We start from the raw sequence: 114,316 nt of genomic DNA, 5'->3' as shown, positions 1-114,316 counted from the left end.
TGCTAATAAGTACTGGAAGGATAAAGATTTTTTGATAGAAGTCATTTACAAATCTGTTTAACTTTCTGGCACCAGTTGATTTTAAAAAAATTCGCCCAGAGTACCCCTTTAATAGCGATAAAGCGACTCACTCTTGGTGCTGTGGATTCCTAAAAAGAAACTCCGGACTATAAGATCAGACTGGATTCTTGCAGCAGCAGGAGGAGTGGTATCTGGACGAGTGACAGTATCACTGGGCTGACCGCGTGTGACGTCCGATTCTAGGATGTGCGGGGATGTCATTCTTGACGTTATCTATGTACCTCTTGATTATGTATTAACATTTATATAATATCTTATATATTTATATATATATCTATATACACCGGCAGGTAAAAGAACCCACCTTAAAAAGAAATTACAAAAAAAAAACTACATAAAAAAAACTAAAAAACAAGTGGCAATTACAAGCCACAAATGAGAATAAAACAAAAAAACAAGCAATAAATTGCAAGGCAGGTTTAAGAAACTTCACAGGGAGGTAATGAGAGAACCTGCAGCAACCGAGTAACGTTATGAGATGGATAGAAGAATAGGATATTGAGCCTTCATTTGTTTCGACAGTACTGGGCTAGTACTTTGGACTATAATCTGGGATACGTGCGCCCCCTTCAAAAGTAAGGGAGAAGGATTAAAGGGGGATTCCGGCTTTATACATCTTACACCTTATCCAAAGAATAGGGGGATAAGATTTAAGACTGCAGGGGTCCTGACGCTGGGGACCCCCGCGATCTTGGTGCAGCCCCCCCCCCCCTGGCATTCTGAGACAGGGACGTGATGTCATGGCCCCTAATGACGTTACACCACGCCCCCTCCATTCATGTCTATGGGAGAGGGGCGTGATGCCGTCACGCCGCCTCCCATAGACATGAATGCAGGGGGAGTGGCCTGACGTCACATCCCGGTCTCAGGGGCAGCGCTCAGCACAGAAAGCCGGGGGCTGCACAGAGATCACAAGGCAGCACCCAGCAGAGTGACGTCACGGCCATGTCCCATTTTGACGTCAAGCCATGCCCCCTCCATTCATGTCTATGGGAGGGGGTGTGACACAGTCATGCCCCCTCCCATAGAAAAGAACGGAGGGGGCGTGGCATGAGGTCGCAGACATTAATGTCTATGTGACGTCTCCCATAGACATGAATGGAAGGGAAGGAGCGTGGCGTGACATCACGTCCCCGAGGCAGCGCTCGGCCCAAAATGCCAGGGGCTGCACCGAGAAAGAGTGATGTCACAGCCACGCCCCCTCCCATAGACATGAATGGAAAGGGTGTGGCATGATGTCACAGACATGAATGTCTATGTGACGTCTACCATAGACATGAATGAAAGGGGCGTGGCGTGACATCACGTCCCCGAGGCAGCGCTCTGCCCAGAATGCCAGGGGCTGCACCGAGAACACGAGGCAGGGCCCGGCACAGAGTGATATCACGGCCACGCCCCCTCCCATAGACATGAATGGACGGGGTGTGGCGTGATGTTCCAGTCTCCCAGGCAGCGCCTGGCACAGAATGCCAAGGGGCTGCACCGAGATCACGGGGGTCCCCAGCGGCGGGACCCCTGCAATCATACATCTTATTCCCTATCCCTGGGGGGGGGTGAGGGAAGGGGCAGACACACACTTGTGCATACCTGGAATGACTATACGAGGTAAAAGGTCAGTGTGAAATCACTGGATACAATACAGAGGCATGGAATGCTTCCAGAAAAACAACGGCCGACATAACCGTACAGACACACGAGAAAACAAACTGGGTTCGTCTAAGCAGCAAGGCCCGAAAGGTTTGAGAAGAAAAGCTGCAATGTACAGCAATACTCACTGTTACTATGAGGACACATTCCTTACTAGAAAACACAAGTTCACTGGCACAGACAGGACCCAATGGACAGGAAAAATATGGTCTTTGCATATTTGCAACAGTGACTTTCCCTTCTAGAGGTATCAAATAGAATTCCCATGCTGATCATTTGGCAAAATTGTTCTAAATCCTATCTCTACAGCAGTGTTTTCCCAACCGGGGTGGCTCCAGCTGTTGCAAAACTACAGCTCCCAGCATGCAATAATTAGATGCAGAGTTATACAATGACCCTGATCACCCTGCCTGTCCCTAGTGCTGTGGTCTACAAACTGTGAACCTTCAGCTGTTGCACAACTATTGTATGCTGGGAGTTGTAGTTTTGCAACAGCTGAAGGCCCACAGTTTGTAGACCACAGCACTAAGGACAGGCAGGGTGGTCAGGAGAGTTGTATAACTCTGCAACTAATTATTGTATGCTGGGAGTTGTAATTAGTTGCAGAGTTATACAACTCCCCTGATCACCCTGCCTGTCCCTAGTGCTGTGGTCTACAAACTGTGAACCTTCAGCTATTGCAAAACTACAACTCCCAGCATGCAATAATTAGATGCAGAGTTATACAACTCCCCTGATCACCCTGCCTGTCCCTAGTGCTGTGGTCTACAAATTGTGAACCTTCAGCTGTTGCAAAACTACAACTCCCAGCATGCCCGGACAGCCAAAGGCTGTCCGGGCATGCGGGGAGTTGTAGTTTTGCAACAGCTGGAGGCACCCTGGTTGGGAAAACACAGCTCTACCGGATGCTGTGAATAATATAGAAGGCCAGTCACGCAAATCTCAATGAAACCCCGGTCACCTACCTTCTGTCACTCGTTCTACACCAAAGCGCAGAAATGCACCTCACTATGGAGGACTTATAAAAAGAGAGCCCATGGGGGAAAGAGAACACGAAAGTAAGAATACAAATGACTAGCGCTTTAGGCTCCGCCTCTAAAACCTTCAGGATTTTAGTTGTCTGTGTGTCCATCAAGTGATATGCCTGCGGGTCAGCATGCAGAGGTCTGATCCCTTATCCACAGTACAGCCAGAGGCGGCATGGAGAGAGGTAACCCTCTGTCTGCATTTCTGAAGGGTGGGTGGGGGGGTCCTCGGCTTCATGCATCCCTTTCAGTCTAGTAAATTTATAGTCACAGCAAGAACGACAAAATCTAGTAGAACAACCACACATCAAGAATATTAATAGTTAGCCTTGTCTTTGTCATGTTTTTTTTTTTCTTTTTTTTTTTTTTCTTTACAAGTTCTAAAGTCTCGTGGACTTTACTGGACGTGGACCGCACGCACACATACACACAAAATAAAGAAATCTGCAGAGAGGGCTGTAGCGCCCCCTCTGTCACCACATGCACACAGACACGCGTTTGCTTGATGCATGGTAAAACCCTCCTTTGTAGTGTTTGCCAGTTTTACTGTCTTTAGCAATCACAATCTTGGTGGCTTAAAACTGCTTGGATAAGAGCTCACATAGGTGCTTGGAAACACTTTCTTTGCTGGTTCGCAACGTAAGTCGGTACATCTAAAAAAAAAAAGGGAACGATACAACAAAATTAGAGAGGAAAAGTGTCAATATCTTGTCGCAAGCAATTTTCTAAGATGCATATAACACTAAGGCTGCGTTCACATCACGATTTCTCCATCAGACTGTACGAGTTTATAACTGAAAATCGTATGAAATCGTATATATAGTGTTGGATCCATTAAAAAAAAAAAAAAAAAAAAAAATCGGATCCATTACACACATCCGATTTCATGCGATTTTTGTTCGGGCCTGAAATCTGGTTTGACCACGATTTCAGACCCGAACAAAAATCGCGTGAAAGCGGATGCGGATCAAATCGGATGTGTGTAATGGATCCGATTTTTTTTTAATGGAGGTCAATGGATCCGACAATACGATTTAAAGTTATAAAATCGGGTACTCAAGTCGGATGGAGAAATCGTGATGTGAACGCAGCCCAGGAAAAAACTTGAGAATGGACACCACGCTGCTAAATTCTATGGATTACTGATAATGGAACGGACTATTACCGGACAGGAGTGCGGGAGGTGCTTCACGAATATAAAGAAAATTCCTAATACAATCACCACCCAGAAAATGAAGGACGGAGAACTCACCCGGTTCGTATACTGTACATGCGCAGCTCAACAGCGACAGGGTATGAGTCTTCGGCCGGGAAGCGGTAGATGGAACGGGGGGGGGGGGGGGGGAACTCAGACGCCGGCCACGGACCGTATCACGCCAAAAGGCGTTTAGTCAGGCCGTATACCAGGCAAAGCGCCGTTTGGCAAGATACGTATACCAGACAAGGCGCCATTTGGTGTGATACGGTCCATGGCCGGCGTCTGAGTTCCCTCCATTCCATCAACCTCCCTGCTGAAGACGCATACCCCGTCAGTGTTAAGCTGCATATCCAGAACACGAACCGGGTGAGTCCTCCATCCCTCATTTTCTTGGTGGTGACTGTAATTTTATAAGATGAGGAACCCCATTCTATGAAGCTATTAAGTGTTCTGGCATTACGATGGCGGCATCTAGGATAGCATTTTTAAAGGGGTACTCCGGTGGAATTTTTTTTTTTTTTTTTTAAATCAACTGTTGCCAGGAAGTTAAAGAGATTTGTTAAAGAGATTATTTCTATTTAAAAATCTTAGAGATGAGCGAACTTACAGTAAATCCGATTCGTCACAAACTTCTCGGCTCGGCAGTTGATGGCTTATCCTGCATAAATTAGTTCAGCTTTCCGGTGCTCCGGTGGGCTGGAAAAGGTGGATACAGTCCTAGGAAAGAGTCTCCTAGGACTGTATCCACCTTTTCCAGCCCATGGGAGCACCTGAAAGCTGAACTAATTTATGCAGGAAAAGTCATCAACTGCCGAGCCGAGAAGTTTATGACGAATCAAATTTACTGTAAGTTCGCTCATCTCTAATCTTAATCCTTCCAGTACTTATCAGCTGCTGTGTGCTCCACAGGAAGTTCTTTTCTTTTTTAATTTCTTTTCTGTCTTGTCCACAGTGCTCTCTGCTGACACCTCTGTCCATGTCAGGAACTGTCCGGAGCAGATGGGAATTTGCTCCTACTCTGGACAGTTTCTGACATGGACAGAGGTGTCAGCAGAGAGCACTGTGGACAGACAGAAAGGAAATTCAAAAAGAAAAATAAACTTCCTCTGTAGTATACAGCAGCTGATAAGTACTGGAAGGATTTTTTTTTTCTTAATAGAAGTAATTTACAAATCTCTAATTTCCTGGCACCAGTTGATTTGAACCCCCCCCCCTCCCTCCCTCCCTCACCGGAGCACCCCTTTATAGTCTATTCACACGTAAAGAATTCTGTTGCAGATTTCAATGTAAATTGAACACAGTTTGAAATCCTGCGCATCAAATCTGTGCAGAATACTGTACGTGTGAATAGAACCTTAAAGACCAATTTATGGTGGACCAATGTAAGGGTTAGGACAGAGCAATGAGAGAGAACACGGACTGATGTGATTAGGGAAATCTATGGGATTTATACGAATTGATCTTCATAGTTTTTTATCAGCACATGGGCTGTTTTAGGGACAATCAGGGTTAGGCAGATATAACGTGATTGACAGTTTCAACTAGAGGGACGCTGCACAGTCAGAGTTGAAGCAGAGTAAGGTTACTAACGGTTTTAAAGGGGTACTCTGCTGCTAGACATCTTATTCCCTATCCCACAGCACCCAGCGTTCTAAAAGTGGTCGTGATGTCACGGCCACGCCCCCTTATGATGTCACTTCCCCTCCATTCATGTCTATGGGAAGGGGCGTGTCGGCCGACACGCCCCCTCCCATAGACATGAATGGAGGGGGCATGGCATGACGTCACCTGGGGGTGTGGCTGTGACATCACAATCATGGCCTCCGGCTCCGAGCATTGTTAATTAATTGTTCAGAACGCTGGGGCACCAGAGTACCCCTTTAATGACGAAAAAAAAACACCACATGAGCATAAAGGTAATGCAGCCTCTTGCTGCAAGTAACAACTTACCTGAGCTTGGATATTGGGTTCTAAACGCAGCAAACATCCAACTTGTACAGACTTTGTCTGGATGATGCCAGCGCCCACATAGTTGTCAGGATTAGGATCCACATTCTCTAGCAGCGCACTGCCGAAGCCCAATAACTAAAAGGGAATAGAAGAACAACGTCATATTTTAGGATACAGGCAGGTGGGAGAGATGATTACGCCTGAACGCAATTCATTATTTTTAATTCATTTTTTAACTGTGTCCTGGAATCACTGCATAAATGTCCTAAAAGCAGTGGTCTTCAACCTGTGGACGTTCAGATGTTGCAAAACTACAACTCCCAGCATGCCCGGACAGCCGTTGGCTGTCCGGGCATGCTGGGAGTTGTAGTTTTGCAACATCTGGAGGTCCGCAGGTTGAAGACCACTGTCCTAAAGAATATGCGTTCATTGAGTTTTAATAATCAGAAGAAAAACCAGAAAGGAAATCTACCTTTGCTTTTGTCACTTCAGAATCCATGGGATGGTTAGCCTTAAAAATCTTCTGTGCTTCTTGTTGGGGCCTGTAAATGCAGAAAGAATTGTTAAAGGGGTTATCCAGGGAAAACATTTTTTTTTTTAATATATATCAACTGGATCCAGAAAGTTAAACAGATTTGTAAATTACTTCTATCAGAAAATCTTAATCCTTTCAGTACTTATGAGCTGCTGAAGTTGAGTTCTTTTCTGTCTAAGTGCTCTCTGATGACATGTGTCTCGGGAACTGTACAGAGTAGAAGCAAATCGCCATAGCAAACCTCTTCTACTCTGTGCAGTTCCCGAGACAACCAGAGATGTCAGCAGAGAGCACTGTTGCCAGACAGAAAAGAAAAACTCAACTTCAGCAGCTGATAATTATTGGAAAGATTAAGATTTTTTTAATAGAAGTAATTTACAAATTTGTTTAACTTTCTGGAGCCAGTTGATATAAAAAAAAAAAAAAAAGTATTTTTTTCCTGGAATACCCCTTTAAATTGAAAACAGAGTATAATATCCAGTTCTGTTCTTCTGCTGAGCCCCTCAGAGAGGGTCATGTAAAGGCATTGTTGTATTTTTCATTGGCACATGGGGAAATTTTTGGCCATATGCCGTTTTTAGGGTAGGGTCACATGTAACGGATCCGCAGCGTATCTTAGGCTGCGGATCCGCCGGTGAGCCAACCCATTTTGTGCCTCCAGCTGTTGCCACCCCCCCTTGCCGCCCCTTGCTCTGCCCCTGGCCTGCTCGCAGGGAAATCCGCCCCTATGAGCAGCCACACAGAGGGCCTGCGAGTCGCCGAGTGCACTCTGACATCGCGGAGTAGCTAAGATGTCTGAGTGTACTGCGAATGTGCAGAGTACTTAGACATTGCGGCTGTTCCGCGATGTCCGAGTGGTCTCGGCGACTCGCAGGCCCTCTGTGTGGCTGCTCGTAGGGGCGGATTTCCCTGAGAGCAGGCCAGGGGCAGAGCAAAGCAGGGGAAGAGGGTGGCAACAGCTGGAGGCACAAAATGGGTCGGGTCACCGGTGGATCTTACGCTGCGGATCCGTTACAAGTGACCCTACCCTTACTGTACATGAACGACATAGGGAGGGCTCCCCTGTAGGAGCCAAACAAACAGCATTAATGGAGAATTGGTAAAATTCAATTACAGGCTAAGCTGTTTCCAGCGCTGGAAAAAGTCCTGGGACGGCATCTCGGTAGCTTGGAAGAACTTGTTGATGGTAATCGGCAGCTTTAATGTGATATTCTGTAATGTTCCTCCATACCTGTAGGTGACAGGTGACAACATTAAAGCACATGGCATAAGAAAAGCGCAACGTGGAAGGAAATGGTAAACGTGGAGTACCTAAACTTTATATTAATAAGAGGCGCGTCATCAAAGTCTGTTAGACATTCGATGTTCAGCACCTGCTGAACCTGTGCCCCTCCTTCCACCACGGGGTCCACTGGCTTGGTCTGTATGTTAAGCTGTAATGCTGAACGTTAAGGACGACAACATTGTAAAGATGATCTTGGTCTTTTGCTGAATGCACAATAATTCTTTACAAACACAGGTGGGATAAAACAAACAGTACTCACTTCTACCCGGTTCTCCTTAGTTTGGTCATTTGCACCAGTAGAAGAAACAATGACAGGTAGAGCTCGGTGTGTTACCTCCATTACTAGATGCTGCTCCAAATCATCATCTTCACAACAGACCACAGTGACCGCCCATGACTGCAGGGATCCTATATTCACATCTTATTTAGAGGTCTTGAGGATCAGAAACCAAACAAACAAGCTGACCCGTTCACATATAGAGAGAGAGAGAGAGAGATGCCGCTGTGGCTCCCATCATGAACAAAACACTAAAGCCCCAGAAAACTGCCGAAATATATTCATCTATAACAGTGTTTTCCCAAACAGTGCCCCTCCAGCTGTTGCAAAACTACAACTCCCAGCATGCCTGGACAGCCAAAGGCATCTAGAACAGTGTTTTTCAAACAGTGTGCCTACAGCTATTGCAAAACTACAACTCCCAGCATGCCTGGACAGCCAAAGGCATCTAGAACAGTGTTTTCCAAACAGTGTGCCTACAGCTATTGCAAAACTACAACTCCCAGCATGCCTGGACAGCCAAAGGCTGTCCAGGCATGCTGGGAGTTGCAGTTTTGCAACAGCTGGAGGCACACTGTTATAGATGCCTTTGGCTGTCTAGGCATGCTGCGAGTTGTGGTTTTGCAACAGCTAGAGGCACACTGTATGGAAAACACTGTTATAGATGCCTTTGGCTGTCCAGGCATGCTGCGAGTTGTAGCTTTGCAACAGCTGGAGGCACACTGTTATAGATGCCTTTGGATGTCTAGGCATGCTGCGAGTTGTATTTTTGCAACAGCTGGAGGCACACTGTATGGAAAACACTGTTATAGATGCCTTTGGCTGTCCAGGCATGCTGCGAGTTGTAGTTTTGCAACAGCTGGAGGCACACTGTTATAGATGCCTTGGGCTGTCCAGGCATGCTGAGAGTTGTAGTTTTGCAACAGCTGGAGGCACACTGTTTGGAAAACACTGTTATAGATGCCTTTTGGCTGTCCAGGCATGCTGCGAGTTGTAGTTTTGCAACAGCTGGAGGCACACTGTTATAGATGCCTTTGGCTGTCTAGGCATGTTGTGAGTTGTATTTTTGCAACAGCTGGAGGCACACTGTTGGAAAACACTGTTATAGATGCCTTTTGGCTGTCCAGGCATGCTGGGAGTTGTAGTATTTCAACAGCTGGAGGCACAATATTTGGGAAAAAAGCCTTTGATGCCTTTGGTTGTCCAGGCATCAGAGTCCAAAACTCTGTTCTATAATATATTGATAAAAGGCATAACTAAGGTGCTCACTAAAATCTTATAATTAGGGTACCCAGAATTCTTTTTTAAAGGATATGATTCTGCAGGTCCTCTGGATACGTCACAGTGGGAGTAAAACTCTGGAACTGCACTGAGGTTTTGTTACCATAGAACAGGTACATACGACCTATGGCAGAAAGAAAAGTATAATCAACAGATATATAAAAGCAAACATAGGAAGCAAAAGCAGTAAAGTTAATAGGTTTTTCCTCTTCAAAGTGATAGAATTCGGCACTTCATCCTTGACGCTCTCCCTTGCAATCCGTTGTGTAGGGTACTGCGGCACTGATCTCTGCACCCCTAGGCAGGCTGGAATGCCACAGTGCAGAATAAAAAAATTAAATAGTAAAGTGGCTAAATTGATTCTTCAGATCGGTATCGGGATCTTAGGGTACCAGAGGTCGAACCCCCCCAGTGATGATATAATATACAGTGATCCCCCCGACCTACGATGGCCCCAACATACGATCATTTCAGCATACGATCACTCTCAGAGGCCATCGCTTGTTGAAGGCAGCATCAACATATGATGCTTTTGTATGTCGGGGCCATCGCATAAACGGCTATCCGGCAGCGCAGACTGCTTCAGCTGCCCCCGGATAGCCGTTTACGGTGCCCTGTGTGGTCCGCTGACGATCACTTACCTGTCCTCGGGGCTCCGGCGCGTCCTCTTCGGGATCCCCTGCATCACCGGCGCTCTCCATCATCGTCATCACGTCACTGCGCACGCTGTCCCGTCATCCAATAGGAGCGGCGTGCGTAGCGACGTGATGGCGGCGACGGAGAGCGAGGATGCCGGGGAAGCAGAGGCCTTGCTGGAGCGTCGGGGACACCCCGGGGACGCGGCGACAGCGATGGACGGCGACATCCAGGGCAGCGGTGACGAGCGGTGAAGGTCCGGAGCAGCGGGGACAGGTGAGTACAACTTTGTCTAACAGTGGTCTACAACCTGCGGACCTCCAGATGTTGCAAAACTACAACACCCAGCATGCCCGGACAGCCAACGGCTGTCCGGGCATGCTGGGTGTTGTAGTTTTGCAATATTTGGAGGTCCGCAGGTTGTAGACCACTGTCCTATACTTTACATTGCACGGATCCCTCAACATGCGATGGTTTCAACAAACCATGGTCCGTTTGGAACCACTGTACCCTAAATGGGAATATGACAACTCATTGGAAGTGTTCCCATTCAATTATTGTTACTTACCCAGGTTCTGGCGGAACTCAGACTTCACTCCAATCTGCAGAAGTTGGTTCTCAAATAGAACTCCATTATTCTTGCACACGAATCTAAAGCCACAAACGAGAGAGAAACATTTTTATTATCCAGTTCACAATACGATGCGGCAGGAGACTGGAATCTACGCTTGAAATAAATACATGCAAGGAGAAACACTGCCCTCTACAGGTCACAGCAAGGAACACGGAGAGAGATTCTAACATGGAAATTCTATACAGGTCCGAGACCTAATGAGAAGAATTACGGGTGAGATGAAAATGAAGAGTTCTGTTCTAGACTATTAGTTGCGCTTTCTGTTAGAGGTAAGTTGGCGCAGTCAGTGATGCAGGGGTCATCCTAAGATTATTCCCTAAAAACAGCATAGATGATGGGTGAAGGTCCAACTACTGGGACCTGTACTGACTATAAGAATGAAGGTCAATCGTCCTGCAGGTGAATTAAAGGGGTACTCTGGTTGAAAACTTTTTTTTTTTTTTATCAACTGGTGCCAGAAAGTTAAACAGATTTGTAAATTACTTCTATTAAAAAATCTTAATCCTTCCAGTACTTATTAGCTGCTGAATACTACAGAGGAATTTCTTTTCTTTTTGGAACACAAAGCTCTCTGCTGACATCTCTGTCCATTTTAAGAACTGTCCAGAGTAGGAGAAAATCCCCATAGAAAACATATGCTGCTCTGGACAGTTCCTAAAATGGACAGAGATGTCAGCAGAGAGCACTGTGCTCGTGATGTCAGCAGAGAGCTCTGTGTTCCAAAAAGAAAAGAATTTACTCTGTAGTATTCAGCAGCTAATAAGTATTGGAAGGATTAAGATTTTTTTTAATAGAAGTAATTTACAAATCTGTTTAACTAAGGTAAAAACACTACTGTAGACACAATCTGTACACAGTACAAAGGCTGTGTGTAGGTTATATAGCCATGACAGTTGCACTTTAATTGTTCCTAAAACAAAAATGGAGGGCACCATCTACAGCGATCCTGAATCCACTTTTGTGCTTCTCTAAGGTGTCAGACTCATTGGTGTTTAGTTGTTTACTGACTGTCTCAACAGCTGCAGGCCACAGTAAAAGCTACCATGGCCCAACTAACCCCCCCACCCCCCGAAAGTCCGGCTAACTCATCTCACTTCTTCAAATGTGGATGTGTGATTGACACTTCACCTAACTAGGTTTATACTACAGAAAAGTTTACTCACCCGTTAGATCATCGTGCAAGAGATTAGCTTGGAAAAATCTTGGCTCCAGTGAAGCTTTGCTGCAACTTTTAAGGCTGCATTCACACCACGATTTGTGTGTTTGCTGAACAGAAACAATTTCAGAAGCTCAAATCGGCTGAAATAGTATCTGTGCACAGACATGTATTGGCCCATGAAAGGGGTACTTTATTTTTTTTAAATCAACTGGTGCCAGAAAGTTAAACAGATTTGTAAATTACTTCTATTAAAAAAAAAAAATCTTAATCCTTTTAATCCTTCCAGTACATATTAGCTGCTGAATACTACAGAGGAAATTCTTTTCTTTTTGGAACACAGAGCTGTCTGCTGACATCACGAGCACAGTGCTCTCTGGTGACATTTCTGTCCATTTTAGGAACTGTCCAGAGCAGCATATGTTTGCTATGGGGATTTTCTCCTACTCTGGACAGTTCTTAAAATGGACAGAGGTGTCAGCAGAGAGCACTGTGGTCATGATGTCAGCAGAGAGCTCTGTGTTCCAAAAAGAAAAGAATTTCCTCTTTAGTATTTAGCAGCTAATAAGTACTGGAAGGATTAAGATTTTATTTTTTTATAGAAGTAATTTACAAATCTGTTTAACTTTCTGGCACCAGTTGATTTAAAAAAAAAAAAAAAAAGTGACCAAATTGTAGTCACTAGCTGATTACGATCAGGTCGGCAGCCCCAAAATAGTTAAAGGGCCAGTACATGTCCGTGCACAGATATGATTTAAGTTGATTTGAGCATCTGAAATAGTTTCTGTGCAGCGGACACTCAAATCGTGGTGTGAATGCCGCCTTAGACAAACGTATGGGGGGGAGGGGGGGAGATGGGACATCCTACAAGGGTGTATCCGCAAATATCCGATTTGAAGCTGCAGATTTCAATGTAAACCAAGTGATTTAACACAGTTGCAAACACTGCGCATAAAATATGTGCAGGATACCGTACGTGCGCATAGACCTTTATACGCTATAAGAACACACTGCTGGCCTATGCTCATTTGGTGGTGGGATAGGGAAATCTAAAGGGGGTGACACACGCAGGAATACACATGCCTGTCTTACTTGTTTAGGAGCTCATCAGCCTCAGCGATAGGTAAAGCAGGATCCTCGGAAGCAGCAGAGCCAGAGCTGAAAGTGAGAAGGAAGAGGAAAGAGTGGAAAGAGGAGGGGATGCAACCAAAAAGGGAGAAAAAAAATATGAAATGTATTTGTTAGAGACACAAAAAGGCGTTAGTCCCAACATTAATAGACCACAAGAATTGGGGGGGGGGGAAGGGCAACTGAAGGAGGAAAAGACCTTAATGGTTTGCATTAACCTAAATGGGTTATTCTACTGAAATATAAACTATTATTTATATATATCTCATCTTGATGTAGAAACTTGAAAGGGTACTCCGGTGGAAAACTTTATTTTTTTTATTTTAAATAAACTGGTGCCAGAAAGTTAAGCAGATTTGTAAATTACTTCTATTAAAAAATCTTAATCCTTCCAGTACTTATTAGCTGCTAAATACTACAGAGGAAATTCTTTTCTTTTTGGAACACAGTGCTCTCTGCTGACATCACAAGCACAGTGCTCTCTGCTGACATCTCTGTCCATTTTAAGAACTGTCCAGAGTAAGAGAAAACATATGCTGCTCTGGACAGTTCCTGACAAAGACAGAGATGTCAGCAGAGAGCACTGTGTATTAAAAAAAGAAAAGAATTTCCTCTGTAGTATTCAGAAGCTTCCTCTGTAGTATTCAGAAGCTAATAAGTACTGGAAGGATTAAGATTTTTTTTTATAGAAGTAATTTACAAATCTGTTTAACTTTCTGGCACCAGTTGATTTAAAATAAAAAATAAAAATAAAAAAAGTTTTCCACCGGAATACCCCTTTAAAAATGGCAATCTGTGCTTTGTGACCTCAGTATCCACCATCACCCGATTAGCAACAATATATATTTTGTTTTGTTCTGTTTTTTTATTGTTACTTTGTATTATTCAACCATAAGAATAAAACTGTGGCTTCCTTGGCACTCTAGCAGTATCGCAGAGTCAGGAAAGATCAAGCAGGTGATAACAAATATAAGTTCACTTTAAAGGGGTATTCCAGGAAAAAAAACTTTTTTTTTATATACATCAACTGGCTCCAGAAAGTTAAACAGATTTGTAAATTAGTTAAAAAATCTTAATCCTTTCAGTACTTATCAGCTGCTGAAGTTGAGTTGTTGTTTTCTGTCTGGCAACAGTGCTCTCTGCTGACATCTCTGCTTGTCTCGGGAACTGCACAGAGTAGAAGAGGTTTGCTATGGGGATTTTCTTCTAAAATGGGCGGTTCCCGAGACACGTGTCATCAGAGAGCACTTAGACAGAAAAGAACAACTCAACTTCAGCAGCTCATAAGTACTGAAAGGATTAAGTTTTTAATAGAAGTAATTTACAAATCTGTTTAACTTTCTGAAGCCAGTTGATACATATATAAAAAAAAAAAATTCCAGGATAATCCCTTTAAGCCTGACGAACATGTCATTCCCATGATTCTGACCTCCCTAACCTTACGTAAAGTAGTGCGGTTATTTTTATTTTGCATACATGGAGAAAAAAAAAAAAAAACAGTTCAGATATTTATGGCTCATAAAAAGTAACCAAACATGCTTTAAGTGTTACTAAATCAGCCCTTACTCTGAAGGCTGGGCTGCATCCACCAACAAAGACGAGGGACTCTCACAGGGTGGCTCCAAGTCACTGTACACCATCCAAATCACAGGCAGGCACAGCAGACAGACATAGACAAGAAGCAATCCCACAGCAGCATGACAGAAAAAAAAATAAACAACAAAGACCAAGAAAGAGACAGGAAACTGAAAGAACAGCAGCATACACACAGCATTGTAAACTGGAGACTGAACTGGGCAAGTGCTAGCCAGCAGGTGGTCATAGACTGCGTATGACTAATTCAGAAAGTCTTTAGACCAGTGTTTTCTAACCAGGGTGTCTCCAGCTGTTGCAAAACTACAACTCCCAGCATGCCCGGACAGCCAAAGGCTGTCCGGGCATGCTGGGAGATGTAGTTTTGCAACAGCTGGAGGAACCCTGGTTGAGAAAACACTGCTTTGGGCCCTTTTACATTATGTTATGTTTGTTTTGATTCAACCTTTGATTCAAACTTCTTCCATTTAAGAATTATTATTTTTTTTTTATTTCCCCTGCTCCAGATATGTGCCTCCACCCAATCCTGGGTGAAGCCTGTCTGTCTGATGAAGGAGATCCCAAGCCCCGAAATGCGTTGCACCTTGGCTCAATAAATATTTATTTACCTATACATCAACTCTTATCTATTTCAATCTGTGGATCGTGCCGTGGAACCGGGTATTCTCACTTCTATCTTCCCACCACCCAATCCTGTCTGAGCTCTACAGGCAGCTCTTTCTCCCTCATGAATTGATTTTTTTTGCTCCTATATGCATTGTCAGATACAGTCCTGGGAGAGTCTCCAATGATTGTATCCACCTTTTCCAGCCCCCCGGAGCACCTGAAAGTTGAACTAATTTATACTAATTTAACTTCGCTCCTCTCTAATTGTCAGCTGTAAGAATTTACATATGCAGGGCCATCTCTTATGTCCAATCTCAAAAAAGATAAGCAAGAGATATGGGAGGCCCCAGGAGCTACATTTCAAGTGTCACTGCAAAGGGTCTGAATACTTATGGCCGTGGGGAATTTAAAGAGTACCTGTCACCAGACTAAACTTTTAATATATTGTTTGTTATATAATTATAAGACATTTTCCATTCTCAACTTTAACATGTTTTTAATGTGATTGACAAAACGGCCACTAGGTGGCTCTGTTCTGTTCCCTGCCACAAGTCAAACTGTTTGGTCTCCTCATGGCCTGGCAGGAGACCAAACTCAGGAAGTGTGTGTGAAGAATGGCAAGGCACAGCTCTCGCAGGCTTCAGTGACGTTGCGCCTTTTGGGGGAACGCCCACTTTCTCCTGCTGGGAGCTCACACAATGTGAGCAAGGGGAACGGTATAATAAAGGGGGTTTTAAAGTTCGGGAATTAGTTTTTAAGGGCAGGAGGGGTGTTAGGAGTAGTCAGGGAATATAATCTGAGTTTGTTTAGAAAATATGGTTTGGTGACAGGTATTTCTTAAGATTCTTTTTAATAAATTTGCAAAAATGTCAAAAATTTTGTGTTTGTGTGTGTGTTGGGGGGAAGGAGACGCTTGTTTGTTGTTTTTTTTTGTTTTTTTGTACAAAGCCACATTGTAACAAAATGTGTAAAAAAGTGAAAGTGTGAAGACGTTCCCGAAGCACTGCATATTGTGAATGGACTGAAGAGTACAATGAAGAGCATTTATATTCAGGGAGGCATTGGCAGTGTAGACTTCAATGTACTAAACAGTCAGATTTAAAATTTCCAAGTAAAGTAAATCTTTTTGCCCTAAATGTTAATAAAAAGGGGCAAATCACCTTTATGCCACAAATCTACTACGATCCATACCTAAGGAAGTTGTCTTCAGTACCAGGAGCCAGTGAGGCCGAGGCAGATGGTGTATCCGAAAACACATCCACCAGGAGGTTCCCAGCACCTGGTGCTGCTGATCCTGTGACGGGCACACTCCTCAAGTTCAGGAGATCAGCAGATGGTGATGGAGTAGACTGTAAAAACAGATCAGAACACAACAACACTGACGTCAGCTCAGATAGCATTTTAGGTAAATACATTTTCACTTCTTGTCATTTTGGAGGACAACATTCTACATTAAAAACTTTTTATACGTTAAATGTGTAAAAAAAAAAAAGTTCCTAAATATATGTCTTTTATAAAAAATGTCTATTTATATGGTTTTTTTTTTTCACTTGTGAATTCCCACCACTAGGGGTCTCCCTACATGTCCCAGCCGCTAGTGATTTTGGACTCATGCCGGCCTGGCATGAGCCCGAAATCTCAGACTACGTCCGGGACACGTGACGAGCACAGCACTGCTCTCTGCCTGTCAATAAGCTGCGGAAATGGCCGGAGACAGTTGCCGGCATGCAGCTGTAAGCTCTGTTGCTCTCCCACGTCCAGACTCTGCTAAAGTGTATAGTGAGGGCGGAAGAGGTCCCCCCAGCAGGCTTCAGTGACGCAGCACCTACTGGGGCACACCCCCTTCCTCCCTCTCACACGCAGCAGGAGACTGAGCTCAGGAAAAAGGTATTTTTAGGGAATTTGGAGAAAAAATAATTACAGGGAAGAGTTAGTGAGAGTCAGGGACAAATTGGGAGGGGGATTAGGGAAAGTTTAGATGATGAAAGGTGCAAGGCAGACATCGGACCCCACTGACTTATAAGGGGGCTATCAGATTGTATCATGTCTATCCTTCTGATAGGAAAAAAAAACACTGCAGTATTCTTCCCAAGTATGAAAAATATTGAAAATAGAAGCTCCTGTAGAGAACAACTTGTTGTGTGTTATACCTACATGAATCCACAAGGATTTAACAGGCTTCAGGCCTGGGAAATCCATGGCGGATAACATTAGAAGGCTCTTTTTGAACCATCTGGTACTGGAGGGGGAAACACATAAGGTCATTCTTTCACTCAACGATGCTAAGGCCTTCCATAGCAGTCAAGTGGAAGTTTCTTGAGGCCATGTTCACACGTCTGGAATTTCTGTGTGGAGTTCAATAGGAGATTCCGCAAGAGCAGAGTCCGATTGTATTCAATAGGATTCTGCTACGGTGTGCACACAGTGGAAATTCCGATTTCGGTGTGCGCAGAAAGAATAAACCCATCCCTTCTTTCTGTGAAATCCGCACAGAACGCATTGCTGTCTATGAGATGGCATACTATGCCGGCGCACACAGTATGTCTGCACGGAGATTTTCCATACAGACATTCTGGACATGTGAACGTGGCCTTAGTGTGCCTTTTCTCATCCATTAAATTTGCGCTGGTCACTTCTCAGAGGTGGTGGAGGAATGGAGTCTGATTTTACACGCCAGAGGGTGTGGGGGAAAGCTGCAACTAGAGATGAGCTAACTTACAGTAAATTCGATTCGTCACAAACTTCTCAGCTCGGCGGTTGCTGACTTTTCCTGCATAAATTAGTTCAGCTTTCCGGTGCTCCGGTGGACTGGAAAAGGTGGATACAGTCCTAGGAAAGAGTCTCCTAGGACTGTATCCACCTGTTCCAGCCCACCGGAGCACCTGAAAGCTGAACTAATTTATGCAGGAAAAGTCATCAACTGCCGAGCCGAGAAGTTCGTGACGAATCGAATTTACTGTAAGTTCGCTCATCTCTAGCTGCAATCCTTATTTACCTGAAGCTATTCACAGTGCTCTGCCTGCAGCTGCACACCTGTTGCGGTAAGAGTATTCCAATTACAGTGGTCCCTCAAGTTACAATATTAATTGGTTCCAGGACGACCATTCTATGTTGAGACCAGAACTCTATGGAAACCTGGTAATTGGTTCTGAAGCCCCAAAATGTCATCCAAAAATAGGAAAAAGTGAGGATTAAAAATAAGTAGATAACTAATACAGATAAAGCAAATCCTTACATATAAAAGTAAGAAAGATCTGCTGGAAGCTGTAATCACTGTCTATTTCAGTGTTTCCCAACCAGGGTACCTCCAGCTGTTGCAAAACTACAACTCCCAGCATGCCCGGACAGCCTTCGGCTGTCCGGGCATGCTGGGAGTTGTAGTTTTGCAACAGCTGGAGGCACCCTCTTTGGGAAACACTGGTCTATGTAGAGGAAAGGCGCTTCTTCAGGGTCCTGTACAGAACACGCAATGTCCTAAAAAAGTAACATGGAGTCGCCCTTACTTGGTGTCCAAAGGAGCAGCTAACTCTGGCACAGGTAAAGTGTACAGAACATATAATACCTCCCTGTACTGTAGGGGTCGCTACCAGACACCAGTCAGTGCATACGCTTCAGTAATACAGGGGTTTTACCAGTGAAATATCCATTCTGAATGGTCTGTTCTTCCAGCCATTGGCATGTTTTGCAGATTCCATAGCATTGTATGTTGAGTCTGGTTTCAAGTTACAATGGTCCAGAAAAGACCATTGTATGTTCAAACTATTGTATGTTGAGGCCATTGTAAGTTGAGGGATCACTGTACTATACCGAGTGAAGGGGGTTGTCTATACTATGGGGCGCTCTTTATCTTTTGTATTTTAGTGTGCGATGAGGCATTTTGGCTTTGGTCCTCATTATCTGGCATGGGTATAGCTTCTATGCGCAGCCCCCTTGGGCTCATATTCAGGTTAACAGCATGCTTTCCCACTCCTTTGCCCTGGCGCAGGGTTGTCCCTGTTCACCCTAAGGAATAGTCCTTATCCAGGTTGATTCGGATGTCTGTGGAGTTTAGTGGCCCTAGATATGGGGTCATGAAGAAGAGTATAACTTTGTGCTTGGTCCATTGTCTGCTCCCTCTTCTGCATCTTATTGAGCAGTATGGCGATTATTCTGGCCTGGCAATTACTTTGGACAAGTCTACAATTCTTCCCATAGATCCCTTGCTTCAGATCTCCTATATTTGTTGCTTCCAATGGTGTTTTTTTTTTCTTTTTCCATTGATCTGAATAGAGATGAGCGAACTTACAGTAAATTGGATTCGTCACGAACTTCTCGGCTCAGCAGTTGATCACTTTTCCTGCGAAAATTAGTTCAGCCTTCACGTGCTCCGGTGGGCTGGAAAAGGTGGATACAGTCATAGGAAAGAGTCTCCTAGGACTGTATTCACCTTTTCCAGCCCACCGGAGCACCGGAAAGCTGAACTAATTTATGCAGGAAAAGTTTTCAACTGCCGAGCCGAGAAGTTCGTGACGAATCGAATTTACTGTAAGTAAATCACAACCTGCCTTTATTACTATTTTTTTTTCTACCTTGATATTGTGCTGTATCTTCTGCTCAATCTAACTGAGCTCCACAGACTGGGAAGGGGTGTCACCCAGCAGGTGTGACATCATCTGAAGCCCTGCTGGGGATAACAGCCCAGAGCAGTTCAGTGCGAGATGGGCTGTGATTGACCAAGACTGCACACACCCCTCCAAGCTCTCAGCACTGAACTCTACTGTGAGTCAGCTCTGCACAGCAGCTTGCACAGGGAGCAGAAATAATCAGCACAATATTCAGCACTATGCACTGAAGACTCTATCGTGACTTTACCGTTTAGCTCAGCTAAAAGGGAGCTGCAATATTCAATGTATACATTCTATACACTGCTGAGCTGAGGTCCCACCTGCGTTTCCTGACTTTTGTTTTTGCCATTCTGCTGCAGAATACAATCTGCAGGCAGGACCAGAAGGACGACCCCTGGTGGCCAAACTTTTGGGGGTTAATTTAATACACAGTTACATTTTATTAAAAAGTATATTAGAAAATCTATTTAAATAGGTTAATCTATAAAATATGAATTTTTATTACCAATGACAGGTACCATTTATTTAAATAAAAAAAATAAAATAAATAATAAAAAAAAAACAAAAAAAACTGTGGACCTTCTAATAGGGATGCAAACCCAAAAGACAGGATCTTACTGCAGTGCTTGGTGTTGCTTCCACTCCACCATTAATTTCGGAGTTCTGATCCTTCTTCCCTTCTTCTAATTCACTGACAGCTCCAGGACCCTTCTTCTTCTTAAGTTTGGCCAAGATAGAGGACTCCCTTTCAGGGAAAGGTGGCATCTCTTCCAGGACTGTGGCCTACAAAAGAACGAAATTAAAATCTAGCACGTTCTATAGATTGTGGACCTTTGCAGTGACCAGCAGGAGTACTAGAGCTTTTTGCACTGACTGCATTGCTTTCCCTGTTTTGAAGAAAATGTACAGAGGGTCCAGCACTTCGTTGCAAGCAGCTTTATTGAAGATACATCACACCATAAAAAACGACAGTCAGTCAGACATGTTTCGAGCACAAGCGCTCTTCCTCGGTGACGTGGTCACTGAGGAAGAGCGCTTGCGCACGAAACATGTCTGTCGTTTTTATGGTGTGATGCATCTTCAATAAAGCTGCTTGCAACGAAGTGCTGGACCTTCTGTACATTCTTTCTCCAATATTGAATGCCTTGCCGGGCACCTGTCCGAGCACCGTACATCAGGGAATGTGAGCTGGATCACTCACATCTTTTTTGCAATTGCTTTCCCCATGTTACATATACATGTGCACCTTGATACTCAGTGGCAAAACACATAAACCGTTCTTTCTTCATACATTAAAACTGGAAAACACATCAAATAAAACCCTCTTACCAGGACATCCGTGCTTGCGATGGAGCTGAGCTTCAGGTACTCTACTGCCCTCTGCTGGAGCTCCACATCTGCATTTCTGATCTGACTATCTGAGCGCAGCACGTCTTGGATGGTAGGTTTGGTTTCAGGGAAGAGGTTGATAAACTTAATGTAGGTGGAGAGTAGGAGGGCTCGGGTCGATACGCTGCACAGATGGAATTTGGAGTGCAGGAGGTTGAACTGAACTAAAGGACTGCAAAGTGAAATACAAGCAAATGAACGTAAAACTAAGGTTTAAAGGGGTACTCCGCTGCTCAGCGATTGGAACAAACTCTTCCGAACGCTGGAGCCCGTGACGTCATAGCCCGCCCCCTCAATGAAAGTCTATGGGAGGGGGCGTGACGGCTGTCACGCCCCCTCCCATAGACTTGCATCGAGGGGGCGAGGCGTGACGCCATAAGGGGGCGGGGCTATGACATCACACACATTAACATATGCATCCATAAAAAAAAAAATGGTAACCATTAGAGATGAGCGAACTTACAGTAAATTCGATTCGTCACGAACTTCTCGGCTCGGCGGTTGCTGACTTTTCCTGCATAAATTAGTTCAGCTTTCCGGTGCTCCAGTGGGCTGGAAAAGGTGGATACAGTCCTAGGAAAGAGTCTCCTAGGACTGTATCCACCTTTTCCAGCCCACGGGAGCACCTAAAAGCTGAACTAATTTATGCAGGAAAAGTCAGCAACCGCCGAGCCGAGAAGTTCGTGACGAATCAAATTTACTGTAAGTTCGTTAATCTCTAATAACCATCAAGCAAATATAGACAGAATAAATTTCTGGGGGGGGGGGGGGGGGGGGGCGGGGGGGCAATCCATAAAGTCAGTGAGGGTCTGAGCCCTACGAACCCAATCGGCCATAGATCCCCCTATAAGAACATTATGCTACGTTCATAGTAACGTATTATAAATGTGGCCATAGTAGTGTTCTCTCAACAAATAAACCTAATATTTACACACATTAATATATTTTACTTCCTTCTTGTGATGTCATGCCATTGTCCCTCTCTATTTTCGTAAACATATGCAGAGCTGCAGGTTTTCTGCCACATGTACATGAGCGGTGCCAAGAAGTCTCAGCAGGAGTGTGGTTGGCTCTCCTATACAGCAGGCGTATCCAGTGCCCCCAGCTGTTGCAAAATTACAAACACCCAACATGACTGGACAGCCAAAACACTGCTCCTTGGCCACATGTAACACGTTTATTGCAAACATTTCTGCAAATGAAAAATCTATTTTAATTTCTCCGATTCAAATTCTGCATTAAAATTTCTTTGTGTAAATAAACCCTGTAACAGGGCATCATTAGTAGGACATTTCTGCATATTATCCCTATCCAAACCCTCCCCCACTATAAAGCGCCTCAAACTGGAGATCCCAACTGACTACAGAGACCAGCTCCCTTTGACTAATATTTAGGAGGGGAAATTAATAGGGTGCACTTATTTTTACCTTGACCTAGGGTCTCCAGCAATAAGGTTACCGAACTCTCCCAGGATATAACCCCCGACTTTAACCATGTTCTCATGACACGCAGGAGCCTGAAGAGCCTGTAAATACAGCAATCACTTTAATATCACTTAGTTTTAACTCTTACATATTACATTTTATTAACATCTTAAGGACACAGGGCATACCTGTACGCCCTGCAGCCGCTCCCCTGCTATGATGCGGGGTCACGAGCATCATAGCGGGGTGGTCCCGGCAGCTATCAACGACCGGGACCCGTGTCTAATGCCGCATTAAAGGGGTATTCCAGGAAAAACTTTTTTCTATATATATCAACTGGCTCCAGAAAGTTTAACAGATTTGTAAATTACTTCGATTAAAAAATCATAATCCTTTAAATAATTATCAGCTGCTGAAGTTGAGTTGTTGTTTTCTGTCTGGCAACAGTGCTCTCTGCTGACCTCTCTGCTTGTCTCGGGAACTGCACAGAGTAGAAGAGGTTTGCTATGGGGATTTGCTTCAAAACGGGGCGGTTCCCGAGACACGTGTCATCAGAGACCACTTAGAAAAGAACAACTCCACTTCAGCAGCTCATAAGTACTGAAAGGATTAAGATTTTTTTTATAGAAGTAATTTACAAATCTGAATTCAGGTAGAAGAAACAGACATGGTGCACATCTACAATCTTGTATAATGATCTGATTGCTTCTCAGCATAATATCAAAAACTAACAGGTTGTTAGTATACATTTTTGATCAAAAAGTACAAGCCCACTCGCCACGTCAAGGCCACCTATCCAGAGTGGGTCCCTAACGTCCCTAGCATAAAATGGCGCAGCACCGGGCGGCGACCACCACCGCCGCGACACCAATGCCCACAGGGGGGGAAACGACCCACTGGCAGAGCGGCCCCAATGCCACTCAAACCAGTCTATAGGCCGCACCTCCCAGCAGACACAGCGCCACGGCAGCAACGGACACCGCACAGCACCACACCAGTGTGAACAAGGTGTAATAGCTCACTTACCATGCTCTCCCAGTCAGACTGGGAGGCTGCTAGGAAAGAAATGGCCCATGTGTAGCTAATTACTACTAATATAGGGTTAGGCTGAGGGGGTGGTTAAGAGTGCCAGTGGGTCGTTTCCCCCCCTGTGGGCACTGGTGTCGCGGCGGTGGTGGTTGCCGCCCGGTGCTGCGCCATTTTATGCTAGGGACGTTAGGGACCCACTCTGGATAGGTGGCCTTGACGTGGCGAGTGGGCTTGTACTTTTTGATCAAAAATGTATACTTACAACCTGTTAGTTTTTGATATTATGCTGAGAAGCAATCAGATCATTATACAAGATTGTAGATGTGCGACCATGTCTGTTTCTTCTACCTTAATTTACAAATCTGTTTAACTTTCTGGAGCCAGTTGATATATATAAAGTTTTTTCCTGGATATCCCCTTTAACCCCTTAGACGCGATGATCAAAGTTGATCGCCGCATCTAAAATGAAAAAAAAATAAAATAAAATGAAAAAAAATTCCCCGCAGATCAGTCGGGCTGATCGGGATCACCGGTGAAACGGTGGTGTCCCGATCATCAGATTGCAGGATGGTGGGAGGGTCCTTACCTGCCTCTATGGGGACTAAAAAAAAAAAATGGTGTTTAAAAAAATAAAATAAAAAGTTAATAAATGTGAATTAACCCCTTCTATACTAAAGGTTTAAATCACCCCCCCCCCCCTTCTCCCAATTTCCATTGAAAAAATATGTATACATAATAAAAATAAACATATGTGGTATCGCCACATGCATAAATGTCCAAACTATAAAAATATAACAACATTAATTAAACTGCAGGGTCAATGGCGTATACGTAATAAAAAAATAAAGAATCCTGCGATCGAGGGAAAGTGATGACTTGTCCCACTGGGAAAGAATGGCCAGCTGAAGAGGGCGATAATGAAACTGGGCGAAGGGGACAGCTCCCATGGTCGCCACTATCCGACCCAGGACTTCCATGCAGAATCTAATGGAAACTGGAACGGTACGACGGAGAAGGCAAACACTTGCTGATAGAGAGCTGCGCTTGGTGGCCGCTGTGTCGAACTGGAGTCAGGTTTGACTTTCCCTGGTTGATTACCCAGCCGAAATGAGACAAGGTCTGAAGAGTGAGGAGGAGACTCTGATTCTGGACCCTAGTCGGAGCCTCGTTCAGGAGGTTGCCCCGGTAAGGGATCACGAACACACCTCGGGCTCGAAGGTTGGCAATAACTGACGCCAGGACCTTTGTGAAGACCCTTTGAGCCATGGCTAGGCCGAAGGGAAGGGCCACAAACTGAAAATGGCCCTTCGGAACGGCAAAGCAGAGCTACTGCTGATGAGCCGGAAAAGTCGGGATGTAAAGATATGCGTCCCGGATATCCACCAATGAAAGAAATTCTCCTTGATCCATGGAAGCCACAACAGAACGGAGAGACTCCATACGGAAATTACGGAGTAGGTGGTTGTTAAGGAGCTTCAGATCCAGGATAGGGCAGATGGAGCCCCCTTTTTTGGGGATGACGAAAAGATTTGAGTAGAAGCCTGAAAAACGCTCCCTGGGAGGAACTGGGATGATCACTCCCTGAGCGAGAAGGGTCTGAAGTGCGACCCGAAGAGCCACTGCCAAGGATGGAGAACGAGGAGGTCGAGAACAAAAAAAAGAGGTCCCTCTGAAAGGAAGCAAACTATTCGATAGCCCTCAGAAACGACACCTTGGTCACAAGAATCCTGCATCTGAGCCAGCCAAACGTACCGGAAGAGGGACAAACTACCTCCAGGGGGCCCGAATTGGCTGCAAAGCGGCCTGAACGGTTATCAGACTTCCAAGAAGGGCGTGCCTTGAAGGAAGGGACCTTACTATCCTGTGAGGGCACTGGTCTGGCTGCCTGACCTGAGCCAAAAGACCGAAAGAAAGTTGACTTTCGGCGGGTTTCGGTACGGCGGGACTTGTTCTGCGTTAGTAAGGAGCTCTTACCGTCAGTAGCCTCTGAGATAATTTTGTCCAGGCGTTTTCCGAAGAGCTGGGTCCCGGAAAATGGAAGTTCTGTGAAAGACTTCTCAGAAGCGGCATCAGCGTCCCAAGCCTTCAGCCACATGGAGCAACGAATCGCCACCAGGTTACCCTGTGGCAAAAGCCGAACTGTGGACGGACTGCAAGGAAGCAGAGCACAAGTAGTCTCATGCATTGGAGAGTTAGAGTGCAAGATCCGCCAAATCTTCCGAAGGGGCCCCAGACAAAATGCCTTGGCAGAGCCAAGAATCCCAAATAGAAAGGACTTTGGACAACCAAGCAGAAGCGAAGGCAGGAAGCAAGGATGAACCTGCTGCTTCAAAGGCAAACTTGGCCAGATTCTCAATCCTCTTGTCCGCCGGATCCTTAATGGCGGCCGCATCCGCCAATGATAGAGTAGTCGATTTTCACAGACGGGAACCTGCTTAGCAGGTGGTGTTGACCATTTAGCAATAAGGACCTTAGCAAAGGGAAACTGCGCTTGAACCTTCTTAATCCCTTGGAAGAGCTTGTCTGGATGTTTCCATGCCGCTTCCAGCAAGGTTTTAAATTCAGCATGAGAGCTGAATACCTTACGAGAGCGGCGTGAGCAATGGAAAGAAACTTCTGGAGCTGGGTCCAAAGTCCCATGTCAGACACTCTGGTTCGGTCCTGTGGATCAGAGGCAGAACCTGACGCCTCATCTTCCAAATCCCCAGGAGAATGGGAGCGGGTGGAGGCAGCCTTAGATGAAGGCAAAGCGGACCTGGCACGTAGATCTGGAGGCCTGGGATGGCGACCAGGAGAGCGACCCCTAGAGCAAGGGTGCCGCCGGGGTGCCGGGAAAAAGGAGTGGGACCTGTGAGGAGAGCGCCTGTCCCGAGCTCGGCATTCCGGAGAGGAGCTAGAAGATAACAACTTAGGGCGCTTTTGAGGACGCCCAAAAGATGGGTCAGGGGAGAGGGAGCTAGCCTCTCTGGAGGGCGGATGCGAGGAAGATTGTTCCAAGGAAGAAATCACAGAGCGGGAAACCCACGCCAGTTCGGAAATTGACTGGGAAAGGGAGGAAACCCATTCCGGGGCGGGAGCCAGATCCGCATGTTCCAGCGGGACATCCTGGGCGCTGTGCCGATACCAACATCACCCAATTAACCCCACTGACTATAATGGGCTCCATCATTTGATCGGACAGCAACAGCACTGCAGTCGTAGATTTGGCTTTAGAGAATTTTCTATCTATTTAATCTTCCAAATTAACTGTAAAAAAGCATCAATGCAGACGACACTCCCCATAATAATTAGTATAAAATGAAAGAACATTTGTACCTCAAATACAGTTTTGGCAGCATAGCCCTGGACATCATCTCGGTTTATGACAATCTGAATGACACGGTACCAAACCTCTTCACTGACATAATCGCCAGCAATACGAATCAGGTTCAAAATAGTGTCGACATACCAGCTGTAATCCACCGCATATTTCTCAGCTAGGATGGCTACTTTCAACACCTATGAGACAAATACAATTGATAAGTGATCATAACCTTCCCCTGTTTATGCACAGTAAAACTCCTATTCAGGAACAGCTGATCTACCATCCATCTCTAGTACAGGACACTTCAATTACCAAGAAAATAAAATCTAATTTTAACAGGAACACACCAAGGATTTCAGTTTTTCTGGGTCAATAGAAATGAAATACAGAAGCAGTGGGAAGACTTATCACATTCTTCAGCTTGTCTATTTGTTCATAGGATTGCTTTTCGTTCGAGGCCATGGTTTTTAAGCCAAGGCTCTACAAACCCTAGGCGCCAGGTCACCTTTGTGACTGACAAGCTCATCCTGGCATTTGTTAGCTCTCCTTCCTGCTGCACCTCTCCCGTTAGCCTCCTTCCTGCTGCACCATTGTAGCGCTGCAGGGACCCTTGCAAACAGCTGATCAGCAGATGTTCTGAAAGCATGCACTGCCCCTTTCCTCAATCTGATATTGATGACATTGATATGGAAGTCTAATAATCCCTTTAAATGTTACTTACTATTTCCTCTCGAATTGAATAGTCTGCTGTTTCCAAATAGCTCAGCATTTCGGATACAATCTGCTTAGCATTTGTCCGGTCACACATTGCATATAGTAGGTCTGCAGCTCGCTGCCTGACACTGACATCTCTCTCTGTCTGTAATAAAACATCGAAATAAACAAATTGAAGTGATGTAGGAGAAACGGTAAGATGTCAGATACATATTTAAAAAAAATAATAATTTTTGTTCTTCATAGACAAAGTTACGTGTCCATGAGATCACTGATGAATGGATGTATTGGGGGGGGGGGGGGGGGGGGGAGGGGATGTCACCAATAACACAACTATTATATATGTACATCCTAGCAATATGCAGTGACATGTGGCAGGCCATAGTAGTATAGTCGTCGCTTCTTTGTGTGAGCTTACTTTAATATTTGAATGATATAAGAAGCATCGCCCTAAAAGCATTCTTCAATAGAGTGAAGTGTAACCTTGGAATGTATGGTGGCTGACCAACGTTTTTACTATATGAATAAAAAGGTATTAGGAACTCAGATGAGCTGTGTGTGTCTGTCTAAGAAGAATGACAAGCACAGAGACAGCAAAAGGGAGATCCTTTGTTTGGAGACCATGGTTGACCGCCGCCCCATGTGACTACCTAACCCCCCCGCTTAAAGGGGTACTCCGGCGCTAAGACATCTTATCCCCTATCCAACGGATAGGGGATAAGACGCCAGAACGCGGGGGTCCCGCCGCTCGGGACCCCTGTGATCTTACACGCAGCACCCAGTTACAATCAGTCCCCGGAGCATGTTCGCTCCGGGTCTGATTACTGGCGATCACGGGGCCGGGGATTGATTGTAACGGGGTGCTGCGTGCAGGATCACGGGGGTCCCCGGCGGTGGGACCCCCGCGATAAGGCATCTTATCCCCTATCCTTTGGATAGAGGATAAGATGTCTTAGCGCCAGAGTACCCCTTTAAGCGGGGGGTTAGGTAGTCACACGGGGCGACGTTCCGTCGCCCCGTGTGACTACCTAACCCCCCGCTTAAGATCTCATATCTGCCTTCCCTTGGTTGTTGATGCCCATGTCTGCTTGAAAATTCTTAAATAAAGAAGTACCTGTCTGCATTGAATTTGGGGTGAGTGCTCCGTTATTACTACCTTTCTCTACATGGATCATTACACTGGACTTTTACCTATACGTGTAGCACCACCTGCATAGACAGAGTACACAGCTATATACTCAGCTAAATTACTTCTATTAAAAAATCTTAATCCTTCCAATAGTTATTAGCTTCTGAAGTTTTCTGTCTAACTGCTCAAGGATGATGTCACGTCCCGGGAGCTGTGCATGATGGGAGAATATCCCTTGCATGATGGGAAAATATCCCCATAGGAGCTGGACAGCTCCCGGGACGCGAGTCATCAGAAAGCAGTTAGACAGAAAACAGCAACTCAACTTCAGAAGCTAATAACTATTGGAAGGATTAAGATTTTTTGATTTTTTAATAGAAGTAATTTACAAATCTGTTTAACTTTCCAGAGCCAGTTGAGAGATATATATATATATATATATAGATAGATTGATAGATAGATAGATAAAAGTTTTTGCCTGGAATACCCCTTTAAGAAGGGGTTGTGCCAGGATTTTTCCCTTCTTGAGAGTGGTATGTTTGTGCTACTGCCATCATGGTCGTCTCTTACTTGCAGCATTACGTGAAACCTTTTAAACAATACTTGTCATACTTGTTCACTCACCTTTAGGGCATTAATGACTGTTTCGATGTGTGTTTTTACAGCTTCGTGGGAGAATTCAGAGCTGGCCAGCGTACACATGCTTTCTAAAGCTAAATAACGTAGGTTTGTCTCTCTGTGTTGTAAGAACTGACCCAGCTGGTTGCAGGCTCTTACTAAAAGGTTGGGTTCACTAAAAACACAAAAGAAAATTCATCCTTTGACTTTATTGTCTGTACAATGGTGGTTACGTGAGGGTGAGAGAACACTACTAATGTACAGACATGCTTCATTACAATGATATGAAGGGCTAGGCTGCTGTGGGATTCGTCCAGATCCTCTTCTACAGTTCAGGAAATCATTCAGGGGATATATGATATCGGGGCTGACCGTTAGAGATGAGTGAACTTACAGTAAATTCGATTCGTCATGAACTTCTCGGCTCGGCAGTTGATGCCTTTTCCTGCATATATTAGTTCAGCTTTCCGGTGCTCCGGTGGGCTGGAAAAGGTGGATACAGTCCTAGGAAAGAGTCTCCTAGGACTGTATCCACCTTTTCCAGCCCACGGGAGCACCTGAAAGCTGAACTAATTTATGCAGGAAAAGGCAGCAACTGCCGAGCCGAGAAGTTCGTGACGAATCGAATTTACTGTAAGTTCGCTCATCTCTACTAACAACTATAAATTCCTTTTTAAAAGGTGAAAAACAGAGGAAGAGGGAAATTCAATTTATTAAAAAAAAAGAGAGCTAACTAGTTCTATTTAACCCCTTAAGGACTCGGGGTTTTTCAGTTTTTGCACTTTTGTTTTTTCCTCCTTACCTTTTAAAAATCATAACCCTTTCAATTTTCCACCTAAAAATCCATATTATGGCTTATTTTTTGTGGCACCAATTCTACTTTGCAGTGACAGTCGTTTTACCCAAAAATTCACGGCAAAACGGAAAAAAAAATAATTGTGCGACAAAATCGAAGAAAAAACGCAATTTTGTAACTTTTGAGGGCTTCCGTTTCTAGGCAGTGCATATTTCGGTAAAAATGACACCTTATTATTCTGTAGGTCCATACAGTTAAAATGAAAAAGTGACCAAAATACGCTTTTTTGGACTTTGGAACTTTTATACGTGTACGCCATTGACCGTGCGGTTTAATTAACGATATATTTTTATAGTTCGGACATTTACGCACGTGGCGATACCACATATGTTTATTTTTATTTACACTGTTTTATTTTTTTTTTTATGGGAAAAGGGGGGTGATTCAAACTTTTATTAGGGAAGGGGTTAAATGACCTTTATTAACACTTTTTAGTAACTTTTTTTGCAGTGTTGTAGCTCCCATAGGGACCTATAACACTGCACACACTGATCTCTCATCCTGATCACAGGCGTGTATTAACACGCCTGTGATCAGCATTATCGGCGCTTGACTGCTCCTGCCTGGATCTCAGGCACGGAGCAGTCATTCGTTGATCGGACACCGAGGAGGCAGTTAAGGGCCCTCCCGGTTTCCTTTAAGCTGTTCGGGACGCCGCGATTTCACCGCGGCGGTTCCAAACAGCCCGACTGACTAGCCGGGATACTTTCACTTTAGAAGCGGCGGTCAGCTTTGACCACCGCTTCTAAAGGGTTAATACCACACATTACCGCGATCGGTGATGTGTGGTATTAGCTGCGGGTCCCGGCCGTTGATGAGAGCCGGGGCTGACGCGATGTGATGCTTCATATCGCGGGAGCCGGCGCAGGACGTAAATATACGTCCTGCGTCATTAAGGGGTTAAAGAACATAACCACTGTCATTAAATACCATTAGGCTGCCCATCTGTACCATCTTGCGGCGTGGTACTCCTATCATGCATACAGCAGCTGGATGGAACTGGAAAAACTTTGGTTAGCCCCCATACACCCTCCTCTGGCATCTACTGTCTCTCTCCCCCCCTCTGCTGGGTCCCATGACTTTTTCTAAGTATTTTTGGGGTTATTGTTCTTTGAAATTTAAGCTGTCTTCCCCTTCTTCCCCTCTGCGTTCTTTCCTATATCACCCTTCCTTCTGGTCTGTCTTTTGCTATGGTGAGGGAATGGGGTTCTAGGGACCTTTTCTGTTGGGCAGATGTAGTAGACCCTTTCTCCCGTTCTCTCCCGCCCTTTGATCAGCTGGTGTCTTGTTGGGATCTCCCCTCCTCTGAATGTTTACACTACCTGCAGTTGCAGCATTATATGTTGTCATCGACTGGGTCAACGGTGGTTTCTCTACCTACTGGATTTGAACGACTATGCCGGGGTGGACCTCAGGCGATGGGACTTCTCTCTAATATCTACTCCTTACTTCTCCACTCCCCTGGAGGGACCCCTCCCTCTAACCATTATATGGCTCGTTGGGAGGCCGTCCTTAACACTACCATCACCCTTCCTCAATGGCGGGCTATCTGGGAGAGGGCTTCTAAGGCTTCCATCTGTATGGCTTATAAAGAGTCCCAGTATAAATTGATTATGGGCTGGTATCACACTCCTGAGCTCTTGAATAGGCTGAATCCTGATATAACCCCCAGTGCTGGCATTGTGGGGTGGGACTAGGTACACTGTTACATATATTCTGGTCTTGCCCCCTTTTAACGGAGTATTGGACTACGGTTCAGAGGTTGCTGCGTGAGGTTCTGGGTGTCCTGGTCCCCTTAGACCCCCTCATTTATCTCCTCCACCTCGCTCATCCATCTTTATCCAAGAAGCCCTTCAAACTCTTTCAACATATTGTCTTAGCTGCCAAAACCCTTATAGCCAAGTATTGGAAGAAAACTCTCCCGCCGGTCCTGTTGGCCCGTATTAGAGAGATGCGCTCCCTGGAATTCTTGACGGCTTCCCTCAATAACTCCGTTCCATTATTTCTCTCGGTCTGGGATCGTTTCACTGATAGGCAGCCGCCTTGATTTCCTCTCTCCTTTTCTCTTTTTTCCTTTTGGCCTTACCTACTCCCTGTTTATAACTTGTTCATGTTAAGTGTTCTTGGGCTTAGCCTCCAGTATTTCTACTGTATTCTCACAGATCGTATCGGGCTACAGCCCTTCTGATGTCATTTCCTTGTTTTCGGATTTGTATAATTGAAAAATTCCTTTAACAAACATTACAGTTTAAAATATATATATATATATATATATATATATATATATATAATATATATATATAAAATAAAGAACATAACCACATACTACATCCACCAATGATCTATGTTCTGACTGGAAGATTCCTTTATCAGGTGGGCAGAAAAACTTCTGTAGAAACCCTAACTATCTGTTAAAACTTGTCCAAAACCAAACATTGACATTTTTAACTCGAGGTGTACCCGTCACTTTAAAAAACTTTTGACATGTCCTAGACAGAACGTCAAAAGAGTTGATTGATCGGGGTCTGAGTGTTCAACCTGTTAGAACGAGCCAGGAAAAAAGTGCAGCTGATTAAGATAATCCCATTATAAGTCTGTTTGGCTCTCTTCTGCGCGCTCGTCTTCCAGCTATCGGTCATGGCCTGAACACACCCGACCAATCCAAACTTTTGACATGTCTCTACAACGTATCATAATTTTTAAAGTGACAGTGTCCATTTAATTAATTAAGAAGCAATGAAATTCTGCACACACCTACCTGTCATAATGTATAATAAGGCTAATAGCCTCAAATAGTATCGCGTTCTTCGCATTCGAGTGCTGAACTTTCTTTGACTTTGGGGGCTCCTGGGCTTTGTTCAAGATGGTCTCCAGGCATTCGACAAGCCGTCCTTTCACAGCTGCGTCCTCTGAGAGCACAGTTACATAGTTAGCAAGGTTGGGAAAATGGAGACCATCTCAAATAGCTGAAACCTATCATCATGCAATGGTTATCAGTAGATTTAACCCCTTAGGAACCAAGCGTTTTTTCCATTTTCGTTTCTGTCCTCCTTACATTTTAAAAATCATAACCCTTTCAATTTTACACAAAAAAATCCATATGATGGATTTTTTTGATGGATATCAATCCATATGATGGATTTTTTTTTTTTTAGAGATGAGCGAACGTAAATTCGATTCGTCACAAACTTCTCGGCTCGGCAGTTGATGACTTTTCCTGCGTAAATTAGTTCAGCTTTCAGGTGCTCCGGTGGGCTGGAAAAGGTGGATACATTCCTAGGAAAGAGTCTCCTAGGACTGTATCCACCTTTTACAGCCCTCCGGAAAGCTGAACTAATTTATGCAGGAAAAGTCATCAATTGCCGAGCCGAGAAGTTTGTGACAATTCGAATTTACAGTAAGTTCGCTCATCTCTAATTTTTTTTGCACCACCAATTCTACTTTGTAATGACATCAGTAATTTTACCCCAAAATCTACGGCGAAATGGAAAAAAAAAAATATCACTGTGTGACAAAATTGAAGATAAAACACCAATTTGTAACTTTTGGGGGCTTCCGTTTCTACACAGTACATTTTTTTGTAAACATGACACCACCTCTTTATTCTGTAGGTCCATATGGTTAAAATGATACCCTACTTATATAGGTTTGATTTTGTCGTACTTCTGGAAAAAATCATAACTACATTCAGGAAAATTAATACTTTTAAAATTGTCATTTTCTGACCCCTATAACTTTATTTTTCTGCATATGGGGGATGTATGAGGACTATTTTTTGCACCGTGATCTGAAGTTTTGATCGGTTCCATTTTTGTTTTGATCAGACGTTTTGATAGCTTTTTATTCTTTTTTTTATGGTATAAAAAGTGACCAAAAATACAATATTTTGGACTTTGGAATCTTTTTGCGTGTACGCCATTGATCGTGCTGTTTAATTAACAATATATTTTTATAGTTCGGACATTTTTATTTACACAGTTTTTTTTAATTCAAATTTTTATGAGGGAAGGGGTCAAATCACATTTATTAACTTTTTTCTCATGCAGTGTTATAGCCCCCTCTAGGGGCTATAACATTGTATACACTGATTGCAGGCACTGTTCAATGCATTGCCATAGGAATGCATTGATCAGTGTTTTCTGCGCTTGATTGCTCAAGCCTGGATTTCAGGCTTGGAGCAAACAGACAGACAGCCGGGAAGAAGGTAAGGCACCTCCCGCTGTACTCTCAGCTGTTCGGGACGCCGCGATTTCACCGCAGCGGTCCCGAACAGCTCTGCTGAGCTAGCCAGTATGGATTTCTCCCATTTAAAAGGGTTAATACCAGACATCAGTCCAATCGGCGATGTCCAGTATTAGCCACGGGTCCTGGTTGCTGAAAGCAACCGGGACCCAACAGTTACGAAGTGCGTTCAGCCTCTGGGCGCACTTCACAGACCGGGTGCCGGCCACGGACATAAATATATGTCTGTGGTCGTTAAGGGATTAAGGGGTACTCCGCCCCTAGACATCTTATCCCCTATCCAAAGGAAAGGTAATAAGATGTCCCCCGCTGCTGGGGACCCCCGCGATCTCGGCCTTGCACTCCAGACATCCGATGCACAGAGCGAACTTCGCTCCAGGCCGGATGACTGGCGATGCAGGGCAGAGGCCCGTGACGTCATGTCCACGCCCTGCTTGTGACGTCATGGCCACGCCCCCTCAATGCAAGTCTATGGGAGGGGGCGTGACGGACGTCACGCCCCCTCCCATAGACTTGCATTGAGGGGGCATGGCCATGACATCACGAGTGGGGCGTGGACATGAGGTCACGAGCCCCCTGCGCTGCACCTGGAGCTCTAAACAAACAATGGGTGCCGCAGGGAGATCATGGGGGGTCCCCAGCGATCAGACATCTTATCCCCTATCCTTTGGAGTACCCCTTTAATAACTAAAGCCCCATTAGGCTATGTTCACACATTGATATGATGAACACTTGTTCCATACATCTAAATGGTGTGGATATTGTAGAATACATTTCAGCAAGCCCCATTCAAATGTACCGGACGGTTGTGGAAAGTTCTGCTACAAATCAGCCATGTGTCATTCTACCCATCAATGCGCAAAACAGTCCTGACAACTAATACCGCAGAAATGGCGCCTGTCAGGTTTTCTAGGAAAGGCAACCTTATCCTTTTAAAGTGCTGCAAACCCTAAATTTCTACCCCATCAGTTAAGGCGCTGTCATATTAACACAAATATCTTTCTCTCAGGGGGTTTAATCGTTTTTGGTGGCAAGAATAGTGAAAAGCCCCATTATAGGACAACAGAATGTCTAGAAACACCAGGATCTTTTATATTTGCACACGTACACATATTTCTCTTTGTTAGGTATCAGCTTTGTTTCTTGCACTTGCACAGGTAACTTGTTAGACATATAAACATACAAAAGGGATTCTGCGCAAAAAGCTCTATATTACCAGGTGGAGGGTAACACTGAAGAAGGCGCAGCAACTTTACAGAAAGCCACGGTGCTGGGACAAAGTAATAGGTGTAATCCTGCAGGTCAGTGGAGGCTGAAGACACAATCTGTGGAAAGAGATAAAAAGTCATCAGATCTGGTTATAGAACGTTCCCTTTTTACTGTTTTGCTATGTTTAAAGGGGTACTCTGCCCCTGGCATCTTATCCCCTATCCAAAGGATAGGGGATAAGATGTTAGATCGCCGCGGTCCCGCTGCTGGGGACCCCGGGGATCGCCGCTGCGGCACCCCGCTATCATTACTGCACAGAGCGAGTTCGCTCTGTGCGTAATGACGGGTGATACAGGGGCCGGAGCAGCGTGACGTCATGGCTCCGCCCCTCATGATATCACGGCCCATCCCCTTAATGCAAGTCTATGGCAGGGGGCGTGACGACCGCCACGCCCCCTCCCATAGACCTGTATTGACGGGGGCGGGCTGTAACGTCACGAGGGGCGGAGCCATGATGTAACGATGCTCCGGCCCCTGTATTGCCTGTCATTACGTGCAGAGCGATTTCGCTCTGCGCAGTAATGATAGCAGGGTGCTGCAGCAGCAATCCCCGGGGTACCCAGCAGGGACCCTGGCGATCTGACATCTTATCCCCTATCCTTTGGATAGGTGATAAGATGTCTAGGGGCGGAGTACCCCTTTAAAGGAGATCTGCCACGGTATATAACTTATCCCCATCCACTGGGCCTCCTGCGATTTCCTGGATGGGGCCCTAGCTCTGCCACGGCTCTCCCCATGCAGGAGGCGTGTCGGCCGCAGCATGGCGCTGCGGCCGACATGCCCCCTCCATGTATCTCTATGGGAAAGGCAGAGATGCAGCGTTCATGTGTTCAGACCCCCTTGTGATCAGACACTTATCCCCCTATCCTCAGGATGGAGGATAAACTTTTATTTTTTAGATTTAAACTTTTATTAGTTAGATTCAAGTGCAGTGTTTCCCAACCAGAGTGCCACCAGCTGTTGCAAAACCACAACTCCCAGCATGCCTGCACAGCCAAAGGCTGAGAGTAATAGTTTTCTAACAGCTGGAGGTATACACTTAAAGGGGTACTCCGATGGAAACCTTATTTATATTTATTTTTTTTAAAGTTATACAGATTTGTAAATAACTTCTGTTAAAAAAAAAAAAAATCTTAATCCTTCCAGTACTTATTAGCTGCTGACTACTACAGAGGAAATTATTTTCTTTTTGGAACACAGAGCTCTCTGCTGACATCACGAGCACAGTGCTCTCTGCTGACATCTCTGTCCATTTTAAGAACTGTCCAGAGTAGGAGAAAACCCCCATGTTTTCCAGCAGCATACCCCCTTTAAGAAAACACAGGCTTAGTGAGATTATTCTCAGAGAGCTCTGTGGGTTTTGTTCCTTTAGGGTGCGTTCCCATACGGCGTATACCCAGCGTATTTCACGCTGCGCAAAATTTACGGCAGCAGCGGGAAATACGCTGCGTATTCCTTGATCACTATACACACAGGGCTTTCCGGCAGCAGCCCTATGTGTGCAGTGAGTTTTGGAGGTGGAGCCGCGCGTCACAGTCACGCCGGCACATGGCCCCCACCTCCGAAACTCACTACCCTCAAAGCCCTGTGTATAGTGATCAAGGAATACGCAGCTTATTTCCCGCTGCTGCCGTAAATTTTGCGCAGCGTGAAATACGTTGTGTACACGCCATGTGGGAACGCACCCTTAGGGTGCGTTCCCATGTGGCGTATTTTGCTGCGTATTTTCCTACCCATTGACTTCAACGGGAAAATAAAAAACGCAGCAGCAAATACGCATCAGCAAATACGCATCAGCAAATACGCCATGTGGGAACGTACCCTTAGTAGAAAAGCTAGAGGACAGATGATTAAACAGACCAGTGTTTCCCAACCAGGGTGCCTCCAGATGTTGCAAAAGTACAACTCCTAGCATGCCAAAGGCTGTCCGGGCATACTGGGAGTTGTAGTTTTGCAACATCTGGAGGCACCCTGGTTGGGAAACACTGGAACAGACTTATTTCTTCCATTTATTTCCATTAATTTCTTTCTTTCATTTCACTATACACCAAACTACATTATAGAGAAGGTCTAATAATAAAACACAGGCCATTCTATAATAGGAAACTCAATTTATTCAGAGTTGGCTTGGAGATGAAGAGGGGGGAGTCAGACTGCGGCTTCACGTCTTTGCTTCCATCTGGCATCGGTGCCGTGGAGCCTGCATATACATAAAGGATACATACCCTACTAAGTCTAGAGACGGCCAAAGAGACGCATGTCTTGAAGTCATCAGGATTCTTCCTGCAGAGGCAGGTGATAAGGCTTACAGCTGCCGTCACCACTCCCTGGTATAATAAAGAAAACATATCAAGCAGAGAAAACATAAAATGTAGCATTCTGAGCCGACCTGAGAAAATCTGGACTTTACAACATCTTGACAGGCGGATCTATGCAGATTACCATATTGTAACCTATTCTTGTTAAAGGGGTACTCCCGTGGAAAAAACATTTTTTTTTATAAATCAACTGGTGCCAGAAAGTTAAACAGATTTGTAAATTACTTCTATTAAAAAATAATCCTTCCAGTACTTTATAGGGGCTGTATACTACAGAGGAAATTCTTTTCTTTTTGGATTTCTCTGATGTCACGAGCACAGTGCTCTCTGCTGACATCTCTGTCCATTTTTGGAACTGTCCAGAGTAGGAGAAAATCCCCATAGCAAACATATGCTGTTCTGGACAGTTCCTAAAATGGACGGCAGAGGTCAGCAGAGAGCACTGTGGTTGTGACATCAGATAAATCCAAAAAAGAAAAGCATTTCCTCTGTAGTATATAGCCCCTAAAAAGTACTGGAAGGATGAAGATTTTTTAATAGAAGTAATTTACAAATCTGTTTAACTTTCTGGCACCAGTTGATTAAAAAATAAATAAATAAATAAAAGTTTTCCATGGGAGTACCCCTTTAATATGTAATGATTCTATGTTTATAATTCTACATACTTCTATTTTCTTTACTGTCAAATATCTGTTTTAAATGGGCACTGTCACCAACATTTCATTTTTGATATGTTGTAGTACTTATGTACTATAACATATCTCTAATATAGTTTAATTATTTTTATTTTATTAAAATTTTATTTTTATTTTTTTTTTTACATTTGAAAACAGTCCACTAGGGGGTCTCCCTCCTAGTGGCCGGCTGCAGCCTGGCGTGACGTCACGCTTGAATTCGGACCGATGCCAGCCGGGCTAATTCATTTAGCCTGTGCTTGCTCCCTGCCTGTCAGACAGGTGGGGGCGAGCGCAGTGAATGCCGGGGCTGCGCGCAGCGGCTGCCTAGATTCGCGCGCAGCCCATCCCCACCCCGGGCATGTAAAGTGCAGTGGAGACAGCGCGCGCACACTAGTTATCAGTGCCACGCTGAGGCTCCATTAGAACTGCACATGCCGTTTATGGGGTAAGTCTGATCTGAGGTCTTATTTTACTTTTTGAAAAAAAAAAAAATAAATAGATTAGAATACTTATAATAATAAATATATAAGCGAGGGCGGAAGTCTGCACCCAGCAGGCGTCCGCGACATCGCGCCTGCTGGGGAAGTTGGCTTCCGGACGAGGACAACGCAGCAACACAAGAGTTATAAAACATTTTTAAAAGGCCGGGAGGGGGTTAGAAATAGATTACCAATAGGTAGGGACAGAAGAGAAAATAAATAAATAAAATAAAGATGGTGGGAGATAGACTTTAAAGAAAAATTCTTTAATAAAAAAAACAGTTGAACAAAAAAATTAAAAAAAATATAAAATGTAGCATTCTCTTCACTAATAAAGAAAATACAAATATTCCTCGATTTGTCTAGATTTTTCAGAAGGTTTATAAGTAATGGTTTAGTAATCCTACTCCACACCCCAGCCTTTATCATAACAACCATCAGTACAATACAAGCCAAGCAGGATCATGCCGAGAAGGACTGTAGTGTGATATTAAATCTCTACGGCAGCACGGAAATCATTACAATTAATGTCAGATGTGACTCATAGTTGCTAAAACCTAATGCAATAATATCTTTCAAGCCATCAGCTGTTTATTCTGAAGACAAAACAAGGGGGAACAGATTTTCCTACCCAACATTTACACAAAATACAGATAAAAAAAAAAAAAAAAAGAAAAAGAAAAAAGAAAACAGCCAACCATAATATAGCGTTTGTTTCTTGTATTTTCTCTTACGGATAGTTTGGGAACTCTCTTCTATATTTCACATCACATATTAAATGGAATGGATACATTATAGTAATTTGTTTAAAACTAGATAAATACTGTATTTATTGTCGTATAACACACTAATGACATGCGTGTCATATGCCAATAAATCCAATCAGAGATGCGTGCGGGCCGCACCTTAGATCAGTAGGGGGTGGGGGAGATCAGAGGGGGAGGGAATGATGTGGCACTAAGGGGGGGGGGGGGGAGAATCAGACTGAGGAGGAGGAAGGAGAATGGAAGTGTGGGAAATCAGAGTTGGGGGAATGATGTGGCATTAAGTTCGGAGCTTCCAAGTCATTTATTTAAAATTTATTAACTTTTTTACAAAAATGTCCTTGTTAAAATGAGGGTGCGTGTTACATGCCGATAAATATGGGAAAAATAAATAAATAACCATCATACATCCATATTTATACAGAAGTGTGACTGAGACCCAGCAGTGCATTTAGCCATGCAAGTACCGTATGGCTGCATCGTTCTGCAACTGTGAAAAGTCACAGTAAAAAAACCTAAAACAAAACTGGGATGTGTAAATACAGCCTGCGGCTGAAGAGGAAGACTTTCATATTGTTTGAACTTTTTTTTTTTTTTTTTTTGGGTGATACAGATCGGAAAAGTTTCCCAATGATGACGATCCCAATGGGGGCCAAAAAAAAAAAAAAACAACAATCTCTGAGGCCCATTCAGGTGAATTGGGCCCTATGGATACACTTAAAAGGGGTATTCCAGGTATAGGAGATAAGGGGATAAGATGGATGATTGCTGGGGACCCCCCGCAATCTTGGTGCAGTCCCCGGCATTCTGTGTCGGGCGATGCTTCTGAGATGGGGACGTGACGTCACGGTCACTCCCCCCTCGTGATGTGACACCACGCCCCATCCATTCATGTCTATGGGAGGGGGAGTGACAGCTGTAGGGTATGAATAGAGGGGGCGTGGCGTCACGGTCACACCCCATCTCAGAAGCATTGCCCAGCACAGAATGCAGGGGGATGAACCGAGATCACGTGGGTCCCCAGCGATCATACATCTTATCCCCTATCCTTTGGATAGGGGATAAGATGTATAAACCCGGAATACCCCATTAACGTTTATGCATGGAACCGTTCCCAGTATATACACAACATAGGTCTCTGATGTAATGTGCAGAAACAATCTCTAAAAAACACGTACCATATGCTGATCATTAAGGAGATGAACTACCCGTGACGTCCATTCACCCATTGGCACAAGGTCAGGTGAGGTCTTGTATAGTCTTAACAGGCACAGAGCAGCACTCTGCTTCACGCTGTCCATTGTGTCTCTGTTAATGACAACACATTATCTTCTATTAGAAACATGACCACTGGATGCACTGAAGGAATCAAAAACAAAAAACTAAAAAGTGCAATAGTGTCTGGCTGTTCTCATAGGAGAAATAAACCTTACCCCGCAACGAGAATTCTGGGAATTTCTGATGCAAAAGCTTCTGCCATTTCCCTGCTGCCAACATTAGCGATGCAATGGAGCGCCAGGCACATGAAGGTGGGGTTCCGGCTGGCCAGGTCATTCTTGATAGCATTGTTAATAAGTCGAATAAGCTCACTGTTAGAATTCACCAGAACGGAGATAAAAAGATAACCCTAAAATAATGAAGGAAGATTCATCAGATACATCAAAGACACCTCAACCCTTAAGAAACAACAGTTCTTTCTGGATCTAGAACATTATCCCAAACCCAAATGATATATATCACATACTACAGATGTATTATAAGTCGGGATTTATTTTAATACCAAATTTATTGGCGGGAATCTTACCAAATGGGCTGTAAGAAGCTGCACCCATTAAGGGTAGAGTAATACATACATACTAAATGCAGCATATTTCATGCTGCGGGAAATTCGCTTCACAGGGGGAAATACCCTGCATATTCTATGAGCAGACACACAGGGCGACCCGTCGGCAGCCCTGTGTGTGCAGTCACCGACGGGACTGTGCTGCATGACCCAGCCTCCAAACTTTACTGCACACACAGGGCTGCCACGGGGACGCCGTGTGTGTCTGCTCATAGCAGAATACACAGAATATTTCCCGCTGTGCAGCAGATATTGCGCAGCATGAAATACGCTGCATATACGCCATGTATGACCCTACCCTAAAGCTACATTAAGAAAGGATTTTTTTATATATATTATTAAGGTGCTTAAAGTTTTTTAGGGTGTATTCACACAGGATCTTAAGAGCTGTGGGCGCTTAAAGGGGTACTCCGCTGCTCAGCGTTCGGAACAAACTGTTCCTAACGCTGGAGTCGGGAGCTCGTGATGTCATAGCCCCGCCCCCCTCATGACATCATGCCCCGCCCCCTCAATTCAAGTCTATGGGTGGGGTGTGACTTCTGTCACGCCCCCTCCCATAGACTTGCATTGAGGGGATGGGGTGTGACGTCATGAGGGGGCAGAGCTATGAAGTCACGAGCTCACGGCGCCAGCTCCAGCATTCGAAACAGTTTGTTCCAAACACTGAGCAGTGGAGTACCCCTTTAAGATTTTTAATAGAGGTAATTTACAAATCTGTTTAACTTTCTGGCACCAGTTGATTTAAAAGAAAAATTTCCACCGGAGTACCCCTTTAAGTAAGGATCCCACTCAGTAATAATATAAGAGAAGATTTTTATTCGCAATCCAAACAGATAACTTGTAACGTTTCGCTCGTAATCCTGGACCTTCATCAGACCGGATTGCTGAGGAGGTAAGGTATGAAGTAGTATGGTCTCATGCCATGGAAGAGGTAGGTAAGAATGGCAACCAGCAACCACAGGTTGCCATTCTTACCTACCTCATGGCATGAGACCTTACTACTTCATACCTTACCTCCGCAGCAATCCGGTCGGATGAAGGTCCAGGATTACGACCGAAACTTTATAATTTATCTGTTTAGATTGCGAATAAAACTCGGCATTTATTCTATCAAGTTTGGTGTGCTAGGTCTTCTCTTACATACTTTTGTTTTGTAATATCCCCAACTGAGGATTGTACAACTGCAGATACACCATTGCAGATCCAGCATGTATGAATACATCCCCTAGCCTACTGCCCCCTTTTCAGAATACCAACACCCTACTATACATACAAACCAACCAACATTTACAGCTCTACTACACACACACACACACACACACACACACACACTTCTGCTACACCCACACCAACCAACATTTACAGCTCTACTACACACACACACACACACACACACACACTTCTGCTACACCCACACCAACCAACATTTACAGCTCTACTACACACACACACACACACACACACACACTTCTGCTACACCCACACCAACCAACATTTACAGCTCTACTACACACACACACACACACACACACACACACTTCTGCTACACCCACACCAACCAACATTTACAGCTCTACTACACACACACACACACTTCTGCTACACCCACACCAACCAACATTTACAGCTCTACCACACACACACACACACACACACACACACTTCTGCTACACCCACACCAACCAACATTTACAGCTCTACTACACACACACACACACACACACACTTCTGCTACACCCACACCAACCAACATTTACAGCTCTACTACACACACACACACACTTCTGCTACACCCACACCAACCAACATTTACAGCTCTACTACACACACACACACACACACACTTCTGCTACACCCACACCAACCAACATTTACAGCTCTACTACACACACACACTTCTGCTACACCCACACCAACCAACATTTACAGCTCTACTACACACACACACACACACTTCTGCTACACCCACACCAACCAACATTTACAGCTCTACTACACACACACACTTCTGCTACACCCACACCAACCAACATTTACAGCTCTACCACCAACACACACTTCTGCTACACCCACACCAACCAACATTTACAGCTCTACTACACACACACACACACTTCTGCTACACCCACACCAACCAACATTTACAGCTCTACTACACACACACACACACACTTCTGCTACACCCACACCAACCAACATTTACAGCTCTACTACACACACACACACACACACTTCTGCTACACCCACACCAACCAACATTTACAGCTCTACTACACACACACACACACACACACTTCTGCTACACCCACACCAACCAACATTTACAGCTCTACTACACACACACACACACACTTCTGCTACACCCACACCAACCAACATTTACAGCTCTACTACACACACACACTTCTGCTACACCCACACCAACCAACATTTACAGCTCTACTACCAACACACACTTCTGCTACACCCACACCAACCAACATTTACAGCTCTACTACCAACACACACTTCTGCTACACCCACACCAACCAACATTTACAGCTCTACTACACACACACACACACACACACACACACTTCTGCTACACCCACACCAACCAACATTTACAGCTCTACTACACACACACACTTCTGCTACACCCACACCAACCAACATTTACAGCTCTACTACCAACACACACTTCTGCTACACCCACACCAACCAACATTTACAGCTCTACCACACACACACACACACACACACACTTCTGCTACACCCACACCAACCAACATTTACAGCTCTACTACACACACACACACACACTTCTGCTACACCCACTCCAACCAACATTTACAGCTCTACTACACACACACACACTTCTGCTACACCCACACCAACCAACCAACATTTACAGCTCTACTACACACACACACACACACTTCTGCTACACCCACACCAACCAACATTTACAGCTCTACTACACACACACACTTCTGCTACACCCACACCAACCAACATTTACAGCTCTACTACCAACACACACTTCTGCTACACCCACACCAACCAACATTTACAGCTCTACTAGACACACACACACATTTCTTTTAATAAAAACAAGTCCCTACACCAAATTTACTTCCTACATAATTTTTTAGTCCTGTTCTTCCAGACTTTTCCTAGGCATGTGACTGATCACATGCTTGTGGCATCAAAGGTTCAAAAGATGTCAAGGACCTTCACTTCACATGCGTCTAATCTATGTTTTGGGGAATTGATCTTATAGTAGGAAGCTGAATACTGTGTGCACATGGATCGTTGCAGGGAAGGAGGAGGGACAGAACAATACAGTTCTCTTCTTTGATGGGGATGTATTAGCGCTTTGGAGTAAAGAAGTGGTTAGCGTGGTCTAACCCTGACTGTGGGCTAGAAGGCGAATGCACTTTTTCATTCTTTTTTGCGCTAGAAAAACACAGAAACATGATAGATATGACAGAAAAGGTATAAAAATACTAGGGTGTATAAATTGTTGTTTTATTGACACCACAATGATACAACTTGCTTTGTATGTGATCCGTAATAATCCAACGTTTTAAATATTAATGAAAATGTTTAAATACTGACTGATTTTGCACTATTGTTAAAAGGGTATTCCAGGATTTTTTTTTTATTTGACTATGCTACAGGGGCTGTAAAGTTAGGGTAATACATAATATAGTGTCTGTACCTGTGTGTGATGCTTTTCTCACAATTCTTCTGTGATTTTCCCCCCAATATTTATTTTTACCAGCATAAAAAATGACTGTTGTCTCAGATTTATCCCTGGTTGCAATGCGGCCGAGACCTGACATCACTAGTCAGCTGATGACAGGGAGCCTGTCTGCTTCAATGGGTGGAGGGATCGCTTGGTGGGAGAGAGATCAATCTGCAACTAATGCAACAGCTGTAGGCACCCTGATTGAAAACCACAGGACTTTTGAATGGAAGCAGCTCATTTATGTTTCAATGGGTGATGTGTGGGAGGCAGGAAGATGGAATTATGGGATTTGTAGGCATAGAAGAAAACTCAAACTGGAAATACCAAATCACAAAAAGCTAGCCACAGTGTTATGGTAATCTCACAACATAGCCATTTAGCCCCAATAGAAGCGCAGATCCTTCCTAAGTATGTCCATTACTGCCTGCCAGGTACGTACTAAAATCACCTTATGATGGATAACCTCTTTAGCCGTCTGTCATATAGTTCACAAACAATATAAATTAGATTTGATACATTTTACCTATTTAGAGAATGGTATTGTAAACAACGCATTACACACACACACATTCCTTCCAATGCATGCTGGACGTCCTGGCAATGTATAACACGCTCACCTGCGAACAGTGGTTTTTAAGTCCTGTTTGCTGACTTAACCACTGATCTTCCTGCTATAACATGGAATTTGTGTGTTTATCATTACTTAATGTTACATAACAGATGAAACATGAATGGTTTGTACCCAATGCTATGACAGATACCACCCCCATCTGATTACATATAAAATACAAATCACCATATACATCTCCGGAGGACCCCGGCACTTACTATCTGCTTTTCTGTGTATTTATTGGAGCTTAACAAGTTGACTGCTTCCATGTGCCCAAAATCAATGTCATGGCCGAGCAGGAAGATGAAGAGCAGCTTACACACATATTTCTTCTTACTGTAGCCATCCAGAGCTTTGTCTCCTAGTAAAGGAAAAATCTCAATAATTAATCCTATAACACACGTACAGCCGCCTTTTACTAATGTACAGATTCTTAGAGGATCATGCATTTAGCATACAGTCAATGTTGTGGTCTCAAACTTGTGGCAGGGGGTTATAGGTCCCAGTTTGGGGATTGCATCATCTCTGGTCCAGAGAACATTTCATAACCTTGTGAAGCTCTCAATACTTTCGAAAGGAAAGGAAAACTTTTTTTAAGATGGAGTTAAACATTTTTATACAGTACTACAAAACCATTGCTTATGACCGCAGCATGAAAGTAAGGAGGGGTGGGGGGTGGCACATGCTCTCTGTAAACTGTAGCAGCTCTTCCCTTGACAATCCTCTTTAAGGCACAGCATCCTGCGCAGTATTCACAGGCACAGCATCCTGCGCAGTTGTCACAGGCACAGCATCCTGCGCAGTAGTCACAGGCACAGCATCCTGCGCAGTATTCACAGGCACAGCATCCTGCGCAGTATTCACAGGCACAGCATCCTGCGCAGTATTCACACGCACAGCATCCTGCGCAGTATTCACACGCACAGCATCCTGCGCAGTATTCACACGCACAGCATCCTGCGCAGATTTGATACACAGGATTTTCTGCTGCAGATCTCAATGTAAACTGAATGACTGAACACAGCTTAAAATCCTGCGCATCAAATCTGCGCAGAATACTGTACTTGTGAATAGACCCCAAGGGTGCGTTCACACGGGCGGATTTATTTGCGGGTTTAAATGCAGCTTATTTGAAAGAGGGCGGGCTCTTCTCGGCTGTCTGCAGCAGATTTTCTGCTGCGGAAAATCCGCCGCAGACCCTACTGACTTCAATGGGGCTTGCGACGGATTTTCCGCAGCATAAATTCTGCCGCGGAAAATCTGCTGCAGATAGCCGAGAAGAGCCTGCCCCCTTTCAAATACGCAGTGGGAAACCCGCAAATAAATCCACCCGTGTGAACGTACCTTAAGGGATATTCCGGGTTTATACATCTTATCTCCTATCCAAAAGGACAGGGGATAAGATGTATGATCGCAGGGAACCCCCACAATATCGGTGCTGCCCACAATATCCTGTGCCTGGCAATGCCTCTGAGACAGGGATGTGACATCACAGCCACGCCCCCTAGCGATGTCACGCCACGCCCCCTCCATTCATGTCTATAGGAGGGGGCGTGACCGATTTGACTAATAACGTAATAATTAGCCAGCCATATTTGGTTAAATATTTACTCAGGTACTCAGACCTGTCCTGACAAATCCCACTGACATGAAAGGCATCCGTCGGGTGTCCAGTATTTTTCAGGAGTTGAGCGGAGAAAAAAATAAAATAGGACATGCAGTATTTTTTTGTCTCCTGTCCTTCCGACAGACTACCTGAGCTCTCTTTACCGGAGCACAACGGCAGTGTGAACGAGCCCTTACACCTGTGATGGCTGGCACTGCTTCTCTTCGGTAAGGAGTGAGGTTATTAGGGTGCAATCACGCCAAGTTTTGTACATACGGGTGCTGGATCCGGCGGGGGGAGGGGCAAACCGGGTAGTATACTACGATTTTAGATCCGGTCCAAAACCGCATACGGGTCAAAACTGAGCCGATCGCAGTCACCATTTGACTCTGGTCGGGTCATCAAAGTAAATGGAGTCATGGGCTGATCTGGCCGGGGTACGGGAGCATCCGGTTTTCCCCTCCCCCACCGGATCCGGCACCCGTATGTACAAAACGTGGTGTGAATACACCCTTAGCTGGGATTCATGGCTGCTTTTCAAAGTTTGCATTAGAGATCGACCGATATAGTTTTTTTAGGGCCAATACTGATAATCGGTGGAGGTTAGGGCCGATAACTTATACTGATATTCCGGTATAAGTTATCGGCTATTTATCCCCCCGCAACACCGCTGCAGATCATTGATTTAAAGCGGGCGCTTTAAATCAATGCACTGCAGTGGCTTTTGCGGTGCCATAGACCGCCGCTACCACCCGCTTCTCTCCCCCTGCCTGTCCAGGCCATCCATCCTTCCTGTAGTGTCCGGCAGCATTCCGGGTGGAGGGTGAACCGGTCCGGGCTGTCCTTCTCCGGGGGTCCTCTTCTCCACTCCGGGCAGGCTCCGGCCTATTAACACAGCATAGACGCCGCTGCGCAGTGACGCCCGTGCGCAGCGACGCACCTGACGTCACGGCGTCTATGCAGCGTAGTAGGCCGGAGTCTGCCCGGAGTGGAGAAGAGGACCCCCGGAGAAGGACAGCCCGGACAGGTTCACCCTCCACCCGGAATGCCGCCGGACACTACAGGAAGGATGCATGGCCCGGACCACGCCCATTACAGGTAAGTTAAAAAAAATTTATTGACTCGGAGGGTGGGGGAGGGGCCCGACCGGTATAGCGGTATGGGCAAAAATCCATACCGTGTGAGAAAAAAACGGTATCCAGTTCATACCGGTATTCCGCCCAGCACTACGGTGGGGGGTGCGACGCGGTGCGGTGGTTCGGGGGGGGGGGGGGGGGGGGCGGTCGCGGTGCATTATCGGCAAGGTAATTGCCGATACCGATAATGCCCAAAATCGTGATTATCGTCCGATAATTTGCATTATGTTCGTAGGCAGTTTACTCCCCCACCTCCCAAAGCCACCATATATAGGACTCCACTGTAGGTAGTTTGGCCTTGTTTATAGGACACCCTGTAGGTAGTTTTAGGACTCCCCTCAGTAATTTGCAGGCCTGTAGGTAGTTTAAGGCCCGCTGTAGGTAGGACGACCCCCCATAGATTAAAAAAAATTTAACAAAAAATAAAAAACATTCACCAGAACAAATTTAGAGACAAATCTAGAGAAGATACAGAGAAGTTTCTCTCTGCTGACACCTGATGCCCATATCAGGAACTGTCCAGAGCAGGAGAAAATCCCCATAGCAAACCTATGCTGCTCTGGACAGTTCCTGACACGGACAGAGGTGTCAGCAGAGAGCACTTTGGACAAGACAAAAAAGAAACTCAAAAAGAGAAGAATTTCCTCTGTAGCATACAGCCGCTAAAAAGTACTGGAAGGGTAAATAGAAGTAATTTACAAATCTGTGTAACTTTCTGGCACCAGTTGATTTAAAAAAAAAAATTTAAAAAAAAGTTTTCCACCAGAGTACCCCTTTAAAGGAAAACATTTTCTTTTAAATCAACTGGTACCAGAAAGTTAAACAGATTTGTAAATTACTTGTATTAAAAAATCCCAATCCTTCCAGTACTTATCAGCTGAAGTATAATATACAGAAAGTCCTTTTCTTTTTGAATTTCCTTTTCTGTCTGACACCTCTGTCCACATCAGGAACTGTCCAGAGCAGGATAAGTTTGCTATGGAGATTTGCTCCTGCTCTGGACAGTTCCTGACATGGACAGAGGTGTCAGCAGAGAGCACCTGTGGTAAGGCAGAAAGGAAATTCAAAAAGAAAAGAACTTCCTGTGTAGTATACAGCAGCTGAAAAATACTGGAAGGATTGGGATTTTTTAATAGAAGTAATTTACAAATCTGTTTAACTTTCTGCACCAGCTGATTTAAAAGAAAATGTTTTCCAGTGGAGTACCCCTTTAATATAACAGTGGACCTCAGTAGTCTGCAAGACAGTGCAGTGTTGGAATATAATAGAAAACAAACAATACAGAAATACTGAAAATCTTATTACAATTGGGCGCAATCTTTCACAATACCTTCTGATAAGACCAGTTTAGGCCCAGAGGGCAGTGGGGTGGCTTCTCTAACTCCTATATACTGATAGTAATAGAGAAATTTCCGGTAGCTGTCAGGATATTATACTAGACCAGGGTGCCTCAAGCGGTTGCAAAACTACAACTCCAAGCATGCCCGGACAGCCTTTGGCTGTCCGGGCATGCTTGGAGTTGTAGTTTTGCAACCGCTGGAGGCACACTGGTTGGGGAAACACTGTACTATACATACACCATTGAAGAACCCAACAGTACAAGGTCATCTACAAGGTTGGTTACTTACCCTTAAATTTTGATCGGATATTGGCCAGCTCCTTATTGATTCTTTTAATTTCTGCTTCTTTGCTCTTACCTAGAAAAAAAAAAAAAAAAAACATAAAAAAAGTTAGATATGGTGAGTTCGAATTGTACCTCACTTTTGAAACCTCAATATAAATTTACAGTTGAAAAAAAAAAGTTATATATGGTGAGAACATTGGAAAAACCTCATCTATTTAAAGGGGTACTCCAGTGGAAAACTTTTTTTTTATTTATTTATTTTTTAAATCAACTGGGGCCAGAAAGTTAAACAGATTTGTAAATTACTTCTATTAAAAAATCTTAATCCTTCCAGTACTTATTAGCTGCTGAATACTACAGAGGAAATTCTTTTCTTTTTGGAACACAGAGCTCTCTGCTGACATGAGCACAGTGCTCTCTGCTGAGATCTCTGTCCATTTTTGGAACTGTCCAGAGCAGCATATGTTTGCTATGGAGATTTTCTCCTACTCTGGACAGTTCTTAAAATGGACAGAGATCTCAGCAGAGAGCACTGTGCTCGTGATGTCAGCAGAGAGGTCTGTGTTCCAACAAGAAAAAAAATTTCCTCTTTAGTATTCAGCAGCTAATAAGTACTGGAAGGATTAAGATTTTTTTAATAGAAGTAATTTACAAATCTGTAACTTTCTGATACCAATTGATTTAAAAAAAAATAATAATTCCACCGGAGTACCCCTTTAATGCTCAACATCAGCCCCAATCCTGCATAATGTGCCACAACTCAGTTGTCAATGCTGAAGCCGAAATACCAGAGACATGGTTGAGAGCCGCCAATCACGCCTTCTTGTACCCCAAATTTGCCATATTGTCCAAGACATGACTCGTCTATGGTGGTTCCCAAAGGAGTACTGTGGTGTAGGACGATTTATTCCCTATCCAAAAGGATAGGGGATAAGTGTCTGATCTCGGTGGTCCAACCTCCATGTGCTTGCCAGAGGTGGCCTGACTGCCATTAGGTACTGAGATGAGATCCTCAGACCCCTTGTGAGACCATATGCTGGTGCGGTTGGCCCTGGGTTCCTCCTAATGCAAGACAATGCTAGACCTCATGTGGCTGGAGTGTGTCAGCAGTTCCTGCAAGAGGAAGGCATTGATGCTATGGACTGGCCCGCCTGTACCCCAGACCTAAATCTGATTGAGCACATCTGGGACATCATGTCTAGCTCCATCCACCAACGCCACATTGCACCACGGACTGTCCAGGAGTTGGCGGATGCTTTAGTCCAGGTCTGGGAGGACATCCCTTAGGAGACCATCCCCCACCTCATCAGGAGCATGCCCAGGCATTGTAGGGAGGTTATACGGGCACGTGGAGGCCACACACACTACTGAGCCTCATTGTGTCTTGTGTTAAGGACATTACATAAAGTTGGATCAGCCTGTAGTGGGGTTTTCCACTTTGATTTTGAGTGTGACTCCATATCCTGACCTCCATGGGTTGATAAATTTGATTTCCATTGATAATTTTTGTGTGATTTTGTTGTCGGCACATTCACCTATGTAAAGACGAAAGTATTTCATACTATTAGTTCATTCATCCAGATCTAGGACGTGTTATCTTAGTGTTCCCTTTATTTTTTCGAGCAGTGTATGTTGAATCCATTGTATGTTGAGACCAGAACTTTAAAAGGTCATCCAAAAATAGGAAAAAGATAGGACTGAAGAAAAATAAGCAGATAACTAATATAGATAAAGCAAATCCTTACATATGAAAGTAAGAAAGTTCTGTTGGGAGCTGTAATCACTGTCTATGTAGAGGACAGGAGCTTCTTCAGGGTCCTGTACAGTACACAGTGTCCTAAAAAAGTAACATGGAGCCCCCCTCACCTGGAGCAGCTAACCATGGTACAGGTAAAGAGTACAGAACATGTAGTACCTTCCTGTACAGGGCCGGCCTTAGGGGTGTACGAGCTGTGCGGCCGCACAGGGCGCCATAGCAACAGGGGCGCCGGGCGGCCGACACAGCTCGCACCAGGAAAATGTAATTTGTATTGCCCGACGTCCAGTTCCGGTGTGAGGTGCCGGGCAGGTAACTTCTTCAGACATTCAGCGCTGCTTCGGGCAAGCAGCGCTAAATGCCAGTGTAATGAAGAATACTGTGCCCTGTAGCAGAATGTTACCCTCCGCACAGGGACACTGTTTTCTGCTTTGCAGGCCGCTCCCTCTCATTCCATTCTGACTACCCTCCCTCAACTGTGTCCCTATGTGGAGGGTCACATTCCGCTTCAGGGCACAGTTTTCTTCATTACACAGGGAGGTTTCACTTACCCCGCCCTCCTCTGCGTCTCTGGTCGGCTGGCCTGCCCGAGTCTGAAGAGGGACGTCGCAAATGTGACGTCCCTCCGCAGACCCGCACAGGAGGACGTCACTCGTCAGGCTGACGCCGGAGAGGAGAATGCAGTGCAGGACAGGTAAGTGTGTCTATGTTTGTGTGCATGTGTGGGTGTCTGCGTGTGCGCGCATGTGTGGGTCTGGGGGGGGGGGGGGTTTGGAGAACCTGCTTCTACCTAATGTGGGGAACTATACTGCCAACCTAATGTGGGGGGGAACTATACTGCACCTAATGTGGGGGAACTATATTGCACCTAATGTGGGGGAACTATACTGCACCTAATGTGGGGGGGGGGAATTGTACTGCACCTAATGTGGGGGAACTATACTGCACCTAATGTGGGGGAACTATACTGCACCTAATGTGGGGGAACTATACTGCACCTAATGTGGGGGAACTGTACTGCACCTAATGTGGGGGGGAATTGTACTGCACCTAATGTGGGGGGGGGAATTGTACTGCACCTAATGAGGGGGAACTATACTGCACCTAATGTGGGGGGAACTATACTGCACCTAATGTGGGGGGGAATTGTACTGCACCTAATGTGGGGGAACTATACTGCACCTAATGTGGGGGAACTATATTGCACCTAATGTGGGGGAACTATACTGCACCTAATGTGGGGGGGAATTGTACTGCACCTAATGTGGGGGAACTATACTGCACCTAATGTGGGGGAACTATACTGCATCTGATTAAGGGGGGCAGGGGACTGGTGAAGGGGTACATGGGACTGATAAAGGGGGCAGGGGACTGATTAAACATAAAAAATATATTCCTTTTTGTCACTAAGTGGAGGTGGGGCACAGTCAGATACTACATGTGGTTGCTGAAGTTTTTTAACATAGGTGAACCCCAGGAAAAAAACACCCATTCAAAAAGGAAAGCCCCACTCTCATTAACTCCTCAAAGACACCTGGCAGAGAGGTGGGTAAAATATTCTATATTCAGCAAGTTTTGTTGCCTGCCCCAATGCTATAGTGTACAGTACTGTATAGGGGAGCAGGCAGCCATGACTGATGCAAATATGAGTCAAGCACACGCACCAGTGTAGGGGTGAGGCCCAATAAGCCAGGAATTTATTTTATTACCGCCAGAAATAATAAATCGCTGTCACCAGAAGACGGCAAAATGACAGAGCTGAAAAACGTCTCTGGTTACGTTAGGTGGAGCCAAATGATGCAACATCATCGCCAAAAATAAAAGCCCAGACCTATGATTTATGTAAAGGTGTAAAGGCTCCCGTGCGCTGCTGCAGGCGGGGGGGGGGGGGGGGTCAGCCAGAGAAGGTAAAAACTAATTTAAATACGGTACTAATAGTCAGTGTTTCCAATGTGACAAGGGGGGGGGGGGGGGGAGATTGTGACATGGAAGGAAAATTGTGACAGGGGGTGGGGGGGCGGGGAGAATTTTTTTTCCCACAACATCTGGGCCCCACCTAACAATATTCTAGGAACCCAGGCTAAAAAGTGAAGCCAGTACAGTATTTGGCAGGGTGATCGCGTTGTGGTTTTGCCAGATGTGCAACATTCTTGAATAGGAAATAATGAATTCCCAGTTTGGCTCTGTTCACATCACGCAGAGCTATTACTCCTGTGAAAATATCTTAACGCACCTCCGTGTTAGGGTGCATTCACACGGCCGTCTGTCCCCGTTTCTTTATACCCGTTTCGGTTCTGTTCTTGCAGGGTGTAAACGGATTAAAAAAATTTTTTTTAAATCGCATTCATGTCAATGAGATTTTTTTTTACAATCCGTTTGCACCCGTCTGCACTCATTTCCGTTTTTTGATGGCAGAAAAAACGCCACATGCAGTATTTTTTCTTCCTTCAAAAAAAATATTAAAATAAAACGGAAGAAAAAATGGATACAATAAATTTAACACTGAAGTCTATGGAAAACGGATGCTCAGAACAAAAAAAATAAAAAAAAATGAACATGAATGAAGGGGGCGTCGCATGATGTCATAACAGCCTCCAGGTCCGAGCGTTCTGAACAAAATGTTCAGAACGCTGCAGCACCAGAGTACCTTCATTAATAAATCTAACCCATTATTTCTAATACTGTACTCGAGGCAAGCAGGAAGTGGAAGGAAGTGCCAAGAGGGCAGTGCCAGACACCCTGTGCATGTGCCGCCCAACGCAGCTCTCCTGCACCGGGCATCCTAGTCCTTCTGATCGGACCAGGCATGCTGGGAGGCACATGTATGGAGGCGCATGTATGCAGGCGCAAAGACACTGCCATTTACAAGCGGAGTCTAAGTTCTCCCGCATGCGCCAAAATGTGGCGCAGGCGGACTGAGGCTGCTATATAGCTGCTATGACGCTGCACAACATCTCCCGGAATTGCGGGACTTCGTTCCGGCGCACCGCTATTAGGAGTGATGTGACGTAGAATCTACAGGTAAGATATTCACTCTGTGTAGCGGGCTGACATAGGTGTACTTACCTGTGATGTGTAGGAGACTAATATGAGGATTGGAGGCCTGTTATCTGGATGCTAACTGGATGCATAATTAGATGCAAAATTGGGACATCGTGCTACCCGTCTATATATACTGCAGGGATGTGGAATTCCTATCGCCCGATGCCTGGGACATGCAGTTCCAGGCTCCGAGCAGGTGAATTTTTCCGGCCCTTAGCCCTGCTTCGGGCAAGCAGTGCCGGACCTGACAAGCGTGGTAGCTCTCAGCGGTCTGTATGGAGCGGGCTCCCGACTCCTGCCCACTCCTTACTCTGCAGCCCTCAGCTGTTTTCAGTAAGGGCCACCGCTAATAGCCAGCATGCGGCTGGCTATTAACCCTTTAGATCGTAGCTGTCAAAGCTTACAGCGGCGTCTAAAGGGACATGTAAACGCTCCCTAGTGGACTAGATCGTTTCCCCCAGATCCCCCCCCCCCCCCACGGGCAGCGTTATCTCGCGGGGGGGGGGGGGGGGGGGGGGAGGGGGGGATCCACTAGAGAGATAGCCTGAGGGCTTACCTCTGTTCCCTTTGCAGAGCACACAGATCAATGGAGTTCAATAGACTCTCTTGATCTGTATGAGAAATCTATTGATTCCTCCTAAAAGTCTAATAAAGTGTGATAAAAAAAAAGTTTCAATAAAAGTTTAAAAGATACACATTAACCCCATCCATGTTAAAAGCTCAAATCACCCCTTTTCCTATATAAAAACATGTGCACATAATAAAAATAAACATATTTAGTAATTTCACTCCACTGATATACACACACACACATAGTAAATTTGAGTAGCCGTATTAGTCCAATGATGCAGATGCAAATCATAAAATGTTGCAGTATCTTGTAATACTTTTTTTTATTGGACTAACAGAATTTTGTAGAGACAAGCTTTCGGGATTCCTCCCTTTATCAAGTCCAAAGCAAATAGATTTGCTTTGGACTTGATAAAGGGAGGAATCCCGAAAGCTTGTCTCTGCAAAATTCTGTTAGTCCAATAAAAAAAGGTATTACAAGATACTGCAACATTTTATGATTTGCATCTATATATATGCATTTTATTTTTTGGGTTCGGAGAATATGTTATTGAAAAATTAAAAGGTATCATTATAGTAGGTAGTTATGGCTATTATAGGGCGAGGAGGGAAAAAAAAAAATCGAGAGTGTAAAAGCAAAAATTGGCCCGGACAAGTGGATCGTCATGAGGGACAAGTAGGTTTTGCTCCATTTTAGTCCCGTGGACAAGTAGTTTTTTTCAATTAAATTTCCACACCCCTGATACTGGGACATCCACGTGGACAAGCTGTGTTGCCATATACCTCCTGAGGACGGTGATGATTCACCGAAACATGTAGAGGGGGCACAGATCGGTGTTTCTAGAGCAGGTCAATATATGCCTCATAAATACATCATTTATCTCTCACCGATCCTATACATGGAAAGTGGTTTATCCACCTGTTGACATAGGATGTTGGGCATGTGTGACGTCATTTTGAAATGCACCATTTCATTTCTTTATTTTTACCTATGATCCCAATAAGAGTTAAAAGGGGTATTCCAGGATTTTTTTTTATTTGACTATACTACAGGGGCTGTAAAGTTAGTGTAGTTCATAATATAGTATCTGTACCTGTGTTTGACGGTTCTCTCACAATTCTTCTGTGATTTTCTCCCCAATATTTATTTTTTTTACAGCATACAAAATGACTGTTGTCTCAGATTTTTCCCAGCTTGCAATGCGGCCGAGACCTGACATCACTAGTCAGCTGATGACAGGGAGCCTGTCTGCTTCAATGGGTGGAGGGATCGCTTGGTGGGAGAGAGATCAATCTGCAACTAATGCAACAGCTGTAGGCACCCTGATTGAAAACCACAGGTCTTTTGAATGGAAGCAGCTCATTTATGTTTCAATGGGTGGGGTGGCTGATGTGTGGGAGGGAGGAAAATGGAATGATAGGATTTGTAGGCATAGAAGAAAACTCAAACAGGAAATACCAGTTCACAAAAAGCTAGCCACAGTGTTATGGTAATCTCACAACATAGCCATTTAGCCATAAGACAAGCGCAGATCCTTCCTAAGCATGTCCATTACTGTCTGCCAGGTACGTACTAAAATCACCTTATGGCGGAGAACCCCTTTAAGTTTTAGGGCAATTTACAATAATAAAGGATATCTGTACCCCGGGCATTGTGCTCTGGGGTAATTGTGTTTACAGTTGTATTTTTGCAACAGCTGAAGGCACCCTGGTTGGGATACACTGATATAGGGAGTGGAAGACTTGTTGCTTTTTGTCTATTAAAATGTTTATTAGTGGATTTATGGCTTTAACCTGTGTAGGAGACATCTCCCCCTCCTCTCTGTACCTCTCGGACACATCCAGCAATGACAAAAAGGGAAGCGAGGAGAAAGCAATTGAAGGGAGGCCAACACAATGGCAGGAAATCCCAAAACTCACCCCACCCCGTATATTGTGGAGTGTCTCAATGAAGGTCCAGGTAAGAGACTGTTCACATCACGTACAGTTCAGAGCCTGCACATCCACCATAGGGCTCCATTCACTGGACACAGACTAAGAGCCTCCCCTTTGGCCTCTAATGGGGTGGTATATTTTTGCAATAAGGAATAGCGCAATAAACTAGGTTATATATAGAAAAGGATGTCACTGGGTCATAAAAATGTTTTAATCCCTATTACATTTAGTTATTTTTTTTATTTTTTTTCATCTAGTGAAGTATGCTGGGAGTTGTAGTTTTGCAACAGCTGGTAACGCACTGTTTGTAAAACACTCAGTGATGTCCAAACTGTGGCCCCTCCAGATGTTGCAAAACTACAACTTCCAGCATGCCCGGACAGCCGTCGGCTGTCCGGGCATGCTGGAAGTTGTAGTTTTGCAACATCTGGAGGGCCAAAGTTTGGGTGGCTGTTCGGGCATGCTGGGAGATGTAGTTTTGCAACATCTGGAGTAGGGATCGACCGATTATCGGTTTGGCCAATATTCACGATTTTGGACATTGCCGGTATTGGCAAATACCTTGCCGATAATCCACCGCAGACCCCCCCCCCCCCCCCCACTGCACCGCACCCCCCACCACCGCACCGCCCCGGCCAGAGACTGCCGCCGCCGCTGCCCCATTGCCTCCCCCATCCCCGGTTTTATAATTACCTGTTCCCTGCGGCGTCCTGTGTTAAGCTGTGCGCTGCGCAATGACGAGTGACGTCCTCAACGCGCCATCCCCGTCAGTGCGCAAGGTGACAGCTCAGGAGGACGCCGCCGGAGCCAGAAGTAGCACGGACCCCGGGAACAGGTAATTATAAAACCGTGAATGGGGGAGGCAATGGGGCAGCGGCGGTCTCTGGCCAGGGCAGTGTGGTGGAGGGGGCGGCGCGTCGGTGGTGGGACTCAGGAGGACCCCAGGACAGGCAGGGGGCGGCGGTCTCTGGCCCCCCAAAAGCCGCTGCAGTTCATTGATTTAAAGCGCCCGCAGTGGTGTCGCCAGGGGCGGGGGATAAATAGCCGATAACTTATACCGGAATATCGGTATAAGTTATCGGCTATCGGCCCTAACCTCCACCGATTATCGGTATCGGCCCTAAAAGAAGTTAAAAAAACTATATCGGTTGGTCCCTAATCTGGAGGGCCACAGTTTGGGTGGCTGTCCGGGCATGCTGTAGTTGTAGTTTTGCAACATCTGGAGGGCTGCAGTTTGGAGCCCACTGGGCTATGTAGTCCATGGATTTTAGTCCAACAACAAAATCAGATACGGTCCAAAAATAAGCCGACTGGAGTCACTACCTGAATCCGGCTGGCTCGTTCAAATGAATGGGGCTCGGCACAGGTCCGCTTTGTCAAAATTTTCCCCCTAGATTCGGCTGCCTTATTCCCAAACGTGATGTGAATGTATCCTAACAGACAAAAACACAGAGAGAACCCCCACCCTGAAGCATGCTGCAGCTAAACCCCAGTACACATTCACTACAGCAGTACCCTTTGGATAAGTGACTGTAAAAGGTCCCCAAAACGTGATGTGAATAAGCCGTCACGCCCCCTCCCATAGACTTGCATTGAGGGGGCGGGGCGTGACGTCACACGGGGACAGAGTCGTGATGTCACAATCTCACGTCACCGTGGTCGTGAGGCTGCCGGAAGCCGCAACAGGTGGGTCCTGCAGCTGAGATCCTGGGGGTCCCCAGCGGCGGGACATCTTATCCCCCATCCTTTCGATAGGGGATAAGATGTCTAGGGGCAGAATACTCCTTTAAGGAAACATAGCAGTCATATGTGTTTAGGTCGAATGTGTTATGGTTGACAATTTTCACTACACACATTGGTGAAGATGGACAGTATCTTGCTCATATTTTTATGCACCAGATTCAAATTTAAAATCTGCAGCTTCAAATCCTGTGCATCAAATATGCGCACAATACTTTACATGTGAATAGACGCTTTTAAATGAGCAAAATGCAGAAAAAACAAGAAAAATTAAAAATAAAATAAATCTGTGTACATGCTATATGCCTTATTTTATTATGTGTTCAAGGGTACGTTCACACCAGTGGACCCACAGTGTATTTTACGCTGCGGATCCACCGCTGAAGGACCCCTGCATGGTGGCTTTACAGGTGCCTGCTTGGAGCGGCAATACAGTGGTCCCTCAACATACGATGGTAATCCGTTCCAATCGGACCATCGTTTGTTGAAACCATCGTATGTTGAGGGATCCGTGTAATGTAAAGTATAGGACAGTGGTCTACAACCTGCCGTTGGCTGTCCGGGCATGCTGGGTGTTGTAGTTTTGCAACATCTGGAGGTCTGCAGGTTGCAGACCACTGTTAGAGAAAGTTGTACTCACCTGTCACTGTCGCTCCGGACCGTCACCGCTGTCCGGGATGTCGCCGTCCATCGCTGTCGCCACATCCCCGACGCTCCGTCAAGGCCTCTGCTTCCCCGGCAACAGAGCTCTCACGTCGCCGTCATCACGTCGCTACGCACGCCGCTCCTATTGGATGACGGGACGGCGTGCGCAGCGACGTGATGACGTCGATGCAGCACGCCGGCGATGGAGGGGATCCCGAAAAGGACGCGCCGGAGCCCCGAGGACAGGTGAGTGACCATCACCGGAGCTCACGGGGCACCGTAAACGGCTATCCGGTGGTAGCTGAAGCAGTCTGCGCTGCCGGATAGCCGTTTATGCGATGGCCCCATCATAAAAAAGCATTGTATGTTGATGCTGCCTTCAACATGCGATGGCCTCTGAGAGGCCATCGCATGTTGAAATTATCGTATGTCGGGGCCATTGTAGGTTGAGGGGTCACTGTACACCGATACAAGCAGACACACTGAAGCAATATGCGAGTTGCCGCGCATACACGGTGTACTCGCATACATCGTGGCTGCCCCCCCTCCACATGAGCTAGGCCGAGAGCTGCTGCAATGTGCGAGTATACTGCGCATGCGCACTGCGACTCGTACGTATTGCCTCTCCAAGCAGGCACATGTAAAGCCACCATGCAGGGGTCCTTCAGAGCCGCAGCGTAAAATACACTGTGAGTCCACTGGACAGTTCTGGATTGAGTATAGAAAAGGGGCACCTCTAAGGCTAAGCTTACACTTTCTTTTCCCCCCCTATATGGAAAAAATGCCCCCAAAAAACTGTCCTGCCATATTGCCCTCCCAAGATGCAGTTTTTGTAGCTTTTTTATTTTAAATAGTGGGGGGGAGATTTATCAAAACCCGTCCAGGGGAAAAGTTGCTGAGTTGCCCATAGCAACCAATCAGATCACTACTTTCATTTTTCAGAGGCCTTTTCAAAAATGAAAGGAGCGATCTGATTGGTTGCTATGGGCAACTCAGCAACTTTTCCTCTGGACAGGTAGCTTGGGAGTTTTTTTTTTTTTATATCTCGTGATCCTTTCATCATGTGACAAGAAATTCTATTGAAGAAATGGGGGTGGGGGAGGGATTCCAGAAAGAACGCCAATGCTAAGCCCACGTGGTGTTATTTGCTCCAATAGACTTTTAGGGGAGAGAAGCGTTAAGTATTTTGCCCACAAAAAAAGCCACAGTGACAACAAACTGATTTTGGAAGACTGCCACCGAGCCCAAAACAACAGAAAAACGCCAAAGAAAACAAAACGTCACGTGGCTTTGGCATTTCACAGATCCCTATGGGCTTTTCAGCTAACATCTGGCCGCAGGGTTTTTTCACCAAAAAAAAAAAAAAAGGGCTGTGCAGTGTTTGTGGCTTTTTTTTTTTGGGGGGGGGGTTTGCTTAATGAAGTGTCAAATTTATCATACTGCATGTCTAGCTTCTGCCAGTCTTGTCTAGTATACTAGTTTTATGGACCCTAAATTTCGAAGACTACAATTAAATCGACTCCTTTGCATTACTGACCATGTTTGGTGTTTTTTTTTTTTTGGGGGGGGGGGGCATTTTCTTCCAAACTGGATAGGATATAACTATTGGACAGGTGAGGATCTGAGTGCTCACGAGTCCCCGGTTGTCACGATTAGAGATGAGCGAACTTACAGTAAATTCGATTCGTCACGAACTTCTCAGCTCGGCGGTTGCTGACTTTTCCTGCATAAATTAGTTCAGCTTTCCGGTGCTCCGGTGGGCTGGAAAAGGTGGATACAGTCCTAAGAGAGAGTCTCCTAGGACTGTATCCACCTTTTCCAGCCCACGGGAGCACCTGAAAGCTGAACTAATTTATGCAGGAAAAGTCATCAACTGCCGAGCCGAGAAGTTCGTGACGAATCGAATTTACTGTAAGTTCGCCCATCTCTAGTCACAATCAGTAAAGGTCCATGCGGTAGGACCCTCCCTGATCATACTTCAATCTTATGAATTGGTGACAAATTTGATTCTTGCAATAGCCCCTTTCAGCCGACATTGGGGGAAATTTAGCAAAACCCGTGTAGAGGAAGAGCGGTGCAGTTGTCCATAGCAACCAATCAGATCACTTCTTTGATTTTTAAAGGGACCTCTGAAAAATAAAAGCAGCAATCTGATTGGTTGCTATGGGCAACTGCACCGCTCTTCCTCTACACGGGTTTTGATAAATCTTCCCCACTGTCTTGTAGATATCTGAACAACGTTTAGTAGATTTTAGGATCTGAAATCTGATGACACGGACGAACTACAGGGGCTGATGCTGTAAATGCTGATTCACTTCATTATGGGGAAGTTTGCAGAACTAAGGGCAGTTCCCCAGAAGTCGTATTAGGCTTGTTTCACACTGTAGTGTGACGGCTGTCGGGGGAGCCAGGAAGAATAGCGGGAGAAAAAAAATACAGCAAGTGGCGTCTTTTTATCGCTATTCCCATCAAAAAACAACGGCGCCCGGCGGCCCCCATAATAGTAAATGGGAGCAGTCGGGACCTGTTGTTGCCCGCTGCTCCCCGTCACGAGAACGCCCGTTAAAGGCACAAAAATATATATAAAAAAAAAAAAAAAAAAAAAAAAAAAAAAAAAAAAAAAAGGGACATTAACGCCCGTTCTTGATGGGGATCAACGGCAGCGTGAAAGGGGCCTGGTGTCCATCCATAAGGAGTCTTTACCAAACTCTACAGCAGTGTTTCCCAACCCCAGTGCCTCCAACTGTTGCAAAACTACAACTCCCAGCATGCCCAGACAGCTGTTTCCCAACCAGGGTGCCTCCAGCTGTTGCAAAACTACAACTCCAAGCATGCCCGGACAGCCATTTCCCAACCAAGGCGCCTCCAGCAGTTGCAAAACTACAACTCCTAGCATGCCCAGACAGCAGTTTCCCAACCAGGGTGCCTGCAGCTGTTGCAAAACTACAACTTCCAGCATGCCCGGACAGCAGTTTCCCAACCAGGGTGCCTGCAGCTGTTGCAAAACTACAACTTCCAGCATGCCCGGACGGCAGTTTCCCAACCAAGGCGCCTCCAGCTGTTGCAAAACTACAACTCCTAGCATGCCCGGACAGCAGTTTCCCAACCAGGGTGCCTGCAGCTGTTGCAAAACTACAACTTCCAGCATGCCCGGACAGCCTTCGGCTGTCCGGGCATGCTGGGAGTTGTAGTTTTGCAACAGCTAAAGGGAATGGTGCTCCTGCTGTGGAAAAAGTGGAGGAACTCAATTCCCACACATTCCTGCATGACTTGAGCCCTGATAGACAGGTCCCTTCACATAGTTTCCCCTATTACATAGGACTGCCTGTAGGCAGCAGCATCCTATAGGCCAGTGTTTCCCAACCAAGGTGCCTTCGGCTGTCCGGGCATGCTGGGAGTTGTAGTTTTGCAACAGCTAAAGGAACACACAGCTCTAAAGACCGATTGTCAGTCAGTGTTCATAATCATTGTAGTTCAGCCGTAGATCCATTCTGCAGCAGCAAACACTGTTCATGGCTTATCCAACCAGTGCTCTGTGGAACTACAACAGCCAGCATGCACGCCGGAACCTGATGTTTTACAACAGTTCGAGAGCAACAAGGTACACAGCCCACTGCTGCACGCAAACTGACCCACTGAAGGGTTAAATTCCATCTCTGAGGGTAGGATACACTGCGTTCCTGCCCCCCGCTAATCGCATCTGTCGGCATCCTGCTAAAAACGGGATGTCGGCGTATACTGTGAACGGGAGCAGCGGACCCCATCCACTTCTATGGTTGACCGGAGCCCGTTTGGGAGGCGCTATTTTAAGGACCCATGATGGGAGCTGTTGAAATAGCGCATATGTCCCGCAAGTAGTGAGGGTGCATTCACATCACGTTTGTGGGATCCGGCACCGAATCTCATTCATTTAAATCAGCTGACCAGAGTGAGATGGTGACTCCGGGCGGCTCATCTTTGCCCTGTATCCGGTTTTGTGGCCGGACTAAAAAAAAACGTGGTACGCTACGGTTTTCAGTCCAGCCACAAAATGGGATACGGGGCAGAAATTTGCAGACCGGAGTCACTATGAGATTCGGCGCCGGTCGGGCCGGGATACGGGGATACCCGATTTTGAAATTTCCCAGCCGGATCCGACAGCCGTATCTCATAAAGGTAGTGTGAATGCCCCCTTACTTGGTGACTCCTTTCGGCCATAGAAGTGAATGGGTCCCATTAGCAGTATACATTGGCATCCCGTTTCCGGAGGATGCTGATGGATACTTTTAACGGGGGCAGAAACTTAGTGTGTTTGTATTGTTACCTTTGTTTTCTGACACCTATCACAAAACACACAAATTGCTTCCTACCAGGAATTCCTATTTTCCCATGTGGGGTTGCCGGCACCTGAACGCAGCACTAGAAGACACCACAGGTACCGTACATACTAGGGATCGACCGATATCGATTTTTTAGGGCCGCTACCGATAATCTGTGGCCTTTCAGGCCAATAGCCGATAACTTATACCGATATTCCGGTATAAGTTATGGGCCATTTCTCCACCCACCCAACCCGGCCCCAAAGAAGCGGCTGCAGATCATTGATTTAAAGCAGGCACTTTAAATCAATGAACTGCAGCGGCTTTTGCGGGACCAGAGACCGCCGCCACCCGCTTCTCTCCCCCTGCCTGTCCTGGGGTCCTCCTGAGTCAAACCCCCCCCCCCCCCCAATCCTCTGGCCAGAGACTGCCGCCGCCCGCTTCTCTCCCCCTGCCGGTCCTTTGTACAACCACCGCCGCTGCCCCATTGCCTCCCCCATCCCCGGTTTTAAAATGACCTGTTCCCAGGGTCCACGCTACTTCTGGTTCCGGCGGCGTCCTGAGCTGTCACGTTGAGGACGTCACTCGTCATTACGCAGCGCACAGCGTAATGCAGGAGCCACAAGTAGCGCGGACCCCGGGAACAGGTAATTATATAACCGGGTATGGGGGAGGCAATGGGGCAGCGGCGGTCTCTGGCCGGGGCGGTGGTCCGGTGCGGGGGCGGTGCATTATCGTATTATCGGCGAGGTAATTGCCAATACCGATAACGTCCAAAATCGTGAATATCGTCCGATAATATCGGCCAAACCGATAATCGGTCAATCCCTAGTACGTACCTATCATATTCATGTCTATTACACAGGGGTTGGGTAAGGACTAGGACAGCTACCAGGCTACAGACATCCTATTCACTTGTATTGTGGAGGAAAGAGTTGGCTGGAGCTACTGAGCATGATCAGCGATGAGCCGTCCCAAGACACCAGACTGCAGCAAGGACCAGAATCCTTGGTATGTGGTTTCCCGACCGTAGGCAAAAACGCGGTCGACCACGTTTTTGCCTGCGGTCGGGAAACTGCATACGGCCGAAAAGGCAGCCGACCGGAGGCTGCGGTTCACTCCGGTCGGCTCATAGACATACATTAAATACGGTTCCCGAATACGGCTGAGTGCGGGCGCCGTGATTAAGCTCCGCCCCCTCCTCCCAGCCGTATACGGGAAGCGTAGTTACAAATCGTAGTGTGAACCCAGCCTAAGGACACGGAGGTACCACAGATGTGAGAAACGTATCAGCCATATGCAGATGTTCACATGTATAGGATCCTGGAGATGGTAATAACCCTTTAATGCTGTGTGTCATGTACCAATCAGTGCCCACCCAGCACTAGCTACCTACTGCTATTTCCATTGTATGCCTAATGCCAGGATACAATCTCTTTTGCTTGGCCAGTGTCAGCTCACTGATCACTGTGCCCAATGCCCGATACCAGTCAGCTCACTGATCACTGTGCCCAATGCCCGATACCAGTCAGCTCACTGATCACTGTGCCCAATGCCCGATACCAGTCAGCTCACTGATCACTGTGCCCAATGCCCGATACCAGTCAGCTCACTGATCACTGTGCCCAATGCCCGATACCAGTCAGCTCACTGATCACTGTGCCCAATGCCCGATACCAGTCAGCTCACTGATCACTGTGCCCAATGCCCGATACCAGTCAGCTCGCTGATCACTGCGCCCGATACCAGTCAGCTCGCTGATCACTGCGCCCGATACCAGTCAGCTCGCTGATCACTGCGCCCGATACCAGTCAGCTCGCTGATCACTGCGCCCGATACCAGTCAGCTCGCTGATCACTGCGCCCGATACCAGTCAGCTCGCTGATCACTGCGCCCGATACCAGTCAGCTCGCTGATCACTGCGCCCGATACCAGTCAGCTCGCTGATCACTGCGCCCGATACCAGTCAGCTCGCTGATCACTGCGCCCGATACCAGTCAGCTCGCTGATCACTGCGCCCGATACCAGTCAGCTCGCTGATCACTGCGCCCGATACCAGTCAGCTCGCTGATCACTGCGCCCGATACCAGTCAGCTCGCTGATCACTGCGCCCGATACCAGTCAGCTCGCTGATCACTGCGCCCGATACCAGTCAGCTCGCTGATCACTGCGCCCGATACCAGTCAGCTCGCTGATCACTGCGCCCGATACCAGTCAGCTCGCTGATCACTGTGCCCGATACCAGTCAGCTCGCTGATCACTGTGCCCGATACCAGTCAGCTCACTGATCACTGTGCCCGATACCAGTCAGCTCACTGATCACTGTGCCCGATACCAGTCAGCTCACTGATCACTGTGCCCGATACCAGTCAGCTCGCTGATCACTGTGCCCGATACCAGTCAGCTCGCTGAGCCCGATACCAGTCAGCTAACTGATCACTGCGCCCGATACCAGTCAGCTCACTGATCACTGTGCCCGATACCAGTCAGCTCACTGATCACTGTGACTGATGGCCATTAGCTTACTGGCCGGCATTTATTATTGTAGGTGTAAGTGAGGAATTTTTTTTTTACACCTTTTTGTGTGCTGTAATGTGTAGGAGCTACAAGTTTATTAAATGGTCACAGAGCATTTGATACATTTTGTGCAGGTCACATTTTCTGAGATTTCTCTCTTCACATTCACCAAAAACATAAGTCTGGGCTGGTGTAGTTTTAGAGACTTTTCAGTGGTTTTGTGCCTTTTTTGCTCCTTTTCAGAAAAAGGCGGAATGATAAAACCCTTCCATATCATGTGTATTGCCAAAATCAGTGGATTACAACTCAAAATCCGCAGAAATGTGTAAACAAATAGGTGCAAAAAAGGTACAACAGTCTAAAGACAATGATAAGTCAGCCACTGTGCCCAATGCCCCCCAGCTCACTGATCACTGTGCCCAATGCCCCCCAGCTCACTGATCACTGTGCCCAATGCCCTGTACATTGCCAGCCTGCCCTCCAATGCACTCAAGACTTGTCCTGCCCTGGTTCACCCTTTAATAGACAGATACTTGTCAGGCACCAGATCACACAAAGTGCCCAATAATTGTCCAGGCCAAAGCAAACCCATCTACGTTCCCGATACAAAAAAACAAACCCCATCTACGTTCCAGATACAAAAAAAAAAACAAACCCCATCTACGTTCCCGATACAAAAAAAAACAATCCCCATCTACCATCCCGATACAAAAAAACAAACCCCATCTGCCATCCCAATACAAACCCCATCCGCCATCCCAATACAAACCCCATCCGCCATCCCAATACAAACCCCATCCGCCATCCCAATACAAACCCCATCCGCCATCCCAATACAAACCCCATCCGCCATCCCAATACAAACCCCATCCGCCATCCCAATACAAAAACAAACCCCATCCGCCATCCCAATACGAAAACAAACCCCATCCGCCATCCCAATACGAAAACAAACCCCATCCGCCATCCCAATACGAAAACAAACCCCATCCGCCATCCCAATACGAAAACAAACCCCATCCGCCATCCCAATACGAAAACAAACCCCATCCGCCATCCCAATACGAAAACAAACCCCATCCCCATCCCAATACGAAATCAAACCCCATCCGCCATCCCAATACGAAATCAAACCCCATCCGCCATCCCAATACAAAACCAAACCCCATCCGCCATCCCAATACGAAACCAAACCCCATCCGCCATCCCAATACGAAACCAAACCCCATCCGCCATCCCAATACGAAAACAAACCCCATCCGCCATCCCAATACGAAAACAAACCCCATCCGCCATCCCAATACGAAAACAAACCCCATCCGCCATCCCAATACGAAAACAAACCCCATCCGCCATCCCAATACGAAAACAAACCCCATCCGCCATCCCAATACGAAAACAAACCCCATCCGCCATCCCAATACGAAAACAAACCCCATCCGCCATCCCAATACGAAAACAAACCCCATCCGCCATCCCAATACGAAAACAAACCCCATCCGCCATCCCAATACGAAAACAAACCCCATCCGCCATCCCAATACGAAAACAAACCCCATCCACCATCCCAATACAAACACAACCCCCATCCACCATCCCAATACAAACACAACCCCCATCCACCATCCCAATACAAACACAACCCATCCACCATCCCAATACAAACAACCCCATCTACCATCCCTATACATGCCCAGTGCAAACGTCACCTGTCACCGCTCACCCTGCACAATGGAGACCTACAAGTCACCTGTCAACATGCCTAATGCTCAGTGTCAGCTCATCCAGAACCTCCTGTTGCACATGGAGTGCCCCCTCAGCTGTCAGTCATTGTGCCCATCAATCAGTAGAGTCCTGCCCGCTCCCTGCACAGTGCCAGCCCTGCCCATCCGTCACACGGGCCCACAGTACAGGTGCCCCTGCTGTAGATGAGCGGGCGGCCCCGTGCACTGACAGGAGCCCTGCACCTCATTCAAACTTCCCCGGGCAGCAGTGACAGGCGTCTCCCCGCACAGGCCGCAGCCCGGCCCCGCCGCCCTCAGCCCCACTTACAGTTCCTGATGTCCGAGATGAACACGGCCAGTCCCCGCATCCCATCCCCTTTTGACACCGCCGGCATCTTTCCTGGCTGGGCAGACCTGGGCGGGGGCTACGGCTGCTGCACAGAGGAGGAGGAGGGCGGGAGCTATGAGCGCGGCCTATTCCGTCTGTGACACCGGGCGCTGCTCTCCGGACACGGCCCCGACCTTATGATTACCGACAGAACACGGCGGGGGAACGTGAGAGCTCCAGGCTGAGGGAGAAGCAGGGGAACAGCAGGAAATCCGCCGCAGGGGCCTCTCCCGCCCTGCCCAATCTGCCATTGGACGGCGGCGGCACGAGATCCCCGTTGATTGGTCAGCATCGCTGTCAATCAAGCAGGCAGCAGTGGGAGGAGAAGAAGGGTGTGCCAGTGGGAAATGACGTCACTTTCGTAACTTAGATCATTAGCGTACTCGCTTCGAGAGTCTTCCTATTGGCTGAGAGGTCCTGACCGGTCGGCTCTTATAGGAGAACACGTCAGCTGGAGGGAGGGGCTTGTTGGCGGCCACGCCCTAGAGCTGGTGCACCTTTGGAGTTAACGGTTCCTGCAGCCAGTGACCCTGAGGTGGTCAGGTGTGATCACGTGTCTATTCTACAGGAGTTCAGGTTTCCTCTTATGTCAAATCATTTAATGTTGCAGTATCTTGTAATAGCTTTTTTATTGGACTAACAGCATTTTGTACAGACAAGTTTTGGGATTCCTCCCTTTATAAAGTCTAAAGCAAATCTAAGCTCACAAGCAGAATACACAGGTTACATCTCACAAATATGCAGGGGTTAAAGGGGTACTCCGGCGCTTAAACATCTTATCCCCTATCCAAAGTGTTCTTGCACACTGCACCCCGTTAAAATCAGTCCCCGGAGCGTATTCACTCTGGGTCTGATTACTGTCGATCACGGGGCCGAAGCATTGTGACATCAAGGCTCCGCCCCCCCTCAATGCAAGCTTATGGGAGGGGGCGTGATGGGTTTGTGTGCTATCACACCCCCTCCCATAGGCTTGCATTGAGGGGGTGGAGCGTGACATCACATGGGGTGGAGCCTTGACGTCACAACGCAAACCTATCCTGCTCTGGACAGTTCCTGACATGGAGGTGTCAGAAGAGAGCACTGTGGTCAGACAGAAAAGAAATCCCAAAAGAAAAGAATTTCCTCTGTAGTATACGGCTGCTAATAAGTACTGGAAGGATTAAGAATTTTTAATAAAAGTAATTTACAAATCTGTTTAACTTTTCGGCACCAGTTGATTTAAAAAAAAAAAAGTTTTCGACTGGAATACCCCTTTAACCCCTTCCCGCTACATGACGTATGCATATGTCATGAGCGGGCTCCCGGGATAGAACGCGGGGTCACGCGCTGACCCCACGTCATATCGCGTCGGTCCCGGCGGCCATCAACGGCCAGTACCTGCGGCTAATACCGGACATCACCGATCGCGGTGATGCCCGGTATTAACCCTTCAGACGTGGGGATCAAAGTTGATCGCCGCGTCTAAAGTGAAAGTAAACTTTGCTGGTTAACTCAGTGGAGCTGTTCGGGACCGCCGAACACATGAAACATATGAAAACAGGATTTTCACTCAACAACATAATGAATATTTACTGCAAATCAGTGACTTCTGCTGTTGTCTTTCAGAGACCAGTTCAGAAATGCGCGGCTTTACCTTGGCAAGTGCCACTCTTATGTCATTTTCGCAACAATGGCAGTGTTTCCCCACATTAGGCAGGCAGTGTTCCCCCCACATTAGGCAGGCAGTGTCCCCCCCCCCCCACATTAGGCAGGCAGTGTTCCCCCACATTAGGCAGGCACTGTCCCCCCCCCCCCCCCCACATTAGGCAGGCAGTGTTCCCCCACATTAGGCAGGCAGTGTTCCCCCCCCCCCCACATTAGGCAGGCAGTGTTCCCCCACATTAGGCAGGCAGTGTTCCCCCACATTAGGCAGTGTTCCCCACATTAGGCAGGCAGTGTTCCCCCACATTAGGCAGAGTTCCCCCACATTAGGCAGAGTTCCCCCACATTAGGCAGACAGTGTTCCCCCACATTAGGCAGGCAGTGTTCCCCCACATTAGGCAGGCAGTATTCCCCCACATTTGGCAGACAGAGTTCCCCCACATTAGGCAGGCAGTGTTCCCCCACATTAGGCAGACAGTGTTCCCCCACATTAGGCAGTGTTCCCCACATTAGGCAGGCAGTGTTTCCCCACATTAGGCAGAGTTCCCCCACATTAGGCAGGCAGTGTTCCCCCACATTAGGCAGGCAGTGTTCCCCCACATTAGGCAGGCAGTGTTCCCCCACATTTGGCAGACAGAGTTCCCCCACATTAGGCAGGCAGTGTTCCCTCACATTAGGTGCAATATAGTCCCCGCACATTAGGCTGGCAGTATGTTCCCCCACATTAGGCTGGCAGTATGTTCCCCCACATTAGGCTGGCAGTATAGTTCCCCCCACATTAGGCCGGCAGTATGTTCCCCCACATTAGGTGCAACATAGTCCCCGCACATTAGGTTGGCAGTATAGTTCCCCCCACATTAGGCTGGCAGTATAGTCCCCCACATTACGTTGGCAGCATAGTTCCCCCCACATTAGGTGCAGTATGTTCCCCCACAGACATACAGCCTCCAGACATACAGTATGGCTGGAGGTTGTATGCCTATGTACGGCCCCACTTCAGTGTTCCGACCACCACTCCTCCGGTCCAGCCATGGCAGGACCGGAGGATCACTGGTCGGAACACCGAAGCTGACGCGCCGCTGGTAAACACTTACCAACTGCCAGCGCGCGTCCTTCTTGCTTCTTCTCCGCTCCTCCGCGCTCCGTTGCCATGGGGCGCACGCATGGGACATGAGTGACGACCCTGCGTGCGTTAGTTCCCGGCAGTCCCCGCGTTTTTAAAGTAAACGCGTGGCCGTAGGGACCTAACAGAGGCGTCCCTGTGTTCCCAAAGCATCTTTCGGAACACAGGGATGTGCCGAGGCAAAAACACCCGGCGGGCCTCCCCTGCCGAACCCCCGAGACTGACTCACCGGACCCCTGGGGTTCGATCGCACCCAGGTTAAGAACCACTGATTTAACCCCTTCCATAATAAAAGTCAGAATCACCCCCCTTTTCCCAATAAAAAAGTGTAAATAAAAATAAACATATGTGGTATCGCCGCGTGCATAAATGTCCGAACTATAAAAATATAATGTTAATTAAACCGCACGGTCAATGGCGTACACGTAAAAAAAATCCAAAGTCCAAAATAGCGTATTTTTGGTCACTTTTTATACCATAAAAAAGTGAATAAAAAGCGATCAAAAAGTCCAATCAAAACAAATATGATACCGATAAAAACGTCAGATCACGGTGCAAAAAATGAGCCCTCATACCGCCCCATATGCGGAAAAGTTAAAAGTTATAGGGGTCAGAAGATGACATTTTTAAACGTATACATTTTCCTGCATGTAGTTATGATTTTCTTCCAGAAGTACAACAAAATCAAAGCTATATAAGTAGGGTATCATTTTAACCATAAGAACCTACAGAATGAACAGAAGATGTCATTTTTACCGGAAAATGCACTGCTTAGAAACGGAAGCCCCCAAAAGTTATAAAATTGTGTTTTTTCTTCAGTTTTGTCACACAATGATTTTTTTTTTCCGTTTTGCCGTGGATTTTTGGGTAAAATGACTAATGTCATTACAAAGTAGAATTAGTGGTGCAAAAAATAAGCCATCATATGGAATTTTAGGTGCAAAATTGGAAGCGTTATGATTTTTAGAAGGTGATGAGGAAAAAATGAAAATGCAAAAACGGAAAAATATTAGGGATGTAAGAAAAAAATCGATTATCGTGATTTTTCACTTGGCGATACTGAATCGATTCAAAATATTTTTGAATAGATCCTTTTAGGGATGTGGAATTTGTATCTCCTGACGCCCGGAACAGCATACCCCAGGCATCAGGAGATACAAATTCCACATTTGTGGAGCAGGATAGGCCGGATCTGATGCAGCGTCACTCTGGGTGTATGGAGCGGGCTCCCGACTCGTGCCCGCTCCATACTCTGCAGCCCCCGGCTGTTTTTAGTAGCCAGGGGCCGCTAATGCATCACCGCCGCTAATATCCAGCATGCGGCGCTCAGAGGGGTGTATGGAGCAGGCTCCGAACCTCTGCCTGCTCCGTACTCTGCGGCCCCCGACTGTTCTCAGCAGTCTATATGGAGTGGGCTCCGGACTCATGCCCGCTCCATACTCTGCAGCCCGCGGCTGTTTTCAGTAGCCGGGGCAACCACTAATAGCCAGCATGCGGCAATCGCCACGTCTGGCTATTAACCCTACAGATCAACACTGTCAAAGCTGACAGAGGCGTCTAAAGGGACCTGTGAATGCTCCCTGGTGGGCTAGTGGGGTGGATCTCCCCCCCCCCCCCGCCCCCGCAGCACGATCGCGGGTGGGCGATCCACAGTGCAGGTAGTCGGAGGACTTACCTCTGCTTCTTGCTGTCCCGTGACTCTGTCATTGATGGATCCTGGCTGGACTAGGCTCTATCAATGGATCGCAGATCAATGGAGTTCAATAGAACTCTATTCATCTGTCTGAGGAATCTAATGATTCCTCCTTAAAGTCTAATAAAGCGTAAAAAAATAAAATAAAAATAAAGTTTTATTAAAAGTGTAAAAGACATTGTTTTTTTTAGACAGAATCGGGATATATCGCGATGCATCGTCACCTAGACGGTATTGCGATATATCAGGATATATGGTTTCGCGATTCGAATCGTATCGCCAAATTCATGGTGATTCACACCCCTAGAAAATACCCTGCATCATTAAGGGGTTAAAATAGCAAAGTTTTCTTGCAGATAAGATACCAGGCAGCCATTTGCAGCAGTCTGTATTCCGCTGATGGAGAGCGTGGCGCTCACTGTTCTGCAGGTCTATGATCATATATCCAGTATGAGCCGCTGTCCTCTCGTGTGCTCTGGAATCTTGCTGACTCAGAGGAAAGTTATGAGTTCCTTGGAAACATTTGGTAGAAGAGTTTTCCTGTGATTCAGCAAGAATACACCATAGGAAAACAGTTATAATTCAGCATGTACAACAGTGTTTCGTAACCAGGGTGCCTCCAGCTGTTGCAAAACTACAACTCCCAGCATGCCCGGACAGCCTTTGGCTGTCCGGGCATGCTGGGAGTTGTAGTTTTGCAACAGCTGGAGGCACCCTGCTTACGAAACACTGCTGTACAGAGTATTGTACCTACTTGTATGACTTTGCTTCTAATGCAGAATTTATACCACTAGGCAAATGTGTTGTCCAGGCTGAGACATTCCGGCAATTCAGGTTTAAGAAGTAAAAAATTAAATATGCGCACAATAATAATACTTACTGGAGAGTCCTGATTCATAAACAATAAAGGCTCAGCACCCTATACAGTTTACAGCCACATCCAAGAGTGGATTGTGGGTGTATTAAAGGGGTACTCCACTGGCCAGCATTGGGAACATTTAGTTCCGAACGCTGTGTGCGTGCTGCGGATGTCGGCCACGCCCCCTCAATGCAAGTCTATGGGAGAGGATGTGACGGCCGCCATAAACGTCAATTGAGGGGGCGTGGCGTGACACAATGAGGGGCATGGCTGACCCCCGCAACGCGCGTTTGTAACTTAAAGGGGTACTCCGGTGGAAAACCTTAATTTATTATTTTTTTTTTTTAAATCAACTGGTGCCAGAAAGTTAAACAGGTTTGTAAATTACTTCTATTAAAAATAAATCTTAATCCTTCCAGTACTTATTAGCTTCTGAATACTACAGAGGAAATTATTTTCTTTTTGGAACACAGTGCTATCTGCTGACTTCACGAACACAGTGCTCTCTGCTGACATCTCTGTCCATTTTAGGAACTGTCCATAGCAGCATATGTTTGCATATGGGGATTTTCTCCTACTCTGGACAGTTCTTAAAATGGACAGAGATGTCAGCAGAGAGCACTGTGCTCGTGATGTCAGCAGGGAGCTCTGTGTTCTAAAAAGAAAAGAATTTCCTCTGTAGTATTCAGCAGCTAATAAGTACTGGAAGGATTAAGATTTTTTTTAATAGAAGTCACTTACAAACCTGTTTAACTTTCTGGCATCGGTTGCTTTAAAAAAAAAAAAAGTTTTCCACCGGAGTACCCCTTTAATGCTCCTAACGCTGGCCAGTGGTGTACCTCTTTAAAGGGGTATGCTGAATATAATCCCTTGCCACATGCTGAATATAACCCCTTTTAAAGGGGTACTGCAGTCAAAATTACCTTATCCCCTATCCACAGGCTGGGACCCCCACGATCTCCGGAACCGGACCCCGGCTCACAGTGAGGAGCGCGTGTGGAAGACGGCACACGCTCCATTGATCTCTATGAGAGCTCAAAAGAGCAGCACTCGGCAATCATCGGCGCTCCCATAGAAATGAACGGAGCGCGTGCCATCTAGCGGTAGACAACACGTGCTCCTCACTGAGCGAGACGGGGTCCTGTCCCGGAGATCGGACCCAGCGGTCAGACCCCCCGCAATCAGCTACCTATCCCCATCCTTTGGATAGGGGATATGTTCATTTTGGCTGCAGTACCCCATGTGTAAGAATTATTTTTTTTTTTTGGGGGGGGGGGGGGGTTGTGATTTCCGCCCAGAGTATTTTGACCTTGTGGACCTTGCCAATCCCCATAGCCGGCAATGCATTGCACTAGGTTTTCCGCCGAACCAATGAACATGTTCATTCTTTAGGCGGATACGTTTCAGCAGCGGAAAGCTCCGCCTAAGAAAATGCCCGTAGTGCGCACTGTGCTGCGGAACCCCTTTGATCGCAATGGGACTCTGCTGCACCGGAATTTCCACAAAGAAATTCTCCCCATGAAATGAAATATAAGATGGGTGGCTATGTTCACACACAATCGAAACCAAAAACTGCCAGAAAATAGGTATAAAAAGTGGACCTTTAATTTTAATAATGTGTTTTATTTAAAAGCCAAAAAGGGTCCGTCAGTGGCCACAGGCGTCTCTGTCATTTAGACCAACTTTGGACATGTTTCCCAGTTCCTGAGACCGGCTGCGATTGCACGTTACAGCCAGGTGAAGTGACTTTTTAAAATAAATGTCAGCCTTTTATACCTATATACGCCCATTTTTATGTTTTGATTTTGCGGTGTGTGAACATAGCCTTAGACAATGGCGGGCCTACAGGCCCAGACTGGCCATCGGGCAAACAAGGCCATCCAGTGACCGGGGCCATCTCACAGAAGGCCGGCAGGGCCACTAAGGTGCGCAGTTAAAGGGGTACTCCGCCCCTAGACATCTTATCCCCTATCAGATCGCCGCGGTCCCACTGCTGGGGAGCCCCGAGATCGCTGCTGTGCCACCGCGCTATCTGCACGTAATGAATAGCAATACAGGGGCCGAAGCATCGTTACATCACGGCTCCACCCCTCGTGACATCACGGCCCGCCCCCCTCAATACAAGTCAAGACTTGCATTAAGAGGGCAGGCCGTGATGTCACGAGGGGCGGAGCCATGACGTCACACTGCTCCGTCCCCTGTATCGCCCGTCATTACGCACAAAGCGAATTCGCTCTGTGCAGTAATGATAGCGCAGTGCCGCATCGGCGATCCCGGGACTCCCCAACAGCGGGACCGCGGCGATCTGACATCTTATCCCCTATCCTTTGGATAGGGGATAAGATGTCTAGGGGCGGAGTAGCCCTTTAAGAATTTGACAGAGCGAAGAGCCATTGGCTCCTCGGCCTGTCAGTCACTCTTGCAGGGTTTGCAGGCAGCCACAAGGGGTCGAGCGTCTTTTCTTCTATGCTTCTGTACAGGTGAGCGACGTCATTGTGCGCCGGAACGCAGAGGAGGAGGGAGAGGAGAGTCCATGCAGTGGTTCTGCACTGAATATGGGGGTTGCATACTTGTTGCATACAGGGGGGCTGCTGCCTTCAGGGTACTACTGCCAACCGGCGGCTACCTTCTTACCTACAGGGGAATACTGCCTATAGCAGTGCTTCCGAACCACGGTGCCTCCAGATGTTGCAAAACTACAACTCCCAGCATGCCCGGACAGCCAAAAGGCTGTCCGGGCATGCTGGGAGTTGTAGTTTTGCAATACCTGAAGACACCCTGGTTGGGAAACACTGGCCTATAGGATGCTGCTGCCTACAGGGAGGCCTATGTAATAGGGGAAACTATGTTATAGGGGTACTCCAGTGGAAAACTTTTTTTTTTTTTTTTATGAACTGGTGCCAGAAAGTTAAAGGGGTATTCCAGGAAAAAACTTATATATATATATCCCCTTAAGGACCGAGCCCTTTTTCACCTTAAGGACCGGAGCGTTTTTTGCAATTCTGACCACTGTCACTTTAAACATTAATAACTCTGGAATGCTTTTAGTTATCATTCTGATTCCGAGATTGTTTTTTCGTGACATATTCTACTTTAACTTAGTGGTAAAATTTTATGGTAACTTGCATCCTTTCTTGGTGAAAAATCCCAAAATTTGATGAAAAAAATGAAAATTTTGCATTTTTCTAACTTTGAAGCTCTCTGCTTGTAAGGAAAATGGATATTCAAAATAATTTTTTTTTGGGTTCACATATACAATATGTCTACTTTATGTTTGCATCATAAAATTTGAGTTTTTACTTTTGGAAGACACCAGAGGGCTTCAAAGTTCAGCAGCAATTTTGAAATTTTTCACAAAATTTTCAAACTCGCTATTTTTCATGGACCAGTTCAGGTTTGAAGTGGATTTGAAGGGTCTTCATATTAGAAATACCCCACAAATGACCCCATTATAAAAACTGCACCCCCCAAAGTATTCAAAATGACATTCAGTCAGCGTTTTAACCCTTTAGGTGTTTCACAGGAAAAGCAGCAAAGTGAAGGAGAAAATTCAAAATCTTCATTTTTTACACTCGCATGTTCTTGTAGACCCAATTTTTGAATTTTTGCAAGGGGTAAAAAGGAGAAAATTTTTACTTGTATATGAAACCCAATTTCTCTCGAGTAAGGACATACCTCATATGTCTATGTTAATTGTTCAGTGGGCGCAGTAGAGGGCTCAGGAGGGAAGGAGCGACAAATGGTTTTTGGGGGTCATGTCACATTTAGGAAGCCTCTATGGTGCCAGGACAGCAAAAAAACACACATGGCATACCATTTTGGAAACTAGACCCCTCAGGGAACGTAACAAGGGGTAAAGTGAACCTTAATACCCCACAGGTGTTTCACGACTTTTGCATATGTAAAAAAAATATTTTTTTTTTAACCTAAAATGCTTGATTTCCCAAAAATTTTACATTTTTAAAAAGTGTAATAGCAGAAAATACCCCCCAAAATTTGAAGCCCAATTTCTCCAGATTCAGAAAACACCCCATATGGGGGTGAAAATTGCTCTGCTGGCGCACTACAGGTCTCAGAAGAGAAGGAGTCACATTTGGCTTTTTGAAAGCCAATTTTGCTCTGGGGGCATGCCGCATTTAGGAAGCCCCTATGGTGCCAGGACAGCAAAAATACACACATGGCATACCATTTTGGAAACTAGACCCCTCAGGGAACGTAACAAGGGGTAAAGTGAACCTTAATACCCCACAGGTGTTTCACGACTTTTGCATATGTAAAAAAAAGTATTTTTTTTTACCTAAAATGCTTGGTTTCTCAAAAATTTTACATTTTTAAAAAGGGTAATAGCAGAAAATACCCCCCAAAATTTGAAGCCCAATTTCTCCCGATTCAGAAAACACCCCATATGGGGGTGAAAAGTGCTCTGCTGGCGCACTACAGGTCTCAGAAGAGAAGGAGTCACATTTGGCTTTTTGAAAGCAAATTTTGCTATGGGGGCATGCTTCATTTAGGAAGCCCCTATGGTGCCAGGACAGCAAAAAAAAAAAACACATGGCATACCATTTTGGAAACTAGACCCCTCGGGGAACGTAACAAGGGGTTAAGTGAACCTTTATACCCCACAGGTGTTTCATGACTTTTGTATATGTAAAAAAAAAATTTTTTTTTAACCTAAAATGCCTGTTTTCCCAAAAATTTTACATTTTTAAAAAGGGTAATAGCAGAAAATATCCGCCAAAATTTGAAGCCCAATTTCTCCCGAGTACGGCGATACCCCATATGTGTCCCTAAACTGTTGCCTTGAAATACGACAGGGCTTCAAAGTGAGAGCGCCATGCGCATTTGAGGCCTGAATTAGGGACTTGCATAGGGGTGGACATAGGGGAATTCTACGCCAGTGATTCCCAAACAGGGTGCCTCCAGCTGTTGTAAAACTCCCAGCATGCCTGGACAGTCAGTGGCTATCTGGCAATACTGGGAGTAGTTGTTTTGCAACAGCTGGAGGCTCCGTTCTGGAAACAGTGGCGTACCAGACGTTTTTCATTTTTATTGGGGAGGGGAGGGGGGCTGTGTAGGGGTATGTGTATATGTAGTGTTTTTTACTTTTTATTTTATTTTGTGTTAGTGTAGTGTAGTGTTTTTAGGGTACAGTCGCACGGGCGGGGGGTTCACAGTAGTTTCTCGCTGGCAGTTTGAGCAGCGGCAGAAAATTTGCTGCAGCTCAAACTTGCAGCCGGATACTTACTGTAATCCTCCGCCCATGTGAGTGTACCCTGTACGTTCACATTGGGGGGGGGGGGGACATCCAGCTGTTGCAAAACTACAACTCCCAGCATGGACGGTCTATCAGTGCATGCTGGGAGTTGTAGTTTTGCAACAGCTGGAGACACACAGGTTGTGAAACACCGAGTTTGGTAACAAACTCAGTGTTTTGCAACCAGTGTGCCTTCAGCTGTTGCAAAAGCTACAACCCCCAGCATGTACGGACAGCGGAAGGGCATGCTGGGTCTTGTAGTTATGCAACAGCCGGAGGCATACTACATTGGCTGGGGATGCTGGGGATTGTAGTTATGCAACAGCTGGAGACACACTGGTTTACTACTTAACTCAGTGTGCCTTCAGCTGTTGCAAAACTACAACTCTCAGCAGTCACCGACAGCCAACGGGCATGCTGGGAGTTGTAGTTATGCAACCACCAGATGCACCACTACAACTCCCAGCATGCACTTGAGCTGTTTGTGCAAGCTGGGAGTTGTAGTTACACAACAGCTGAAGGTACACTTTTCCATAGAAAGAATGTGCCTCCAGCTGTTGCAAAACTACAAGTCCCAGCATGCCCATAAGGGCATGCTGGGAGTTGTGGTGGTCTGCCTCCTGCTGTTGCATAACTACAGCTCCCAGCATGCCCTTGTTGCATGCTGGGAGTTGTTGCTAAGCAACAGCAGGAGGCTGTCACTCACCTCCAACGATCCACACAGGACTGTCCCTCGCCGCCGCCACCATCGCTCCTGGGGCCCCGATCCCAACAGGGACGCCGGGGATCGGGGTCCCCAGCACCCGGGGTCGTCTTCCCGCACCCGCTCATGTCCTCCGGAAGAGGGGCGGAGCGGGTTGCGGGAGTGACACCCGCAGCAGGCGCCCTGATTGGTCGGCCGGTAATCCGGCCGACAAATCAGGGCGATCGTGAGGTGGCACCAGTGCCACCTCACTCCTGCAGACTCTGGCTGTTCGGGGCCGTCTCTGACGGCCCCGATCAGCCAGTAATTCCGGGTCATCGGGTCACTGGAGACCCGATTGACCCGGAATCCGCCGCAGATCGCTGGACTGAATTGTCCAGCGATCTGCGGCAATCGCCGACATGGGGGGATATAATGACCCCCCTGGGCGATATGCCGGGATGCCTGCTGAACGATTTCAGCAGGCATCCGGCTCCGGCTCCCCTCCGGCTAGCGGTGGGGGCCGGAAATGCTCAGGACGTATCCATACGCCCTCGGTCCTTAAGGACTCCAGAAAGTTAAACAAATTTGTAAATAACTTCTATTAAAAAATCTTAATCCTTTCAATAATTATCAGCTGCTGAAGTTGAGTTGTTGTTTTCTGTCTGGCAACAGTGCTCTCTGCTGACATCTCTGCTTGTCCTGGGAACTGCACAGAGTAGAAGAGGTTTGCTATGGGGATTTGCTTCTAAACTGGGCGGTTTCCGAGACACCGTGTCATCAGAGAGAACTGAGACAGAAAAAAACAACTTCAGAAGCTCATAAGTACTGAAAGGATGTAGATTTTTTTAATAGAAGTAATTTACAAATCTGTTTCACTTTCTGGAGCCAGTTGATATAAAAAAAAAATTTTTTCCTGGAATACCCCTTTAAACAGATTTGTAAATCACTTCTATTAAAAAATCTTAATCCTTTCAGTACCTTTTAGCAGCTGTTTGCTACAGAGGAAAATCTTTATTTTTTTTAATTTCTTTTTTGTGTTTTCCACAGTCCTCTCTGCTGACACCAGATGCCCGTATGAGGAACTGTCCAGAGCAGGAGAAAATCTCAAAGCAAACCTATGCTGCTCTGGACAGTTCCTGACACGGACAGAGGTGTCAGCAGAGAGCGCTGTGGAAAACACAAAAAAGAAATTCAAAAAGTAAAGAATTTCCTCTGTAGCATTCAGCTGCTAAAAAGTACTAAAAGGATTAAGATTTTTTAATAGAAGTAATTTACAAATCTGTTTAACTTTCTGGCACCAGTTCATTTAAAGAAAAAGTAGTACCCCTTTAAGGGACCTGTCTACCAGGGCTCAAGTCCTGCAGGAACGCATGGGAACTGAGTTCCTGCACTTTTTCCACAACAGGAACACCATTTCCATTAGCTGGCGCAGCCCTTGAGTAGAAATCTTGGGTGAGATCCCACACTTTTTATTAAGGACTTGACCCCTGCTGTCTACCTACCGGAGTGACCTAACTTCCAATTAGTTTGTCCACTTGTAATAGGCCTCAGTGTCACATGTTATAGGTATATGTCATATTTGTATCTTTAGGGTAGGTTCACATGTTCATTATTTGCTTCCTATGAGAAACCAGTGATCAATGTAAAAGATCAGTGTGTGCAGTGTTATAGGTCCCTATGGGAGCTATAACACTGAGAAAAAAAAAGTGGGGGAAAAAAGTGAATAAAGATAATTTAACCCCTTCCCTAATAAAAGTTTGAATCACCCCCCTTTTCCCATAAAAAAAAAAGTGTAAATAAAAATAAACATATATGGTATCGCCGCGTGTGGAAATTTCCGAATTATACAAATATATCGTTAATTAAACCGCATGGTCAATGGCGTGCGCGCAAAAAAATTCCAAAGTCCAAAATAGTGCATTTTTGGTCACTGTTTACATCATGAAAAAATGAATAAAAAGTGACCAATAAGTCCTATCAATGAAAAAATGGTACCGCTAAAAACTTCAGATCACGGCGCAAAAAATGAGCCCTCATACTGACCCATACGCGGAAAAATAAAGAAGTTATAGGGGTCAGAAGATGACAATTGTAAACGTATAAATTTTCCTGCATGTAGTTATGATTTTTCCAGAAGTGCGACAAAATCAAACCTATATAAGTAGGGGATCATTTTAATCGTATGGACCTACAGAATAATGATAAGGAATAATTTTTACTGAAATATGCACTGCGTAGAAACGGAAGCCCCCAAAATTTACAAAATGGCGTTTTTTTCAATTTTGTCTCACAATGATTTTTTTTTCCCGTTTCACTTTAGATTTTTGGGTAAAATGACTGACGTCATTACAAAGTATAATTGGTGGCGCAAAAAAAATAAGCCTTAATATGGATTTTTAGGTGAAAAATTGAAAGAGTTATGATTTTTTAAAGGTAAGGAGGAAAAAACGAAAATGCAAAAATGGAAAAACCCTGAGTCCTTAAGGGGTTAATGGGTCTGCAGCAAATCTGCAATATTGGAGGATTTGCAGATTTGCGGGGGACCATTTGAAGTCAATAGATAGCAAAATTGTTACAGATTTCCCGCACATAAAATCCACAGCAGACTGTGTACGTGCGAACTATATCTGCTGCAGATTTTACACTGCAGTTTTTCTGCTGCAGATGTTTTTGCTGGTATCAAAGATAAAATCCACAGCGTATATATGGTACGTGTGAACATATAGTGAAATTCAGCTGGTTATAAATAAATGTCTACAAGTCATCCTCTCCTTGTCCATCTGTTATAGAGTTGTGGGATATTTCCTGATCTCGGTGCTTCTGGCTTTATTTCCAGCAATGACCCAGGACAGGGAAGTTACACGTGATACATAAAAAAGACATGTATACTTAGGGTACATTCCCACACGGCGTATTTGCTGCGTATTTGCTGCTCCGTATTTTATTTTCTCTGTTGAAGTCAATGGGTAGGAAAATACGCAGCACCAAATACGCAGCAAATACGCAGCAAAATACGCTGTGTGGGAACGTACCCTTAAAGGGGTTATCCAGGAAAAACTTATTATATATATATATATATCAACTGGCTCCAGAAAGTTAAACAGATTTGTAAATTACTTCTATTAAAAAATCTTAATCTTGCCAGTAATTATCAGCTGCTCAAGTTACGCAACAGTGCTCTCTGCTGACATCTCTGCTTGTCTCGGGAACTGCACAGAGTAGAAGAGGTTTGCTATGGGGATTTGCTTCTACCCTGGACAGTTCCCGAGACACGTGTCATCAGAGAGCACTTAGACAGAAAACTCGACTTCAGCAGCTCATAAGTACTGAAAGGATTAAGATTTTTTAATAGAAGTAATTTACAAATCTGTTTAATTTTCTGGAGCCAGTTGATAAATAAAAAAAAAAATTTCCCTGTATAATCCCTTTAATGGGGTACTCCGGTGGAAAACTTATTTTTATTTATTTTTAATCAACTGGTGCCAGAAAGTTAAACAGATTTGTTTACTTCTATAAAAAAATCTTAATCCTTCCAGTACTTATTAGCTGCTGAACACTACAGAGGAAATTATTTTCTTTTTGGAACTCAAGCTCTCTGCTGACATCACAAGTACAGTGCTCTCTGCTGACATCACAAGCACAGTGCTCTCTGCTGACATCACAATAACAGTGCTCTCTGCTGACATCACAATCACAGTGCTCTCTGCTGACATCACAAGTACAGTGCTCTCTGCTGACATCACAAGTACAGTGCTCTCTGCTGACATCACAAGTACAGTGCTCTCTGCTGACATCACAAGCACAGTGCTCTCTCCTGACATCACAAGTACAGTGCTCTCTGCTGACATCTCTGTCCATTTTAGGAACTGTCCAGAGAAGGAGAAAATCCCCATAGCAAACATATACTGCTCTGGACAGTTCCAAAAATGGACAGAGATGTCAGCAGAGAGCACTGTGGTCGTGATGTCAGCAGAGAGCTCTGTGTACCAAAAATAAAAGCATTTCCTCTGTAGTATTCAGCAGCTAATAAGTACTGGAAGGATTAAGATTTTTTTAATAGAAGTAATTTACAAATCTGTTTAACTTTCTGGCACCAGTTCATTAAAAAAAATAAGTTTTCCACCGGAGTACCCCTTTAACATAGATTTGTGTTTTTTTGGATTACATGTATATATTGTAGAATGGGACCCTTTATTCAGTCTTACCAGCAAGCAGACTGAAAAAGACAGGATCGCAGTTCAGTGGTCTTGGGTTTATTGTAATAATTTACACTTGCAGCATGCAGTATAACAGAAAACTTAAACGTCCTTCATATCAGGTTCTTTACACAAACAAACTTTTAAGCTTCTCACTAGAGATGAGCGAACTTACAGTAAATTTGATTCGTCACGAACTTCTCGGCTCGGCAGTTGATGCCTTTCCTGCATAAATTAGTTCAGCTTTCCGGTGCTCCGGTGTCCTGGAAAAGGTGGATACAGTCCTAGGAGACTCTAGGAGCACCTGAAAGCTGAACTAATTTACGCAGGATAAGTTATCAACTGCCGAGCCGAGAAGTTTGTGACGAATCGAATTTACTGTAAGTTCGCTCATCTCTACTTCTCACCCAAAACCTGGTATGTTCAATCTTTTTTTTTATGCAGTGCATCATTATCCACCATTCTCCAGACAAGCTGCTGCTCTATGGCAGTGCTCACACACCTATGAGATCAGGTTCAGGGCTCCAACACACACCAGAACTGGAGTATCTCCAGAACCTTCAGTCACTACCAAAACCAAACTCCATTCTTAAAGGGGTTATCCAGGAAAAAAAACTTTTATACATATATATATATATATATATATATATATATATATATATATATATATATAAACTGGCTCCAGAAAGTTAAACAGATTTGTAAATTTCTTCTATTAAAAAATCTTAATCCTTTCAGTACTTATGAGCTTCTGAAGTTAAGGTTGTTCTTTTCTGTCTAAGTGCTCTCTGATGACACGTGTCTCGGGAACCGCCCAGTTTAGAAGCAAATCCCCATAGCAAACCTCTTCTAAACTGGGCGGTTCCCGAGACACATGTCATCAGAGAGCACTTGGACAGAAAAGAACAACTCAACTTCAGCACCTCATAAGTATTGAAAGGATTAAGATTTTTTAATGGAAGTCATTTACAAATCTGTTTAACTTTCTGGAGCCAGTTGATATATAAAAAAAAAATGGTTTTCCTGGAGAAGCCCTTTAAAGGGGTACTCAATTGCCCCAGCATCCGGAACATTTTGTTCCGAACAATGGGTGCGGTCTGCGGGGGTCGTGACGTCATGGTCATGCCCCTTTGTGATGTCATGTTGCGCCCCCTCAATGCAAGTCTAGTGGCACTTCATCAGGGGTGGCACTTTGCCGCCAGAGATCATTTATTTATTTATTTTAATGTGCAACCAGTGGCGTACCTACCAAAATCTATCTGAGACATTCCTGAGACCAAAATGGCCCAACCTGAATCCTCCACAAAGATTATAATGTGGGGGGTTTAGACATCATTTCAGTCTTGGATCCAGGCAGCACGATGTATTGGACCGGCCCTGGTTATTACCAGTTAGATACTTGTTTTTTTGTTCATACTTGTGTAACCATGTTGGTAGGTATCTAGAGCAGTGGTTTCAAACTGTGGTCCTCCAGATGTTTCAAAACTTCAACTTCCAGCATGCCCGGACAGCCAACGGCTGTCCGGGCATGCTGGGAGTTGAAGTCTTGCAACATCTGGAGGGCCACAGTTTAAGACCACTGATCTAGAGGCATTTCACAAGTATATGTAGTATACAGCCACTAATATGTACTGGAAGGATTAAGATTTTTTTTTTTTAATAGAAGTAATTTACAAATCTATTTCACTTTCTGGCACCAGTTGATTAAAAAAAAATAAAAATAAAACATTTCCACCGGAGTACCCCTTTAATACATGTGCAATAGGGTAGTATTGCACATGTATTAAAGGGGTACTCCGGTGGAAAACTTTTATTTATTTATTTTTTTAAATCAACTGGTGCCAGAAAGTTAAATAGATTTGTAAATTACTTCTATTAAAAAAAAAAAAATCTTAATCCTTCCAGTACTTATTAGTGGCTGTATACTACAGAGAAAATGCTTTTTCTTTTTGGATTTCTCTTCTGTCACGACCACAGTGCTCTCTGCTGACCATTTTAGGAACTGTCCAGAGTAGAAGAAAATCCCCATAGCAAACATATGCTGCTCTGGACAGTTCCTAAAATGGGACAGCAGAGGTCAGCAGAGAGCACTGTGCTCGTGACAGAAGAGAAATTGAAAAGGAAAAGCATTTTCTCTGTAGTATACAGCCCCTAAAAGGTACTGGAAGGATTAAGATTTTTTTTTTTTTTAATAGAAGTGATTTACAGATCTGTTTTAATTTCTGGCACCAGTTGATTTAAAAAAAAAAAAAAAATGTTTTCCACCGGAGTACCCCTTTTGAAGAAGGCCCATGAAGTCAGAAATGTTAATGCAAACCCTAGAAATAGAGATGAGCGAACTTACAGTAAATTCGATTCGTCACGAACTTCTCAGCTCGGCAGTTGCTGTCTTTTCCTGCATAAATTAGTTCAGCTTTCCGGTGCTCCGGTGGGCTGGAAAAGGTGGATACAGTCCTAGGAAAGAGTCTTCTAGGACTGTATCCACCTTTTCCAGCCCACGGGAGCACCTGAAAGCTGAACTAATTTATGCAAGAAAATCATCAACTGCCGAGCCGAGAAGTTCGTGACGAATCAAATTTACTGTAAGTTCGCTCATCTCTACCTACAAGTATGCTGATTTTGGTGCTATATTGTCCTTAATGTTCTTGGTCTGCACCACCTAGATATAGAACCGTTTGTAGTTTTTTGGGGCTTTTTTTGCGACCATTAACCATTAGGGTGCCACCTACCCTGTGTTGTAACTGATGGAGATGTCGGTTGCTCTGCAGGAGGAATGGCCGTGAGCCCTGTATGTCAGTTGCTGAGAGGCCGGCACGCTGCTGAAGGTAGGTGCAGGGTGGGTTTTTGGGGGGTAAATATAGAGAGCAGGTAAGGGTGGAATTGGGACAGGTGATTTGTACTTTCAGTCTGTGGAGGGGGTTGATAAATTGGGAAGGTTAAGGCTATAGGAATCTAATCCTATATAGGGACTGACAAGGCTTGTGGGAACACCCTATAGCTGTCCATATATCTTACCTATAGGATTGGCTGATTACCTACCTATAGGGGTTGTGCACAGACTGGACATATATTTTTTATATTTTTTGAATTTGGTGAGACAATTATACGAAGTAGACAGCAAAAGCGTCAAGATCACAACCCCACCCATAAGTGAGCATTTCCAGGACAGAGATTAAAGGGGTACTCCACTACAAACTGTTCTGAACGCTGGAGCGGGCGCTGGGAGCTCGTGACGTCATAGCCCCCCCCCCTCATGACGTCACGCCCCGCCCAGGGGGCGGGGCGTGACGTCATGAGGGGGGGGGGTAATGACGTCACGAGCTCCCCGCTCCAGCGTTCGGAACAGTTTGTTTCAAACGCTGAGCAGCGGAGTACCCCTTTAAAGGGATATTCCAGGAAAAAACTTTTTTTTTTTTTTCATCAACTGGCTCCAGAAAGTTAAACAACTTTGTAAATGACTTCTATTAAAAAAATCTTAATCCTTTCAATAAATATCAGCTGCTGAAGTTGAGTTCTTTTCTGTCTGGCAACAGTGCTCTCTGCTGACCTCTCTGCTTGTCTCGGGAACTGCACAGAGTAGAAGAGGTTTGCTATGGGGATTTGCTTCTAAACTGGGCGGTTCCCGAGACGCGTGTCATCAGAGAGCACTTAGACAGAAAAGAGCAACTCAACTTCAGCAGCTCATAAGTACTGAAAGGATTAAGATTTTTTAATAGAAGTCATTTACAAATCTGTTTAACTTTCTGGAGCCAGGTGATATAAAATAAAATATATAAAAAAAGTTTTTCCTGGATAACCCCTTTAAGGGTCTATTCACATGTACAGTATCCTGCGCAAATTTGATGCGCAGGATTTGTAGCTGCAGATTAGAAGCTGCGCTCAGTCATTTAGTTTACATTGAAATCTGCAGCAGAAAATGCTGCGCATCAAATCTACGCAGGATCCTGTACGTGTGAACGCACCCTAAATGTCCCAAGTTAGGCATACTTCGGCTGTGTTCACATGTTGCGGTTTTACCCCTTTTTTTTTATGCCATTACGTCAAAAAATATATTTTTAGATCACAGCTAAAAATCTCTCTCTCCCTCTCTTTCTTCCTCTATTTCTTCTTCAACATATGAACGCAGCCTTAGTTCATATTGGAGATAAGCCATGTTTTACTGATCCTTGACAACTCCTTTAGGCTAAGTTTCTACTTTTTTTTTTTTTTTTTTTGGGAAAAACGCCAAGAAAAAACGCTAATTCTGCAGCATGGCGTTTTTTTGGCCAAAAACGCTGCGGCCAGATGTTAGCTGTAAATCAATGAGAAATCGCAAAATTCTTATTCCACTTGGCGTTTTTCACTTTGGCATTTAAAAAAAAATCCTTTTGGTGTTTTTTCACTCTTTTTTGGCGTTTTTCCGCTCCTTGGCGGTTTTCCAAAATCGCAGCATATTGAGCCACTGGCGATTTTTTTTGTCAAAATTGTGGCATTTTTCTCCCATAGAAGTCTATGGGAGTGAAAAAAAGCCAAGAAAAACTATATGTGGGTTTTAACTTTGGCGTTTTTCCAGGCGGTTTTTATTCTTTTTTGGACTTTAGCGATCCAAAAAAGTGATGGAGATACCTTTTTTTAATAAAATTTCTTAGGGTACCATTAAAATTAAAAAAAAAAAAAAAAAAAAAAGATACAGTAGTGAAGGAAAAAATAGTATCTAACGAAATGTATCTTTTTTGTTACAAAATTTTTATTAATTTTTAAACAGGGATCAATTTATGTGGGTGGGCGGGGACCTAAAAATGTAGCAGACAATAATAAAAATGTAGTGTCTGTGTGTTTTTCACTTTTTTTTCTTTATTTTTTTTATAATTTTTAGGTAGTACTACTACTCCCAGCATGGGACACACTGTTCCATGATGGGAGTAGCAGTACCTGTACTAATTGACAGATTGCGATCCTCCTGTACAATGTATAGAAGTGGCCGTCCACTCTTCTTCAGTCCCCTGCACTGCTGTATATATACACCTATTCATATTTCCCGCAGAGAGCTGTGATTGGCCAGATGGTTCCAGCCAATCACAACTCTCTGTGGGAAATATGAATAGGTGTATATATACGTCAGTGCAGGGGAACATAGAAGAGCGGCCGCATCTATACATTATACTGGAGGATCACAGCGGGTGTCAGGAGTGACATCCACTGTGATCTTTCCTTAACTGCAGGTACTACTACTCCCAACATGGAGCACACTCTGCTCAATGCTGGGAGCTGTAGTATCTGCATTAATAGACAGATCGCAACAGGTGTCAGAAGTTACACTCGCTGCAATCTGTCTATTAATGCAGGTACTACAGCTCCCAGCATGGAACAGAGTGTGCTCCATGTAGAGAGTAGTAGTACTTGCAGGTAAGAACAGATCACAGCGGGTATCACTACTGACACCCGCTGCGATCGTCCTGTCTATTGCAGAGATGCAGAGTGGCTTTCTCTGGCGCTCGCATCTCTGCTCTGTACTCCGGCCACTCACTCATTCATATTTTCCTCAGAGCTGTGATTGGCTGAAACCATCCGGCCAATCACCACTCCGGGCGGAAAATATGAATGAGTGATGTTCTATTCACATCACTGGCCGGAGTACAGAGCAGAGATGTGAGTGCTGTATAGAGCCGCATCTCTGCTATATTATGGACGATCGCATCGGGTGTCAGGACTGACATCCGGGGCGATATGTCTATTAGAACAGATACTACTACTCCCAGCATGGAACAGTCTGTTCCATGGTGGGAGTAGTAGTACTACCTAAAAAATGTAAAAAAAAATAGAGAAAAAAAAAAAAGTGAAACATACAGACTTTATTAAACAGTAATAAAAATGTAGTTGGAAAAAAAAATGTATTTAACAAAATATAAATTTTTTATATCACTACTGCATCCTTTTTTTTTTTTTTTGTACCCAACAAATTTTGGGTACCAAAAAAAAAAAAAAACAAAGGTTCCAAAAATGCAATTTCCACACAAATGAAAAAACGCCAGAAAAAACGCCAGATGCAGGACATTTTTTATGTGTTTTTTTTCAACCCAAAAACCGCAGGACAAAAAACCAAGTAGAAGCTTAGCCTTAAGATTTCACTAAGCACCAAATTGATTTTATTAGAGGAGCCGACCTCAATTCCTGGCCTGCAAAATGTTTTAGATCTATATCTATCTCAATGCACAAGAAGAAGCACTATATGTAGAAAATCGTATATTCTAAGAATCAGGCAGCAGAGAACTCACAGCTCATTTCTCCCATCAGGACTCGTATAGAAATAATGATAAAGACCGTCTTCCAGTCCCAAGAAATAAAAGAGGAAGAAAAGGACGCCATAGTGCAGGCACCTTTTGATCTCCTTAATAAGGACAGTGGGTCAAAAGACGTCTCTTTTTATAGGTAAATGCGCAATTCTGAGTCCATACTAAAAACACTGCTCAATCAATAAAATAGGTAAGGTATCTGTGAAATAAGGGGTACAGGATCTGTAAATCCAGTAGCGTCTTCTTTAGTAATGACAAAGGATGCGCCCCCTGAGGCCTAATCGTATATCTATCTCCCATATACAGTACAGTGGTCCCTCAACATACAATGGTAATCCGCTCCAAATGGACCATCGTATGTTGAGGGATCCGTGCAATGTAAAAGTATAGGACAGTGGTCTACAACCTGCGGACCTCCAGATGTTGCAAAATTACAACACCCAGCATGCCCGGACAGCCAACGGCTGTCCGGGCATGCTGGGAGTTGTAGTTTTGCAACATCTGGAGGTCCGCAGGTTGAAGACCACTGGTATTGGGGGTTATCCCACGTGTCCTCGCCGCTCCGGACCGTCACCGCTGCCCTGGATGTCGCCTTCCATCACTGTCGCCTCGTCCCCGGGGTGTCCCCGACGCTCCGGCAAGGCCTCTGCTTCCCCGGCACCCTCGCTCTCTATCGCCGCCATCACGTCGCTACGCACGCCGCTCCTATTGGATGACGTGTGATGACGACGATGGAGAGCGCCGACGATGCAGGGGATCCCGAAGAGGACAAGTCTGAGCCCCGAGGACAGGTAAGTGATCGTCAGCGGAGCACATGGGGCACCGTAAATGGCTATCCGGTGGCAGCTGAAGCAGTCAGTGCTGCCAGATAGCCGTATATGCGATGGCCCTGACATACAAAAGCATTGTATGTTGATGCTGCCTCTGAGAGGCCATCGTATCTTGAAATGATCGTATGTCGGGGCCATCGTAGGTCGGGGGGGGTCACTGTATATATATAAAATGGTATAAATGAACAAGGTTGCAAGTAATGCAAAATGACAGTACACTGTGATACATCAGCATTGTAGAGTCCTGTATAAATGATGAAGCAACCACATGTCCTCTAGCGGGACTTAAAGGGGTACTACCATGGAGACCTTTTTTTTTTTTTTTTTAAATCAACTGGTGCCAGAAAAGTTAAACAGATTTGCAAATTACTTCTATTAAAAAAATCTTAATACTTCCAGTACTTATCAGCGGCTGTATACTACAGAAATGCTTAACTTTTTAGATTTCTCTGATGTCATGACCACAGTGCTCTCTGCTGACCTCTGCTGTCCATTTTATGAACTGTCCAGGGCATGAGAAATCCCCATAACAAATATATGCTGCTCTGGACAGTTCCTAAAATGGACAGCAGAGGTCAGCAGAGAGCACTGTGGTCATGACATCAGAGAAATCTAAAAAGGAAAGCATTTCCTCTTTAGTATACAGCCCCTAAAAAGTACTGGAAGGACTAAGATTTTTTTTAATAGAAGTAATTTACAAATCTGTTTAACTTTCTGGCACCAGTTGATTTAAAAAAAAAATGTTTTCCACGGGAGTCCCCATTTAAAGGAAAGCTGTCACCCAGTTCACCCACACTAATCCCAGTATACAGGGTTATAGGGGGAGATTTATCAAAACCTGTCCAGAGGAAAATTTGCTGAGTTGCCCATAGCAACCAATCAGATCACTGCTTTCATTTCTCAGAGCCCTGTTCAAAAATGAAAGAAGCGATCTGATTGGTTGCTATGGGCAACTCAGCAACTTTTCCTCTGGACAGGTTTTGATAAATCTCCCTCATAGTGAGGGTAAACTGGAGTCCAACGAGGGGTCACTTACTTTAGTGTGTGCCCTGGCCACTGAGTTCTGTTTGTCCTCTGTGTAGTAGCGCTTTGAAGGCGGTCCCCCCCCCAGGCGTCCATATTTCTTTGGGTTCCGGAGGAAGGGGCCTAAGCCCGCCCATGTGGTCTGCATATTTATTTTGCCCCCGGAGTACAGTGTTCCCTACAATTTTTCCCATCCTTACTGTATCTTTTTTTTTTTTTTTTTGGTACCCAACAAAAAATTTGTAAAAAAAAACGCCTGCAGTGAAAATGCAATTTCAACACAAAGGGAAAAACACCAGAAAATGCCAAAATGTGTCTCCAGCTGTTGCAAAACTACAACTCCCAGCATGCCCAAACAGCCAAAGGCTGTTTGGGCATGCTGGGAGTTGTAGTTTTGCAACAGTTGGAGGCACAGTTTTTGTCACTTGCTATGAGACGTTTCCTGAATTAGCGCATAAATCTTTTGTCAGGATCTTCCTCCAAAGTATTTTTTTTTTTTTGTTTTTTTTTTCTTCAGAGTAAAAGCTCCTCTAGCTGCTGACAGTATGTCCTGGTGTCTTAAATTAAAAAGATCCTCGGCCTCCACCAACGTGTCCGTCATGAATTTAGCCCAAACCGAAAGCCTTGATATTAAAACCTCAGGAAATAGTGAGTCGAGCTCCTCAGAGTCAGAAGAAGAGTCGGCAGAAACTCAGGTATCAGATCACTTGGAGCAAAATGGCGATGGCGGTATATAGTCAATGGGGTTGTGTTTTTATCAAATTGTTAACATTTCTGTTCACTTGTTACTAGTTACATCTACTTCTAGGAAAGCTGGAAAAAAGGGGGGGGGGGGGGTGCAAATAACAGTGCTAGCTGGGAGTCAATAAGACGATATGTAACGTCAACCCCACTTGGCTTTTTCCTCTGGCATTTTTTTCATTACATATCAGTGTTTTTTTTTAAGTTTCCACTTTTTTTTTTTTGCCATTTTGATCTTATAAACAAAAACTTTTCATATAATGTAGATATAACCATTATATGTATACTTGTAATATTCATTAATTAAAACATTTGTATATTTTGGGGTGAAAAAATGCTGTCCCTGCAGCTATTGCCTGTGTGTCTCTATGAGGAGTCCAAATGCAGGAAGTGAAGGTGGACAAGCAGGGATCTGTGCAGGCTCCTGGCTTGTCAATCATCCTGATTGGGAGCGTGTCACAAATCCTCAGTGTACAGAGCCCTGCTTGTCCACAGTGTACAGAGCCCCGCTTGTCCTAGGTGTACAGAGCCCCGCGTGTCCTAGGTGTACAGAGCCTCGCTTGTCCTCAGTGTACAGAGCCCCGCTTGTCCTCAGTGTACAGAACCCCGCTTGTCCTCAGTGTACAGAGCCCTGCTTGTCCTAGGTGTACAGAGCCCCGCTTGTCCTCAGTGTACAGAGCCCCGCTTGTCCTCAGTGTACAGAGCCCCGCTTGTCCTCAGTGTACAGAGCCCCGCTTGTCCTCAGTGTACAGAGCCCCGCTTGTCCTCAGTGTACAGAGCCCTGCTTGTCCTCAGTGTACAGAGCCCCGCTTGTCCTCAGTGCACAGAGCCCCGCTTGTCCTCAGTGCACAGAGCCCCGCTTGTCCTCAGTGCACAGAGCCCCGCTTGTCCTCAGTGCACAGAGCCCCGCTTGTCCTCAGTGCACAGAGCCCCGCTTGTCCACCTACACTTCCTGTATTTGGTCTCATCAGAGACACACAGGCAATAGCTGTAGGGACAAAAATATACATATTTTTTAACCAATGCATATTAAAAATAAACATATAATGGTATTGTCTACATTATATAAAAAGTTTTTGTTAACGACAGGTACACATTAAAAACTAAAATAAATAAATCAAAAAAAATACTGCCCTGTCATTTTGCACTCCCAAGATGCAGTTTTTGTGGCCTTTTTTTCCAAAGTAGTGGGTTCTAGTAAAATTTTTGAATGCTGGAGAGGTATGGTATTCAGCCCCCCACTTTGTTTTTAATTATGATTATGATTCACAGCTGCACCATATAGGTGATTATTAATGTATGCACTGTTTTCCCATGTACAGAATAGCAGTATTTTTATACATTGTATTTAACTTGATTTGTATTTTTGTATGGCACTATGTGATGATTTTATATATATTGCTGTTATTGAGCACTTTTGAGAATCTTATATTATTATATTATGACCTTTTTATAAGACACTTGATTGTTCACCCTATATAAAGGTATCATGTTTGATCACTTAAACATGTGTGACATCACGGCCCCGCCCCAGTGTGACATCGCGCTCCGCAATGCAAGCCTCAATGCAAGCCTATGGGAGAGGGGGCGTGACAGCTGTCACGCCCCCTCCCATAGGCTTGCATTGAGGGGTTGGAGCGTGACGTCACACAGGGCGGGGCCATGACGTCACAATGCTCCGGCCCCCGTGATCGCCAGTAATCAGACCCGGAAAGAACATGCTCCAGGGACTGATTATAACGGGGTGCTGTGTGCAAGATCACAGGAGTCCCCAGCGGCGGGACCCCCTGCGATCAGGCATCTTATCCCTATCCTTTGGATAGGGGATAAGATGTCTTAGCGCCGGTGTACCCCTTTAAAGGGGTACTCCAGTGGAAAACAATGTTTTTAAAATCAACTGGTGCCAGAACATTAAACAGATTTGTAAATTACTTCTATTTAAACATCTTAATCATTCCAGTACTTATCAGCTGCTATATGCTCCAGAGGAAGTTCTTTTTTTATTTTTATTATTTCTTCTCTGACACCTCTTTCCATTTCAGGAACTGTCCAGAGCAGGAGCAAATCCCCATAGCAAACCTCTCCTGCTCCAGACAGTTCCTGAAATGGACTGAGGTGTCAGCAGAGAGCACTGTGGTCAGACAGAAAAGAAATTCAAAAAGGAAAAGAACTTCCGGTGGAGCATACAGCAGCTGATAAGTACTGGAAGGATTAAGATTTTTAAATAGAAGTAATTTACAAATCTGTATAACTTTCTGGCAACAGTTGATTATAAAAAAAAATTTCACCGGAGTACCCCTTTAAATCACATGGTCAATTACATGACTTGTATATGTATGATAAAAATGCATGGGTAAAAACACCCACTAATTTTAAAACAGAGACACAAAATCTGCATCTTGGGAGTGCAAAATGTGGGTGAAGTTTTGTGGTGTTTTTTTTTTCAGGTAAAAAAAAACAAAAAACAAAAAAAAAAAAAAACAAACAAAAATAAGTGCAGGCCAGGAACAAGACAGAACTTTTGTTCTGCGTTTTTTGGGTAGAAAAAAAAGCCACAAAAAACTGCCCACTCTCGTTATTTTTTTTTTTTACACTATTTTCTCCAAAAATACTGTATATACGTATAGGTGGTATTTATTTGATGTTTTATCCCTTGTTCTATCTATAGAACATAGGAGTAAAAAAATATGTATTTTCTGGGATTTTTTAGGGTGTATTTTTGTTTTACTGTCCCTCACACTGCCTATAGCTAGAAATGATATGTACCACGTGTTGTTTGACTGGGGCAATGGCTATTATAAAGCCTCGTTCAGACAGCTGTAGGGGTAAAACACGATCAGGTTGCATTTGTAGCGGCGTCACGTCAGTTTCCAATAGTAAGTAATGGAAGAACTTCATTGTAGTATTGGAAACTGCAACGCAGCCTGGTCATGTAGCTTTCACCTGATCATGGCTGCATATTAGCATCTATCTTATGACCGAAAGACGTGGATCTCCATGGAGATCCAAGTTAGCGTCACTTGAACTGCGTTAAGACCAGGTCTTCAGTCATCTAAATGTGGATCAATAATGTATTTGTAGTTTCCCCCTGAGAATATGATGAACTCCGGCCTGATGTTCGCCAATGACTCGGTCACCAACCTGAAGAAGAAAAGCAGTAAACTCAACCACCACGTTCACAGTCTTAAGGTCTGTAGTTAATACTTAAAGGGGTACTCCGCTGCTCAGCGTTTGGAACAAACTGTTCCGAACGCTGGAGGCGGCGCCGGGAGCTCGTGATGTCATAGCCCCGCCCCATCATGATGCCACGCCCTGCCTCCTCAATGCAAGTCTATGGGAGGGGGCGTGACGCTGTCACGCCCCCTCCCATAGACTTGCATTGAGGAGGTGGGGGGGGGGTGACATCATGAGGGAGGCAGGGCTATGACGTCACGACCTCCCGACGCCGGCTCTAAGCATTCGGAAGATTTTGTTCCAAACGCTGAGCAGCGGAGTACCCCTTTAATGTGTAGATTCGTATAAAGGGGTACTCACTCCGTTGAAAACATCTTGTTCCCTATCCAAAGATGTTAGATCTCCGCTGCGGCACCCCATCATTTGGTGAACGGAGCAAACTCCGCTCCATGCCAGATGACTGGCGATGCAAGCCGCGACGTCCCCTCCATTTACTTTTATGGGAGGAGGCGTGACGGCTATGTACTAGCCGTCACGCCCCCTCCCACAGACATGAATGGAGGGGGCGTGACGTCACGAACGTGGAAGCTGCAAGCTTCCGTGTTCTGGACGCTGCCGCTGCCGGCCCGGAGATCACTGGGGTCCCCAGCGGCAACTTTGGATAGGGGATAAGATGTTTCCAACGGAGTACCCATTTAAAGGGGTTGTCCAATTAAGAAAAATTGGTCTAAACAGATACACATTATGTAAAATTAAACATATTTTCAATGTATAAGCATTTCTGAAAATGCCCTGTTTTAGATATAATATATAGATATAAGGTCACTAAACACCCGTGTGCCTGCCTTGTTTTGATAACTGTTGCCATTGGTTACGACCAACTGAGTATGTGCACTGTGCATGTAAGCAAAGGGGATTGTGGGAAAGTGTGCACTCTGTTGCCTGGCAAATTTTATAAGACCAGACAGTCTAAGCCTATGTTCTCGCATAGTTTTTGGGCTTCATAAATCAACTGAATTTAAATATATATTTTTTTTTTCACGTGTAGTGTAGTGTGTTTTTTTTTTAGGGTACATTCACACAAAGGTTTACAGCGAGTATGAGCTGCAGCGGAAAATTTGCTGCATCTCAAACCTGCAGCGAGAAGCTCACTGTAAACCCCGGGGGGGGGGTTAAACCTGTTGCCCTTTGGCTGTCCGTGCATGCTGAGGGTTGTAGTTATGCAACAGCTGGAGGCACACTTGTTGCAAAACACAGCATGTACGGTCTATCATGGAGTTGTAGTTTGCAACAGCTGTAGGCACACTGGTTGCGAAACACTGAGTTAGGTAACAAACTCAGTGTGTTGCAACCAGTGTGCCTTCAGCTGTTGCAAAAGCTACAACTCTCCGCATGCAGTGACAGCCGAAGGGCATGCTGGGACTTGTAGTTATGCAACAGCTGGAGGCATACTACTAAAACTCCCAGCATGCCCTTTGGCTTTCAGTGCATTCTGGGGGTTGTAGTTATGCAACAGCTGGAAGCACACTTTTTCATAGAAAAAATCAGCCTCCAGCTGTTGCATAACTACAACCTCCAGCATGCACAAACTACCAAAGGGCATGCTGGGAGTTGTAGTTGTGCCTTCTCCTGTTGAACAACAACTCCCAGCATGCCCTTTTGTGCATGCTGGGAGTTCTTGCTAAGCAACAGCAGGAAGCAAGGCCTTACCTCCTGCTGCTGCACTCCATCCTCCTGTCTGCACTCCAGGTACTGGCACCGCACAACTCCTGGAGTGGGGCGGAGCGGATGCCGTTAGGGACACCCCCACAGCTGGAGTCCTTATTCGCCGGTCGGTTAACGCCCGACCAATCAGGATGATCGTGAGGTGGCACCAGTGCCACCTCACTCCTGCTGCTAAAGGGTGATAGGTGCCGTCCGGACCGGAATTCCCACGAGCATACAGGTACGCCCTGGGTCCTTAAGGATCGGGGATGCAGGGCGTATGCATACACCCTGCATCCACAAGAGGTTAAAGGGGTACTCCATTGGAAAACATTTTTTTTTTTTTTTTATCAACTGGTGCCAGAAAGTTGAACAGATTTGTAAATTACTTCTATTAAAAAACTTAACTGTTCCAGTACTTATCAGCTGCTGTATGATCCACAGGAAGTTCTTTTCTTTTTGAATTTCTTTTCAGTCTGACCACAGTGCTCTCTGCTGACACATCTGTCCGTTTTACGAACTGTCCAGAGTAGGAGGAAATCCCCACAGCAAATATATCCTGCTCTGGACATTGCCTGACATGGCTAGAGGTGTCAGCAGAGAGCACTGTGGTCAGACAGAAAGGAAATTAAAAAAGAAAAGAACTTCCTCTGTACTATACAGCAGCTGATAAGTACTGGAAGGGTTAAGATTTTTTAATAGAAGTAATTTATGAATATGTTTAACCAGTCAACATGTTTCTGACACCAGTTGATAAAAAAATAAAAAAAATTAAAAAGGAGTACCCCTTTTTGTTCTCTCCAACAAGCTGCTGGGCTGCTCTCCATCTTCATTAAAGTCAGGTAAAAAAAAAAGAGAGAGACTGACGGCCGTTCTTGACGGGGAGCAACGGCAGTGTGAAAGGGGCCTAACATGCATCAGGGAACAGAATAGAGCCTCCTAGTGGTTGTTTTTTTTTTTTTTCACCTTAAAAACATATAAAGGTTGAAAACTCCGCCCCCTCCCATAGGCTTGCATAGCGGGGGGTGACGTCACACGGGGGCGGAGTCGTGACGTCACGATACTCCGGCCCCGTGGTCGGCACCCGGCAGTTTGTGAGCTGCCAGCGCGGCGTGCAGCTCAAAGAGGTGGGTCCGGAATGAGATATTGTAGGGTTCCTCAGCGGCGGGACCCCCGCGGTCAGACATCTTATCCCCTATCCTTAGGGCCAGAGTACCCCTTTAACAGGCCTATCTAGGCCCCCGGGTCCTTTAAAATATTATCTAGGTAGGCTTCTGGTTCTTCACAGGAAAATTGGCACATGCCAGTGCCAATAGCCACCATTTCCCACCCCATCCAATGACAACCTATCGGTATTTACTGTCTCATCCACTGTGGTACCAAGGACATTAGTATTCCGGACACATTGGAGCTGGCTGTCATGTGACCAGCTCCATCTTGTATGACACCACAAATTCATCACCTACAGTATTTTGTTATCACAATTTCTTGGTTTGTGGTTTTAGAGTGAAAGTCTAGAAATGTTTGAGAACCTGGAGCAGAGACAAGAGGAGCTGGACGACCTGGACGAGATTTGTGACCAGCTGGAGGTAATATGTCAGGTAGAAAAAAAAACTATTTGCGCTTACACATAGATCCACTATGAACATATGTAAGTAGAGGAGCATGTGCGTGCATTTTTCATCTATTTTAAAGGGGTACTCCGGTGTTAAACTTTTTTTTTTTTTTTTTTTTTAATTCAACTGGTGCCAGAAAGTTAAAAAGATTTGTAAATGACTTCTATTACAAAATCTTTACCCTTCCAGTACTTATTAGCAGCTGTATGCTACAGAGGAAATTCATTTCTTTTTGAATTTCTTTTTTGTCTTGTCCACAGTGCTCCCTGCTGACACCTCTGTCCGTGTCAGGAACAGTCCAGAGCAGGAGAAAATCCCCATAGAAAACCTATGCTGCTCTGGACAGTTCCTGACACGGACAGAGGTGTCAGCAGAGAGCACTGTAGACAAGACAAAAAAAAAAGAAATTCAAAAAGAAAAGAATTTCCTCTGTAGCATACAGCTGCTAATAAGTACTGAAAGGATTGAGATGTTTAAATAGAAGTCATTTACAAATCTGTTTAACTTTCTGGCACCAGTTCATTTAAAAAGAAAAAAAAACTGGAGTACCCCTTTAAATGTAAGTTATCAAAACATTAAAAAATAATAACAAATGACAGAGATATGTTTTTGAGTTGTTCTCTTACATAGCTGCTAGAGATGAGCGAATTTACAGTAAATTCGATTCGTCACAAACTTCTCGGCTCGGCAGTTGATGTCTTTTCTTGCATAAATTAGTTCAGCTTTCAGGTGCTCCCGTGGGATGGAAAAGGTGGATACAGTCCTAGGAAACTCTTTCCTAGGACTGTATCCACCTTTTCCAGCCCACCGGAGCACCTGAAAGCTGAACTAATTTATGCAGGAAAATTCATCAACAGCCGAGCCGAGAAGTTTGTGACGAATCGAATTTACTGTAAATTCGCTCATCTCTAATAGCTGCCACCACCACAGTTCTCATAGCTCTTGTCTCCCGGTTCGCGCTCTACTTCTGTAAAAAAGGCTGGGAAAGCTGGGTGACACTCACTATGGGGGCTATAATAGTAAGAGGCTTCTGTTACAGCACTTGCAAACATATACCTCAAACATACACTGCTAATGTTTAAGACTCTACAGCAGTGGTCTTCAACCTGCGGACCTCCAGATGTTGCAAAACTACAACTCCCAGCATGCCCGGACAGCCAACGGCTGTCCGGGCATGCTGGGAGTTGTAGTTTTGCAACATCTGGAGGTCTGCAGGTTGAAGACCACTACTCTACAGAGTATGTTAGAGTTATCCTAATTTTAAGGTGGGCACTATCTTAAAGGGGTATTCCAGGAAAAAACTTTTTTTTATATATATCAACTGGCTCCAGAAAGTTAAACAGATTTGTAAATTACTTCTATTAAACAATCTGAATCTTTTCAGTACTAATGAGCTTCTGAAGTTAAGGTTGTTCTTTTCTGTCTAAGTCCTCTCTGATGACACGTGTCTGGGGAAACGCCCAGTTTAGAAGAGGTTTGCTATGGGGATTTGCTTCTAAACTGGGTGTTTCCCGAGACACGTGTCATCAGAGAGGATTTAGACAGAAAAGAACAACCTTAACTTCAGAAGCTCATAAGTACCGAAAGGATTAAGATTTTTTAATAGAAGTAATTTACAAATCTGTTTAACTTTCTGGAGCCAGTTTATATATATATATATAAAGTTTTTTCCTGGAATACCCCTTTAACTATTAGGGTATGTTCACACTACGGAATTCTGCGCGCACATCATAGCCATCAATGGTAATGGAGTGGAGATTCCGTAGTGTGGACATACCCTTACTGTAATATTACAGAATGGGCTTGTCTGACTATCTATTTTCTTAAAGAAAAAATTCAGTAGTATCGCTCAGAAACTGGAAAACATCTATGAGAAAAGAGAGAGACTGAACAATCTGAAGTACAACATCCAGAGGGACATGTCTTCCCTCCAACGTTTGCTACAGACGGTAGAGTCCAGGAATGAGACCGCGCGATTAAGAGATCTCAACCAAAACATGGTCTCCCTGTGCATTGCTATAAAAGAGCTGAAGCGGAAACTGGAAACCTCAGGGCACAGAGCAGAGTCTGGCAGAGCAGGGGAGAAGCAGATGACAATACTCATCACTGCCACTGAGGAAATAAGGTACGGGACAACTGTATGACCTGTCGTGCTAGTATTAAAGGGGTACTCGCCCCTAGACATCTTATCCCCTATCCAAAGGATAGGGGATAAGATGTCTGATCGCAGGGGTCCTGCCGCTGGGGACCCTCGTGATCTCTCCTGCAGCACCCCTGTCATCTGTTGCACTGAGTGAACTTTGCTCCGTGCCTAATGACGGGCGATACAGGCGCCGAAGTATCGTGACGTCATGGCCCGCCACCTGAATACAAGTCTATGGGAGGGGGCGTGGAAGCCGCCACGCCCCCTCCCATAGACTTGTATTGAGGGGGCGGGGCGTGACATCATGAGAGCGCGGGGCTGTGACGTCACGATCCTCCGGTCCCTGTATCTCCAGTCATCAGGAATGGAGTGAAGCAGATAACAGGGGGTGCTGCAGGAGAGATTGCAGAGGTTCCCAGCGGTGGGACCCCCACGATCAGACATCTTATCCCCTATCCTTTGGATAAGATGTTTAGGGGCGGGGTGCCCCTTTAATGAAATGGTCACATAATGCACAGAGGGCTGTGTAAGGACAAGCTTAGAATGGGAGTGAATAGAACTAGCTGCAGTACCATGCACAGAAAAGTCACTGCACCTTTAGTGTATGTTCACACAGAGCAGATATGCTGCAGATCTCCTCCAGATTGCAGAAAATCCACAGTATATTACTGGAGCAGCAAAATGTACATGATTTTAACATCTCATCCACATGCTGTGGGAAAAAAATCAGCTTGGAAATAGACCTGTGGTACAGAAGGGGAGAGGTGGCTAGAGAGTGACAAATGCAAATAGTAAGACTACAGGAGTTTACAATGAATATGACACATCTCTTGCTGAATTCACAGTTTAGACTACTCAATACTGCTCTATAATGTCCTCCATGGTAATGCTTCCTAGGGTGTGCTAGAACGATTCCCTCTTCTGTGTGTGTAGGGGAAACATCAGGGAGGTTGTCTTCCATCCACTAGTTTGGGGACAACTGAAAATTAGAGATGGATCCTGCAGAGGAGAAAACTGGGGGAAAATGGCATATACAAGTTTTATAATGGCCAAAAATAGTTCTGCTCCTAACGAAATCACATAGAACTGCTTATTTTGAAATGTAACTAGGCTTTTTCTATGTCCTCAAAGTACGCCGCACATTTCTGTTTTAGTGCCCTGGTGACTTTGTGTTACCATAAGGACACTAAGCAATGTAAGTCCACGTAATGTCCCTGTGATAAGGCTGACCAAAGCAAAAGCAAGAAGTGTTGCTGTGGGGATGCAGGGTTCACAGGTTTAGGTTGTATAACTCAAAAAATAAACCGCTAAACCTTTTCTTGTTTTCTACCTTACATTTAAGGGTAAGTTCATGCCTTGGATAAATGGTGTCAATTTGCTGTGTATTTGCAGCGAAATGGTCCAAGTTAAGGGAATCTGCATGGAAAAGAATCCATGCCATAGATCAGTGTGAACAATGGCAATGAAAACAATTGGAAGTGGAATCTACATCGTATTCCTTACAGATTCAGACACAAAATCCACATAAGAAGCCACAAGAGGAAAAAAAAAAAAACACCATGGCCCAGATTTATCAAACTATGTGAGAGAAAAAGTGGAGAGATTTTGCCACAGCAACCAATCACAGCTCAGCTTTCACTTTACCTCAGCTCATTACCTGAGCTGTGATTGGTTGCTATGGGAAAATCTCTCTACTTTTTCTCTCACACAGTTTGATAAATCTGGGTCTATGTGCACAAGGCCTATATTTCTCCCTTAAAGGGGTACTCCGGTGCTTAAACATCTTATCCCCTATCCAAAGGATAGGGGATAAGATGCCTGATCGCGGGAGTCCCGCCACTGGGGACCCCCGGGATCATGCATGCGGCACCCCGTTTGTAATCAGACCCGGAGCGTGTTCGCTCCGGGTCTGATTATGGTCGACCGCAGAGCGGGCGGCGTGTGACGTAACGCCCCCGCCCCCGTGTGACGTCACGCTCCGCCCCTCAATGCAAGCCTACGGGAGGGGGCGTGATAGCTATCACGCCCCCTCCCGTAGGCTTGCATTGAGGGGCGGAGCGTGACGTCACACGCCGCCCGCCCTGCGGTCGCCGGTAATCAGTCCCGGAGCGAACACGCTCCGGGCACTGATTACAAACGGGGTGCCGCGTGCATGATCCTGGGGGTCCCCAGCGGCGGGACTCCCGCGATCAGGCATCTTATCCCCTATCCTTTGGGGCAGTACTCTACTGCCCCAGTGTCCGGAACATTTAGTTCTGAACGCAGGGTGCGGGGGTCGTGACGTCACGGCCACACTGCTCGTAACATCACGCCCCCTCAATGCAAGTCTATGGGAGGGGGCGTGACAGTCGTCACGCCCCCTCCCATAGACTTGCATTGAGGGGGCGTGGCATGGTGTGGCGTGACGCAGCCCCCACCCAGCGTTCGGAACTAAATGTCCCGGACGCTGGGGCAGTGGAGTACCCCTTTAACTAGTGATGTGAGCTTCTGCTCCTATCCTTCTTATGACAACACCTTGTACTTTTACAGGAACAGTACGGCTCAAATTTCTGCAAACTTAGAGACAACAAGTGTTTTACTGAATAACATGCACAGGACCGTCTTCCATATGAACTCACGGATTGAATCAGTCATATCTCAGGGGAGTTGTGCTCAGGAGCAGAAAGAACCTCAAACTGAGAACATCCAGGAACTGAGAGCCAGCGGGCCATCCTCCCAGCCCAGCGGGCCATCCTCCCAGCCCAGCGGGCCATCCTCCCAGCCCAGCGGGCCATCCTCCCAGCCCCTGTAACTTTAACCATCTCATCCAGTAAACTCTCAATCATATATGTCAGAGTCTTGTGTAGGGGATTAGTGTGTAACGTTAGTGAAACCTAATTCAAGTGCACATAAGATCTGTTTATAAAGCAATTATCCAGCAATAGAAAAACAGAGCAAATATCTTCTATCAAGAACAGTGCCACGCCTGTCCGCAGGCTGTGTGTGGTATTACAACTTGGCGCCATCCACTTTAAAGGGGTACTTTGGTGGAAAACTTTTATTTTTTTATTTTTATATCAATTGATGCCAGAAAGTTAAAACAGATTTGTAAATTACTTCTATTAAAAAAATCTTAATCCTTCCAGTACTTATTAGCGGCTGTATACTACAGAGGAAATTCTTTTCTTTTTGGATTTCTTTTCTGTCACGACCAAAGTGCTCTTTGCTGACACCTCTGTCCATGTCAGGAACTGTCCAGATCAGGAGAAAATCCCCATAGCAAACCTATCCTGCTCTGGACAGTTCCTGGCATGGACAGAGATGTCAACAGAGAGCACTGTGGTCATGACAGAAAGGAAATCCCAAAAGAAAAGAATTTCTTCTGTAGTATATAGCCACTAATAAGTACTGGAAGGATTAAGAATTTTTAATAGAAGTAAATTGCAAATCTTTTAATTAACTTTCTGGCACCAGTTGATTTAAGAAAAAAGGTTTTCCACCGGAGTAGCCCTTTAATGGAATGGAGCTGCAAAACCACATTCAACCTGCTGACAAATGTGGTACAGTTTAAAAAAAAACTAAATTAGCTCTGTTTTTTTTTTTAAGTGCTGGATAACACCTTAAAGGGGTACTCCGCCCCTAGACATCTTATCCCCTATCCAAAGGATAAGATGTCTGATTGCGGGGGTCCCGCTGCTGGGGATCCCCGCCATCTTGGCTGCGGCACCCCAGACATCCGGTGCACAGAACAAACTTCGCTCTGTGCCTGGCGATGCGGGGCGGAGGCTTGTGACATCACGGTCACGCCCACTCGTGACGTCATGGCCACACACCCTCAATGTAAGTCTATGGGAGGGGGCGTGCCATCTGTCACGCCCCCTCTCATAGACTTGCAATTGAAGGGGTGTGACCGTGATGTCACAAACCCGATGCTCTTAACGAATGCCGGGTGCAGATGGGAGATCGCTGGGGGTCCTTTGGATACGGGATAAGATGTCTCGGGGCAGAGTACCACTTTAAGGCTATATTCACACAACCTAAATGCTGCAATTCCACTCAGATTCTGTTTTACAAAGCTTGCCACTGAATTTTTGCAGAATTGCTTAACTTGAGCTGAATTTTAACAATTTCTGCCGAAATTCAAAACCCCATTCAGTTCAATGGGATTCCACCCGCAATTCCGCAAAATTTAAAGACAGGTCTTAAAATTTTGCAGAAAGCAGAATGTCCGCTGTGTGGATGGGACGGTGGAAGCTCATTGAACATAATGGGCATTCATTTTTGGCATAATTTACAGCAGAATTATTCAGTGGAAATTCCGCTGTGTGAACATAGCCTAAGGCTGGGACTACCCACAGACTTTGTATAGCAAGACTTACCTATATTTCTAATAGTCCTAGATCAAAGTATTCTGCTCCACTTCTGCTTTAACGTGACAAAAAATGGAAAACCTTACTACAAGAGGTATATTTGTAGCCCTAGACTAAATATGCACATTCAACAAAGGTGAGCAGATGTTTTTCCAATAGGGAATGAAAACTAAAGCATCGGACTGGTTAAAAGGGGCATTCCAACAACTAACATCGTAGGGTCTATTCACACGGAAGAATTCCTGCTCAAATTAAAGCCCATAGACTTCTATGGAATTCCGCACTTCCATTCACACTTCTGAATTTCCGCTTGCATTCAACTAATTAAAGACGAAAGTATTTCATACGATTAGTTCATTCATTCAGATCTAGGATGTGTTATCTTTGTGTTCCCCTTATTTTTTGAGCAGTGTATAAAGAATTCCCATTGAAGTGCTAATGGCCTAAAAAGCTATAGTGCTTTCCTAAAGCTAAAAACGCAATTTTTCCTTCTATAGAAATTTCTGTCTTGATATACATTCCCAGTCAGTTTCTAAGACACCTAGTTGTAGTGAAACACTAATGTTAAAGGGTGTACTCCCCTGGAAAAATGTTTTTTTAAATCAAGTGGTGCCAGAAAGTTAAACAGATTTGTAAATTACTTCTATTTAAAAATCCCAATCCTTACAGTTCTTTTCTTTTTGAATTCCCTTTCTGTCTGACCACAGTGCTCTCTGCTGACACCTCTGTCCGTGTCAGGAACTGTCCAGAGCAAAAGAGGTTCGCTATGTGGATTTGCTCCTACTCTGGACAGTTCCTGACACGGACAGAGGTGTCAGCAGAGAGCACTGTGGTCAGACAGAAAGGGAATTCAAAAAGAAAAGAACTTCCTCTGTAGTATACAGCAGCTGAAAAGTACTGGAAGGATTGGGATTTTTTTTTTTTAAATAGAACTAATTTACAAATCTGATTAACTTTCTGGCACCAGTTAATTTAAAATAATTTTTTTTTCCAGTGGAGTAGGGAAAGCTTACCTGAAAAGGTGGTGTGAGAGCTGCCTTGCATAGCCTTTCTTCCTATATTTGACCACAAATAGACAAATACATTACACTTTAAACATAGGCTTTTTATTGCCCTCAAGTCCTTCCCGAATTGAAATTGCATTGATAATGGCAAGAACAAAAGTATACAAAGTTTTTTTTTCTCAACAAAATTAATAAATGCAAGTTAACACCAAAAAGCTAATTGAATGTAATAAAAAATTGTATAATATATATGTGTAAAGGAACAATGTTGGACTCATGCAAAAATCTTTTCATAAGTTGCTCCGGTGTGCAATGGAATATAGAACTATGAAATATCTTCACTGTAAAGATGTCCGGTATAAAATGAGAGCAAATGAAAATGGAGCTGCAGGATGAGTTAGTGATGCCACACAATGTAGATGGCAGTACTAAATAACGGGAGATTGTATGAGGTTTTCACTACTGCTCACTGCAAAGACCCACTATATATATATATATATATATATATATATATATATATATATATATATATATCCCTCAGTAAACACAACTGGAGCGGAGCTCACAAATATGAATTGTAATGAAGTCCGTGACCTCTCTACACCAATAAGACTTCAGACCTGCACTGGACAATACAATGAGGGGGGGGGCATTTCTGTTCTCGATGTAGAGGTTAACACAGTTGTATCCAGACAGAATATAAGACAATGCACCCCCGTCCCTTTACTTGGGTTTGACAAGACTTGCACCAATCAGATTTATGGCATATACAACTTATTTCCTCCATATTATCACTAGTGGAACTATAGCTGCCCATTACTGGTGTCATCACTAGAGATGAGTGAAGTTACAGTGATTTGATTCGTCATGAACTTCTCGGCTCGGCGGTTGCTGACTTTATCCTGCATAAATTAGTTCAGCTGTCAGGTGCTCCGGTGGGCTGGAGACCCTCTCCTAGGACTGTATCCAACTTTTCCAGCCCACCGGAGCACCTGAAAGCTGAAGCCAGCAAACGCCGAGCCGCGAGGTTCGTGACAAATCAAATCACTGTAACTTCACTCATCTCTGGTCATCACTAGTGGAATCCTCTCTGCTGTTACTAGACAAAATGACAGCAGCAAATGGAAGCAGCCTCCTCAATAATGTCACTAGGGAAAGGACAGCAGTCTCCTCACTAATGTCACTAGGGAAAGGACAGCAGTCTCCTCACTAATGTCACTAGTGAAAGGTCAGCAGTCTCCTCACTAATGTCACTAGGGAAAGGACAGCAGTCTCCTCACTAATGTCACTAGGGAAAGGACAGCAGTCTCCTCACTAATGTCACTAGGGAAAGGACAGCAGTCTCCTCACTAATGTCACTAGGGAAAGGACAGCAGTCTCCTCACTAATGTCACTAGGGAAAGGACAGCAGTCTCCTCACTAATGTCACTAGGGAAAGGACAGCAGCCTCCTCACTAATGTCACTAGGGAAAGGACAGCAGTCTCCTCACTAATGTCACTAGGGAAAGGACAGCAGTCTCCTCACTAATGTCACTAGGGAAAGGACAGCAGTCTCCTCACTAATGTCACTAGGGAAAGGACAGCAGTCTCCTCACTAATGTCACTAGGGAAAGGACAGCAGTCTCCTCACTAATGTCACTAGGGAAAGGACAGCAGTCTCCTCACTAATGTCACTAGGGAAAGGACAGCAGTCTCCTCACTAATGTCACTAGGGAAAGGACAGCAGTCTCCTCACTAATGTCACTAGGGAAAGGACAGCAGTCTCCTCACTAATGTCACTAGGGAAAGGACAGCAGTCTCCTCACTAATGTCACTAGGGAAAGGTCAGCAGTCTCCTCACTAATGTCACTAGGGAAAGGACAGCAGTCTCCTCACTAATGTCACTAGGGAAAGGACAGTAGTCTCCTCACTAATGTCACTAGGGAAAGGACAGCAGTCTCCTCACTAATGTCACTAGGGAAAGGACAGCAGTCTCCTCAATAATGTCACTAGGGAAAGGACAGCAGTCTCCTCACTAATGTCACTAGGGAAAGGACAGCATCCTCCTCACTAATGTCACTAGGGAAAGGACAGCAGTCTCCTCACTAATGTCACTAGGGAAAGGACAGCAGTCTCCTCAATAATGCCACTAGGGAAAGGACAGCAGTCTCCTCACTAATGTCACTAGGGAAAGGACAGCAGTCTCCTCACTAATGTCACTAGGGAAAGGACAGCAGTCTCCTCACTAATGTCACTAGGGAAAGGACAGCAGCCTCCTCACTAATGTCACTAGGGAAAGAACAGCAGTCTCCTCACTAATGTCACTAGGGAAAGGACAGCAGTCTCCTCACTAATGTCACTAGGGAAAGGACAGCATCCTCCTCACTAATGTCACTATGGAAAGGACAGCAGTCTCCTCACTAATGTCACTAGGGAAAGGACAGCAGTCTCCTCACTAATGTCACTAGGGAAAGGACAGCATCCTCCTCACTAATGTCACTAGGGAAAGGACAGCAGTCTCCTCACTAATGTCACTAGGGAAAGGACAGCAGTCTCCTCAATAATGCCACTAGGGAAAGGACAGCAGTCTCCTCACTAATGTCACTAGGGAAAGGACAGCAGTCTCCTCACTAATGTCACTAGGGAAAGGACAGCAGTCTCCTCACTAATGTCACTAGGGAAAGGACAGCAGCCTCCTCACTAATGTCACTAGGGAAAGGACAGCAGTCTCCTCACTAATGTCACTAGGGAAAGGACAGCAGTCTCCTCAATAATGCCACTAGGGAAAGGACAGCAGTCTCCTCACTAATGTCACTAGGGAAAGGACAGCAGTCTCCTCACTAATGTCACTAGTGAAAGGACAGCAGTCTCCTCACTAATGTCACTAGTGAAAGGACAGCAGTCTCCTCACTAATGTCACTAGGGAAAGGACAGCAGTCTCCTCACTAATGTCACTAGGGAAAGGACAGCAGTCTCCTCACTAATGTCACTAGTGAAAGGACAGCAGTCTCCTCACTAATGTCACTAGGGAAAGGACAGCAGTCTCCTCACTAATGTCACTAGGGAAAGGACAGCAGTCTCCTCACTAATGTCACTAGGGAAAGGACAGCAGTCTCCTCAATAATGTCACTAGGGAAAGGACAGCAGTCTCCTCACTAATGTCACTAGGGAAAGGTCAGCAGTCTCCTCACTAATGTCACTAGGGAAAGGACAGCAGTCTCCTCACTAATGTCACTAGGGAAAGGACAGCAGTCTCCTCACTAATGTCACTAGGGAAATGATAGCAGTCTCCTCACTAATGTCACTAGGGAAAGGACAGCAGTCTCCTCACTAATGTCACTAGGGAAAGGACAGCAGTCTCCTCACTAATGTCACTAGGGAAAGGACAGCAGTCTCCTCACTAATGTCACTAGGGAAATGATAGCTGCCTCTTTACTGGTGTCATTAGCCTGTCAGTTCATGTTCTCATTGGTGACACTAATGAAATGATAGCTGCCCCTTCACTAGTATCACCAGGCTACCCTCCCATTGTTGTGACAAGCACAATGACAGCTTCTCCGTGTCTGGAATCACTAGTGAAATGCCCTCAAGGCCTTACTGGTGTCACTAGTGAAATAATAGGCACTGGTGTCACTAGTGAAATCAACGACTGCGACGTCACTCTACTGATTCAGGACACAGAATATTTGTATACACTCTGTATGGGGTAAGAATCTTAAGTCAAATAGTGTGAAATAAGAAGTTATATACAACAGAACCTGTCTATCACATCAAGTAGAAGGAGAAAACAAAAAGGTAAGAAACTCAAGTAAAATAAACAATAAAAATGAGGTAAAAATAAAGAGGAACCTAAACATCAGCAGATAGTATATGGCTAGCCTCGTGTGTGGCTACATCTCCTACATTCATATAACACAGCAAAAAACAGGCATTTCATTCTTTTTTTTGTTTTTTTTACCCGTTTTTGTTTTTCCTCAAGTATGAATCATTTCCCAATACTTTTCTATGAAGGAAATGAAAAGTTTTGTGGATCCTTTCTACCCATCCACTACCATTCCAATAAGACAGAACGTACAAGAGATCAAGAGCCATGTTTCTTACGAGAACCTCGACTATGTGTCTCCTGCACCTGATGTTAGAGGAGAAAAGGTGAGCGGCGGAGATACGGTATGGATTTCTAACAAAGACTTGGGGTCTATTCACGAGGCAGAATTTCCGCTTGCGGAATTACGCCTCAAATTAAAGGGGTATTCCATGAAAAAACATTTTTCTTCACATCAACTGGCTCCAGAAAGTTGAACTGATTTGTAAATTACTTCTCTTAAAAAAAAAAAAAAAAAAAAAAATCTTTATCCTACCAGTACTTATCAGCTGCTGAAGTTAAGTTGTTCTTTTCTGTCTGACCACAGTGCTCTCTGTTGACACCTCTGTCTGTTCATAATTAGACAACCGTGTAATCGTAATCCTTCCAGTACTCATCAGCTGCTGTATGATCCACAGGAAGTTCTTTTCTTTTTGAATTTCTTTTCTGCCTGACCACAATGCTCTCTGCTGACACCTCTGTCTGTGCCAGGAACTGTCCGGAGTAGCAGCAAATTCCCATAGCGAACCTCTCCTGCTCCGGACAGTTCCTGAGACAGACAGAAGTGTCAGCAGAGAGCACTGTTGTCAGACAGAAAATGACAACTCAACTTTAGAAGCTGATAAGTACTGGTAGGATTAAGTTTTTTTTTTTTTTTTTTTTTTATAGAAGTAATTAAAAAATCTGTTCAACTTTCTGGAGCCAGTTGATATGAAGAGAATTATTTTTCATGGAATACCCCTTTAAATCCCATCGACTTCTATGGGATTCCACACTCCCATTCACACTTCTGAATTTCCGCTTGCGCGGAAATTCAGAAGTGTGAATGGGAGTGCAGAATCCCATAGAAGTCTATGGGCTTTAATTTGAGGTGGAATTCCGCAAACGGAAATTCGGAGGTGTGAATAGACCCTTACCCTGCTACTACATCTGTTGAATGTGTGGCCTTGTGGGCATTTGTCCATAATGTTTTAAAGGACTTCTCTAAAGATCATTTGCAGGTTGTTTGTCATACAGCATTATATCGGTCCCTTGATGAGAATGTACAATCACAGTTTTGCTTTGTATACTTTTTCCTTTAGAGGCCATCTTTACCTTAAATACCTGAGCAGGCCATAAACATACCATACCTGTATCCCAAGTGATTGTCCAAAATTCAGCTTCTCCACCCCTCCATATTATTTCCTTGGATTCCAACAATACCAAGATATTTAGGCTTTTTCTCTGCATCATTTGAGTGGACAATTCAGGACTTCAATAGTTAAAGGGATACTCCAGTTAAAAACATTCTTTTTTTTTTAATCAACTGGTGCCGGAAAGTTAAACAGATTTGTAAATTACTTCTATTTAAAAATCTTAATCCTACCAGTACTTATCAGCTGCTGGATGCTCCACAGGAAGTTCTTTTCTTTTTTGAATTTCTTTTCTGTCTGACACCTCTGTCCATGTCAGGAACTGTCCGGAGCAGGATAGGTTTGCTATGGGGATTTTTTTTTCTGCTCCGGACAGTTTCTTACATGGACAGGGGTGTCAGTAGAGAGCACTGTGGTCAGACAGAAAAGAAATCCAAAAAGAAAAGAACTTCCTGTTGAGCATTCAGCAGCTGATAAGTACTGGTAGGATTAAGATTTTTAAATAGAAGTTATTTACAAATCTGTTTAACTTTCTGGCACCAGTTGATTTATTTAAAAAAAAAACAAAAAAAAAACAAACAACGTTTTCCACTGGAGAACCCCTTTAAAAATAAACGGTGTTATAAATTGTCCTGTATGAAGAAATTATAAAGAAATATTCCCTATACTGGTAAAATTCCTCATACAGATTCATTTGTGATACAAGGCAGAAAAAAAAAACCTGGATCTCAGAGTTATGGGACCTCAGGTGAGTAATGCCATCTGGGAGGAATAGGGTAAGGTCTACTGGCCCATATCTGGTCAAAAATTGTACATTTTTGGTTTTGCCTAGAGATTGACATACATGGCATATAATGTGTACAGCTTTCTCTTGCAAACTAGTGTTGTAGTATCTGCTGATTTTAAGGAGACACAGGTATTTTACACTACAAATAAAACTAATGTGTTTTTTTTGTTACTCTTTTCTATGGAATTCCCCTGCACTGTCCATGAATAGCATCAGGAGGAGGAGGTTTTGGTGTCGTCTATTATCACAGTTTTATCTCACATAACCAGTCTTTGCATTATTCTAGAAGAGTTACTGTTAGATTTGTTGATTTCTGTAGCTTTCATATAAATAAGGCAAATAGCAGTAGAGTCAGTGACCCTAACAGCAAAATATCGCAATGTAGTGAGAATGATAAATGACCTGTGGCAGAATGAAAGGGGAATTCCATCTCACTCTTCTGAGACAACTGAATTAGACGGGGAGGCTGTGAGATGGAACCCTCAAACACTTCCCAGGAAAAGAATAGGGAATGACTAGTGAATCGGTGTGGGTCCACCTGCTGGGACCCATGTGGATCCTAAGAATGCAGGTAAATTGTGCCCTTGAATAAACGGAGCGTATCACACATGCGTCGCCCCATAGAGATTGAATGGAGCACTGGGCATGCTGGTGTGCTCTGTTCATTTGAGGTCACAGTTTGCCTGTGACCTCTGGATCGGGACCCCACTGATTTCATTGTTATTCCATATCCTGTGGATAGGAGATTCCTGAACTGAAATGAGAATACCCCTTCAGAAATTAACTTACTGAAATGAGAATACCCCTTTAAAGTGATACTCCGCCCCTAGACATCTTATTCCCTTTCCAAAGGATAGGGGATAAGATGTCTGATCAGGGGCAGTCGCCACTGGGGACCCCCGCGATCTCCCTGCTGCACACGGCGTTAGTTTAGATCGTTGGGTGCAGTGCCGGAGGCTCGTGCCGTCACGGCCACGCCCCCTCAATGCAAGTCTATGGGAGGGGCGTGACTGA

The 114,316-nt window shown here is 45.1% G+C and overlaps 2 protein-coding genes and 1 long non-coding RNA gene across 4 annotated transcripts; 1 reads left to right on the top strand and 2 right to left on the bottom strand.

Moving 5' to 3' along the window:
* Positions 1–2,309: 2,309 nt before the first annotated feature.
* AP2A1 (adaptor related protein complex 2 subunit alpha 1) lies at positions 2,310–69,558 on the bottom strand. Of its 2 annotated transcripts, none has more exons than XM_056544413.1 (23): positions 69,399–69,558; positions 50,405–50,473; positions 46,253–46,395; positions 41,282–41,475; positions 41,027–41,156; positions 37,836–37,937; positions 35,558–35,666; positions 32,858–33,008; positions 29,250–29,418; positions 27,504–27,641; positions 26,794–26,976; positions 22,453–22,550; positions 20,966–21,197; positions 20,255–20,419; positions 16,224–16,381; positions 12,798–12,863; positions 10,484–10,566; positions 9,315–9,403; positions 7,748–7,872; positions 7,551–7,667; positions 6,374–6,443; positions 5,902–6,036; positions 2,310–3,406 (listed from the first exon to the last, which is right to left on the bottom strand). In XM_056544413.1, exons 3-23 carry the CDS (start codon positions 46,301–46,303, stop codon positions 3,329–3,331), a joined length of 2,643 nt encoding a protein of 880 aa, XP_056400388.1. In that variant the 5' UTR covers positions 46,304–46,395; positions 50,405–50,473; positions 69,399–69,558; the 3' UTR covers positions 2,310–3,328. The 2 variants fall into 2 exon arrangements, with proteins under 2 accessions (XP_056400388.1, XP_056400387.1); XM_056544412.1 differs by lacking the exon at positions 69,399–69,558 and adding an exon at positions 68,956–69,288.
* Positions 69,559–73,917: 4,359 nt separating this feature from the next.
* Positions 73,918–87,223, bottom strand: LOC130294508 (uncharacterized). The gene is made up of 3 exons (XR_008848526.1): positions 87,196–87,223; positions 74,227–74,284; positions 73,918–74,012 (listed from the first exon to the last, which is right to left on the bottom strand). It is a non-coding gene; the product is annotated as an uncharacterized LOC130294508 (long non-coding RNA).
* An 80-nt stretch (positions 87,224–87,303) lies between these two features.
* On the top strand, positions 87,304–104,795 carry TSKS (testis specific serine kinase substrate). The gene is made up of 7 exons (XM_056544414.1): positions 87,304–87,334; positions 90,740–90,874; positions 93,109–93,286; positions 96,414–96,521; positions 99,716–99,799; positions 101,656–101,951; positions 104,499–104,795. The coding sequence occupies exons 2-7, from the start codon at positions 90,756–90,758 to the stop codon at positions 104,758–104,760; spliced, it is 1,047 nt and encodes a 348-aa protein (XP_056400389.1). The 5' UTR covers positions 87,304–87,334; positions 90,740–90,755; the 3' UTR covers positions 104,761–104,795.
* The last annotated feature ends 9,521 nt before the right edge of the window (positions 104,796–114,316 follow it).

The sequence above is a fragment of the Hyla sarda genome, chromosome 10, assembly GCF_029499605.1.
Source record: "Hyla sarda isolate aHylSar1 chromosome 10, aHylSar1.hap1, whole genome shotgun sequence".
Classification (NCBI taxonomy): domain Eukaryota; kingdom Metazoa; phylum Chordata; class Amphibia; order Anura; family Hylidae; genus Hyla; species Hyla sarda.
Note: the sequence above shows the minus strand (reverse complement) of the source record. Positions and strands in the feature narration are given on the sequence as shown.

What these genes read in the sequence shown, in the direction of transcription:
- AP2A1 (XM_056544412.1), bottom strand. Translation starts at nt 69,022, where the DNA reads ATGCCGGCGGTGTCAAAAGGGGATGGGATGCGGGGACTGGCCGTGTTC. An exon ending in TCCTTAATGATCAGCATATG is followed by an intron (nt 37,938 to 41,026) that starts GTACGTGTTTTT and finishes TTATTATACCAG; the next exon opens with GGAGTGGTGACGGCAGCTGT. An exon ending in CTTATTAATATAAAGTTTAG is followed by an intron (nt 7,668 to 7,747) that starts GTACTCCACGTT and finishes TGTCACCTACAG; the next exon opens with GTATGGAGGAACATTACAGA.
- TSKS (XM_056544414.1), top strand. Translation starts at nt 90,756, where the DNA reads ATGATAAAGACCGTCTTCCAGTCCCAAGAAATAAAAGAGGAAGAAAAG. An exon ending in ACCACGTTCACAGTCTTAAG is followed by an intron (nt 96,522 to 99,715) that starts GTCTGTAGTTAA and finishes TTGTGGTTTTAG; the next exon opens with AGTGAAAGTCTAGAAATGTT. An exon ending in ACTGCCACTGAGGAAATAAG is followed by an intron (nt 101,952 to 104,498) that starts GTACGGGACAAC and finishes GTACTTTTACAG; the next exon opens with GAACAGTACGGCTCAAATTT.